At 39.1% G+C, this 144,179-nt stretch overlaps 1 protein-coding gene across 1 annotated transcript; it reads left to right on the top strand.

The window, feature by feature from the left end:
- The first annotated feature begins 28,276 nt into the window (after positions 1–28,276).
- Positions 28,277–143,785, top strand: ADCY8 (adenylate cyclase 8). The gene is given in 18 exon segments (XM_058805544.1): positions 28,277–29,197; positions 57,857–58,006; positions 75,936–76,066; positions 78,472–78,583; positions 89,179–89,306; positions 97,964–98,122; positions 102,107–102,377; positions 108,090–108,287; positions 114,303–114,403; positions 118,367–118,568; positions 121,032–121,121; positions 122,446–122,624; positions 125,460–125,541; positions 129,988–130,146; positions 133,828–133,974; positions 139,462–139,554; positions 141,717–141,831; positions 143,288–143,785. Coding segments are annotated over 18 exon segments (3,726 nt in total). The 3' UTR covers positions 143,776–143,785.
- Positions 143,786–144,179: the final 394 nt, after the last annotated feature.

Genomic DNA, 144,179 nt, shown 5'->3' with positions numbered 1-144,179 from the left:
GGTAGAAGGATAGGAAAAGTAGGATCCATGATGTAGGGAAGCTACAGAGCACTAAAACAGGAGCAGGTTAGTCCAGTGCTTGCCCCACTCCTACTCTCCATTTCTTTCGTCCCAGGCAAAATGTCAGGGAACACTCATTTCTGCTTCCACAAACTCTCTTCTCTAAACCAAAGGCATTCTCACTGTAGAGGGTTGAAGAGATTTAATCTTCTTCCCTCCCTGCAGCTAACTGTGAGCTCTGACAGTCCAGACAGTTTCCTCATTGGAAAAGGCACTTAGCCTTGCACTGTGACTCTTTACCCATCTAGAAGATAAATCAGTGGACTCCAGTGTGAGCAGTGATTGTATTGGTATTGCTATTAATAGTATTTTACTGTCAGACTATCAGGCAGATGTCTCTTCTTCTATTAGATTTGGTCCTGAAACATATAGGCCACTTAAATTAGAAAAACCAAAATGATTGCTAAAACAAGGGAAAGTAAATAAAAAATCAAGGAGTTCTTCCTGGCTTTGACTCAGCTTTGTGATATTACAGTCCTGCTCCTTTTTGTTCATTAGAAATACAGGAGACAATTTAATTGCCCAAATGCATCCTTAATGCGTGGCATTAAGATATTCCTGAACTTTATGGGTCAGTGAGTGTATTCAGCCCTTGTCTGTTGATGATGACACACAGAGAAACAGATAAGCATTTCTGATTGCATTAAACCACTGCATTATCCACCTTAAGTGGGGCATAATAATACAAATCTGGAGACTTGTTACAAAGTTTGTGTCATACACAGTCATGTAAATGTAAATCTTCTTGTCTTTCTTTTAATGTATTTCCTGCAATGTTGATGGTAAACACCAGATATCAATTACCAATTTTTATCAACTCAGATATCAACTCTCAATTTTATTAGTCTGTATGAGACTGTAGATCTTTCCAGCCTGGATGGTTTCAGGGTTTGTGTCTTATTATTAGATTAAAAATGTATTGCTTAAAATTGAGTCTGATGGAAGAACTATTTGTGAGCACTTAAAATATACTGGACCACAATTTCCTGATCTTCAAACTTCACTAAGTTTATACATTTCCCAACTCCCTTAAGAAAGAATGGAAAGAAAAAGCCCCAGATTCATCCTAGCTTACTTCAGGCATAAGCAAGAGGTGTCCACTTCAGGGAGCTGTCAGCCTAAATCTCCCTTATATTCTGGAAAGAGACAGTTATCTCCATGAAAGCAGCACTGTCTATCCACCTTATACACAATGGATAATTCCATCTGAGTCCTTGAGGGAAAATTGAGTCCTCTCAGCTCCTGCCTTACATTAAATCATTCAGCTAAGTTCCCACTGGATGTAAAGAATCTGGACCAAGGAAAGTGGAGCTGGACACAACAAGAAATATCCATAGGCTATAGCTACTTTCCTAATAAAGATGAGGGAAAACCAATGGCCACCAGACCCTGACTCTATGTACTGCTGTATTCTTCAGACCAGCATAATTTTGGTCTGGAACATCTAGAACTTCCCTAGAACTTCCCTAGAACTTCCCTAGAACCTAGCAGAGGGCAGAAACTCTCAGTAAGTGACCTGTGTACTGTCATCCTGTAGAGAGCAAGCAAAGTTAACAGTATGGACATGGGTTGTTCTGTGCCAGTCAGCCAGAGAACTAAAAGGCAATTTAAGGCACAGGTGTTTTACTAGAATTGAGGTAAGTGGGGCCTGGATAAGCCCCAGCTGCCTCCAGATATCCCCTAACCAATGCCAGATGCAGATATTCTCAAGCTTCTATTTTATTGAAATCTAACTGTGGATAAATCAATGCAGTAACAGCATCTCATTTAAAAAATGTGGGCAGCACTTTGAGAGATTTCCATTGCCATGTCACCGGGTTGTGATCTGCTTGTGATTCCAATGTTCTGATTGTTGTTATTTAAACCAAACAATTTGTGTCTCTCTTTGTGGCCTTGCCAAAGTAAACATGCCAGGGAAGAGGAAGGGTCACAGTTTGACAGATCAGCTTGCATGGCCATAGGAAATTGCTCTCAAACAGACAAACCTGACTTGGAGAATTGTTTGGTTGTTTTGAAGTTTGCACTAGAAAACATATCTTGATACTTTATATAATGTCTAAATTAGAAAAGAAAATAATAAAGAATGCCCTGGACTATTCTTCAAGGAGTAGGATTACCAATCCATCACCACTGAACATATTTAGAGAAAAAAGTCTTTTTTACTAAATTACTGTAAAAATACCAATGAATTTCTATCACACCTCCAAGCCATATGAAAGTCAATCAATGAATGTAAGTCAAAATAACTATTGCTAATGAGCTCAGTGTAAATATAGCTATGAATATCTGGGATGTTTGAAAACTCAAGGGAAGATCATGGGTCAAGCATTATAAACTTTGTTTTTTTTAAATTATATCTGATGCCACATTGTGGGTGGTTTACAGTTTAGAAATGGAAGATCAAATTCTAAGATCACTCAAACCTTCACATCTGGTAGATCTTTACCTCTGAAAATGTTATATTAATTAAGAATAACTTGAAACATATGCATGTAAAACAAGGATGAAAGTTAGCAGCTTCCTGCTCTGTTACTCAGATATGCAAATCCCATCTCTTGCCCACATTGCCTTCAGTATTAATATCTCATACTCAGATTGTTGGATTTTTTGTTCTTTCTCTCAAATTATTCAGTAACATTCACTAGCATCATCACTTAAACACAAACATAGGCAGTTTCCTTTAATTTCTGAAACAACAAAAGTTTCTCTGACATTTAAAAGAAAAAATAATTGAAGTTCCTTTTTTGATATTGACAAATGCAGCCAGTTTTGTAGTTCTCACATTTATTTTTCCACAAAATTATCAGTTGACCTTTTCAGGCAATTACAATTAAAACTTAATTATTATTGTTATATTTTGAATAATGTTCTTGTAGCCATAACTGTCTAAAGTTCTGCAGAAGGCTTTGTTTTCTTTAGAAGTTGTTTTTTTTCCAAAGAATATCAGTTGAAATAATAAAAAAATACTACTTATTTCTGTAAATCTTTCTTTTTTGTTGGTTTTGTAAAGAACTATCTCAGCAGCAGCTCAAATACCAGAGCATTCCAAGCAGACCTCATTTCATATGTAAATTAATTTGTCTGATCTTCATTTATTCCAAGTAATTTTTTAATAAAAATCTTGTGAAGAACTCAAACTGAATCCTAATGTCTCATCTCTGGGCTCCACATAGCTTTTAATTTATGTCTTTCAAGCAGCCTACGAACCAGGCAAAATACAATCACGTGCTTGATTTGCATTCTGAATTACATAGTATTCTTACTACTGTAGTAAGATTTTCCTGTATTTTTTCTAACAATTGCTACAGCAGAAAAGTTATACAACATAGAAGTAGTTTTTTGAGAATAAGGAGCAGAACAACGTTTTCTCCCCACCCCAGTTCTGTGCTGTAACTGCAACACCACAATTATGTCCTCTCCTTTTTGTTTTTTCTAGGACCAGAGGTCCCTCTTTGGAAGGATGGACAGAATGCAAGGCTGACTGGAAATAACTTCAAAACATTTAGGAGGGAGGAGAAAATGGAATCTGAACCTCCCTGGCTCTGTGCCAAACTCTCTAATAATTTCACTGGTACATGAAGGGAGACAAAGACAACTATGATGGACACCATAGTCAGTTCACTAGGAAACAAAACTGAAGAAACCTCTTCTGAGAATCCCAGGTGAGTTGATGTTTTGCTGCTTGGAAAGGTGTCTGTAGAGTTCAGGAACCTGCAGGCTTTGTGCTATGGGCTTAGGGACTTCATAACCTTAAATTCCTTCACTATTTTACTGTCCTGTAAAACACACTTGGGCATTTCCAAAGATGCTGGGAATATAACAGCTTCTGTGCCTGGGACCATGCACTTTTAGACAGAAACAGCCTTTTATTTATCTGTCAGTTTTTTCTAGTTCAACTGAGTGCCTCACTGTTGGTGCAAGGGCATGTGTGCAAAACCTCCCACAGCACTGGCCTTTGGTGTCTCCTGAGGAAAGGAAAATTCTTTCCCTTTCCCAGAGACATTCAGTCAAAGTTCTGCTGTGCTGAGGCAGCACCAGCTCAGTCCATCCTCAGGAGCTGCCTACTCTTCTTGGCAGTATGGGTTTAAGATGCATCCCCATCTGGTTTGGGAATATTTTGCACTTGCTTTAGAAAAATTTTTATATACGTTCAGGGATGTAGATTTCAAAAGATAACATCTAAATGTACAAAGAGCTGTTTGAGGCCTGAATTTCTTCTTGGACTCAGTTCAGGACTTCCTATCTTCCATAGCCAAAACTCTACAAGGGTTCAGATTAAATGATTGAATAACTCTACTCTGGGATAAGAACACAATCATAGAAAACCTTAGGTCAGAAAGGACTCCTGGAAATATCTAATGCCACTCCTCTGCTCAAGTCAAACCTAACTTCCAACTTGGGTGAGGCAGCTCAGACCCTGATTTAGGGTTCAGTCAAGGTCTGAATATCCCCAAGGCTGGAGCTTCCACCATCTCTGTGAAGCTTTCTTCCAGAGCTTAACCACACTCATGGTACTTTTTTGGTTTTTTATGTTTCTATGTTCCTTATATCCTAAATAGGATAATAAGAACAAGGAGTTTCCAGTGATCAAGAGGACAAGTGGTGTTCATGAGAAGGGGCGGATTAGAGAAATTCAATAAATTGAGTGCAGAGAAAAGGCTTGAAGCACTGCTTGACAATGGAAACAGCCATTTGTATCAGCACTCTGGGATGCTAAAAGAAACATCAAAACAAGAATGAGAGCAGTGGAGGATTCAGGGAATAATCCTGCCTCTCAGTAGCCTCTGAGCCAATTTCTTCAGATGAAAAGCTTGATCACAAGGTGAGCTTTGCAAAGGTTTCATACTTCTCATTCTCACAATAATGCTCCAATTATCAGAATCTTAATTACCAAAACAAACTACAGGGGAAAAAAATATTCAACATTCTATTTTTAACTGCAGGCAGCTGCAGCTGGGCATGATTATAATAGCAATGATTAGTTGCCCATGGAAATTGCAATGATGTTTGTGAATAAACTTCAAAAGTTTACATCTGAAGATTATTAAAAACAATATGATCAGTTGTTTAGTGGGGTCAAGCAGTTCCTTACAGGTGTCTTCCCTGAATCTTGTCATCCAAGTTTTTAAAAAGCAATCATTTCATTGTTTCTCATCATCTGTCTAACGCTGTGGGCTCACATGAGCTTCAAACATAGTCAAATGATCTTCACTTTTCTGCTTTATCTCTTTATGGCACATGGATTTCATTTGGTATTTCAGGGAGAGCATTTCCAACAGGCATCCAAACACAGCTGAAATTTTATTGAAATCTTTCCCTTCTGCAATACAGAGAATAACTACCAACCCAGCACATCAGTGTCATTTAGATTACTGGTGAGACACTTCAAACTGCTGGGTCTATGGACAAGCTCACCTTAATCTGTAAAGCAGAGAACTTTAGGGAGATTATTTTAATGTTGCACGACCAATTAATTAATAACAGAATGACCTTAACAATTCACATCACAGCAGGATAATTGATTCCATGAGATCATGCCTCTGAAGGGGTATTAAACCTGAGCTGGGATGAACTGAGTGACAGCAGAAATGTAGACATTTTACCACAAATTGATTTACAGGTAAAAGTTGCATCAGTAGAGCTGCCAGTGTAAAGTCACACCTGGATCATTAAAGTAATGCCAAAGTCTGTGTGAGTATGCATTTCAGCAGCAGAATTGCTTACTTTTAGCCTGTCTTATGACTGGCTCTAAAAGGAGTATTTTTGGAATAGCTCTTACGCCAAAGCCATCCCAAAATAAAAATCCCCATCATGAAGTAAACCATACTCTGTATGACACCCTTTAAGTCCCTTTTAAACACCTCTGTCAGGCAATCAGCACTCTTTTTCTTATTTCTGTCAAGGTCCAGCTGCTTTGTAGCTTGGTCTCAGTCTCTCAGCCACAATTTCTACCTCCAAGAGATTCCTCTGGGAAGCTTTTGACCAGCTGCTGAGGAAAAAGGAGCTTTGTCAAAATGAAGGATTGCTTATTTGCTCAAACAGCTGCCAGAGGAGAGAGTTAGCCCAAGAGTGAAGCATCATCAAGTCTAACTAAAGTTCACAATCTCCTCCCAAGTTTTAAATGCTCCTTGTTCACTCAAAGAGCCAGGTTCATTGTCTGAAGCTTCCTCATCCTCCTTCTTTTGGGGTCACTCCTGAAATATCTCCCTTAAATAGCTCTTTTCCTGCCTCACTTACTCCCCTACGCCAGCTCTGGCTTTCCCCAAAACTGTCCATGGAAATGAATTGTAAAATGTTCTTTTAGTTTTTGATCTTAGACCCGCGAACTGCACAAAACCCCAACATGTCTGCGTACTTGGCTGCAGACAGATAAATAGGCACTTCCCCTAAGCCTTTGTTCTTTCAAGGCCTTCTGATATTTTCTTTGAAGATATTTTTTATCTGCCCTCGTTTCATTTCTCACTGCTTTTACCAACAACCCTTTGTCTTTGTTCCTTGCAGCTATATAAACAATACCAAGTAGGTAAATTGAAGGATATAGACAATAGTTAAAAATTAACCAGACAGCTCCATCATCTGTGAACTCTTTTACAAAACATTCTTCCAAAAGCTGGCTCTGGGCTGAAATAATTGTGATACTTTGAAAACAAAGTAATTATTTCCAATTAAATCACTTTTATTGTGCAATTAGAATGCCATATGGAAGAGGTTTTGTCTTCAAAACAGCTAGAAGACGTCTGAAGGATTGCAAAGAGGCAGGTTCATTCCCTGTATGGAGGCAGGAGGAAATTTTCTCAGGGACAAGCCTAACTCACAACATAAGAAAGATATAAAGCTATAAGAGAGCATTCAAAGAAGGGCTGCAAAGATGGTGAAGGGTCTGGAAGGGAAGTCACAGGAGTTGCAGCTGAGGTCACTTAGATTGTTTAGCCTGGAGAAGAGACTGAGAGGACATCTCATTGCAGACACAAATTCCTCATGAGGGAGGAGGAGGGCAGACACTGATCTCCTCTCTGTGGTGACCAGTGACAGGACCCAAGGGAACAGCCTGAAGCTGTGTCAGGGGAGGTTTAGGTTGGATACTAGAAAAAGAGTTTTCAGCCAGAGAGTGTTTGGGGACTGCAACAGGCTCCAAGGAAGTGGTCACAGCACCAAGCCTGGCAGAGTTCCAAGATTTGGACATGTTGTCAGGAACATACATGGTGTGATACTTCTGTGAAGAGTCAGGAGCTGGACTCGATGATCTTTGTGGCTCCTTCCAGCTCTGGATAGTGTAAGATTCTGTGATTCATATCTTCACTGGCTCTTACAGCCTCAGGTAGCAGTACAGCTGGGAGGATTCAAATACATTAGCACTCCCTTTAAGCTCCTCTGAGAGAAAAGTCACAACTTCTATTTCAATGTTCCCAACTTCCAGACTGCTTTAAGACACTAATGATACAAAACATCCTGACATATGCTTCAGACTGGTAAAAGGTGAGTAGGACCCTGACAATTTCGTCATTCTAAAATTGAAGAGGTTAAGAATAGAAATCCTGAAAAAAGATAAACTGACACGTACAAACCTAATAAGTTTTACTGTCCTTTCATAAAAAGAAGGAGAAAATCCACCAATTCTGCCACAAATAGGGGAGAGTGAGGGAAGGAGAAATAATGAAAAGCACTAACTCCCCATACCCAAATTAGCTCATTTCCATGCTAATAGCTCCCAGGTTTCATGCTTTGCTGCAGATATTGGCTGTGCAGAAGGATCTGAGCAGCCAGGTCTGGTGCAGGGAATTTTGAGGGGCAGCTGTGAATGTTAGGAGATGGTCTATGATGGGAAGGGGTTATCTCACATCAAAGCAGTTCTGTCCTGCCATGGACCTGTTTCAGTCCAATTAGTCTGCTGTGCCTGGCATTTCCTAGGTTCTAGAGGAACCTTGAGGTTCTTCTGGACTTATTTTTATCTTTTAGAATCTGAACTGAACAGACCATTAAAACTAATGATCTAAAATATGGACTACAGGTGCTTCTAAATCTTACTAGATGTTCAGTGCAGAAGTTACAAAGGGTTTTCCCTGCCCTTTTGGGTGAAACCTTGTTGACTATGCCAGTGTACAGCTTACAGCTGTATGGGGTCTGCATGGCAAAGCTTTGGTAATGAGGGGTCACTGGGGTGGCTTCTGTGAGAAGCTGCCAGAAGCTTCCTTCATGTCCAGCAGATCCAATCTCTGGTGGCTCCAAAGATGGATGTGCTGTTGGTCAAGGCTGGGACAATTAGAAAGGGTGGTAATGCCTTTGTGACAACATAATGAGGCAGAAAGAGAAACAAAAAGTCTTTGCACAGTTGTGATTGTGGCCAGAGAAGAGTGGAATGAGAACAAGTGAGAGGAACAACTCTGCAGACACCAAGGTCAGTGAGGAAGGAGGGGGTGGAGGAACTCCAGGTGCCAGAGCTGGGATTCCTCTGTTATTACAGCGGCCTGAGTGGGTCGCTGCTGGTGAGAGAGAGACGGTGAATCTTGTATCTTGATCAGAAGGCTGAATTTATTAATATATGATATATAATACATTATTACTATACTAATAGAATATAGAGAGAGGTTTGCAGAGCTGCTAGCTAAGCTAAGAATAGATAGAAAAGAATCCACAACAAAGTTGTGTCCAGGGACTCAGTCCCCTGGCTTGCACTGATGATTGGCCCTTAATTATAAACATAGAAAATGAGCCAATCAAGGTGAATCCTATTGCATTCCACAGCAGCTGATAATAATTGTTTACCTTCTCTTCGGGGGCCTCTGGCTCCCGAAGACACAGAAATATGAAAGAAAAGGATTTCTGTGGAGAAATGTCTGCGACATCTCACCTTTCTAAATTGTATAAAAATAAAAGAAAAATGCTGATGTGGAATGAACAGGAAATTCCTTCACCTATAAAATATAGAATACTAATAATTCACTAAAACAATCCTACAGTATAAGAAAATTGCAAGAAACAATGCAAAGAGAATTCAAGTCCATGCAGCTGAGTTTCAGGAACAGTCCATCAGCTGAAGTTGTTTCTTTTGGACATCTGAGAGTCCTTTTTGGTCCTGAAACAGCATAACACAATTTTAAATAATTTTTTTTTTTTTTTTTTTTTTTTTTTTTTTTTTTTTTTTTTTTTTTTTTGATCGAAAAGCAAAAGAGCAGCAGCCAAGCCAAGCAATGCCAGAGAAAGAAAAGGCCCTGGGGGCCCTGGCCCATACTGGACCAGGAACCCCAAAACTGGCTCACACAGGGGGACCCGGACCGGTAGGACAAACCAGAACCCCTAGAAACATCAAGAGGCCTCGCAGCGGGCCCGGCCCAGGAATTTCCTGAGCCCAGCATCCCAGGCCAAACCCATGAGGAAGGCTCTGCATTTCTACGGGCCTGAGCCTTGCTGCCAGCACAATGGCAGCACGGGTAGTGAGACGCTTCCTTTCCCCTAAACCACTGAGGCATGCCAGCAGCAGGGAAATAGAAGCTGCCCCGAGAATCTTCATCTCGGGTCTGGGAATGTTTGTTTCCCACAGCAAACCAGCTATGGTCTCCTCCAACTGTGCCCTCTCCCTCTGCAATACATCGGGTTTGTCTCTCATCCGCCCCCTGGCTTCATCCCCATCCCCTCCGGGCTGGGGATCAGAGGCAGAACTCTCTGGATGCACCTGCCCCCCCATGCCACTAGGACACAAGAGAGGCGGCGGCCTCCATGGGACAATCCCCGAAAAACCACCCCCCAAACCGCCGAGAATGCTGATCTTAAAAACAGGCAGCTGGACTGCCGCAACAGTGAGCTGGCGGGCAGCCCCCGCTCCACGGAAGGAGAGACCCCCTGCCGGAGCGACTGCTGGGACGTCCGGTGGAAGCATCGGGGAGGGAGCCGGAACTGGGGAGGGAATCGCGCTGAGCGTGGGATCCACTGCGGGCTGCTCCGAGGGTCCCGCGGGCTCAACTCCGTTTTCTGCTGCTGACTCTGGGGTCTGCTGTGGAGGCGGCGGGGACACGCGGGAACACGCTGGTGCTGCGTCCTTGGGCTCTGAAAACGGCGGCGGGCACGGCACGGGCACCAGCGGAGCTGGGAGGAGCGGCGGAGCGTCGCCGTTGCTTAGCAACAGGTCAATCGGCGAAAGTGCTGTCTCTTCGGCCTTCTCCGACACAGGCTCTGGCGGGGGCAGGGAGACCGGTGCCACCGCGGGCGGGACCTCCTGGAGAGGCGGAGACGGGATCTCCTGGAGTGACGGCTCTAGCAGGGCCGTGGAGGAAACCTCGGAGACCGGTGCCGTCCCCGTTTCTGAAGGCGGAGTCTGAGAGGCCGGCGCTGGCTTGAGCGGCCGCTCCCATCCCCCCGGAGAGAGAGAAGGGGGGGAAGGAGGAGGCTCCATCTGAGCATGCTCCGGAGCAAGAGTAAAAAAAACTTCTTCGCGCCGCGAAGTTTCGCCCCCCCCCGCCGTGAAGCAGGGGGGGCTGGGAAGAAAAATGTCCTCCCCCACCGCGTCTTCTGCCAAAGGTGGTGGAAACGGAGCTTGGCCATAACAATTAGAGATCCACTGAAAACAAGCTGCTCTGCGCTTCAGGACTGGGAAAAGCTTTATAAATGCTGGGTAGATGGAAGGCAACACGCGTCCCTCCAGGTAGACGCACTGGATAATCGAGTCCATGCACTCCCAGACAAAAGCATCTAAAGCATATAAGACATCAGCAAAGAACCCAAAAAGCTTTGCCCATCGAAAGAATTCATAGATATCTGTTTTTGACAAAAAGAAACCGTCTTCCCTGCACCAATGTTTCCAGAGGGCTATTTTTTTCTCCTCTGAAGGGGAGAATTGAATCTCTTCTGGCAAGGCATGTGTTTGCCATACGAACAGCCACAAGCTACGAAGGGCTGGTTCATCAGGGATAGAAAAGTGAACAGTACCTTTTGAAAGAGTCCAGCTTGCTCTGGCCAGCTCCACAGGTCTGCTGCTCTTTTCCATCATCTTTCCTGATGGTTTTCCAGAAGAAAGATTCTCTTTGTGGTCAGCCTTGGCTGTGAACTCTGTCCAAATCAGGATCTTCGGTTCTTCAGCTCCTGGCTTGAATCCACTTTCTGAGGTCGCTTCAGAGCAACCATCAAATGCTACACATACAGGATTTTTACCCAGTGCAGCAATTTTGCTCCTCTGGTCTTATCAGATTAATTTTTGCTCTGACACGAGGGGTCACCAGATATTACAGCGGCCTGAGTGGGTCGCTGCTGGTGAGAGAGAGACGGTGAATCTTGTATCTTGATCAGAAGGCTGAATTTATTAATATATGATATATAATACATTATTACTATACTAATAGAATATAGAGAGAGGTTTGCAGAGCTGCTAGCTAAGCTAAGAATAGATAGAAAAGAATCCACAACAAAGTTGTGTCCAGGGACTCAGTCCCCTGGCTTGCACTGATGATTGGCCCTTAATTATAAACATAGAAAATGAGCCAATCAAGGTGAATCCTATTGCATTCCACAGCAGCTGATAATAATTGTTTACCTTCTCTTCGGGGGCCTCTGGCTCCCGAAGACACAGAAATATGAAAGAAAAGGATTTCTGTGGAGAAATGTCTGCGACACTCTGTAGCCCTGTGTGCAGCCCTTGGAGATCCATGGGGATGCAGGGATCCATGGGGATGCAGGGATCCATGGGGATGCAGAGATCCATGGGGATGCAGAGATCCATGGGGATGCAGGGATCCATGGGGATGCAGAAATCCACCTACTGCCCATGAAGGAGACCCACACCAAAGCAGGTGGGTGCCTGAGAGGAAGCTGTAATCCTGTGGGAGGCTTGTGGAGAGAGGACCCCGGGCTGGAGCAGCCTGTCCTTGAGGGACTGCACCCCATGCAAGAGTGACCCATGCTGCAGGAGTTTGAGGGGAACTCTTGCCTGTGGGATGGACTCATGTTGCAGCAGGTCACAGGGAAATATTGCTTGTGAGATGGAGCCATGCTGGAGAAGTTCATGGGGAAACGTCTCCCGGGGTAGGGACCACACAGGGCAGCAGGGGAACAACTCCTCTCCCTGAGCAGTGGGAGAAACAACTTGTGATGAACTGACCATTACCCCCACTCCCTGTCTCCTTGCACTGCTGGGGAAGGAGGTAGAGCTGGGAAGGAGGGAAAGGTGTTTTGAAGATTTTATTTTACTTCTCATTATCCTGCTCTGATTTTCTTAGCAATAAGTTGAATTAATGTCTCTAATTTTGAGCCTGTTTTGCCAATGATGGTATTTGGTGGGTGATCCCTCCTGGTCCTCATCTGAACTCATGAAACTTTTGTTATTTTTTCTCTCCCCTGTCCACCTGCAGAGAGGAGTGAGAGAGAAGTTTTGGTGGGTGCCTGGCATCCCATTACTATTGTTCAGTGCAAATGCAGTTTCTTGTATGCACCTATTGAGTTGAGCATGTGGCATCAGACATGGTGATCTGGGGGAAGAACTTCATCAAAAGCAAGTCTCACAATGGTCACCTTTCAAGGTTTATCATGAAGAGATTTTAATATTACAGGCTACATTAAACAGTTGTCACCTCAACAAAACATCTTATGGCATTCTTTATAGTTCTTAACAAGACTTTGGTGTTTCTCCCTCTGTCTCAAATGAGTTTTAAGAAAGAGAACCCAAAACTAGTCATGGTGTACAAAAACTTTCATCAACTATCACATGTGAACATGAATAAGAAGGTTTAGATGCTGTAACCTTCAATCAGTTTTCACTCTGAGTGCCTGAGGGTCAGAGCCCTGGGAGCACTGTTAGGTATAAATGTCACTGACCAGAATCCACTGGGGACTCCACCAGTGTTCTTTGCCTGTGGGCCCAGATTTTCAGCTCAGCCCTGGAGCCTCATCCCCTGCTTGTGCTCTGTCATAGGAGCATCAGTCTCTGGGTCTGACTCCTGGATGGACCTTTAACCTGCGCTGTAGATAACTTCTATCCTGGATAGATGCAACACCCCAGATGTATTCTGAACTTGTGCCAAACCCTGGCTTTAGGACTCTCTATTGGATGAATTTTGGTCATTCATCTAGGGGCCAAATCTTTTTGTGGCCCAATCTTTTTGTAGCCCAATCTCCAGTCCCATTCCTTGCTCCATCATCTTCTGCCCACAACTAAAACCCCTCCAGAGACCTGGGCCATGGTTCATCATTTGCCATATCTTTTAATGCAAGCAGACCCTGTTAGCAGTGCCCAAATCTGTCTGTCTTGTCAAGATCCTGTGGGGTTCTGCCCTATTAGAGGTGGCACTTCCTGCATAAGGGTGACACCCATGTTCTTCAACAGAAAATGCTCAATCTGTCTGAGACCACAGAAACCCAGGAACAACATAACTGAAGGAAAAATGATTTAGCACCTGTGAGCCAGCATATCTTTGCAACTACTCAGTGCTGACATCATGTTCTGCTGTTTGCATGACATGGGAGGAGAAAAAATTTTTCCGTAACACAACAGTATGTCAATAAATATTCCAGTATGGAAACAAAGGAAAAGCTTTAGAAGACTACCTGGAAGGAGGGCAAACAGAAAGTTAAACAGTTATTGACACACACACATTGGAATATGTGTTATTTTGTTCTGGAGATAGAATAAGAGTTATTTTAGATGGGGGAAGAGAAACAGAAGGTATAGACTGACACAGAGCAAAAATACCTGTAGATTGGCCTCTAAGAAATAGACTCATGATAATGTCTGTCAGCTGGAGAGAAACATGCCCATGCAGGCAGTTCTTCATTTTAATCATTAAAAACAGCACAAAATAGAACAAGAAGTCAATTATATATAGGCAGAGAGAAGAGGGGGTTACTCTATAACAAACCTTTCCCTTCAGTCTTGCTTCTGACTTGAAAATCTTACACGTAGAACAATATCTGCTAAGTTTCATTGTCTTCAGGAGGATGTGTGTGGGATTGGATTTGTATTTGACAACTGGAAACAGAAACTCTTTCATTCATAGAGGAAATAACCATCATGGATAATTTTTTGGTTGCAGCTGGATCAGAAAAGTTTCTACATTTCAGTCAAAACAGACCTCTTAAAGGCACTGCAAGAGCTGATGCCAAAGGGGAGTGCCATAAGCCTGGAGACATTCATCCCATCTCTCTGCCAGTCTAAGGTTCAGCCTCAGATGTTCTTGTAGGACAGTGTTTCCCAGTTTAGGCAAGGAGACTGATAGCAGGGCTTATCCCTGTGAGCTCAGGCTGCACATCGTTATGGAATAAAGAAAAAAACCTTTCAACAAGGAACTGCAGATAGATATTTGGATAGTTTGAGATGAGCTAGTATTTCTGTCATTTAAAATTCATTCTGTGCTTAGTCATGGTGCTCTTAATCCTATGCAGTAGTGAACTTTTTTGTAGCTAAACTGGTCCTTGTTTTGTCTGGGCTTCTCTGCCTGATTGGGCAGAGGTCAGAGAATCATAGAGGGTAAATGGCAGAGGTCAGAGAATCATAGAATATCCTGATTTGGAAGGAACCTACAAGTATCATAGAGTCTAATTCCTTCATTAGTTCCTGCCCTGCAAAGTGAGTGGGAAGCTGTGCATAGGGAGTTTCTATGATGTCACCACCATGGTGGGTGACATGCCTGCATATCACCACACATAAGCTGCCATCAGCAAGACACTTGGAAAAAAACAGTCAAGTAAAGGATGTTTTTGACCAAACAGCCCATTCCTTAGCACAGTTGTGAGTAGCTCTGACAGAACCCAGGAGGGAGAAAAGCAAGAAATCATTTCTGAGAACAAATTTACCTGAGCTATATGTCATGAAACATTCAAACAAGAATATCTTCTTGCTCCTGCCTTCTTTTTGCAGCACATCTTCACCCAAAACCTTCTTCCCTTCTTCTGTGCTCCCAGGCCTTTATGAGAGCCAACAACCTTCCTCATACAATCACCCCTCTTAACACAGAGGGGTCTCTTTCCCTGTTGGCAGTCTCATTTCTTTGAATAGAGAAACATCACCATTTTCTTCCTTAAAAGCATGAGGCAGAAATGCGAGAAATTTACTTCATTCTCCCTGGACACTCAGTTAATCCTCACAGCCCACTTCCCAGTACTTAAGTGTAGCTTTTACCTGCAACTCATCAAGTTCCTAGGGAGGAACTATGCAGGTTCAGGTCTCATTTAGCCAAAGGGTCTCTTGAGTGTTTCCTCTGCCTTGGCAGTTCAGATTCTAAGAATCAGCCCTCCTCAAATAAATGGGAGAATATAACTGTGACATAGGTAATGATATTTTCTCTTTTCAAATCTACCATCTTGAAAATCTGCCCCTGGTGTTTTTAGGATTCCACAGCTCTGATGAATCCACCTACTAGATTATTCTACATATTTACTGGTCATGCAACTAAAGTTATTATTAGTCTACATTAGAATAATGCATTTACATTTCACCCTTGTCATTGCAGTGAAATCAAGGGCCTAATACAATACAACTCCAGCCTTTCCAATTGTTGTGGGGACAGCAAACACCTCTGATGTCAAAGCTATATTTTAGGAAAGATACTGCAGGCGTATAATATATATAATCTCTGTTGTTTTTACCAAGCATAATGACATGAACCATATAAATTCTTCTATTTCCAGTCCATCCAGCATTCCTCTGGCTGCACTATACTTTTAGGGGAAAATAAAACATAAAGGTCATTCTGTTTTTCTGAGGCAGCTTCTCTAATATAAATGGAAAATTTGTGAGGGTGCACAGCAGGTTTTCCTACATCTAAAGGACTCAGAGAGAGAAGTGGTTTCCAATAAGACATTATCAAAATCACCTTAGTAGTCCTTAATATCTGTATGATGTGAATCAAGAGTGTAGGTGAATGAAGCCTACATTCTAAGGGCTAGAGTGAATGGCACTGAGGTATTCACCTGCAGCTCCTGGTACTCACTGCTTCAGTGTGACACAGTCACCAGTAGTTGGGAAAGAGTGGATTGCTCTGTCTGGATCTGTTTCATGCTCTTGTTACAGCACATATTTGTATAAATGGTTTGTGTAAAATGGCTTAGTGGGTCAGACAAAGATTTTTTCCAGCACCCGTGTGATGAGGGGCCCACAGCACTTTTGAATACATTGCTTCAAATCCCACTCTATCACATAGAATACAGAGTAGGAGATGAATTCCCCTTATTTCCCTTATTTCAGAGGAGTAACTGAACCTCTAAATCCTTGCTAGAAATATCTTTGAAATGATTTCTCATTTTGAAAAGAAACGTCAATAAATCTTTTCTTGGTAGAGTTTTATGGGAAAAATAATCTTTTGTCAAATGTGACTGACACTGTTCTTTTGTGTCATATCCAGTTCCTTTCTTGGGCAACACTTGTCATACTTTTCTGATACTTCCTCACCTATGATCTACTTCTTTCAGTGGTTTGAACCATACCTTCCTCAAATTCCTCTCCTAGAGAAAAAGGACAGTTGATTTTGAAGTTTTTCCTTTGGTGTTTTTTCTTCACTTCTTGTAGTGTGAAGTACACTACAAGAACATATGGCTGGCTTCCTTCTATGGGAGATAAGACAGGGAGTACAATGGAACTGATAAAGCAGCCTGATATCTTAGGCCTGGTTGAGCAGAAACCAGGGGAGAGACAGACGCAGATAACTGATCCTGGGGTAGCAGTGACCAAGAAACATGTTGTGAAACCTTGTAATGATTACCAGGTAACTGATGATTACCAGGTAACTGATGTCATGTAGAATGTGTTACCAATGGAAATTGTTACCAAAAATAGAATCTTATATATAAGTGTCATACAAGTACACCCTATATAAACCCTTTGTATTCTCAACAAAATTGGCTTCTGATCTCGCTCAGTCATCTCTGTCTCTCCATTGCTGATATCCTTCTTGTGGGAAGCTCTTAACACTGGCTTTTCCCAAGGGACAGAGATGTTCCCAGTCTGACAGTACCTCCATCTCCCTGGGTGCTGCCACTGCTATTCTCTTTTTCTCCTTTTCTGGACTCAAACAATGATCAATGCATGACTCAGAATCCCCTTGGAGTGATAATTTTCCTGTGTGCTTGGTCCCACCACATCATCAGCTACTGAAAAGGACATGAAAAGAAGGTAACACCTACCACAGGATCCTGGGGTGAATTAGAAGTTAGCAGTGAATGCACCTCCTTAATACACTTCTGTGGGAAATGCCATTCCAAATTAAAACAGGAGGCAAAATAGAAGTTCTCTCCCAGACTAAGATTTACCCCAGTGGGTCATTCCCTGAAAGTTCTCAGCCAGTGTACAGTGAGGAGCCAGGCCAAAAGTCACAGGCCTTCTCTGATGTCAGACTTTAGAATAGAAGGGAAAATTGACTTTGCTTCTTACTTTGCAAAGAGGTAGTAAAACTCTTCTATCTTTGAAGTGCCCTTTTCATTTGTTATGGGCACTGCCTGCATGGGAAACTTATTCCACAGTGTCCAGGCAAATGAGTTTCAGAGTGACAGTAATGGTGTCAATCATTCAAGGATATCAATGTCAGGACTTTATAGTTTCAGGCACCTGGAGTTCAGCATATCAATGATACTGCATGGCTATATAAAATTAAATTGGGAGGCAGGGTGATAAGGTAGAATATATTAATTCATTAGGTGAAAATAGTGCTTCCCAGGAGAGTACAGCAGAGTAAGATGCTTGCAAGCTTTTCTTTACTGAGAAAACCAGAACAGGTGTCAGTGGAGCTCACCTGGGAGCAAGGGAGTTCACAAGAGCAAAAGGATTCAATACTGCCATTCAGCAGCCTTTGTTCTGCCATTCTCAAGAAGCCACTGCAGCAAATGAAAGGCAATGAAAAGAGGTCCAGCTCAATGGTCATTTTTTCTGCTCTAAGATACAACAAGGAAATACATTGACACTCACACTGCACCCTGAAGGCTGAATTCTGCTTGCTGGGTATTAAATTCCTTCTAGGCAAGGATGGGTGACTATGTTGAGTCTGGCCCTATGCCAAGCAGAACTGGAGAGAAGTGGTTGAACTTCTGCCAGCTTCTCTCTTTGCTGAGTCAAGAGTCTCAATGAGATGAGAACGTGGCCTTGTATGTTCACTTCATACAAAATACTGAGGTTTGCAAAAATACAAAGCATTATGAGAGCAAATGTACATCACCTATGACTCTGACTATTGAAATAAAAAAGGTGAATAGCTGCATTTCAGCTGTTGAGAGCCCATCAAGGATAAAAAATATTCCTCCCTGTTCTGCAGTAATATTTGAAATTGAGCTTCTAGAAGCTGATGTTTCTTTAAAAGGAAATTAACTTGTGCCCCCCACGCACTATATGAACAATTTAAATTAACACAGAATAAATAAAGTTCTGAAATGCAAATGTGAAAATGAGTCAAGAATACATTATAAATAAAGTTTACATATGGTGATGACAAGTGTCATCACATCTAAGTAACATCCACCACACTTTTCAGAAAATCACTAATGCAGTTTGAATGCCTTCTTTCTTTAGTGAAGTATGCATCAGTCAGATAGAAATACCTAAATAGCAATAACCTCTACAGTTATAAAATGTTAATACTTGCTTTGTGTTGCTTTGCTTCTTTACTATTCTTATAATAATGTTCTTTAATATTTTTTTAGGAGATGACATTTGAAGGCAGCACCTTAAAACAGCCAAGTAAGAGCTTTTTTGAACTTCCCTTCTGTTTACTTTTCCTGCATCTCAGATCAACGTCTCTCATAACTGTTTCTGGAAGACCCAGTATTTCTTGACATGCACATCCCAAAACTGGTGCTCATCCACCAAAGGTCATCAGCTCTTTATTGGCTTTGGTGCACTTCTCCCAGGGCCTCTCTAACCTCTGTCCATGACTCGGGATTCTATCCCAGCCCATCTCAGGGACATCAGTCCCTTTCCCAACAAGGTCATTCAATGCCAGTCCTCAGGTCCACAGGCTGATGTCCCAGCCTCAGCACATCTCTGTCCCCACAGAAGTGTCTGGTGACCTGGGATGAGGCTGCACAGCCCTGACAAGGGAGTGTCCCCTGTACCCATCCCCCAGAGAGTCTCTGTCCCTTGCAGTACTCAGTACGACCTTACTGGTATTGAACAGAGTGGAAAAGATTATTCTGCAAGAATACCTTTCTGCTTATGCACCACAATGTTTGTTTTCCCTGCAACAACATGACATTGTTGGCTCAATTTCAGTAACCCCCAGATCATTTCTTGCAGAACTGCTATTTAAGCAGCTGTTCCCCATCATGTGCCAGTGTAACCAATTATTTCTGCTTATACACAGTGCCTTCCACTTGCCCCTAGTGACTTGCATCTTCTATTCTTTTCCTTCTTTTTCTTGCCTCTATCTTGAATTAGCCAGTATTATTTTTAAATCTGGTTATGCCCTTCAACTACACGTGCTACTGTTTGTCCTGGTTCTTAGTAAGTACAGCATGTATTCCATCACACAGGCTTTTAACTCTGGTAGACATTTTAAAGCATAAATAATGCAGTGCCACTGAAGTTAAAAAGAGTCAACAATCTATGAACACAGATAAAATGGTCCACCAGGATGTTTGTTAAGAGTTTCTGAATATAGCTGTCTAAAACATGGAAGCTGAATGACCACGAGTACATTTGCTGTTGGAGTAGTATTGGATAACTCTCAGTTGAAATCTGGAAAAAGGCCTCCATTTTCTGTCTTGAATTTGTGGCACTAAAGCTTCATCACTTTGACAGCCTCCTGCCTCTGTAAAAATTATGAAAGGTACTGTCTTTCCCCCTAAATACTTATATATTTCCTCACCATAATTCCTGAAGAGATCTCAGAAGTGGTCAGGTGCTATAGAAAGACATTGCTTAACACAGTGGTCACTGGTTCTTCACTATGTCTAAGTGGTATGTCCCATCCTGGGCTGCAAAACCATTGGAAATGAAAACTTTTTGTTAATACACATTTATCAGGAGAATTATGGAATGAAGTAGTATTCACAAGCTAAATTCAAAGAAAAAAATCATATGCAAAAGCTTGGAGCAATCAAACACTCTGGGCTTTCATTTCAGAGGCATCTCTCACTTTACAATGTGAACTGTACTAGAGTAACACTTGGGATCAACAGGCAGCAGTACTCCAGTTTCTTTTACTGCCAAAACAAAATATCTGTCTGAGCTGCTGTATGTTGGAAACACCCACTGTAAATGTCTTGGTTAAAGAGATGCCAAAAAAACTTAGAGCAGAATGTAGTGCAATGGGGAATTTCCTTCTTACAAAGCAGTGGAATTTAAGATATTTTGTCTCCCATTAGGACTACAGAATAAATAATTTTGTGTACTTCCTCATATAGCTGAGAGCAGCCACAACCATCCCCTGTGTAAGTTATTGATGGTGCCTTTGTAAATAATATTAATCACAATAACATTATCTATAACTATATGGAACTGTTTAACTTGGACTTAAAGCCCTGTAGGTGTCATAGGCATTCTCTGTGATTGTTTCCTTGAGAATATGTTTGAATGTTTTGTAGGTCCCTGTATTACCTGGCAATGAGATTATGTTCTCCTTGGTTCTAAGTAGCCTCACAATGTTGAACGCAGAGTAGATGCAGCTTTAAGATTGCTATTGCCTTTTCTTGTCATGTAAGAGAAGATGAAATTAATCTCATGTGTAAGGTAGACCACCTACAGACCATTCTTAAATCTTCATCTTCACCAAAACCCTGCTATTGCTATCAAAAGGAAATCAGATTTAATCTTCCACAGTAAATCCTGCAACACTAGAAAATGACAGGTGTTGGTGATTTAGAGAAATTCAATATCAAATAGATAGCTCAATCATTAATCTATTATCCTCCCCCTACGCCAAGGAAGATGTTAGTGAATGTAAAAACAAGATAATGGAATGGAGAAACAAGTACTCTGCTGAGCCCATACACATTAATTGTATCATTTCAGAGAATGACTAAGGATTGCCATGAGTCAACGATTCCTCCTAAACATTTTGTCTAAGCACACCTACCATCCCAGCTTGACTGGCAACGAGCAGATTAGCATGCTTCAGTTATGATGGCAACTCAGTTTGAAATAAATCACTATTAACAGCAGCACACCAGGCATCAGTGCTCTCTCTGCCATACAACTAGTCACTTAAAGGGTTATTTTGCATACTCTCCATTTCCTAATGCAAGAAACCTTCCAAAAGAAGATAAGAGAGTGAGGGGCAAGAGTTGTTTAGGGAAAAGAACTGCCTGGGAACCCAGTTGAATTAAACCCTGTGTTTATCTACAGGCCAGCAAACTAGAGTCCTACACATTCACATATGCAAAGTATCTGATGAAGCAATGTTTCAAAAACGTTGTCTTTCAAAAACCTGCCTGGCACCCTGTCAACTCATCAAAGAGCTGCTTGAGAGCTCAGCTCAGGAGTCTGATTCTAAGATGACACAGTGAAAATCTTTTTCAGCCCAGATTCCCAGCATTTTTGTAATTTTACCATCCTTGAACCCCAACACACCTGGAAATCCAAGTGACAGTCCCAGGGCTCCCAGTTTCCCTGGTTCATGAAACAGGAATCCAAAGAAAGGAGTTCTCAAGGGTCTAATAATTGTGTTCATATTTTATTTAAAAACTGAACAGAATTCTTTTCCCCCAGACAGAAGAAGGAGGAGAAGAAACAAAAGGAATTTCCTTTCCCTTGGAAATATGAAAGTTTCTACATTTTGTTCCTGTTCCAAGATTTAATACATGCACATTAGCACATGCATACACAACCCTAACAGACTTTCCCCTCTTTGAAGTGGCTGACAGGGGGATTTCCTCTTAGGATATGTCTTATACTGCAGTAACTGCAGGATACTGATCTGGATGGATTCAAAATCTCATACAATATAACATTTCCCTATTTGAAGCCTAATTAGATTTATTGTATACATCCACAGGAAACATCTCCATCCTGTAACAAGAAAAACACTTAGAGATCTAAATGTTAAACCCTCTAAAACAAGCTAATTATTTTTTTCAATTGAAAAAGTTATACAGAATAGACTTATGTGTGCTTTCTTATGGTTTTAGTTTCTTTTGAATGTCTCAAATTCAATTCTCCTTTCTAGTATTAATTTCAGTTGTAGTTTCACAAATCAGGCTATCACTCCTAGAACTTGCTGCTTCAAGAAAATAAAGAATAAAATGTTTGTAAATGGATCATCTTCTGTGGATTATAAAGATTACACTTTAGAGATGAATTTATTATTAATTTCCTTTTAACTTCTGTTGCAGTTAACATGTCAGTCAAAGATCTTTTGTATTAAAAGGAAAAAAATATCCCTCCTTCAAAAGAAGCCCATGAAGTTTCAAGAACCATCTAGTGCTTTGTAAAAAGTGTGATTTATTCAGCAATGCAGGTGCTTCAGGGATTTACAGCATTACAGGAGAGTGATGGTGTGCACAGGAGAGAGCCATGAGCTAAGAAACAGCTGTTCTCTAAAACCTGGTTAGGAAAGGGTGAGAGAATTGAGGAAAACTTCTGGACAGTCCAGAAGGCAATGGGAAGGACAGCAGTTTTGTTTTGGGAAGGGTTTTTTTCAAATTCTTTAAGCTGCCCTTGATTCTGACTTAGGGTAAAGGCCCTCCTTTCCTAACATGGAAGAACATGTTAGGAAATTATCTAGTCTTTATTTTTTTCCTTTGGTCCATCATGTCTCTTCTCTGGCTCTGAAAGAAAACCAAACCAAAACCAAACCAACCAAAAAACAGAAACAGTCAGCCATACTGTCATCCACAGCAAAAAATTGAAACAATCATTTGAAATTGAAAAAAAAAATTCACTGTCTTAAAAATGTGGATTTCTTCAAAGACCTAAAAATTTCCATTGCTTTTACAATTGGTTGTATATACAGACCTCTTTTATTTTTAGTGCAAAACAGCTATTCCTGGTCAGCAGCGGTGCCCAAAAAGTCTTGGGAAAAAGATTTGCAGTGGTCACAGCTGCTAATCCATTTTCAAAACCAGAGCAATAGCCGGGTGAGTGAGGAAGGAGTGGACCTGGAAGAGAGAGGAGGAAAACCCAGCTCCAACCACTGGTTAAAAGGTGCATTATTTATCTCAAATCCCTTATTTCTCTTCATAAAATCCCTGTGCTTAGACCATCTTCTGACTTTTTTATGTGGATATGCGTGTCTGTGAATGGAGGGAGAGATAAGAAATTTATTTGCATGTGAGGGAACCGCTGCTTCATAACATGGAGAAGCAAAAAATTGACATATCTTGCTGCCTCTTTATACTCTGGCATAAATTTTTCTTTTATTTTTTGGTCTTTTTATTTCCCCCTGCTTTATGGCATCACTGGGGTATGGCTTTTATTAATTAGTCTGAATGCTTTTACTAACCAATGTTACAATTTTCAATCTGTTCTCTTATGCCCTGTGCTTACTTTTGTATAGACATCATATTGAGATACGCATTCATCTGAGGAAAGTGATAGACAGGGTTTTTAAGAGAATATTCAATCAGTACCAGAAGTTTTTGTGGGGGTTTTTTTTGGTGTTTTGGTTTTTTGGGTGGGTGTTTTTTTTGGGATTTTTTTTTTATTTTTTTGGTTGGTTTTTTTAGTATTAGAACATCTAAATTGTTGACTTGTTGCCAAGGACAAGAGGAAAAAAAGAAAGAGGGAGTTACAGGAACAAAACCCCAAACCACCAAACAGGTAAGGAGATAATTCCAAGATAATCTGCTCATATTCTGTCATTTCTATTGTTACTCAAAATTCACTTTTCAGATACAATGGCTTTCTGTCAATTGTTTGTTTTTCCTTTCTTAAATGGCTTTGTCAAAAATTTATTTAAGTAAAAAAGATGTATAATAACACAAGCGTTCCTTCAAAATGTGTTTGAGACTAAGCCATCTTTATTGGAGAACCCTAGAGTGCTTTGCAGAGCATGGTGCCAGGTTTGCAATCCTGAGGACATAAATAGTGCCACTAAAATGAATGATATCATTATTTGCATGATTAAATATCATAACATAAAACTGTACATAAATGCTACTGCTGTGGGTAGAGAGGGGGAAGGAGGAGAGGAATGTGACATAAACTTTCAGGTGACAGAAGAGGAATGAATTCTGCCGGATTTTTCATCCTTCAAAAGCCTTCTAGTGACAGTATTATTTTTAAATGGCTTTTAGTGATTTTGTGACAATGCCAAGTCATTTAGCTCTATTAAAATAAAAAAAAAAGGAAGAAGAAATCCAACAGCAGCAAAACCAGAATAATGCACAGTATTAATCTAATGCCAACTGAGTTTGGGACTCACAGGGCTTTGTGCCTGTGTGTGAAATCACCTTGTTGGACCCCCAGCCCATCCAGCCCTCATTGGCAAACAGGGCTTTGGCAGGATCACCCCTCTCCTTCTCCCCAGGATGGTCAGGCTTCTTCCTTGCTCTGCAGAGCCCAGAGCATTGCTGCAATGGGTGCCAATGCTGAGATCTTGTCCCCTTCTTGGTGACCCTCCACAAAGGTGCCCAGTACCTGTGGCTGACTCAGAAATGAGCACACTGACTGTTACCTACAGGATCTGCACTGCTTTGCCATCACCACTGAGCAGAGAGTAGGCTCACCAAACACACAGATGGCACAGAGCTGGGGAGGGCTGCTGGCATGGAGGAGGACAGGTTTAGTTTTCAACATGTTCTATTTCAAATTTGGCATGCAGGATGGAAAAAACAATGCATTCCAGTGAGGGCAAAGGCAAGGTACTTCATGTAGGCTGTTATGAACATATGGAGCAAGTGACACCTGCCCAGGCCTTGAGGACAGCAAACTTTCAGTAGGTCATCAGTTTTGGATAAGCCTGTGAACGTCTCAGGATGTATAAATAGGAGTGCAGATCATAAAATATAGTCCTAGATATAGGACAATTTTCCAGTGTAGAACCAAGCTGAGCTGCATGAATTTCACAGAGAGGGAAGAGAGAAAGATAATAAAATCATGAAACAAGAGTATACAATCAAAACCAAACAAAAAAGATCAGAGATCTATAAAATGTGACCTATGAGGAGGGTAAAAATGACAGAAATTATGTTATTTTGCCTAAGCAATGAGAAGGGGAAGAGGGAGTGGATAGAAGAGGCATTCATTAAATATGTATAGACTACTGCCAGGATAATCTGTTCTCCCTGTTCATGGTGGACAGGACAAGAAGTGATGTGCTTAGTGAATGCTGCAAGGAATGTTCAGGTTAGATATGAAAATGATAAGGATGGAGAAGCACAAAAATAGACTGCCTGGGGAGGTATTGAGCCTTTATCACAGGAAAAATGATGAGAGTAGAGTTCACTCTGCCATGAGGCAAAGGAAACTGCCAGCACTGTGATTCAGTGCATACAGTAACATTAGAGAACTGGGATGTCCCTATCTTGGTTTCATCTTATCTCTTTTGAATGGGTGTCTCCTTAAACTGCATTATATATTTGTTTCGTTTTCCTTTTATTTATCATGATTTATGTTGAACAATCTGAAGGAGAAAGATGCTTTCTTTCTGTGCTCTAGGGTAATAGCATTAATAATTATGATTTTTTTCATTAAAGAAATATATAAGTTTTTGTGTAAGATTTCTCCTCTTATAGTATCATTTCTATCTTGAAGTAATGCTACAATTTCCATTACTGGCTTTGTCTAGGAGCAAGGATATGTGTCTTTATTACTAATGTGAAACCAGGGTTAACCCTTTCCAGGTTAGCAGGGTCATGCTGAAACACAGTAAAGACCGAGCTCTGTTCACAAAAATGCCACTCTCCTTATCTGGGCTCTGGAGAACAAGAATTTCCTCTACTTGTATGTGTACAAAACCTGCCTCATGCATGGGACGCAGACTTGGCTGGAGTTCCCGAATCTATTGTAGTGTAAACACAGAAACAGTCAGTGAAATCCTTCCTAAATCTCCATGTCTTCCTGACAAGAAGAGGAAGAGGAAGAGGAAGAGGAAGAGGAAGAGGAAGAGGAAGAGGAAGTGAATTAAGCCATGGCAGCTGGAAGGGTGTTCATGGAGGCTTAAACCCACTGGAAGTCAATCATCACATGCCTTTTTTAAGCACCCCAACTCCCAACAAGCCAGAGCTCCTAGTGGGGTAGTACAGCTCCCTTCCAGGCAGGGCCTTTGTCCACACTGCTGCTGTTAGAAGGCAGCTGCATGTTTATCTCAAAGAGTTGAGCAGGCATCACTCTTGTCTTTTGAAACACAAAGAAAACTCCTCTCCCTTAATTTGCCATAGTGTAATGCATAGACGATATCTGTTTCAGCTGCTTCCAGCAGCATAGTTTCAGCTCCAAAACTGGAGGTTTCAGCCTTTCCCCCAGGACAGGGTTCAGACATTTGAGCAAGGTTTACTTTGGGCAGGGGAGAAATGGAAGAGATAAAGACAGATACCTCTTCCCTTCCAGGCTGTGCCACCATGCACAACACATCCAGGTTTGCTGGCACAGAGTGAATCCACAAGCAGAGGGGTAGGAACAATTTCATCTGCCAGCATGCCGAGTGAGGAGTGGCTTTATATCTAGGCTCTGTTCACAGGACAGATTCTGATATTTCTCCAGTGTCTTTAATGTAAAAGCTGTCAGGATAGCTTCATCAAACATTCACTTAACACAGAGTGGTCAGATGCACACTCCTGGCAGTGACATCACCTTTCTGAGAAGGTTGGAACTTGCTCAGGCAGAGGTGGAGGGGTTTGTAGGGCTCCCTGACCCTGGGCAAGTGTGGTCTCTCCATGCAAGGCCTGAGCATCTTCCCTGTGGCGGGGCAGAGGGATTCCGAGCTGCAGCATCAGCTCTCACTGAGCGCTGTGGAGGGATGCACCTGTCAGGCAAGGCGGGACAGTCCGGGGCACTAACAGAAGGGTAGCTCAGAGAAACCTGAGTGACGCTTGAAGGAGCCTCCTGGGGCCGGGGGACCTGCTCTGCGGCAGCCCCCGCCCGCTCTCCGCCTCCCAGAGCCGCGGCTGCGGCTGCTTTAACCGGGCCGGGGGGGTGCTGGCAGCCCCGCCGACGTGGCGGGCATCAGCTGACCGCGCCGGGCTCTGCCTCCTCCGGGCCGCCCGCCCGCAGCTCCACTCCGGCGGCGGCGGCGGCTCCGCCGGGCTCGTCCCGCGGCTCCCGGGACAGCATCCGCCGCCGGCTCCCCGCAGCCCCGCAAGCACCGCGCTCCCTGCGCTTTGCCCTCATCCCTTCCCGCTGCTCCTCCTCTTCCCTGCCGCCGGGGAAGCCCCTGTGCCGGAGCACTCCTGGCCCGCGGAGAAGTTGGGATACTCCCATCTGGCTGCCCAGAGCTCTGAGTTTAGGGCGGGATTTTTGTTCCCCGCTCTTTCGATTTTTTTAGATTTGGCGTTTGATGTGATTTTTCTTTTTCTCCACCTTTCTTTCTTTTTTTCCCTCCTTTTTTTCCCCGTTGCCAAGCAAGCCGAGTGTCTGCGATGGATGGGAGCCCCGAGTCCCCCCGGGGCAGAGGCACCCCGTGAGCCAGGGGTATGCCCCGCCGCCGGGGGAAAGCGGGCGGGCAGCCCCCGGCCGGCGGCTCTGGCGCCGTGACCGAGGATGCCCGAGACCTGGCCGCCTCTCCCCTCCTGCCCGAGCTCACAGCGCTGCCGCTGACCGCAGCCGCGGGAATTACTGCAGCTCCCGGGCACCAGACCTCGGAGCGGAGCTCCGGGATCCCCGGAGAGAGGAGCTGCCCGCCGTGACCGGCTCTGCAAGGCGGCTGCCCCCACCCCTCCGTGCCTCCGGCCTCCGGATGGGGCCGAGGATCGCCCACCGGGCAGCGGGGCTGCGCCCGTAGATGCTCCGCTCCTCCCTGCTCCACCTCCTCTCGGAACCCGCGGCTCGGTTTCACCCCCGCGCACCGCTCCGAGGAGGGCGCGCACCGAGCCCGCCGGGGCTGCGCCGCAGCCGGGCTCCGCGGGATGCGGCTCCGCGGGGCGCCGCGGGAGCGGGCACGGGGCTCGGGCCGCCTGCGCTAAGCCGGCACAGCCGGCCCCCGGCCCCCGGCCAACCAGCCCCGCCGCCGGCCGCACCGCCAGACACAGGGACCTGCCGACAAATGTGATCCCCGCACCGCCACCCCGCCGCCGCCACCCGCCCTTCGACATCCCCTCCCTCGTCTCCTGCGGTTCCATCCCTACTCCCGCTCCCCTCCCCAAAGACGGTGGGTGCCCCCCCGCTCCTGCACCCCCCCCTCCCTCCCGCCAGCCGGTGCTCTGCCCCCCGCCAGTCACCGCCATGGAGCTCTCGGAGGTGCGGTGCTTGAGCGACAGCGATGAACTTTACACCATCAACAGGACTCCCCCCGGCAGCGGCAGACCCCAGCGCCTGCTGTGGCAGACGGCCGTGCGCCACATCACCGAGCAGCGCTTCATCCAGGAGCACAGCAGCAGCAGCGGCGGCAGCAGCAGCGGCGGGGGCAAGGGCTTCAGCTCGGACGAGACCTGCTGCCCCAACCACCACCCGCACCCGCCGCACCACCTCCGACGGCAGTCGGCCGGACGGAGTTTGGGCAGCGAGCGCCACAACAACGGAGGCACCAAAGTCTTCCCGGAGGGCACAAGCAGCAGCGGAGACTTGGGCTTTCTGCCCCTGGACTGTGCCCCCAGCAACTCCGACTTCTTCCTCAACTGGGGCTATACATATCGCGGGGTGATCTTCCCCACTCTCCGCAACTCCTTCAAGTCTCGGGACTTAGAGCGCCTTTACCAGCGCTACTTCTTGGGTCAGCGGCGCAAATCTGAGGTGGTCATGAACATCCTGGACGTGCTGACCAAACTGACCCTGCTGTTCCTCCACTTGACCCTGGCCTCTGCTCCCATGGACCCCATTAAGGGCATCCTCTTGGGCTTCTTCACGGGCATTGAGGTGGTGATCTGTGCCTTAGTGGTGGTCAGGAAGGACACGACCTCATACACCTACCTGCAGTATAGTGGTGTGGTCACTTGGGTGGCCATGGCCACACAAATTCTGGCGGCAGGACTGGGCTGTGGCCTCCTTGGGGACGGCATTGGCTATGTGCTTTTTACGCTTTTTGCGACCTACAGCATGCTCCCGCTGCCACTCACCTGGGCCATCATGGCTGGACTGGTCACCTCTGTCCTGCAGCTCGTCATGCAGCTGGTTATCCCCAGGTTTGCTGTGACTTCTCTTAACCAGGTACTGTGGTGAGGAGAGGGTGGGAACAATCCTCTTTCTACATCACCCTGAGGGAGAGGAGTTGTGGGGGGATGTCCCAAAAGATCCCTTCCCTTTTAATCAGGTGCTCAGAAGTTCATTACCTGGAGGGGAGATCATAGGCAAAAATCAACCCTCTTGTCTCCTCTTGTTCAGTCTCCCATTGCCCATCCCAGTGTTTCACCTCAAGCTCGGGGTTGGGAATTTCTAAGCACCCCGTCCCCTCTGCTTGTATTCACTACATTGCTGTCTCTTGAAATAGCACTAGGGAGAGAATCTCCTGGGGCAAGTGGGGAGGATAGGTCATTTATTATTCCCCTTCCTGACTTACAGCAGTGGTTTGGGGTTTGAGATGACTCTGTCTTCGCCAAACTCTCCCAGTGTCCCCATTTTACTGCTCATGCCTTTTAACTCTGAATCTGCTGGGGCAACTGGTACTTTTATATGTGAAGGGTAGCTTGATCTGAGCTATGGGAAAACAGGAGCAAAGCATGCTGCTCTTCTGCAAGGAGAAATCAGTGAAAACTCAGTGAAGCCAGAGCAAAGCTTCCCTGGGAGATTTTGTGTGAGATACTAGACTGTGTTAGAGAACACTAAGAAACCTTTCCTGCCGGTGGTCAAAGGACAAACAATGTTGTGCTGAATCCTTACAAGGGATGTCTAGGACAGAGTTCTGGTTACAGAGTGGTGGAGTGTTGTGTGGTGCAGACTGCTGAGAAGCACTGGTCAGGATAGGTCTGAGGGGTTAAAACCAGGTCTCACCTGACTTCACACATAGATGACTTCTTCCACAGTACACTGAGAATGTATCAAACTCCCCATATTCCTCCCTGCAAGGCAAGAAATAGTGTGTACTAGGACAACTTAATCCTGGAGATTCTTGCTGCTCCCTTTTCCCTCCCTTTTCAGACTGTCACATCTCAGTGCTATCAATATTTCATAGCAGATTATCATCTCCATTTGGCTTGCTCCACAGAATCGAGGAGGAAAGGGTGGAGATACTGTCAGATTATCCCAAAAGGAGGGAGGGTACAGAGGAATTTGTTGCTGGTGGCATGTTATTTATATGAGTGTTGGGATGTGCACCTGGGAAGTGACTGATCTTGCACCAGGAAGTTTGGTGTCCATGATTCTTGGGACACATCTACCTTCTTAGACCCTGGTCCTCCTGAAACCCCTGCCCACCCCTGCCCATGCCCTTACTACATGCGCTTGTTAGCTGTGGGCTGCCTCACCTCATGTCAGGGATTGGGCTCACCCTGTTTTGGGAAAAACTGCCCCAGTGTGTTGTGCGGGGCCCTGTGAGACAATTAGGCTGTGGCAGAGTTGTTGCCCAGCCCTTGGTGATGTGCTGATGAATGAACTGCAGCCACACACCGTGTCCTACTCCCATGCACTGCTGCTGCTGTTAGTGACGGGTCAAAAGCTGTGTGAGTTAGGCTGATTTCTTAATTTACTTCCGTGTCCTCTCCTGGGGCTGTGAGTAATGGGCTGCTATCTCATTACGCACCAGTATCACAGCTGTTTAGCGCTACACACACACAACACGCACATTTCCCAGGAGAGATACTAGTATCTGTGTTTTGCAGCCAGTTGTGTGAACAAACTGCCCTGGAGCCATGCACAATGAGAGATTACCAGCCAGATAATTGCCTTCATGAACTACACATATAAATCTCCTTAACAGGGTCCACGCAGTTTCTCACACGTCGGTGCTGATTTACACCGGCAGCCCAGGGACCACTTAACACAGCCCGCCGCTTCGGCCCTTTGCCCCAGCCCCTGCGGGATAGGCCGGACCCTTCCCCGCCCCGGGGCGGCTCTCACCCTATGCCAGAGGAGCTCGGAGGGCTCGGGGAGGCGCGGAGGGCAGCGCGGGGTGCGCGGGGAATGCGCGGAGCGCGGCCCGAGCGCTGTCCGCCCTCACGGTGCTGAAGGCGGCGCGGCGCGGCCCGGGGGCTCCCTCCAGCGGCCCGCGGGCACCGGGGCTCCCTCCAGCGGCCCCGCGGGCACCGGGGGCTCCCTCCAGCGGCCCCGCGGGCACCGGGGGCTCCCTCCAGAGGCCCGGGGGCACCGGGGCTCCCTCCAGAGGCCCGCGGTCACCGGGGGCTCCCTCCAGCGGCCTGAGGGGACCGGGACCTCCCTCCAGCGGCCCCGCGGGGGCCGAAGCCTCCCGCCCTCCAGCGACCCCGCGGGGACCGGGCCCGCCCGCGACCTCGCGGCCCGGACCCCAGGGCCCTCAGCCTCCCGGGCCACCCCTCGCAGGGCGGGCAAGGGCTCGGCCCCGGCGAGCCGGACCTGGTGCCCGGGCGAGGCACAGCCCTACTTTGGCACTTTCTAGCCTTGCACCATTTTCTTGTGGCAGAGGATTGCTGAGCCCTCTCGAGCGTTAGAGGATGAGGGCTTTTGCGGCTGGTGAAGAATGTAGAACTGTTGCTTCACAGGTGAAGACAGATAATTTAAATGACTGTGCCATCAAGGTTAGGTAGAAATCTTCAGGCCAACAAAGCTTTCCTCCGCCTGGAAGCAAAACATTCTCTTTTATCACAAGGCTTATTTTCTCAGGTAAAAGACAGCATCTTCCCTTTAAAGAAGTTTTACACGACTAAATGAACTATTTGATTATGTAGCAATATCTGTGAGCATCTTGCTCTGCCTCAGGATGCAGACAGACACACTGGACAAAACCCAGGAATTAAAGTGTGCAATGAAAGAAAAAGGAGATGGTAAAATTCTGATTGTGCTACAAACAATGGGTTTTCTACTGATTTTTTTTTAAATCCAGATTTCATACAGGGAAAATACTGAATTCACTTCCAAAAAAAAATGTCCTGAGTCAATTTAGTACTATATCCAGTAGCATCCATGGGCAAAATGGTTGTGACTCTCTTCTCAGTCATGCAGGTATAAGACAGCCATCTGACTAAACTCATAAAGCTGCAACAGTTTACACCAGAGGAAAATCGAGTGCTTTGATGTGTTTTCCCCTAACCTCTTAGTTAAGTTTAATGACTAAGCTAGGTTTCACTGACAAGTTTGTTTAGAAGCAGGTCAAACCATTACTAGTGCTTCATGCAAGCATGCAGTACTGCTGCCTGGTTTGCTATTTGTTGTAGTTTTCATGTATTATATGTATGAATACAAAAATTTATTCTGTTTACCTTTCTTTTCTTGTAGTAATTCTTACGACGTCACCTGAGTTTTCTTCTCTAGCATCTTAGAAAAAGGTGAAGCAGAAAGACTTGAAATTAGATTTTTGTAAAGTAACAAGAACAAAAACCCAAACATAGACTTACTAATTTCAATCCTGCTAAGTGTTGAGTATTTCTGGGGGGATATGATCACTCTTAAACCCATCTAACTGCAGCCTGAAATGCTGAGGAATGTGCTGCTGCTCAGCTTGAGGGGAACCATGAAAAAGAGACTGATACCATGACTTGGGTAAAGCCTGCACTGATACCAATTAAAGATTGGGTCAGGAAGCAAATGGGAATGAAAGACCTTACTGGTAAACAAGTGCAGTGAATGGATTTGTGTGCCTGGCCAGATACCATGACGGGGGAGTGTTTGTCTCTGACCTTCCCCAAGATGAATGTTTTATTTGTATTGCATTTATTTTTACTTTTTCCTGGTTAACAATGTATGCAATCCGAAATTTCAAAGACCACACGTGTTTCAGGCATATAGGGAAGAACAAACAACTCAGAGCTACTTCATGTTATGTAACATAGGCAGATGATAATATAGACATGAGTTTTGACAGGCTTGAAATTATGTAAGCTACACACATCCTCTGGATTTTAATCCTCTGCCTTTGCATTCTTCATTCACATGAGCAAATTCCACCAGAGTCAGTAAGACTACTCTCATTACTACATCACATTTATAAGGGATACTTTGCAGAACCAAGTCCTAAATTATGCATATTAAATAAAACTTTAAAAATACATTTAGAAATAATCCTAGGGTAGATAATACTAAGGCTGGGTAAACTCATTCTTTTTCCTCTATCTTTCCAAGCTTAGACAGTTCTGTGAATTATTTTTTCCTCGCTTATTTTTTCCCAGATCCTCTCTGTGTGTTATTAATAGAGGGAAAGCAGAATTTATGAAGTCACAAGGAGCCCTACAGAGATAAATCTGTGTAATTTTACAATGGAAACTGACAGCTTTTGCATGCGAATTTCAGTTGCATGTTTTCCAAAATCTGATCATAGATGTCAGTATATGAGTATATGCAAAAACATACTCTCTTCAAAATTTCTGCTAAATGCTTGTGGAAAATCTATCCAATCTGTAAAATATAAGGACATTTCAAAGTTAACTACCATTTGAGAAGCAGAATCAAAGCACTCAACCTTTCTCCTCATGTTTGCTTTTGTAGCATTATTTGCTATGTATTTTTCTGCCAATGTCTTTTGTGGGCTACTTATAAACTGAGTGTGTGATTTTAGACTGGATTACGAACTGCTTTCCTTTTATATCCTGTAATATCACCTGACCAGTATCACTGGGTCACAGCTTAATTAGATTAACATTGGATACACTTTTCTTTGGAGTAGCTGCATCATTGTTGTGCTAAGTAGGGCAAATGCACTAAGTATATTTACAATTTGATGATTAATTGCCTCCAATATGTAGGAACTCAGACAAAACCATGAATGAAACCTGCTTTCATCAGTGAATTTCAGCTTACAGCAGTCAGTGTGCTTGCTCTCACTAAAACTTACCTCGCTAGATTTGATATGATTTTTTTTTTCTGCTGTCAAGACACTTCTGGGTTGCTGTCAAGGGTTTGTTTATTGCTTGTTTGTTGTTTTTCATGGCCTAGAAAGAGGCATGTGCTCCAAAGCAGCAACATCTAATGGGAAATAATCACATACCAGAGCAGTGCACTTACAGCTCACAGTTAACAGCAGATCATGTTTGAATGATCCTTATTAGCCTGTACAGAAGTCTGAAGGGGATAAACATCTCTAGTTCAGCTTCTTACTGCACTTCTCAACAGTTCAATGATGTCATGGGAATAGGAAAGAGAAGGCAAAACTGGAGCTGTTCAAGGGATTAGTCTTTTTCCAGAAGGCAGGGAAGATTGAGGATAGAACGACTTCTCCTTACCTTTTCATTATTTCCAGAATATCTGGCTATGCAGGAGATAAACTACAGCGTTTCATATAAAAGGTGAAATTTAGTAAACAGAAAAGAAATTACACTTTGAAATCAATGCTTGGGTTGATGGAAACTCCAAACTTGAAAATCCTTACTCAGCTCCTGGGCTGAAGGGCAGCACCCACATGGTGGCAAGTGGCTCCTTTTCTAAGTGGGAAACTTGTCACAAGTGGAGTCCCCAGGGAATCAATATTGGGCTTAATGCTGCTTAGTGTCTTTATAAGAGATCTGGAAGATGGGATCAAGAGTACCCTTATAAAGTTTGTCCATGGTCTCAGACTGAGTAAGGAAAGGAGAAGCCCCCCTGCAGGAAGATCTGGATTGTCTGGAAGAGTGGGGTAGCAAGTACCCTATGTCCTTGTCAACAAGGAAAAGTGTAAGATGTTGCATCTAGAAAACATAATCCAGGATTGCAGCACAGCCTGGGAATCTGCCTGGCTGGGAAGCAGCTTTATAGAAAGGGATCTTGGAGTCCTGGTGGACAACAAATTCAGAATGAGAGACCAGTGTGCAGCTGGGGCAGAGGAGGCCAGCAGGAGGCTGGACTGCTGACATCCCCAGCAGAGATCAAGAAGTCATTAGCTCACTTTATTCAGCATTTTCCTGGTCTGGAATACTGTGTTCAGGTTTGGTCCCAGATATACAGAAAATATGTGGCCTGGCTGGACAGACTCCAAAAAAAGGCCACAAAGATGAGCAAAGAAGAGGGAAGCCAGATGTATGGGAAAAGGGTCAGAGAACTTGGTTTGTTCAGCCTTGAAAAAAGGAGGCTGGTATCACCCTCTGGTATTTAAAGGATGGCAACAAAGATCAGACCTTTCTTACAAGGAGTCTTATGCAAAAGATGAGGGGTAATGTGTAAAAGTAACTCTTGGGGAGATTATGATTGGACACAAGATGAAAAATGTTTACAATGAGAATAAACTCTCCAGGGAAGTGGTTGATTGACTGACCTTTTACACTTTTAGGATTCATCTGGACAGGATGCTGGGCCATCATGTCTAGACTGTGCTTTTGACAAGAAAGGCTGGACCAGCTGATCCTGGAGGTCCCTTCCAAACTTGCATTCAATGTGTCTGTGACTATATGATCACATTTCTCTAAGTATAGCCTTCTTGCCCTTAACTGTGCTTCTGTTTCTGTGCACCTCATGAAGTGTCTCAATAACTCTAAGTTTCCAGGCAGTCTACCCTACTCAGTGTCCAAACACTGTTCTACTTGGAACACATTTTGCAGTTGTACTACACACACAGCACCTGTCCAATGTCAAAGTCAGTAGAGAAGGTTATTGTGCTCTTCCTCTGTGTAACAAAAGTAATAATGAAAATATTCCTGGGATATGGCAGACCAAGGTTTGAATCCCTTTTTCCCTAGAGGGGATTGAATTCTGTCTCTCTTACCTCACCAGAGAGTTTCCAAAGCAAACCCATTCCTAGCACAACTGTTCTTCTGTGAAGATAAAATTTTAAGATTTAATGTGAAAAAAGAAAAATTTAAAAAACAATAATACTGACTCTGTAACCAACTGTTTATGGAATTCATCACTGGAGGTGTTCTTACTCAACATTTTAGTGTTTTATATAATGTTGTTAAATCATTCCTCGAACACGGGTCCCAGCCAGCAGACTGTACAGTTTGATCTCCACTCTGATGTGATGAATTTTGAACCTCTTTTGCAGAGTGCTGAAAAGCCCAAGTATGTGGGGGAAAACATCACAGTGATTCTGTAAATCAGGGAAACCAAGAGAAATTAGGGAAAATTTAGGTTTTAGACATACTCTCTGTCTTTTATAGTTGCAGAGTCTTTTTGTATACTGTGTAAGGATCTGTAAGAGTATGGTGGCATTCAAATAGGCTTCTGAATTGAACTCCAGTAGTTGTGTGTCTGCAAATGAGTTGCTCAAGGACCTTGCTTTGTGGCTTATGAGCCATTTTTTCTTCATCTTGCCTTTCTTACAAAGACAAGTTCTGTCACTTGCTGTGTTCTTGGTGCAGCGCAGCTTGTACCTATCAGGAGTGCAGAAAGGACTGTAAAGTTTCAGTCTGACCCAAGGAGGGAGATGAATGCAAATGACTGGGTTAGTGCTTCAGTGAATCTTGAGCATTTTGTTAGCAGTCTCAGCCATTCAAACCAGGAATGGAAGAGACCATCAAAAGTGATCAAATACAAAAAATCCTGAGGATCTGGCATTTCTTGAAACTAAAGATTTTTCTAAGTGATATTATTAAGACCTGACTTACTCACAGGCTTCCAACAGCTTCATTTAGATCCTTGATTTAAAGACCACATAATGTACTATAAAGAATCCCATAGATATCAGGATTTTTAGGTGAATCATGAAGATGACTTGTCGGGATTCTCTTTAGGGAAACTTTTGCTGTGAATCCACAGTTCTTCTGAAAAAGAACACAAATGTAGACATCCAGCTCCTCCAGGAATCTCTCTGAATGAGCTGTGCCATGCTTATCTCTCCAAACAGCCAGGTCTGCTGACAGAGATACCAGTGTGGTGCTGCTTAACCTAGAACACAAATATCAGGAACTGTACACAGGATGAAGTGCAAGGCAGAGAGGCACTGGCTGACAGAGAAATGTCTTGTCATACGAGTTGTATTTATTATCAACTATTTAAGGAAATGCTGCTATTTCATTTGACATTTTCTCCTGCTGCAAGGTTTCATGCAGTTAGCTCTAGAGGAAAGTTCATTAATTAACCATTGCGGCAGTCTGTGAAGCAGCTGAAGTATATCAGTGTAAAAAAGATCAAAACTAACACAAGCCATTTTTTTCCACAATCACAACAAATAATTGTACTTCTTCCAAATAGTCTGATGTTAGTGTTATGATTTTATATAATGCATTAGCTTAAATTTAGATAGCAGTAGCCCCCAGTATAAATGAAATAATGAGTTCAATAATAGAATTTTTTACTTCAATTTTATTTTTCAATTTTGATTTAATCATCACTTTACAGTTCTGTATTTTCCTCTATCTTTGCTTCCCTTTCCCTTAAAAAACTCCATAAATTCTTCTTTAATTAAATTAATGGAAGCTTTCAATATTGTCAGAATCTTCATTTTCAGAATCAGTTTATGTCTTTGGGTTGATCAAATCTTTAGGCACTATACTATTTCTCCTTTGTTCAAACTGCCCCACTTCATTTACCTTAGAACTGTTCAGGGAGGGAGATATCTATTCTGTGTTCCTTGCATTACATCTGCCACAGTAGAAGGCTCATTCATAAATCCATAACTATCACCACAGTGCAAAGAAGAAATAGTAAAAAAACCAGAAAAATGAATGAGCACAGAAAAACTAAATTATATTACATGATATTGCATGTAGCAGAGGTTATATAATTCTGGAGATAGGCTTTAAGGTAAATCAATTGCTTAGATCTCAAGGAAGTTATTCAAATAATGGCATAAGATCTAGATATACACACTCTTTTATCCTATGATCCTCTTGTCATATGGGAAAGTACCTCCAATGCTCATTAACATTAATAAGCTTCATAAGCATACTAGACAGGGTTATAATTGACATTGAAATCATCCCACATGTGCCCAGTATAATTTAATATGCAGATATGCTTGTTTTTTTAGAGTAAGGAGTAATATTCACCATACATTTCAGCTAGCAATTGGGAATGAGGATCATACCCATTCCATCACTAAATTAATCATTGGTCTGTGGTGATCCACACACATCTTTATGCATTTCAGAACTTCATTTGATTTGAAAATTTGCCTTCCTCAGCTGCTGTAATAAGTTACTAATATATTCATTTGCTTTGAGAGTTTTGTGTAAAACATCCCAACATCTTCTACAATGCACCAAAAGAGGAATATTACATTGGCTTCTTTCAGCCATGCACATTTTTGTTGAAATATGAATCCATTGAATATAGTGGTAATGGATGCATTTAACTTTATTCTTTCTTTAAAGACCTGGTTCCACTGGTTCATTCCAGGTCTTCTTAAAAACCTGGTTCATTCTCTTCAGAATTGGAAGGTATGTCCTATAAGAAGTTAAGAACTCTGGTTTTGTCTAGTTGGGAGAGAAGGAGGCTGGGGTGTGATGTTGTTGCTCTCTAACAGCTTTCTGAGGAAGGGAGGGGGAGAGAGCGGTGCTGAGCTCTTCTTCCTGAGATCCATTGACAGGACATGTGGGAATGGTCCAAAGCTGGACCAGGGAAGTCAGAGAATAGACATTAGGATGCATTTCTCTACCCAGAGGGTATTCAAATATTTGAACAGGCTCCCTAGAGAAGTGATCAAAGCCCCGAGTTTGTCAGTATCTAAGAGGCATTTGGACAATATCTTTAATAATGTTCTTTAACTTTTGATGGCCCCTGAAGTGGTCAGGCATCTGGCTGTTATAAGTCCCATGAAACGGAAATATTCTATTCTATTCTATTCTATTCTATTCTATTCTATTCTATTCTATTCTATTCTAGCCTGATAATCAGTGACTCTAACAGCCACCTGTACTGAGAAGATGTAAAATTAGGTATCATATAGGTGGAAAAGGACCTGGGAGTGCTGGTCAACAGCTGCCTGAACAGGAGCCAGAGTGTGCCCAGGTGGTCAAGAAGGCCAATGGCAGCTGGTCTGTGTCAGCAGTAGTGTGGCCAGCAGGGCACAGATTGTCCTCCTGTACTTGGCACTGGTGACACCTCAAATCTTGTGTCTGATTTTGGGCCCCTCACTGCAAGAAAGACATTGAGGGGCTGGAGTGTGTCCAGAGAAGGGCAACGGGGCTGGGGAAGGGTCTGGAGCACGTCTGAGGAGGAGCAGCTGAGGGTGTTCAGCCTGGAGAAAAGGAGAATCAGGGGAGCCCTTATCACTCTCTACAAATGCCTGACAAGAGGCTGTAGCCAGGTGGGGGTTGATCTCTTTTCCCAAGTAACAAGAGAACAAGAGAATGTGGCCTCAGATTTCCCCAGGAGAGGTTTAGATTACATAATGGGATAAATTTCTTCATCAAAAGTATTGTCAAGCACTGGAACAGTCTGTGCATGGGAGTGGTGGTGTCACCATCCCTGGAGGGACTTAAAAGTCATGTAGGTGTGACACTTAGGGACATGGTTTAAGTGATGGACTTAGCAGTGCTGGGTTAACAGTTGGGCTTGATGGTCTTAGAGGTCTTTTCCAGCCTGACTGATTCTACGATTCTTTATAGTAACTTATTCCTGAAACATCAAGGATATAGTATACCTCAATATGGTCAGAGAGATTTACGGGAGATTCCTCAAGGATCTGAAGGTCCTTGAGAGAAGCCAGTGAAAATTCTTTTTTGAGACTTAAGCAGAACTGAAGTCATATGAAACTTGCCTAAAGGGCTGTACAAGTTTAACAAATTTCTGTAAAACCATTTTTACATTCCAAAATGTAGGCAAATGCCACTCTGACTGATGCTAGGACAATTTACATGTTCTCTGCAATCCTGACAGCAATAGCAGTTTGCTGACAACAATAGGAAGAGAAGAATTTATTACATGTATTTAATTTTTGCTAATGGAATTGCTTTTGTCTGCTGTGTTCCATTAGCCACCTGTAAGAAATGCCAGAAGAGCACATGAAGTGCTCCTATTTTCTGTATGATGGTATAGGATGGTAGGCCCCCATTAATCTTCTTATAATCTCAATAGCTCTTCTTGCTTAGAAATTATTTTTTCAATGGCTTATTACTTTCTTCCCTGCAAAAATACTTGTGTCTGGTTATTCTTAAGGTACAGTTTCTGATGACAACCACTCTTCTTTGATAACACTGCTTGGTATATTATGTAACACAAGCATTCAGTTACTTCAGATCTCATCAACAATCAAAGCAAGAAAATTCAAAAGCTTTAAGTACAGAACTCTCCAAGTCAATGTGACTTTGGAGAACGAGTGTAAAAGAATGAACCTTAACATGTCAATTATTTAAAACTCAAGAAAAACTCTCATATACATAAAGAGTGGTATAAGTTTAAGTTGTTCAATATCCCCTAGATTTTGTACAAAGATTGTAAGGCAGTTGCTCCATTCCTCTTCAAGCAGTTAACAGAACTTTGCTGGCCAGATTGCTTTCCATGACACCAGAACAGGCTAACTTCCGCGCCGAGTTTAAAAATGGTCTATCCAAGTGAATTTATTAAAGAACACTTCTGATGGTGTACAAGAAGGAAGAGGATTTGAGATCACTTCTGTTTTTCTTTTGCAATGCAAAGCTTCTGTAATTTAGATTGACCTACTTGATTTTTTAATCTAAAAGCAATGTATATATCTAGCAAGATTTCATATTTAAATTTCTAAAGGTTCAGACCAATTCATATATTTACATATTTTTTTATTATATGATGCAAATACTCAGCAAAAGTAATGCTGTGAAATTTCATGCTTTTATTCCTTTTTTTGTAACTTGCTTTCGGGCTCAGTAATTACATTTGCAAGTCAAAATAATATTTACTATGTCCCTAAAGTTTGTGTATATCTGAAGATGGTTTATAGGTGCAATTTAAAAATGGAAAATATGCACACCATTAATTAAGAGATGTTTTTTCTAATTACTATAATTAAACTATAATCTGGAAATCAAACTGTCATATTCTGGCTAACAGCAATATGGATTCAACAGCTGCAGATTTTAAGAGAGCTTGAAAGGTGTTTAGTCAAAGCTTAGTGCCCTTGACTACAGAATGACAATTCAAGGAATCTCAGACAAGGAAAAAAGAAAATGCTAGAGTATCCTACAAATAAGGAAATCATTAAATATCCAAATCATAAACACATAAATACACAGAAAACCCCCAGATTTTCTTGCAGACTTTGTACAAAACTTGTGGACTCCCAAACATGGAAGGATAGATGGTTAGCTATGCTGAGTTAGTCCAGAGAAGGGCTATGAGGAGCTGCCAAATGAGGAAAAGCTGAGAGAGCTGGGACTGTTCAGGCTGGAATGAGAAGGAACAGGGATGTGTGAGGGGTGCTAATCTGATAATTATGTGTGAATAGGTTACTCTAAAGTAAGGAGACAAACTTTTCTCAGCAGTGCCCAGAGACAGGATGATAGTCAATGCGCATTAACTGAAATGCAATAAATTCCACTTATACATTAAAAAAAAAAATCTTTGTTTACTCTAAATGTGAATGAGCACTATGACAGGTTGCCTAGAGATGTTGTGAAGTTTTCATTGTTGGGAATTTTCAAAATCTGACTGGACAAGGTCCTAAGCAGCTTGCAGGTGATCCTGCTTTGAGGAAGATCTGACAATACAATCTCCAGAAGTCGTTTCCATTCTGTGATAGCAGTACAGGTATTGTTTCAAGAATGCAGATACAAATATCTACTGAGGATCTGGAGGGCAGACCTAACATGGGAATCCAGGCTGAACATGGTTACATGGTCATGTTCAAGGCACATTTCCTGTCATCACAGGATGAGACCTGGTTTACATGCTGTGCCTTCTGCACAGACTTCAGTCCATTCTGGCCCCAAGTCATGGGAGGGCCTTGCCTGCAGGTCTATGTCATAGAATCATGCAATCATTTTGGCTGACAAAGACACTTTGGATCATCAAGTCTAACCATAAACCTAAAACTACAGAGTCCACCACATGTCATCAGCTCTCATTTCTTCATGGGAATTGTTTTATGGGCTTTTCATCATCATATGGTTCAAAGCTCAAAGCAGCAACCTTGTCTTCCCCATCCCCATCTATGGACATCAAGCACTGCCAGAGCACAGGCTTACAGCAAACATCAGGTACATGCTCACTCCATGTATCTTTTGGGGAACAATTCTGTCTCCACTTCCTAGATCTCTGTGGTCTGTGCAATATTACAGGTGGAAGAGTTTGAAAAATATTAGTAATATATGTTTTTCTTTCTGCCAGCAAAAAAAAAAAAATTCCTCTACCAGTACCCTGAGTTTCACATGGTGAGATCGCTATGTTTATGTTCAAAGATGTATTTGTGTGTGTGTGTGGGTACTGTGGTCTCCCTGGTGCTTTCTCAGCAGTCTTAAGTGCCAAAGAAAGCTGGGGGCAGATTTACCCTCAGGCAGTCTACCAGAGTTAGAACAATGTTTTGAGCAACAGATCCATCTATCCAACAACTCTCCTTTAAAAAAAAACAAAAGTAGAAACTAACTTTCTGCCAAGAAAGCACTGATGATCTTTAAAAATACAGTTTTCAGTTGCAGTGGATCCTGCTTATTTTCACTTCTTCTCAGGATAGAGGATCACTCTAAAATGAAGAGACAGCTGTGGCAACTTTCAAATATGGAAGGGGTTGCTATAGAGAGGAAGAAATCAATTACTCTTTGTTTCATCTATGAGTGATTGTGACATGATGGGTTAAGTTATTCAATTGGAATAGTTAAATTAGATAGTAGAGAAATCTTGAAAAAACAACAGTATCTTCAATAACCTCATTTTGCTTGGAAGGTTTTACCTTGAGACATAATTAAACAATTTAGAGAGACAATTTTTAGGAGTGATTTAGGTAATAACCAGGATCCAGGAGCATGGGTTAAGTGACTTATCAAGGCCCTTTCATGCCCTAATTTCTATAATTAAATGAAACTTGCTCCTAATTTTGACTATGATGCAACGTGTTCTCACTCCCAGTTTCAAAAGAAGTAAACAATTTCATATATATAATGATTACTGCCCTGAGGCTGATGGATTAGTCTGAATTATTTTAATTTATGTAGACTGAAATGGCACAGCTTTGGGTATTTATATTTGTGGTTTGCTACAGAAATCTTTGATCAAATAATAGCCAACAATATTGCTGATGGTGCAAGAAAATGATAGAATCTGATTGTCTCTTCCAAGAGAGTAACAGCTGGTGGAGAGAATGTGTTGCTAGTAAAGTCATGTAAACTTCAAAGCCAAAAAAACAAAGAGTAAATTTGTTGGTTGAAAAGGGGCTATTTTTGCCCATTGAAATTTTTAGGTCATCATCAGCTCATTTCACTTCACCTTTAATCTTCCTCATCTTATATCATTATCCTAGTCTGATTTATTTATTTTCATGGATATATATATATATATAATATATATATACATAAATATATTCAGAGGAGCAGTGTTATTTTAGATTCTTTCTATTGCATAAATGTGCATATACCACTTAATTATAAAGAATAAGAATTTTCCTCATTGTTCCTGCTCTAAGCAAATATTTCAGCAATTGTGTACATTAAAAAATATGTCTCAGAAATCAACTAAAGTTGACTTTAGGACTATTCCTAGATATGTGGTGCACATGAAGATAATGGAAACCAGATAGGAGTACATAAGTAAATACAGAGATTGATTAATGCTTGCTGAGTATGTGGAGCATCATTGAGTGGTGGAAGAGTCCTATGTCTAACTTTGCATCTAAAAATCCATCCTAAACTCTGGGACTGCTCATGGAACATCTTGTCTCTTGCCAAGTTTCTCCATGTGTGACACCCCCAGCAGGTTGATTTGACCTGAGGATACTTTCTGTCACTGGAGTACCAGAGCTCCCTAATAGGGCTGAGATCCCGCTCTGACACCAACAGGGAATTGGGCTTTTACTGTTAAACAGACACAAAATATTCCCTTCCTTCTCCAATAAAGAGAAAGGCCTTAGTAGCAGACAATTTTAACTCAGGGAACCTGTTGGCTAATGTTCTCTTCAAGGGCAATAAACTCTGACCTTGGCAGGATATTTAAATCCCATTTTTCATGTCGTTAAGGGCGATTCAGTCTTTCAGCAAAATGCTTTCCTTCACAGACTGCAGAAATCAGTAGAAGGCATTCAAAGTAATTATACAGACAACTTTAATCAAAGATTCTCAGACAACCATTTCTACTCCTGCTAGACACAGGACTCTCTTTGAAAAATGAGTACTTTGCAAATTATGCTGGATTTTTTGTTCAAGAGGGACGATGGTATTAAACACAAAGGCAAAATACAGTTACTCTTGTTCTTAGTGGAAGTCAGGTGGTAGATAAAGGTAGGACATCCTGGGTTATTCATCATAATAATAATAATTTTAAAGATGATTGAAGTGTATGAATTAGGATGCATTTTTCCAGATGTCATCCACCAAAGAGTTTTTATTGAATACTGAGGTCAGCAGGAGCTGAAACCCCCCAAAGGAGGGATTTTGCAGCTCTGAGTGACAATGACTCTTCCATTTCAGTTTTCCAGTTGAACTGGGAGCTGCGGAGTGCCACATGCTTCCCACATGCTGCAGGTGTGTTCTGAAACTGAAATATTTCTGTGTTGCCACATTTTCCCTTCTGGGGGCCACCAGACATGTATCAGCCCAAGAAAGGCATTTCCACACCTAACAGTCTGAGGTTTTCAGAAATGCAGCAATTGCACTGCTTTACTACTTACTAGGGAAATATAAAAGATGTGAAGGTGGAGTTTGGGGTTTTTCCCAATTCTTCCAAAAACTGAAAATTTTAACATAGAAGCACATACTTTTTTAAAATTAGCACTTCATGAAACTGTTCTGGTTCTCCATATTTATCTTGCTTGTCTCCAGCTATTGTTCCTCAATATTTGTATTTTTAATATAATCTTGTGATGTATCTACTTTTATAATCAATATTTTTGTCCCTAAAAGCAGTAACTGGCATGATTTAGAGTCCTTGTCTTTTTTTATAAACTCTGTAAAATACTATATAGGAACATGTCAGAAGGTAAGAAAGAAGACCAAAATGCCTGGAAAAAGTAATTTATGATACTACTACACGGTGTATTTATTGGAAAAATATGTAAGGCTTGTACTCATATAATGATTAATCATGCTGACAAATGGATGTGAATATTCATGAGGATGACAACATGGAGAAGTCATTTGAACTTGTTCCTGTTTCTATCTAGAATTTGATATAGATTACACACGTAGCTACTGTACAGTGTCGGCAGTGAGATATCAGCTTTATATCAACAACTAGCGAGTTCACGGTGCTGTCTACAGACACACCTTTAATTGCTTTCAGCACCACACTATCTAAATAACAAGAAAATAACTTGAACAATGGAGCTTGGCTGGGACCTTGTTTTAATTTAAGGACAGAAAATTTCTCTTTTTTTTTTTTCCGTTTGAAACAATCTGATCAATGGTAACTGGCTGAGTGGCAGAACTTGTGCAGTGAGAACTGATTTCATCCTTGTAGGGATACCAAAATATTCAAATTGTTGTCGGGAAGGGGCCATAAGCGATTCCTTAGGATTTCTGAAATGTTTTATGTCATTCTTTCACTCATGTTCTGATATCTAACAGATCAAGATTGTTGGAAGAGACTGCTTAAAAAACCATCAGGGCCAGGATGAATATCTCCATCAAACAGATGGAATCTGGATCAAGCATTAAACTCAATGAAGTGTCATTGAACCCTGTCATTACCTGTGACCTTTCTCCTTCAACCCTTTCATAATTTAACTACTAGAACTGTCTGGCTTTCAAAAAATATTAACCAGTTGGAAGACCAGTTTATGAAACTGATTGTCTTTGGTTTCTTTTTTAAAGCTCAGAAGTAATGTTCTCCCCCCTGCCTGAAATTCCAGCAAGAAATCAATTTTATCAGCTAATTCCTGGCTGAAATGATGGGATGGTTTTTGTGCCACAAAACACAGTGTCATCAGGCTTGGTATTCATATCCTAGCATGTCCAAAACCACAGTCAATTTCAAGCACTGGTCTGCTTGAGTGCTTCAAGAAGCACAATATTTATGTATCCTGACTACAGCGATATTGACTTAAATATTAAATCTGTGAGCTCAATACTCACTAAGACCAAACACTGTTTTGTTCAAGAAAATTTCCTTTTGAAGACAATCAGCTTCTGTGCGAGCAGGTAAACACTGACCTTGCTCCTGAGTGGATTCCTTTACACAACCCAAACTGAAAAAATAGTTGCACAACATTCATGGATGTGCATTGTATCAAGCCCTGTACCCAGCCATCCTTATGTAAATAATCTGAGGGGCTTCTCTTGTTATTTTATGTCCACCAAGTTTTAACAGTTTCCAGCAGCATTCCTTGTATCAGCAGGATTCATTATTCAACATCAGAGACAGAGCTTGTTTTGCTTTGCGTCATTTATTTAATATTCCATGAACAGTCCAGTTTCTGTTTCTCCTGCTTATACAAGCAGGGAAAACAAAGGCATGGCTTGTATTGTCAGGCAAGGAGAATTTGGCTCATGGTAAATATCAGGGTTTGAAGTTAATCCCATCCTTGTTTTAAACCAGAATAAGCCACTGCCTTCAAAGGAATTAGTCCTAAATCACACCACTGTCAGTGCAAAATGAATCCTGCACTATATGTCTCCTCTGCTAGCAAAGTGTCAGGAGAAGCCTAATCCTTCATTATTTGTCTCCGGTATATTCTGTCAGCCAAGGACTGAATAAACTCTTTCCCACAGCACTCTCTGTACTTTTGATGTCAGTTTGACTTCTTCTAGCTCACCACCCTGAAGCGTTCACCATGACTAATAGCAGAACAACACCCACAGGTTTCACAAAGGAAAATGTTTGTCCTCGCCTAACTCTCTGAGATAAAGTTTTAATCCAGCAGGCCTGGAATGTTGTAACCTCTCATGGCTTTTTTCTGGTACATTTCCATTTGCTCCCATGTCCTTTCTCTATTTTCCTAATATTTTATATAAGAGTATTCCTAAATGATAGCTTAAAAGACTCAAGATAAAGCAGACTTTAAAGGAAATATCAAATAACATTAGATATCAATAAAATCCCTGTTTAACATTGAGTGACTCATGTCATCTGCTGTGCCTAAGACATGTTCAGTTCAGCCCTGGAGGACAAAGTCTCCTGGGCCCTATTACAAATCCCCAGCCATCCTAAAGTTTTCCTTGCAAGTTTATCCAAATCTCCATCGGCTCTCCATTTCCTGAAGTCTCCCAAGGCCTTAGCACTGGTTCTCAGTGTGGTTAAGGACGCTTGAAATTCTGTGTACACTGGAGTCAGACTACAACTACTTCTTTTAATATGCCCAAGATTTTTCTGAAGTAAGTGTTAATCTCATGTTTACAGCTCAACCAGGACAGCTAAGAAAATAGGTGTTCGGGGTTTTTTCTTTCGGAGTTTTTCAAGGTTTTGCTAGGAAAGGATTCTAAAAATGGAATTGCTGAGTTCTGTCTTTTCCTGGTTTTCAGGTCATCATAGTCAGCAACAAAAGGAGATACTGAGGGAAAAAGCAAAGACAGGAATATAAATTTCTTTTATTGGAGCTTTCTGGTCACTTTTCAAAAAATAATTTAAAGTGGAGGCAGAACAGCCAAGGTGAGAAATTTGGAGGGAGAAGATATTTTCCATATTATTTCTGTTCTAGCAAAGCTAAAACCTGATCTGGGGACTCTAAATTGATTCTTGCTGTCTCACACATCAATTAGCTGTGAATTCATTGGCAAACTCTATCACCAGTGACACCCATGCAAAATGGCAACCATTTACAGCTCAAATTGCAGGGAAAACATAGCCTTGAGATTGGCCTGCTGTACAAAATGCTAATAAAGTGTAAAGACATTTGTTTTCATCACTGTTTTGGCCTTTTTTTTCTTTTATTATTATTTTAGGTCAATAGTTTTAAAAAATAGCAGCTGGAAGGGATAATTTGTTTGCCAGCAGGTATCACTGATTAACACACACAGCTAATTATTAGAGCTTCCCAGCAGAATACAAGCAGGTTTTGGAAAAGTACACTTGACACTGATATCCCTCATGTATTTTTCATTAGTATTCTCAGTACTATTTCAGTTAAACTAAATCACTTTTTAATAGGTATTAGTCTCATTCTCACACAGACTAGAGTGGATTTCAAAAGGTTGTCTGTTTCTTGATAAAGAGTTCAAGAGTAATTTCAGATCATTACATTTTGCTATTACTTTATTTTTTTCCATTGTAATGTCAAAAGGGAAAAATGATTTGCAGAATCTTGCTTCTTTCTTTGTCCTATGGACATAGCTTGGTAATTCAGAGGAAAATACATGCAACCTGGCCTAACATAACTAGAAAGAATAGCAAAAAGCTTCTCTTGTTGTTAGAGCTCTGTGGAATGCACCAAGGCAGGGTCACCTGCACACAAATTCTGACAATTGCCAGTTCCAGTGGGAAGAGCCATGGAGTATGTCCTGCAGGTAATTTCTGGGACGTGAGCACAATTCATCCGAAGGAAAGGGCAATGACCTATGCTAGAAAAGAGGAACAGCTGTCAGCACTACAAACATAATTATTGGTCACCCTTTGACATCTTACTTTGGATAAGAGCCATTATCCAGAGCAATGAAAACAGCTGTGCAGAACAACACCCCAAAAATACTTAGCAGGAACGCACACTACATAATTCACATCTCCTTAAAATGTAGTGAAACTCTTTCCACTGCTGTAAAACAGCTTTGATGTGTTTGGTTTTTTCCTTCAATACTCCTAATTGGTTGCACCATCTGATAAGAGATCTACTAAGATTTTTCTGCTTTGGCTATCTAACATCGACTTAGGTAAAACTATTGTAATAATTTGAAGAAAACTTCCAGAAGTGACTTTCACATTAGGCATACTACTTCTAGGTTGTCCAGGCTCATCCTAAACTCAGTGATGCTCTCAGACTTTTCCAGAACAAGTGTCAGCTGGAATTTTTAGTCAGTGAGATGATGTTTAATGCTTGGTTCTCAAACGTACAGTACAATTCTACTCAGAGACAGTTATTTACCACTCAGATATCCTTGCATGAAATGCAAGGAGAAAATTTAATATTTCGTAAGTGTTGCTTCAAAAAACCCCAGAGGCATTATTTTTAATTCTCAATATCCAGGAAGTCATGGGTATACTTCCCAATTTCAGATTAATTTGTTGTAAATCTTTGTTTAGATGTTCTTACTTTCAGTCGGAGTAATTTATTTCTCAAGCAGCTTTAAATGGAATGTGGCTCCTTTTTGAACATAATTACTTGGATATTTGTTTTGAACGGTAAATATGCAGTTTGTAAGGATGGGCAGCTTCTGCATAGAATCATAGAATATCCTGAGTTGGATGGGATCCTCAAGGACTATTGAAGTTCAGCTCCTTGCCCTGCATAGGACAACTCCAGCAATCACACCATGTGACTGAGAACATTGTCCAAGTTCTCATTCAGCTCTGTCAGGCTTGAGGCTGTGACCACTTCTCTGGAGAGCCTGTTCCAGGGCCCAAAAACCCTCTGGGTGAAGAACCTTTTCTTAATATCCAGCCTGAGCGTCCCCTGACACAACTTCAAACCATTCCCTTGAATGTTGTCACTGGTCAGGAGAGTGATGAGATCAGAGCCTGACACTCTGCCCCCCCTCATGAGGAAACTACAGACTGTGATGACATCTCCCATCAGTCTCCTCAAGTAACTTGAGCTGCTCCTCATTTGTCTTCCTTTCTAGGCCCTTCACCATCTTCATGAACATTTGAACATTTTCTAATAGCTTTATATCTTTCTGATATCTCTGGTGCCCAAAACACAGGACTTGAGGTGAGGCTACCCCAATGCAGAGCAGAGAGGGACAATCCCCTCCTTTGCCAGCTGGCAATGCTATGCCTGATGCCCCTCAGGACACTCTTGGCTGCCAGGGCACCTCTGACTCATGTTCAACTTGCCATCAACCAGGACCCCCAGGTCCCTTTCCACAGCCCTGTCCCAGGTGCAGAATCCAGTACTTGTTTTTGTTAAACTTCATACAGCTGATGATTGCTGTATGTTGAATATGTCCAGGTGTTTAATATGTCCAGGTTGATCTGAAATGTCTCTCTGTCTTCGAGGGATCAACAGCTCCTCCCAATTTATTGTCACTGGCAATAGAAAAGTATAGGGAAAATTTCAGTCAGACAGAGCTTCATGAGTCTGAAATATGGAAGTGCAGGAAGAGAAACAGCTGCTTTGCACTCCCCTCTGAGCAATGAATTGGGAAATACTATCTCTTTGTTTCCTAATTTTCCCTGACTGTCACAGGCTGCTTCAGTGCTTCAGTGTTGTCTACTGCACAGGATGTTTTGCTGTGCCTTATTTTTTTCTGGGATTTTTTGTGTGTTGTTGCAGGATCTCCTGGTTAGACAGCACAGGTAATTGAAAATATTTATGTAGTACATGTGCTCTGGTTTCAAGGTCACATATATTTGGAGAGGAGAAGAGATTTCTGTCTGAACCCTTTATGTTAAGTTATAAACACACCAAGAAAAGTGATGTTTTTTGGCAATGAAATATTTATGTCTCGAAGATTTGTCTTTAGATTTCTCCTTGTAATTGCCCTGCAATACAGCAGTCTTAAAGCAGAGGAAAAAGGTACTTAAGAAACACACAGAAAACACTGAATGGAGAAAGTTATTTGCATCAAAAAGACAAGATTGTTTTTTCTAAATGGGAACATTTTAGATATCTGGAGGTGACAGCATTCTGTATAAAAATGATGACAAAAGGGGGCTGTGCTGCTCAGTGAACTGGAGATGTGATCACCAGATTTCATTGCACAGTTCAGGATCAGTTCCTAGGTAAGTGTCAGAGAGTTCAGCTAAATACCTTATAGCCATGGAAAAGAGTTTCTAAACAGTGAAAGTCATTTTCCTATCTTTGTTCATTCCCCTGTATGCATGGGCTATGACCCTGCCACTGACATTGTCTCAGTCATGTCTAGTCACTTTGACAGCTATAAAAAAGAAAAGTACCAAAAAAAGATCCAAAGTCCCAGAATAGATTTATTTTATTATTAAAATTATTCCTGAACTCTAAATTTTAGATAAACTCAAGGAGACTAGGAGGAGTTATGTTGAAACTTTGGGGCTGCTCAATGGCACTAGCAGGGTTATGCATATGCTTGACTGCCTCTACATCCTTCAGTTATGTCAGTACTTATGTGTCTGAAATTATATATGATATAATTATGACATTTTATGAGTGATATTATTTTCTTGGAAGATCTCTTGTACCACACCATGTTGCAAAAGTTTTGCCATAATTGGTAGCTGACTTAGTAAATTTGTGTGGCTTTAGCTATTTATAAGCGACTTAATCAGACAATCAATAATGAATTCAGTGGGAGGAGGAACAACAAAGGATACAGCTATTTTTTCTAGTAACAAATTGGAATCCTGAATATTAAAGATATGGCTTTTCAAATACTATCTTGAACTGGAACAATTGATTGTATGCAAATTTGCCATTGTTCAGAGGGGAAACGGTTTTTGTTTTCTAAATCACTAACAGAACAAAAATTCATGTTAGAATATTCTGCAACAGAGTGAGAAAACTTTGTCTGAAACCAGTTGTTTTCATTGAAGGTTATATAATAATTTCTTGTGGTACACCCTATGATTTGATAGGGCCAACCTGCTTGCAGGCTGCACATTTTATGCACCTTAAAGGCCGGACTGTTCCTAAGCACACAGTGAAGTCCTCTGATGATGGCTCTAGTAGTAGCAAGATCAGGCATCTAAAAAGGTCTCAGCTCTCCTAGAGGCATAAATAAGATCAGAGTTTTTGAAGAATCAGCCAATGTTCCCATAGGAACTGTGCACAACTCATCCACAAAATTCAGTTCTAAACACGAAATCAGATGGTGACACTGGTACAAATGGCTTCTTTCACATGTAGCAAATCTAGGGTGGGTGGGGTAAAGCTGTTCTTAGCCATCATAGTCTGTGCTTGTCTAACTTTACCAGAAATAATCATTATGCTATTCTCCATCCCTGTCTTCCCAGGGGTGTGGTATATTTCTGTCTTTCAGTAAAGTACATGTATGTAGATCAGATTAAGGAGTAGCACCCACTCCAGCTGTGAGTAGGAGTTAAACATCTGTTGTACTTATGTATTGGAAAGTAGAGAGGATCAGGGACAGCTGAGTTTTCCAGAAAGTCAAGGCAGCAGTTTGGGCACCTTTGTGTGCCAGATAAAAGTTACTGAAGAAGCACCCACAGACTAAAACAAACAAAACTGCCTTTTATCACAGCCAGGGGAATTTAGCAGATAGACCCAGGAGAAGTCAGAATGAATGAACTTTAGTAATAAAAACACTCTTTACAAGGTGATTTAACAATAAGGCAGCAATGATTTCCATTTAATGAGTTGGCAGCAGTGCCAGCTATGAATGTTCACATGCTTCCTCTTCCTGTGGAGGCTGTGCTGTGAACTTAATCAGACGATTGCTCTAGATATGGCCAACACCAAATGTTTGTTTTTTAAGTTGGCTAAGTTCCCTGATATAGTTCAGAGTATGGTCCCACAAATAATTGATCTGGCATGGTGAAGGGGAAGCTGTACTGAGGGATCAAGGTGGGCATAAGGCAGTACAGAGAAACAGGTACTTACTAGTTTCTCTGCCAAGAGCTTTGATTCATAAAATCATACTCTCAGTGGGAGAGAGAGGCTTGCTGCAGCCCAGCAGTGAGAGAGCCATAGAGTCTGTGATGCCAGATGTTCCTATTTTAGAGAAAGTAGAGCATTTTAGTCTTCTTGTGCAACTCTCAGTCCATTCCTGGTGATAAGTTCTTATGAAAGCATTTATTTTCCCTCAAATAACCAAAGAAAGACAGTGATTGAGAAAGGAAAGAGAATTTTCTGAGACATTTTAATTACAAAAAACAACATTGTGGTGAACTTCTATTTTTAGTTAAACAACTAATGAAAAATCAAAATGCTTCTCCAAACTTAATTATCCAATAATAATTACCATAGCAACCAGTTCTTTATGTGGCACATGCTGAAAACACTCTCTAAGAAGCATGAGTTTACTTTCCCCGTTTTTCCAAAACAGACAAGAAATGCTCTAATCTGTTTCTAAAGCCCTGAGAATGCCTAGCTGGAGATTACATTGAAAGCCACTTGTTTACTTCTCACACGTGTTTGGGTGACATCAGCCCCAACCCTGCTCTGCTTCTATGCGGCAGAAAAAAATTGGCTGCTGAAGAGGTTAATAATAGGTTTATTTCTGCTAAACATTCTGGAGTGCATTTCTGCACTTGAGGTAGTAACACACAAGCTCACTGTCCTTCTGGATTTCAGAGTAATTTCAGCTTTCTCTCCTCTGCCTCCACTGTGCTTTCCACATGGATATATGCTGTTGTTGTCTCAACTTCATGATGAAGTTACATCAGTTGCAATCTTTTAGGGCTGTCTATCAATCAACATATTTCCAATCCATTTGGTTTGTTGAATGTTCATAAATATTCATTTTTCCTCAGGTTATGTATTCTTTGGAAGTGCTGAACTCAATCACTATACACTCCATAAACATCTGTTAATGGCTGGCCTTATGGCTTTAAATTAACTGCATGTTTCAAAAAGGGAAATCATGGTAAACCTAAAACACAGCTCAGATATGATTTTTGAAGTCTTGAAACTTCTGACTTTTGCCAAACCTTTAGCTTGCTTCCAGTTATTCATAAACTCACAGGATTCTGTGTAAACTCCTAAGGAAGGCCAACTCAACTAGGTGCTCTTAATAGCAGAAATGCCTAAGAATTGTTGTGCTTCTCCCAGTATCTCACCTGTACCCTTCTGACCATCCTGCTTCCTGACCTAGATTCAACTCTGCCTTGAAAACTGCCTGTAGCTGATTACCTACCACTTCACAACAGACACAGGGGTTTACTTTACCATCTTTTCAATTTTTCCCTCTCCTTTTCTCTTGCATTACTATATTGTACCTGCTTTGATTATCACTTCCTCCTGATGAGCCATGCCCGGTGCCTTTTAGTTGTTTCTTTGAAACCTGGTATTTCCCAAATCAACTCAAAATGTTTCCTTGGTTTCAGCTGTCTTGGCAAAGACTTTTTTATATGAGTGGCAGATAAAAATGATGTTATTTCAATCAATGTGTTCGTTCAAATTTAAACTATTTGTCTGACTTGCATCCTCTCATATCTTTTGGTTTTTGCTAGTTTTCATAATGATTTTGCAAAGGGTTCTGAGGTGCCTTTATGGAGGACACTTCATAAGTGACCATTTATTTGACAAGTGATTTCTTTCATCTGGAGAAGAAGACAATCAGGGCGACCTCATTGATTTCTACAACTACATGAGAGGAGGTTTTAGTGAGGTGGGTGTCAGTCTCTTCTGCCATGTCTCAAGTGAAAGGACCAGGGGAAATAGTCTTAAATTAGATCGTGCCAGGATTAGATATTAGAAACAAAATTCTCTCTGAGAGAGTAGTCAGGCATTGGAATAAGTTGACCTGGGAGGCAGTGGAGTCTGGAATGAATCAAGAAGCATCTAGATGTGGAACCTTGGATATTATTTAAAGGTGATTATGGTGCTGCTGGGTTGATGCTTGGAATGGCTTACCCTGAAGATCTCTTCCAACCTTGATGACTCTGTGATTCTGTGATTCTACTGCCTCAGTGATCAAGTAACTTCCTTTAGCTCTGTTTATCCTATTATGTGATTATGTGTAACTGCAGGTTCAGCAGGGACAGTGGTGTTACACTGTGTCTGTTACAGACATATTCCCAAGCAGTGTCGAAGGGTACCTTCATTGCATTTTTTAAATATTCAAGAAGCACCCCTCCTCAGAGCCCCATTTAAAATCAAAATACATCACTCATGGCTTTTTATGATCTCTTGCTGTGCTGCTATTCTTCATTATTTAAGTGCTGTGAAAGGTACAAATAAACCTATAAATGTTGTGAAAGTATTTTGTTTTTTCACATTATGCCTCAGCTTCCCTACTGTGAGAGCACTGATTATTTTCAGGTCAGTCAAAAAGATATTAAACTCTGTACATCTTAAAAACCAGAGTGTGTCCTGGCTTGTAGCCTTGATAAGTTGTAGAAAATCCTCCAAGACTTCTCAAATTGGCCTCAATAAGCTCTAGAAAAAAGGAACAGCAATTAAAGACTCAAGTCTTATGTCTTTTTGTTCTTTTATTAACAAGAGCCCCAGATTAGTATGCCTTGCAAGTCACAGTGCTTTACTCATTGGAGTGATTTCAATCAGACTATCATGTGTCAGGAAAGCAAATGCTGCCCCTGCATAAGCTGTTGTTTTACCTGTAACATGTTTTCCATTATTCCCTTTGTCCAAATGAAATTATGTACCCATGAAATCTAATTGAAAGACAAATTCTAGTGCATTTACCCTAAGGAGATCTGCTGAAGGGAGTGGTACAAGTCCTGAGCATTAGCAGAGATGGGTGACTGAACTGGGCTCAGGAAATTGCAAATGAATTTGCTAGCAAAGGAGGCCACCTTGTCACTGCTTTCACTGTTGAAATTCACTTTTCAAATGTTCTGGAGAGATTTTCTTTTTTTTCACCCTCTACTCTAACCTTCCTAGTATGTGTGAAAATACAGCCCAGGTCAAAGTTCAAAGTCAGTCAAAAAGGTTTGAAAAGTTGACTCCTCCAACCTCCCTCAGCTGATTCCAGTTGTCCTGCTGAACAATTCAGTTCTCAACTAGTTCTGATAGAGAGTCTCAATTTCATGTCAGATCATCATACACCTTTTAGTAGCTTGCACCAGAAGGAATTATTTCATACATAAATTACTGCCTTCCCTGATTTATTTTGGAGCAAAGGCAGAGAGGGTCTGGGGGAAGCTGGCTGGTCCAGGGCAACGTCTCCAGTAAAACAGGATATGGTAGATAACAGGAAAAAGGCAGAAAGTGCAAAGAGAGAATAGTGATACATGCAGAGTGACTAAAGAGCCTCAAATTCCTCCTTTTTAAAAAGTACAAGTAAGGGGTTATGTTTTAAGTCAGTAAAATCAGGAACGGTGATGAGCTAATTAATTGGAAATGGTTACTCACTGTTTATACACATGATGTAGCACTCAAATAAATTATAAAATTGTCAATTGAAGGAAACAAAAGGAAAGAGTTTTATCACAAAGGACCTAATTAAATTGTTAAAAATCTTTATTATTGAGTGACATAGGAGCCAAATGTACTATTAACTTGATAAAGGCATCAGGAAAAGTTGTGCAGGTGCACTGAGTATGCCACCTCCAGCTTAGAGGATCCTGGAAGACAGGGAGATGCAAGGATCATGCTAATCATGCCCTACTTCCCACAAGCCTTGTCTAGACAACTACTACTGGAAAAGGTTAAACAAACTTCATCTGGAGCCAGGATATGCATTATTATTTAATCATGGCACATGAATTGCAAATTAATTCCCTGTACTATACTAGAACAATACTCCACATTCAGAAATATGGGAATATATAAAGCTGAAGTTTCTGCCAGATGCTTTTGGCCTGATATCAGATCTCACTTTCAAACCCACATGACTGTGGGAAGTGAGACCTGCAGATCTGAGTCAAAGCATCACAATGAGATCAGGGAGACCTCTAATAGGACAAACAACACTTGGATTTTAGGAAAACTGATTATTAGAGGATAGTAAGAAAATACAATGTCTATCCCAAAATGCTGCAATCACAGATTGCTGGAGTGTTCAAGACTGTTTTGACAAAGCATCACATTTTCCACCACCAGAGAGAGGATCCTGAATGATGAACACTTGATGTGCCTTGCTGCAGTTGTTCTGGTGTTGTTATGATCCTGTATGTATCACCCATAGCTATCAAAGCCTTTGAAATCTCAACTAATTACAAGGAGGAGATAGTGGATGAAGGTACTGAGGCTGCAGAAACTTTTCTTCTCTCTAGTGCAGTCAAATGTTTCTTACTCACTTTCCTAGCCAATCCTCACTTCAATGGTGTTGATGTGCCCTGCCTTACAAACATGCAGAGCACAAAGAAAGGTCAATGACAGATAAGTAATCCACTGAAATTTACACTGCCCAAGGATCCACTCCCATCTGGCTCTCTTGAGTTCATATGGAAAAGGAAGAAGCTGTGGCACAGCTTCTACAAGGAAAACCAGTTCAGCTCTTGCGTAGACTTCAGCAAAGAAAAACTCTGTGTACAAAGGCATTGACTGTGCAAGAATTTGCTTGTCCTTTCAGCTTCCCCTGTTGACTGGTTCAGAATTCAGATTGTGTAAATTTGTGCTTTGACATCAGCTGAAAATGAATGTATTCTAATTGGTTGATAACAATACAATAACCATTGCCACTGATATTAATGATACAATGCCTATTGTCACTGATATTAATTCATAGCTAATTGATATTCTTTGTTTTCCTTATTATGGCTTGCTTTCCAAACTAAAGCCATGGAACAAATCACAAAGTTTCTCTTGCAGAAGAGGCAGTGCAAAAACAAATTGTTAATTACATTTGTAATCATTCCTGGCTAGAGCTCTGTGAGTCAATTTTTGGAAACATAATTTGTGGTTCAACCAGAGTTTAATGCCCCCCAAATACTGCATATCTCATCCTCAAGGCAGAGACAATATACAAAGTTGATGTCCCTACTTAAGATCCAAGACATTCTTTTATGCAAACTTTCCTAACTGCTATTTTTGCAGCCTACAAAGCTGTCTTCATCTCTCTTTCATTTTTTTGAACAGATATTTTTGCTTCTCCTGTCTAATCAAATCCTGTTTGTTGTTCATTGCAGATTGCAGCTCAGGCAGTGTTATTTATGTGTATGAACACTGCAGGAATCTTCATTAGCTACCTATCAGACAGGGCACAGCGCCAAGCCTTCCTGGAGACCCGCAGGTGCGTGGAAGCCAGGCTGAGACTGGAGACAGAAAACCAGCGACAGGTATGGTCACCAGGAGCAACATTCCTGCTTTTCTACTAACCTGTGTTGATAGTTGGACAAGACCAGGAGTTTGTAGCCACCTGATTTGAGCAGGCTAAGTGAGGTTTTATGCTCTTGCTGTGCTGGTGTGTATCGAGTTGATGTGGCATCTAAACGATTTCCCCTAGGAAACAGGATGAATAGAGTGGCTGCTCATCATTCTTTCCCACAGAAGAGGCCATCAAATGAAGCAGCACCTGGCAGGTGGTTAAAAATGCTTCTTTACACAAGAGAGGTTAAGCTGGGGGATTTCACATTTCAGAGTGTTGTAGATATTAAAAATTGCATTACTCAAGGGAAAGATGCTCCAGAACCATCTGGATGCAATCCTGTGCCATGTGCTCCGGGATGGCTCTTCCTGAGCAGGAAGGCTGGACCAGATGACACACTGTGGTCCTTTCCAATCTGACTGCTTCTGTGAGTCTTTCAAAACTAAGCAAGTTCATCAAAGAGAATCTAGAGAAAATACTAAAGCATCCCTTCAGGCTCATAGATGGATTTTTGCAGCTGCAGCCAAATATCACTGTTCTGTTTCTCTGTTCTTAAACTCTTGAAAAATCAACCTTTGGCCCTGTGTGCAATAGCAAACTGGGTTAGGTGCACTTTTGATCTGAACAGGTATAGTTGATCTAAGGTACTCATCTTTTGTGATCCAAAATAAGTATTGAATTGAAAGAAGTTTGCTGCTTATTATTTTGCACAAAGGGAGCAGCACCTGCATCACATATGTTACATTGCTGTATCATTCTAAGATGAATTTAGCCTTTCATTTTGCCCTGCTGTGTAAATATGTACATAGCTTCTCAAATTTATTTCATTTGCCCCCTGAAAGTCATGCTCCTATACAGAGTTCTAGGAAGATGTCCTGTTCTGGACTTTAATGACTCAGTACACATGACTGTGTTGAGTAATGCCAGGTGTCTCTGCCAGAACATCTCGGCAGCCATTGCTGACTGAAAAGACTTTGAGGGATATTATCTAGGATGCTCTGTTCTTTTTTTTAACTGCAGGATCATATTTTCATTCATTTTGGGGTATTTGGGATTTTGGGGTATTTGGGGTTTTTTTCCTTTTCCTTCTTGCCTTATTTTTCATAAACCATGATTTTGTAAGCATTACTTTGACCATAGTTTTCTAGAGTTCATTGTAAAAAACTTTATATCACTAACAAAATGGTTCCTTGTTCCATATTAGTCTGAGATTTTCCCATTAGAATTATTTTGTCCTCATGTAAAATGAAGGTAGTAAAAAGAAAAATATTTTGAGAAATCCAATTTTGCTGAACTTCTATTATCTATTCGGAAAATGAAAACAGATAGTTTCCGTTTGGGTGGGCAGATTTTTTTTTTTTAAAGGAGGAAGTAGTGGTTGGATCAGAAATATTTATTTTTATTAAGTCAGGTTGAACAGTGAATTTTGTCTTGGCCCTGTGCTTTGCAAGGTTTCAGGGCTGTGTTGTTCCCTGAGGGCAGAACTTCCTGGAGTGTTACCTCACTGCAGGTGAGATTCACCTATAACCAAACAAAGCAGTGTGTCACAGGCATCATATGACTGGAAATGCATAAGGGGAAATGTCCTTGGGCCAAGGAAAATGCCCACAGGAGAAAAATACAGACAAAAGGACACCAAATGAAAGATCTCTTCTGAAATCTAATTTATGACAAACTAGCTCAAATTTTTGAAATATAATTTTATTATATAAAACCAAAACATTTTTAAATATTTCTGATTAATTTTCTTGCACGTTTGTAATTTTGTTATTATGGATGCCACTATATATGACAATATTTAATAAACATTTCAGCTTTTAATTTACATTTGGAACAGCAACATTAAACAAATACTCCAATGCTGGAACATCTTGAGCAATCGAGAGACTGTTTCCCTCAGCATTCTATTTTTTCCATTTGTTTCTGGGGTAGCATCTCATTTAAGCAATTTTTAAACATATCTGTTTTAAGAAGACTGACAAGGTCACATTTTAGGTGACCACTTTTTTAGCAGCTTGTTCATGCTCACTTAATGAGCATGCAGGCAATAATTCAGTGACTGCATGCACTTTTCTATCTTGAGGAAAAATATTGCCTAATAAATGGTATCTGTAGTTCAGATTAATGTAAAAAATATTTCCTGTTAATGCACATCAAATTTTAAAAAGTGAGGATTAAAGTTTACTAAATTATTTCCATTACTTTAATTTCCTTTGAAGGGGGGAAAAAAGGTGGAAAAAGATTGTGCAGGATGATAGTTGTGATGTGGCTTCTAAAAATTTCTAGAAATATTGTTGATGAACAATAATTTGCAGGGAAATAGAGGAATAATTATTTGTGTAATTCTTCCAGACAATAATTCAAGGAATTCCAAATTTGTTCCACTTAATTTTATTTTCCTTTCACTTGCCATAAACTGTTTAAACTAAAGGGTACTTGCAGCAAAGACAATGTTTTTGTTGCTTTCAGTGGTGGTACTGCTACTTTCTATAGTAGTGGATGACAATTCAAACCTCTTGAGGCTTCTTTCATCCTCACACATCTTCTGCTTCTTCAACTGAAAGGAATAGAAAATTAAAATTTGTTGACATGTTGTATGTAGGGAATGTCATGTGAGGTGGGACAGTTCGCCAGAAAGATCCTGTAAGGTCTGGTTTTTCCTTTACTTCATTTGAATCAGAAGGCCAGTAAAATTAAAGTAAAACAAAACAACATAAGTTTAAAACTACAACAAGGAGTGGCATGGTTGTCCATAAACAATTACTGAAGGAGGCTCCAATTTTATGTAATCATGGAAGTTATAGAAATTATTCAGATATACTTCTATTTATTATTGTGTATTGTTAAAACCAAGAAATTAGGTTTCTGCTATCCCAAAATGACCCTTCCACTTTCTTAATATCCCTTGGATTCATAATCTCTAATCTTCTGTCATTCTAATAATGATAAATGCTACTGCTCTCATAATGCAGTATTGTGCAATGCCTAAAAGAACCAGTCATGGAAAGTCACCCAATTGTGAGACAAACATTTTATAATCTGTGTTTTAGAGAAAAGCAAGATGTGCCATTAGAAATGTGGAGGTGTACAAGGAAACAATAATAGTGACAAGGAAGGATCTCTCATTGTCAGAGGTTTTTAAGGATCCTCTAATGAGGATATGTAGATTCTCTGGAATGCATATATAAATTTTCTACTGTGTCAGATTCTGCTGCTGGTGAAAAACAAGAGATTTTTCTGTAATTCCAGATACATTTCATGTATATGAGCTGATTTTTTTTTTTTTCAGTGAAAGCAGCTTCATTTATTCACTTGCAGCCATTGCATAAGGAGTGATGAAAATAGGAGGTGAAATCACTAAAATCCCACTAGGGATGAATAAATATTTTTGTTGTTCTTCATGTTACTGTAACGTGAAATTTGGATATCATGTGTTTTCCAGATGCCATTATCTTCCAGCAGCATCTCCCTTTGTGGGTTTCCAGGGTTCAAGAATTCCTTCAGCTATTTTGGTTTTGCTGTGAATTTTCCACTTTGACAGTCAAAGCCATTGTTGTTCAGAAGTGTCTGGGCCTATGGTCTCTGTAAACCTGAATTAGCTCCATAGGCTCATTTTCCACTGAAAATATCTCCAGGTGCCAGTTCAGCTTTTACACCAATTGCAGTTTATTCAGTGACTGTACAGGAAGGAGGAGAATGCAGTGCAGACCTGGATGATGCAAAAGACTTTATGGATCTTGGCTGATCCAGGGCAACCTGACTCCAGTTCTGAAGTGATTCAGTTTCCAGTGTCTATTTCCAACAGTCTACATACAATAAAGCTCCTATATATTTTTTCATTCTTCCTCCCCCATCTCCATTTACTCTCCACAAGACTTGTAGACAAAATTTTCTGAAGTGTTTCAGAAAGTCAGGACTTTCAGTTGTATTTTCAGATCATCAAGGATCTGATTTTCTATTGTTACCCTTTTGTTTTTGAACACCTGGGGTAGTTAGAAGTATATATTAGCATTTTCAATTGCAATGAATTTCCTAACTCTAATTACTCTTTCATGAAAATGAACAGCAGTGTGGCTACAAAGGAGAATTACTCCAGCAGTCATTGCTAATGATGTTTATGCACTTACCTGTATGGTATTATCTGTGTGACACCATTTGGAAATCCCAGCACCCTGTAAAACTGAGGGAACATCTGTGTCTAATTATTTCCTAATTTTCATTAAAAAATTAATTTTTTTGTGAAAATCTAAAACATTTCAGAGCTTGACATAGTTAAAGAAGTTTATGAATACCAGAAAGACTTTATCATCAAAAGATGAAAGTATCAGGAAAGCAAGCTGCAGGAGGCAGCACAGACAAATGTGTTGTAAAAACAGCCTCTATTTAGCAGTTATTGACAAAAAAATTGAAAAAATTTTTTTCACATCCAATGAACTGTGGTTAGCAGCATGTTCTTAAGGGATGTATTTATATTAAGCAGCCAAATATGGCCACCAAAAATGTCCTCTGATTTCATTTTTAAAACATTGCAATTATTAATATAAAAAAAATGAGGCTCTCAGTTTTCACATCCATTTTATTCCAACAATATCATAACTTGCTACCACCTGTTTGAAATTTTGATTTAATACTTTCATTTGATATCAAAAATGTTGACAACCAGTGCTATACTTTGTTAGCGAACACTTCAAAGATACTGTCTTTGTTTTAATCTTGATTTTGTTGCAAGTACACAGCAGGTGATTCTGCTTTCATCATATCTGGGCAATGAAAATAGATAGTCTAACTCACTTTCTTAATTAGCAACTGAAAATCCTTCAAAACCAATGAATATGTAATTTCCCTCATTGTGAAAATGCTGTGAAATTTCCTTGATGAAGAGCAGAAACCTGCACTAAATTTCTTTTTCTTTTCTATTTCTCAGGATTCAAAATCCCCAAGTTTTAAATGAATGACATATTAAATCCAGACACATATTGAAGTGATGGCTTTATGTAGAATTGCTTGCAATATATATCAGATGTCCTAACCTGCTCTTTCTCCAGTCTTTACTTGAAATTTGCATAACATTTTAGACCCTGAAATACTGCAATTTAATTATAAAGAGTCTCTCAGATAACTTTGTCATACTGCCTTTTTGTGCACCCCACATACATATATCAAGTTATACATATCTGAAAACAATTATTGTGTAGTGAAGTCAGGACTATTGTTGTGCAATAAAAATTGTGCAGGAATATTTGACTAACTGAAGCTGTAAATGAAGCCTTACAAGGACTATACAGGGAAAAATCACAAAAGTTAATTGCCCAAAGTTATTATAGCTACAAGACCATAAAAATCAGTCCACCCCTTACCCCTTCTCTTGTTATAAGAACACAACATTGCAGGACAGCAATTCACAGAAAAGGCATTTAGTCATAATTAGAAACTTCTCTGGTCATGCCACACTTAACTTCTTATCCAAGAGTGCTCTAGACCAAAGACACTAATGAAGCCTGGACAAAGCAATAGGAAAACAGGGATGGGATGGGGGGCTGCTTTCAAGCTAAGCAAAGTTGTTAAACTGTATTTTACTAACCTGAGTAACCTGGGATCTGAACTAAAAAACTCAATATTATGTCCTCTCTGAAACATTTTGTTTGCATTATTTCTAGTAGATTTAGAGTACCTAATATCATTTTACATAGAAGTTGTTTGAGATCAGAGGGGGAAACCCTGTCCATACATACAAACAGTCCATATCTGTTTGACTTTTGCATTCATCCTCTGGAGAGGTGTTGATTCTTGTCCTCAGTGTAGCAGGTTATGCATCATTCATGAAGAGAAAACTCTTTACTTCTTGCACAGAGCTCACCAACAAGGCTGCTCAGCTCTGGCTGTGTTAAACTATTGGCAGGGAGTAAACTCAAATCAGAAACAAATCCTCCAGGCTCTAAGTCTTGACAAGTCAAATGGAAAAAATTATTCTAATTTTAGCACTACATTTGTGTAGTTTTAATGCAGGTACCTAGTTCTAGAAGTTACTAAAGCCACAACACATTAGTCTTTTTAGCTGTATTGTTTAAATCCCTCTCCAAGACAGTCCTCAGCAAGCAGGCCCATTTCTCTGCAGAAACAATTTCCAATTCCACAGGGAGAAGGTCCTCTTATGTGAAAATAAGGGCCCTTGACATCTTTCTTAATTCTTATGGAAATGTTCTTGGGCATCTAAGACACAGGCAGAGGAAATGGAGTGAAGGCTCCATGGAGGCAGGAGGGCAGGTGGGGAGCAAGCACTGCCTGCTCCCAGTCTGGCAAGGAATATTCAGGCCAGAGGGCCCAGGTTGGTACCCAACCTGATCCACTGGGCTTCCAGGGATGCTTCCCATCAAGCTGGGACAAAGATGGGCATCTGCAAGTTTTAATTATGGGTTGAGTCAGATCAGTGGGGAGAAAGTAGAAAAACTTTTCTACATTAAATGGTGTAATGAGAAGGGTCCCCTAAGAAAGGGCCCTACAGGCAATTCCTCCCGCAAGTCCTGCCACTGAACACCAGCATTCCAGGCAATCTCTTTCTCATAGGGGATTCCAAAAATCCAATTAAAACTCATTTGGAAAGTCCAAACAGTTTGGATGATGTTTCATTTGATTGGAATAAAGGATTAGAGCTCACCACCTGAAAGGACCATTTGTCCAGGTGAGAAGAGGATAGTTTTGTTTTCTAGGTATGATCACACATTGTGTCTTTCTGGTATGGGCATCAGGGCTAGAAAATGAGAAGACAGCCCTTAGTCTTCAAAACAATCTGCTGTTGGCATATTTAGTCTCTTCTGCCTGAGATCTTTGGAAATACTGTAATCCTGCCTTAATCTCTTTTTCCATTAAAAAACCTGTTCTGTTTGACCATTTGTTTCCTCTTACCTCTACTTCCAGAGGATTTTTTTTCACACTTTCCCCTGCAACAATCTCTGCTTCCCATGTCTTTAAGAAGCTCTCTGCAGATTGATGAAGTCTAGTTTGTTTTTTGGCTCTTATTTTTTAAATTTTTTTAAGCAGCTTACATGTTATGTAGGTTTTATCAAGCTCTGACAAAGCTAGAATTTAATCAACTGTCAGTACTTTGCAGCCTCTAAAATAACAGCAGATTGGACTGGGATTGAAAAGGACACTTTAAGAGGGTTAAGCACCATGAAGTCTTGTGTGTATGCATATATATATATATATATATACACATATGTATGTACATATACGTAGATATTTGTGTGTGTATTTGTGTATATATGGTGGTGGTAAGAATAATACAATCTCTGTGAATTGGTATGAGGATAAAGTTCAGATTTAGTTTAAAAAATAAAGAAATAATCTTAATTTTAGAGAGCACATGGTCTTTATAAAAATAGCTTAATGTGCTTCATATTTTAAAATTATGATCACAATAACTGACCCTTTTTTTTAAAGGCCAAACAATAAAGTCACAATTTAAAATTTAAAAAATGTAAACCTCTGGTTAAATATTAAATGAAGGCTTTTTTTTTTTCTCTTGATAAAAACCAATTTGTTAATTGTGAGATTTTAAATAAAACTTTACATTTGTCCAGACTTTAATCTTAGTACTTTTCTCTAAAGAACCATGGTTGCTGCTGAAATTTTTTCTTCATGTTGTTCCATCAGATGATCAAGCTAATGGAACATCAAGATAACATACTGGTTAATTCAACAAAGAAAGGAATATGAAATGTTTTTATTGTTCTTCATAATCCATTTGCATATTCTCATTTAGTAGGTGACCTGTTTTCTAAATCAAATAAAAGACTTTTCTTCCTTATTGTTTGGAGGAAGAAATATTTACATGTATGATTCTGTACATACCAGGATGTATATTTACTATACCTTATCTCAAAACCTCCCATTACTGAACCCATTTGCAGTAGAAATCCAAAGATTGTAAAGTCAGACTTTATATGTAGTGCCTTCACATTCACTGCCAGTGTTTGTTTCTTATCATCAAATCATAACTTCACATTTTTCTGTCAAGTAGAAATCTAAGGTAAAATCATGACAAAAATTATCTGCTTCCTTCTCTTCTATTCCTGCAAATCCAGAGTTGCCACATGGGCTCAAACAGAATAATGAGGTTTGTAGTCAATGACAGAGAGATAGGAGTCAGACCCTGAAGTGCAATTCATATAGGGGAGAAATCCCAGTGTCAGATTTCAGGCATGGGAGCTCTCCTTGGAAGAAATTAGCGGGAAGGAATCCTCCTTCCTAGTAGATGAATTTTGGATTCACTGAGGATAAAACTCCTGTGAGGTACTTTGATCTCCAAACCAGGTTTTTCAAATGTGGTGCTGGTCAATAGTGAATGAAACTGACAGGATTTTGGTGGCCTGTGTCTCCTGTGCTCTCAGCTCTTTGCTAAAGAGAGAGGTGTCTAAAAATAAAAGGCTTTTTCCAGAGCTGCCATCAACTGGTGACCCTTGCTGATGCATCAGAGCAGCGGACAGAGATGGAATGGAATGAGTAAGGGGAACGAAATAGTTTCAGCCCCCTACAGTGATGAGACTTCTACCAGCTGGGCTGTCACACATTCCTCTTGGTATTAAGAACTCCAAACTTCGAATTCATCAAGTTAGTGCCTCTGCTCTGATTTTCTCATTCAGGATCAGAACTGTTAATGCATTAAGAAACTTCCCTTAGTGCCCTAAAAGGATTGTAGGAGGACTCTAAAATTAATGTCCTTACAAGATGCTTAATTAATAGAGGGACTCTGTAGTCCAAGTAATGATTTTAAATCATGTAGCCATAAGCAGTACCAATTCCAAGATAAACAGAGTCAAGTTACTGATGCCATTACTGAGATAATTTAAGGTGAGATAGAATATTTGGATAAACATTTATAAATAGGCCAATGGTCTTTCATATTGATGTTGTTTGGGTTTTGCCTTTTTTTCTTTTATATGTTCTCTGTATTTTTCACACATATATTTGTAACTCTGTCACCTATTGTATTAGTAGCTAGCTTTCCCAGTACTTTTCCATGGCCTTTCCCTGAGCAGAAAGACAAAACAAATTCCAGAGCTCCAAGCTCCAGGAGATAGAAGGTTCTGTGCTGTCTTGGTTCTTCCTGGGAACCAAGGCTGAGAACAACACGTCATAATCCATTCTCATGGACAAAACACAGCTAGTGCTGAAGAAGGGGCTCTAGAGAAGAGGTTTGACCTGGGGGGCAATGGCACCACCCCTTGTCCTCCTAATTGGTGCTTTTTATCAATTATGCTCATTTCCTAAGACCTATAAATGTGTACTCATCCCTGTAGGAGTGGGCTTTTGAGGACATCTTTCCAAAACTTCCCCCTGAAGGCCTTCATTAAAGATCCCCCTTTACATTATCTCCTTACTAAAATTGTCTCTAGTTTCATTCTCAGGTTGGGCAAAAGGCAACAATATCACCAGTATTCAACTGCCCATCTACAGGCCTATTCAAAGAGGTTTGATTTTCAGGAGGTGATTTTCTCCCACCTACTGAAAGGAAGTTTTATCCTGCTTGTTCTGTTTAGTACTGGCGTCTTGTAATTTTCTGACAAGGTGCATCCCTTGTTTTGACCAGAAAATATGACCTTGTGGCTCTTATTTATCTTGGTGTCTGCAGTGATTTAGCCATAGAAAACTGAACAATAAAAGGCACAAAAACCTTCTTTCTGATATTTTCTATGTCATTAGCTGCCGTGAGTACTCCTCACAGATGTGTATTTTACTGAATTTGTCTAGAAATTTTCAAAACAGCTCAAAAAAAAGTAACAAAATGGAAAAAGAGACATCTAAATCAATAGAAAAAAGAACCAGTACAAAAGAATTAAATGAAGATTTAATAGCAGATAAGTCAAAGCTGTTCCAGAGAAACATAGCACAATAAGCATTAAAGTCAGATGGTGCCATTCTGATATTTTAGAACAAATTTGAATTGTAGGAGCTGTTTTGTGATCATTTGCTATCCCAGTAAAACAAGGAAAAGCTTAAGATTATGCTATTATGAAATCAGTGTTGTGTCTGTCTCTCTCCTGCTCTTTAGCTCTGATTCTGGCCTTCCTCGCAAGCTAACTGAAATTTATGGAAGCCAATACACCAGGAGATAGTACAAAGCTTTTTGTCATAATATGGGTCTTATTTCCATATAAATATTTTTCTTCTGAATATTTATCTTCTCCACTATTGTTTAATAAAGAATAAATTTTAAAAATCATCATGATATTTGGAAGAAACAAAATTGAGAATATAAAATATGACTTTCCAATATTAGATGAGTCTAATGGGTTACTGTGGGGCTGGAGAGTATCACTTGTTCAGCTCAGGGGTCCCCAGCGAAAGTAGGACATTGACCTGTTGGAAAAAACCTAGAGGAGAGTCATGAAGATGATCAGAGAGCTGGGGCATTTCTTCTATGAGACAGGCTGAGAAATTTGAAATTTTTCAGTCTGGGGAAAAGAAGCCCATGGGGAAAATTACAGAACCTCCCAGTGCCTAAAAGAGCTACAAGAGAGATGGAGAAGGACTTTTGACAAGGGCATATAATGGTAGGATAAGGGGGAATGGCTTAAAACTGAAAGAGAGCAGGTTGAGATTGCTATTAGGAAGAAATTCTTGACTGTGAGGGTGGTGAGACCCAGGAACAGCTTGCCCAGGGAAGATGTGTGTGTCCCTTGACTGGAAGCTGGATGGAACTTTGATCAACTTGGTCCAGAGGAAGGTTCTCCCGCCCTTGGCCAGGTGATAACTGACTGATCTTGAACAACCTTCCAATCCAACCCATTGCATGATTCTATGCTAAATGTTCATGTCTACAAGGTAGGGCAGTAATACAAATTGTTTTGTACCTCCTGCTTTTCACCACTCATCTTTCTAACATGTCTGGGTTTCACAGTGAAATGTAAATCTAACACACTCTTCATTCACGAGATAAAAAATCATATGTAAGAGTTCAGAGGACATGGAATTGTTAACAATTGTATGTATTCAATACAGACACTTAATTTGAGAGCACTTAATCTGAGACCTGTAGATCCTGCTGCTAAACTAAAAGATAAACAAGCAAAGCATTATCAGGAGATTGTTTCATGATGTGCTCCCACCCACTCCCATGCAAGACAGTGGTGCTCATGTGGCCTTATGACAACTTGGTTCATTGTACCTGTGCCATAGTGTAATTACTGTCTGCAGTTAGCAGTTAGCTTCATGATCAACTGTGTTACTTCTGAAAAAAATGTTTTAAGTATTTTTGTATTTTTTAAAATATTTTGAAGAGGAATATTTATTTTTTTATTAAATATACCTGCACCAGCAATCACAAGTACCATGCAAAAAATAAAAAAAAAAAAAGACAGGGAGTGTTGTTCTACCAATTCCCAGTATGTTACAGGATGAGCTAAATATTTACGAAGCAAAAATTGTACTGGGAAGGCATAAAAACCCAAATTGGCAGCCCTGGAATCATTCTTCTACATTTCAGGAACTGCAGGGTAAGCAGGCACTAAGATTGTGATCTCATTACACAGCCAACTGGGTAATAAAAAACATCTCCTTTTACACATGGCAGTAGACTGTTAGTCATCACACCCTGCCAGGATTTTGTAATGTGGCTTCAGGTATTGAATCATCAAACCATTCCCTACCCTGCCAAAAGAAAGAACCAGCAGGACTTGCAGTTCCTCTCTTCTGCATGTACTATGTATATTGTTTTACGCTGATTTGGACAACAGCATAGAGGAAAAAATTTAATAACATCTTCCTACAAGAATTGTGGGGGAAAAGCTTTTTTCTACTTTCATTGCCATAAGCTTTGCAACATGTCTCATTAGACACTTTCACAAAGGGTTCACTTTCATTCACTCTCATAAATAGTGAGTTATCAGTTTGATTGAGATTCTAAATGTGTTTCATAGACAAAAACTAAACAAAAGGAGACTCCAAGACCTTCTGTGTGACTGGCCTTGTTTCTCTTTGAAAACAGCAGATGCTTAAATGGAACATGCAGCCAAGGATGGGATAATTTGGGATATTCCTTACTGGAATTAAAAGAAAACAAAGTTGATATTGCTCATATCAAACATTGCAGAAGTTAAGTAGTAAAAACTAAAAGGCAGCCTCATAACCCCACAAGTCTGAATGAATTAGGTACTGCAGTTCCTTCAGTATTTTTTAATTAATTCCCATTGTCTTGATGAGACAATAAAGAGCAGCTGCAAATAGACTGTCCATTGTACACTTAGTAAGCACAAAGGAATTTCTCTTCAGAGCAGTTCATCATAATGAGAGGTGCTAATTTCCATTTTCTAGAGTGACATCTACAATAATTACATCTATTCTGAACATGGTCAGATTTTCAGTACAAAACAATGCAATTTTTATTGACTTCCCTTAAATGTAATAAAAGCTCATGTGCTCCACAAAGACTGAAACTACTGCTCTGAATGGCCCTTTTCACATCCTATTAAGTTTAGTGTTTAAGACAATAAAACACCTCTGATATTAATTGTAAATGTTGTTAAAGATAAGCTTGATGGTTCTGGAAAAACGATTCTTAAAAATCAATATGAAAAATGTGACACAGTTTCCCTAGAGCATCTATGGTTAAACACTTCTGGGCTACGCCCACTCCAATTTTACACAAGTGTCTTGGGAACAGCCATCAGCAGCATGATTCCAAACCCAGACTTACTCCCACAACTTCTCTGTAGGTTTCCCCTTTTGATGGTACATGCAGAGGAAAAAGAGCAAAACCTGAATTCACCCATCAGTCAAGAGGGGTTTTTTTGCTTTGGCAAAGCCATCCCAAATAAAAATTATGTGGAACAAAGAAAAGTCTATACCATCTAAGTGGAGCTGGTTCACGGGGCCTTTGCAGACAGCAGATCCTGCAGGGGTGATTCCCTCACATGACCTGCAGAGAAACCTCAGGGAGTTTGACCTTCCTCTTAGCACTCTCCTCCAGATCTCAAATTGCTTGTCAATGTTTTGTGCTTGTTGGAGTTTTGGTCTCTTTGATCAGCACAAATGGAGAGATCTCTGGTTTTTATTCACAAGCCTGAGGCCTCGTGCACTGGTTAATTGACTCTTCTCAAAAACTGCTGCAAAGGTCATTATTTATTCATCAGGGTCATGTCCCAGTTCTCCATGAATGTGCCTACCTATGTTTGTGCAGTTGTAAGCACTGGTACCCCCTGATTTCAGTGAAAGTGACCCAAGGGATTAGTGCATGCAGACCACAGCAAAGCTGTGCAACAAGAAATGACTATTGCAGATGCATAAAACAATAAATGGGCCTTAGAGGCAGTATAAATGTTTAATTACAGTCTTGGGATTTTAAGTAGATGTGGGTGACTCATGAAGTTAATTTACTTATCATTGCAGGATTTGCTTCACTGCTGCTAACTTTTCCTGAAGGAGTAGATTGGGTAGGAGTCAGCTCCATATTTGACACCTCCTAAACTAAGTGACTACATGCTCTTTACATCTGTGAGCTCCTACTACCCTGGACTGAGATCTAGTCAAAACAGGCAACAGAACCCAAAGAGACCCATAGTAACACCAAAGGAGTAATTTACTAGGTTGAGTATCTCTCCAGATTCTTTGGATGAAATGAAAGTTTGGGCATAACTACCTTGGAGTCACAAAACTCAGGTGTTCAAATGCAGACCTGAATTCTACCATCAGTGTGTTACATTTTGTGATTTTTACTGTTTGTTTTTTTTTTCTTTACCATAGTTATTCTTCAGGTTAAAGGTACTTTTTAAATTAATTTACTCTAAACTCTGACAGCTCCATCTTAAACATTGGGGTTGATTCATGTCATGAATTGTTATTAGAAGAATAGTTCACAAGCTCTTTTCTAGCATTCCTTTGTTGCTATTTTCTTTTTTTCTATGTCTTTCCTCTTGAACAAATATATCTCTGCTCCTTTTCAAACCACTTACCACTGCTGCTTTGAATTGTCTCCACTTAGACCACTGCTGAACTAGTAAGCTTTCAAAAGATCTGGGTGATGGAGTGTCCTTCATCCTAAAGTTCATAACATTCTATTAGGGCTTTCTCTGTAAGGGAAGGAAATTTTTCTTATGTGTTATCCTCCAGCTCTGAAAATGCCTTCCAAGAGAGATTGACTAAAAAGGTGAGGACTCTTTGATCATGTAAATAGTAAGGTACAGAAGATAATAAAAAAATGATATTTTTCTTTTCCCTGTGATTAGCTACTGCTTTTTTGTACATGACCCCCACACACTGTTGTTCTTCTGTGCCACAGTATCTAAATCTGTGAAATAGGAGCAATGGTATTTAAGTAGCTTGAAGGGGAGTTATGTGGCAAGGATCTTTATATCACGGGAAGGTGACCTGACACTCATTCTTGAATAACCAAATATCTTTCTTAACTGTTGGATTGAAGAAAAGTGATGTGAAAGACCTCTGAAAAAGGACTTGGTCCAGAGAACACTAGAATCAGCTGTAGGAAAAGAAAGAATGGAAATGATCCACACTAGAGCCAACCTCAGTTCCCAGCTTGGAGAAGAAGCCTGGTTCAGCATCCCCACCATCCTGTCAGTGTGGTGTGATGTAAGAGTAGCTGGGCATAGCCAAGGACAGCTGACACCCACAGAGCAAAAAATTTCTGTCATTTGAATGCTTCAGTACCAGAGAATTGATGGTAACTGAAGTGCCTCAAAAAGTATATATAGATACACACAGGCACACTTAAATGCTGTTTTTCTAGCTCTTCCTTAGCACAACATACACTATGCAGAGCAGTGACACAAGCTGTTCAGGAACCTTCAGTTGTGATTCCAACAAAGGCTCATCACACACCTCACTATTAATGGAGGAGGGCTGCTACAGAGGCAAAGTAATTAACCTCAGTTTTATGGGTCATTGCCAGATCTTATGTGCAGACAAGAACATTTAACTTACCTTAATGAGTAGCATGAAGGTTAAGATATCCAATGTCCTAGGCACATTTTTCTTGGCTTAGTGAACATGTGCCAAGCCAACTATGTTTTATTTTACATAAACTTTCTAGAGGCATTGCTCAATACTCCCTTAGGTGAATGCAAATTAGGAATGTAAGGTTTTCCTTTTGGAAAATATAGTACATTTACTATTTAAGCCATAAATGTATGAAGGAACTGATCTTTTTTTAATGTTCACTTATTATAGATTTCATAAACAGGTCAATAAAATCCAGTATTTCTGTTTGCTTTCTTTTTTCAAATCTCCTTTAAAAGAAAAATGATCTTCCAATTTGCCATCCTTCATGGGTAAGCTAGAAAATAACATATTTCTTTTAACAGTGAAAATATTTAGTATTATTCTGAATGTATCTTTGCAAGAAGTCATTGGACATTTTATTCATACAACTCCCTGAAATACTGATCTGATTTGTTCAGAAGGTGGTTTTATTTTTTGGTCATAGTGAGCTATGTATCTTAATAGTGAAGGAATAAGAAAATATAAGTGCGTTCTATCATAGGAAGCTTAAGGACACAAAAATTTTAAAATACTTCTGGCTCCCAGCCTAACAATCAGCAGCTCTTTGCATTTCTTTATCAGTGAAGCTACCTGAGGTGTAGATGTTCCTGTGAAACCTGGGTTTGCAGGAGTATGCAGGACCTCCTAAGGGACTGATTTGTTTCTTGCCATCACAAGCATCACATCCAGTGTGTACACATCAGAAGAATGAAGGATAGCAGAATTCCCAGGTGGAAAGGGGGGAACAAAGCCAAGACAAAGCAGATGTGCTAAAATTAGAACCACCCAATATGAAAACAGAAAGTCTGAGCTTGGCTATTTCCCAAAACAAAGGATGATCTTGCTGCATTATAGTTCACAGCCTGCTCTTTAGAAGCCATCACTCGCATAATTTTTTGTCTCTTCCTCACAAAGGCAGGTCTTGATTTAGCAAAGGTTTGTAGAATAGGTGGATAAATTAAATATTAGGAGATTCTCAGTTGTCTCATATTCTGTCAGCATGTTATGCAGGAAGGAGTGCCTTCTTGGATGGGGGTGTAACACTCCAGTGCTGCAGTGGTGAAACACTCCAGTGCTCCAGTGCAGCTTGTGGCAGCCTGTGTTCTCCCCTCTTAAACAAACATACAGTTCACCTCAGCTGGTGCTGCCATCCAGACAAATGGAGGTGTTTATCCACAATGTGTTCCCATCAGAGCTGAAGATTGTTTACTTAATGCTGACTGAGACTGCTCAGAGTGAGAATTCTTCATAATCTACACTGTGAAAGTTGTAAGTTAGTAGTGTTTCACTTCCCATGAAAGCTAGGAAGGGATTCCTTCATTTATTCAGATGTTTCATCTATGGCGACATTTCATCCACATGACATTGAATCTTGCTGCCATAAAAATCATTATTTTCATGATTGGTTTGCTTGTCCTTCTCATTCCACCCCTCATTCCTGTTCAGTTTTTCTTCTCTCTGAACAAATCTTCACCCTTGAGAAGGGACATAACACACAGCCTGTATACCATGAGATTATTTAATATCCTCCTGATATCAAGTTGCCTCAAAACAAATTCAACATCAGTTACTTTGACAGAAAAAGGGAGAGGAGAGGAGAGGAGAGGAGAGGAGAGGAGAGGAGAGGAGAGGAGAGGAGAGGAGAGGAGAGGAGAGGAGAGGAGAGGAGAGGAGAGGAGAGGAGAGGAGAGGAGAGGAGAGGAGAGGAGAGGAGAGGAGAGGACTTTATTCATCTGTGCCCTCTGTTGTCTACATGTGCACCTGATTTGGAAGTTCGTATCTGGTTTTCCCTAGATATATCCTACTCCTCAAAATATTGTTTGAAATTTGGTTATAAATAGCCTACATACATGCTAGTAACATTCTCTTCTTTAGTTCAATAAGATTTCAGTATTTGCAATCCTCTAAAGCAAAAGAAAAGTGAAAAATTGTAGCTTTGCTCCAGAGTGATTGGGAGTGATAAATTCCAATACTGGACAAAGCTTTCTAATCTGAAAAAAAAGGGAGACTGAAGGCAAGAGGACACAATAACAGTATTTTAGTACAGAAAGATTGTTACAGATAAAGCAGCATTCGATAATTATCCATGCCAAATTTGAAAGGATAAAAAGAAGGTTTAATTTGCAGAGAAACAGATTTGGGTTGGATACTCACAAAAATCTGTCAAAGCTGTTAAACTGATGAGCCACTGAAGCCAGTCTAAAATCTCTCAGGGGATGATCTAGGGCTTTCATTAAAGAACTTGATTACTTTTTGAGGGCTTGCCTGGCTGTACTAAGACGTGGTTAGTTAGAGCATGGTGCTAATAACCATGAGTCCAGGTTCAATCCCCATATATGCCGGTCACTTAAAATCCTTCTGGTCCCTTCCAACTAGGGATATTTAGTGAAATTCTGTGAAAATTCTGGAGTTAATTATATTATGACAGGGCTGGAAACAGCACTTGTGTGGATATGTATATATCTCCTTGTGTATAGGAAGGATATGGGCACTAATATGCACTGATACACTGTGTTTGCACACTAATAATAAACTAATATACATGGATACTTTACTAATATACATTATAAAGAAGCATGTGTATATATAGAAACATATGTCTCAAACGTTTACTCTTCCTGTGTTCTTGAAACACAGACAAAACTAATTAGAAATGAATATGTTCTCCAGTCCTCCTAGTCAAGAGGACAAGTTTGAATGGCTTCATGTGAACTCATTTTATTCTTCCTTACCCAAACCAGAGGTGTCCTGGACTATGGACTCAGGCTGATAAAGTGAATTATCACAAATGGCCTGAGCTAGAATTTTTAGAGAGGAGGGTCACATCTTAAATAACCAGTTATCCAGATCCTTAAACTAGGCATTGTGAAATACCAGTGCAGACTGACACTGGTTTCCTCTTTGTTTAGGAGCGACTGGTGCTCTCTGTGTTGCCACGTTTTGTAGTCCTGGAAATGATCAATGACATGACCAATGTGGAAGATGAACATTTGCAGCACCAGTTCCATAAGATCTACATTCATCGTTATGAGAACGTCAGGTGGGTGAAGTTGCCTTTCTGTAATTTCTAAGGTCTCAGATGTTGCTAAATTACTCTTGTCTGAGGATTTCCCTTCTGTTTCTTTATTCATTCATTAATCAGAAATTCAGTGTACCCTTGTTTAGTGTTTGAGCAGAGAAGCATTTTGATGTCTTCTTCCACTCATCAGGATGGCTGGATGCCATGGCAATGGCGAGACCCATTTGAACTAAACACTGAGTCTGGACCATTTGTGTCTTTTTTTCACTTTTTCACCCTCAGTTCACTTAAGTGGTCAGGATTGCACAGGAAGGGGAGTCCTGCCTACATGTGGACATATATTCCGCCACAACCTGGCTCACCCCACACACTGAAAAATGAGATGGAGACTTGTAAGATGTTTTCAAAGATGGTAACCTGTTATATGGTCCATCTGCTCTATAGCCATTTTCATTTAATCAGTCTTTTTATTATTTTCTTAATCTTTATTCCTCTCTCTAAGTTTTTCTTTCCTGAAATGTTATCAGAAGGGTGATAATTATCCTATGAGCTGCTACTCATGGTAATTAGTCCTAATTGTACATTTACACCAGAATGATCAACTTCCACTCCATGACATTACATCATCTTGGTTTTAGTGTATTTCCAGAAAATCAGAATATTTTATTAAGCCAATAGCATTTTCCATAAGCCTTTCCCAAAATACAAGGGTAAATAATTGAGGGACCATCTTTGAAATCATCACTGAAGGAAGTGAAAAATAAGCCTGGGAAGCAAGTACTTTGCCTTTCAATGAAACCAAAATATAACTTTTCCTGGACAAGTTCAATAAAATAATTTGCACTTCTGCAGAAGAATAAATTTATTATCTGCTGCTTCTGTGCCCATGCAGTAGCTCAGATGTGTTATTTTATTAAATCTGATTGAAAGTATCAAGGACCCTCATAAAGGTTTGAGCTGCACTAAATTAAAATGTCTTCCATTAACCTTTTCCATACTCAGAGTAAGTGTTGCTGTAGAAGAATCAAAATATGGAGAAATGGCCCTTTTTCTTTAATGGAAAAGGGTTGTAGACAGGGTGAGAAGTCAAAACATATTTTATGCCTAAAAGAGATTTGAAATTAAAATTCTGCATGCTTTATAATACAGATACTGGTTGGCTTCTATACATACTGCCAGAAACTAGATCTTTTCAAAACAAGGTTTCATACACCTTATTTTATTTCCTAAATGTTTAGTACTGAATACCACCTAAACCAATGCTATATGAATCCTTACAAATATCCAGGTAGAATTTTTTGTTGATTTGAAAATTAAAAGTGTAGAAACAAGTAGTTTCAAATTATTTTTATAACTTTAGTCTATTATTACTATTCATTGCTCTTTGAGTGGCTTGGTACTTTGCCTTTTAATTTTATTCCTTCTCACAGGTAAAAATCTTCCCAAGTTTGTAAGCACTTGTTTAAACTGCACCCAAACCTTTACCAGTCCATACATTTGAAGATGTGTTATTGATCAACCTGATTATTATTGTATTTCTTATTGGTTACATTGGTAATTCTCAGACCCTGCCAAGTTGTGATCTTGTTCATCACAAGTCATCAGCTAAAGTGAAACAAAATCTTCTGGTACTCAGATTGTAACACCAGTTTTATTGGTTGACTTTCAAGTGCTGACAAGGTTTTCTGCCAGAATGATCTGTGTCTTTTTGAACATCACCTCTTTATAAAAGTAGCCAATGCATTCTTTGGCTAATAATTACTGAGCTATTACATGCTTTGTTCTGGGTGGTATCTTGCACACCACACACTTTGTGTGTGTTTATGTTTCTCTATATTCACATGTGGTCATTCTAAGCACAGTGAGCAGCCAAAAGGCAAGAAAAATAACTGGATGTTCAAACACAGGTTAGAAGTCTGTTTGCAAGTGGTTTGTCAATGGAGATCCTACCATAATTTCAGGCACACAAGTTGATACACCTAAATTCAAAGTACAATCAGTAGAATGAAAAAAAAAAATCCTATTAAAGATTCATACCTTATAAAGAGAGTACTATAGTTCTAACTCAGGTACTTCTGTCACATGCCTAAAATGACACTAAATAAAACTGGCCTTAGCCTGGTGTATATCAAGGCTACCACAGATTTGTCTGTACTCTTAGGATTTGAGACTTGTATGCTTTGAAAATCTAGAATTTCATGATTCCTATTTCTAGCAAAACATTTTCTCACTCTTAGTAGTATTTTTTTAAGTTCCTTCAATATTTATATTCAGTAGTCCAGTATGTACAAAAGTATAGAACAGAGGTAATGTTACCTCAAGGGTAATAAAATGATCCTTCCACTAGTAAAATGCTAGAAAGTAACTTAAAACATTCAGTAGTTAAAGGAAATAGAGTGAAATAATAATATGTTTTCTTTTTTCAGCATTCTTTTTGCAGATGTTAAAGGCTTCACCAACCTTTCCACAACTCTGTCAGCCCAGGAGCTGGTCCGAATGCTGAATGAACTCTTTGCCAGATTTGATCGACTAGCACATGTGAGTTAAACAATTAATTTCCAAAAAAACCAAAATCAATTCCATGTTTGGGAGGTTTGGGAAATACCCTCTGATCAATTTGAACAATATATATCCAGATTCTTCCCAAAGGGATTTTATATAGCAATTGAGATTGGAAGACACTGACAAAATTGTATGAAAAATGATGAGTTCTGATAGCAAGTGAAAGCAAAGGTTAGAACCAGAATATTTGGTTTCTGTAGTGCTGGACAGAGAATGGTATGATGGGAAATCACCTACCACAGTTTCTAAGGAAGCTTCATATTTTGGATTTTTGCTGGAAATTTGTTTTTTAAGACCCTAGCTTTATTTGTCTTTTCTTCTGCAAAGTGAGGAAGGTTAAAAGACGCATTCATTTAAGGTCATCTAATCAGTTCTCGCAGTCATTGCAGTAGTTAGTTAATAGCAGGGTTTACAATCTTTAGGCTGGATTCTATCTAACTCAACAATGAAATTAATTAAACACAGCAGAGGAAATTATTACATTAGGAAAATTAGTTGCTCCTTAATTAGAACTGATCAGAAAAAAACCTGAAGCACAAAAATACAAGTGGAACATGCTCAGTTTTGCTAGCTTGTATTTTTTTTCATGCTTCTTTGGTCAAAATGTAATTTAATATGGACCTCTTTAGTGTCAATACCTGAGCTGACTAATAAGGCTTCTAAGTGGAGGCAATGAAGCACATTTCATGGAGTTTATCTTATCATTTACCCAGCCAAATGTATGTACATACTATGGGAAAATGCTAATTGCACCGACTATCATAGACCATGCTATCTATTTCCTGTAAAGGAAACCTAAAGTGGCTTGGCCTCATGTAGAGATTTGCATCCCTCACTGGTTTTTATACATTTCTGAATTAGGGTGATGGGGTATTTTTACACATATTGCACAGTATCAGAGTAAAATCCTTGTGGTTTTCTCTCATCTTACACATTAAGGTCAAGAAAAGCAAGTCTTCCATAATTATTGAAATTTCTTTTGATTCAGCTATTTTTACCTCCCATAACAATGTGTTTTCTTTTGTACAGAGTGATGCCATAACCTATTGCCTGGGCAGTGGCAAATTAGTAAATGCAACCTATCTGCTTTGCAAACAAAAACCCCTTGTCAGCTCTGTCTGCACTGTAAAGCCAGGTGAAAGAATTACCTCAGTCCTGTCTTTTAGAAAGCTTAGAGGAGTAATGTCTGCTTTTGTATGGTTTGACAAAAATAGCTATTTTAACTGAAGAAACATATTTTACAAATAGAATGTACGTATGTCACAGAAATATTTTAGGAAGACTACGTATAAAAAGTTCTTTATTGCCTTGCTTCACATTTCAAATTTGGCTAGCGTTCATGACCATGAACCATATTTTGTAACCATTCCATAAACTGTATTTAACCAATAGTGATTTTGTAGAGAATGACTATATCCAGTAAAGGAGTTAGGAACAAGGAAGGCATTTACATTTAAAAGCCTAATCCAGTGAATCCTCCTTCACTTGCCACTTAACCCTGAAGTCAACTTCTCGCTTGTTTTCTCAGGGTTTTTTTTATTTTTTTATTTTATCAGAACTGAAAATTTTGCTTCTTTAAATGCCTAGACATTTTCCCCTCTCTGTGGCTTGCCACACATCTCCGCTTAAACCTTCTAGAAAGCTTTCTGTTGCAGTTCTAAATTCATAAATCTTAATGGAGAACATGGATTATGCCATACAATAGTAGGTATACCATAAATGTAGGTGAGTCTATTTTAAAGAAAAGGTAATAAATATATAAGTCTGTTTTACATAGCCAAGAATTTCTTATCCAGAAATCTCTGATTTGGGATGAAAGAACATCTGTGTCTGCAAAACATCATTATCAGTATTATCACCTCTCAAGTAAATGTCCCAGTCACTAAATTCAAGACTCTAGGCTCCTTCATGCATTTCCTTTCCTAGTCTGGGAATTTACTTCTTTTTTAAACACATCATTAGACTAATCTACTGGTTTAGAACAATCCTCTGAAAGGTGGAAGGCACAGGGAAGAGGCGCTGCAGAAACTGAACAGACTTTGCCTGCAAAGATTAAAGTGATATGATCATGAAAAATTAAAATTTAGTAAAAAGAAAGACATTTTGATTGTGTTCCTTATTTGTGGGTTCTGTGACCTGGATGTCATGATACCTGGGTGATGCCCTGACAATAGAGATGCCTAACACAGAGGAACCTCTCTTGCTTCTCTAGAAAGAGTTTGGTGTTTCTGTCCAATTCAAGGACACAAATTCTCCCTCTGCACTTTACAGGAAACCAACACTCCACACTGGACTCTTATGGAGGGGACCAGCTTCATAAAATAAATGGTCTAAATCTTATATAGAACTTCACCTTTTCCTTTGAAAAATGTTGGAAATGGACACTGAGTGACTCTGAATTTTAAGGACTTGTGGAATTACAGGGATCTATCAACCTACTGATCCGATACTGCATAAAGCTTTCACACCTGGTAAAGGTGTATCTTTTGGAAAAATTCCTGGTCTTCATCTGAATGTGCCACGAGATGATTTTGTTTTAATACTGGTCCATCTTGCTAGTATATTCCAATGCCTTAGCACTCCCACTATTTTATTCTGCATAGGATTTTTTCTCCTTTGATTTTTACTGACTTTGAATTACATCCGTTGATTCTTGCTGTGGCCAATCATTCCCAGACCAAAGGACCATCTTGCAGCCACTGACTTCCTCTGGGAATGCATTTGGATGCTTTGATAAAGGGGCTTCTCAGGTTTCCTTTTGATAAAAGAAACAGACCAAACTCACAGCAAGGTTTTTACTCTGTAAGATTTATTCCTTGAAATAGTTTTGGGGACTACTTTTCTGGACCACCTCCTTGTTTTGAGAATCCCTTTTAAAACACTGAAAACAGTGTTCCTGGACTAACCTCCATGAGTGTGAAGGCAGATCATCACAATTCCTCCTAATCTCTCTTTCCTCAATCACTGTCCAAATGCCATGTTTCTGAACATACGGTGATAACACTATTGTACTGAAAAATATTATTTTTGGGTTTTCTGGTCTTGCTGTCACATTGTAACCACCATGTCTGTATGGTAATTGTTTATTTTACTGGTCTTATTCCTTTTGTAAATGTTATTAGCAATAGTTTTCTACTTGCCTGTAAATCCTTGACAGGACTTTCGGGAAGTGGTCCTTTCAAGGCCTCCCTAGAAGGATCTTTCACTAAGGAGGATTACACAATCACATCTAGATTTTAGATCTATCACTTAACTGGTTCTTAATCAGCTTAACTAGAGTTATCTTAACCCTTCAAAATGTTGCTCAGACTCTTGGAGTTTGCTAAGAATTACCATCAAAGCAACACAATCAGTTGCAGAAAGCTTGAGGCAGTTTTTAGATTTTAAGGAAAAAAATGTATAAATCCTTATTTACTTCTAAATAAAAGTATTAAATTATAATCTCATATAAAGGATTTTTAGATCTGCTCGAACATCTTATATAAATCATATAATATTAAAGAAGACATTTTCGCAGCATACTGAAAAATGTAATTTAGCTAAGCTTCTTTTTTCTCTTATTAAGCTTTATTAAATACAGAACTAATGGAAAGTCTCTGATTTTTTTTAATCTTCCCTAAGTTACATCAAGTTTTGTGGCATACATTGATGCCTATAATTAATAACAAAAAACATCCATAATATCTGTATCAATACAACAGAACATTCTGAAAAAAATTAGAATTCAGTTCAATATTTCTTCCAAGAAAAAAATGTAATGATATGTTATGTACAGCTACTTCCCATTTCTAATCACTCTGTGATATTTGTAAAAGATTTATAGTTATTAAAGAGAAAAGTAACATTTACAAAAGAAGAAAAATAAGTTGACATAAAATAGAACTGGAGAAAACATTCCCTTATATATACTTCATCTACTGAAAGGCCTAAATGGAAACTCAATTAATATTAATATTTTCCTTAGGCAGAAATTTTGAGAAGGGAAATAAGATGACATTCAGCAAGATACTTAATCCTAAAAAAAGTCCTGCCTTGGTGAAGTAATAGTTATTTTTGATGTTTGTTTTTCCTCTGCCTTCTCTGCAGTGCTAGATATCAGCCAATACCATGATTTAAATTATCATATTTCTGAATCCATCTACACTGTTTGTAGATTCAGTTTCAGATACAACAAAGAGGAAAAGAATCTTATTAAAGGACTGATGGGGGTTTTGTTTATTTTGTTTCTAAGGAGGCAATCTTCTCCTGTAACCTCGATTAAATTGTCTCCTGTGGTGGTGCAGACAAGCTGTCAAGAATTCCTTCAGCAGTGTATTACCAATGTTGTGACTGCTGTTTCCAGAGGTGGAAGCCAACCTGGCTACCAGGCTCCACAAGAACACACCACCCCAGAGCCCCAGTAAAACACCTCCACGTGTTGGTGTCAGGAAGGGAAGGCTGGAGGGATTTGGGGGCTTTTCTGTTCCTTGATAAAGACACTCCCTCTGCAGTGCTTCACTGTCCCCGGCCACATTTCAGCTCTGAGCTGGCAGTGCTTTGTTCCATGGTGAAATTATCTTCAAGCATGTAACCCACAGGATTCCAGAGACTTCCTAAAAAACCTTTTGTAAACACATATGCCGGGTGTGAATTTTTTCATGTGTATATGTTTAAGGTGCTGTAGCAAGAGGCAGAGTTTCTGGATTATGATTATGAATATATAATATTTAGCTCATTATAAAGACATTATATGAATTTATAGTAAAGTGATGGAGTGAATCCTCTTTTTGCAGTGCTTAATTCTGAGGTTTTTTTCCTCCCAAGCAGTTTCAATAATTAATTGGCTCCTACTAATGAGTGAACAACCTTGTTTACCATCTTCTCCCTACATTTACAGTTTTTCAGATGGTAAAGAGCCCATCAAAAGACCTAAAGAGTCATATAAACCCCAGCCCACAAAACACTTTTAGAAGTGATAGTATACAGATTTTTTAGGAAAAACTTCATGAAAATGACAGATTGAATAAAATTTGTTTCAAATTTTCCAGTTATTCATAAGCTAAGAGTTACTCAAATTCAACCTCCCCCAAAAAGAAGCCCCATTTTGTGGCTAATTTGGGATTTGAATTAAATTAGGCTTCGCAAGTATATTCTTGGGGATTCTCCAACTCATTCTTAAGAGAGTTATAGAATAATTAAGGCTGGAAAAGACCTCTAAGATTAGCCATGTACCTAACACTTCCAGGGCCACCACTAAACCATGTCCCTAAACAGCACATCCACATGCCTTTTAAATACCTTCAGGGCTGACAACTCAACCTCTTCCCCAAACAGCCTGTTCCAATGTTTGGCAACCCTTTAGACGAAGAAATTTTACCAAATATCCAATGTAAATTTCCTCTGGTGCAACTGGAGGCCATCTCTTCTTTTCCTGTTTCTTATTATTTGGGAGAAGAGACTGACCCTCACCTGGCTGCATCCTCTTTCTTGGCCCCCTGGGCACACCCTGGCTCATGTTCTAATGTTTTTGACCAGTGTCCCACGCACCTGAAGCCATTCAGTTCTACAAACTCCTAAGGGGCAGAATTTCCATTCAGAATTGTTCCTGCCTTAGCTAGAAAGAAACACCTGGAATCTTTCTCATGGGGATTTCTGCCCCTGAAATCACTTAAAGCATAGTCTTCTAATTAAGAGCTGCCAAGGCAAATTGCTCACCAGACACAGCAGTCATAACAGTTTTCTTCTACAACATGTCAAGGAACAAAGCTGTTGATATAATAAATTATAAAACTCATTCACCATCATGCCTCAGTTCCTTCTGCAGAATGAGACCTCAAACCTTTTTCTGGCAGCACAGAGAAATCCTAACCACCCCATTATAGGTTATTCTAAAAAAACCCAAAACATTCTTTATGCACTATGTTAAAATACGTAGAAATTGTTTAATATAGTGCCATACTTATGTATTCAGGCAAATGAAAGACTGCCATATTTTTCCCTTTATGTGTATAAAAATTAGAAACAATCTTTGTGTAACATATCTAGTCCTTTTTTTTGCCTGCATGACCAGACTTGAGAACCCCCCTCCATCTGGCTCTCCCAAGGTCCCAGTTCTGTTTTCCAACGTGACAGAGCTGCAATAGAAGGAATTTGGATGGAGCTGTCTCACCAACCCACCCTAAAACAGACTGCTGATTAAGAGCTTTGGCCTGGCCCCCATTCATGCTGAGAAATGAGGTTTGTCCAGGTTTCCTCTACCTTTGGCACATGTTTCAGGAACTGAGCTATTGTGCACAAAGGCCAAGTCCCTTCCTCCTCCCACTGGCTGCCTTTTAAAAGAAGACTTACGTGTATGACTTCTCTTTGTTCTGTAGTTCAGTTGCAGTAATTTTTCATGCCCAATGTTCTAAACTTTGAGCTTGAAATTATGAAAATTGCAAAAAATTTTGAATTTTCTGTGGTCTGTTCGCTATCCTATGGGGTTCCCTTCAAAACTAGGTGAAATGATTAATTCAGCACTGGCAGAATCGAAAAAGTGGCATAGTTTATAAAACAAAATCACTTTTTTTCCCTTGTCAGAAATTCAGCCCAAGGAAACAAGAAATATTAATGAAGTCTCTGACTGTGTCTTTCAGTAACTTGTTATTTGAGCAACTCATTTCTGCAGTTCCACCTTATGCCAATTTGCTTTGCTTCCTTTCCAGTCACTAGGGGTATATTTAATAAGCTCAAATATAAATCATTCACCACATGCAAGGTAATTATTTATGAAAAATCTGCATATTTTCTTTTTCTCTGGATTTAGCTGAATTGGAAAAATGTTTCTTATCAATTGCCACTGAATTAATCTAGAATTATTATTAAAAAATAGTTGGGTGTTTGAGTCTGTTCAATTTCCCCTGGCAAAAATTCTGATTTAAATTGATCTTGGCAGAATCAGGCCCCTTAATCTTCCACTTGCAGCAAATGATAAGCTGCAAATAAGGGGAGAAAAGAGCCTCTATTTGTGACATGCTGAGATTTTAATTGATCCCCTCAATAAATGCTATTAATGAATGAGTATTGAAAGGGGTGTGAGACTGATGGATACTGATGTGAATGTCTGTATAATATCAGCTGTCATTTACATGCCTAAGGACAACTTCTAGAATTGCATATGAAAAAGGGAAGATGGATAGAATAAATTAAAGAGGAGATGATAATAGCCTCAGAATGGTGTAAGAATTTAACACTGTTGTGAAAAATATTTCCTGTACCAAAGTTCCTGTATGACAATTTTCTTTTATTTAAATAATTTACTCATTTTACAGTTTTTCATACATATTTAGACTTTTCATTCGTTTTCATTTAATATCAACTTGCCACTCTTAGATACCATTGCAGTGAAATGATTTTAGGAAGTGGGCTTGAGCTCTACAGCGTGAGGAAAATCCCGATTGATACTAATATCATTTTATACCACTGAAAAGTGGGCAGGCCCTGACAAAACTCAGTCTCTGATATAAAACTGGAGCATGGCTGCCTGCATTATCCATGAGTCTTACCTTAATGCTCTTGTACAACCATTCTGACAAAGCACTGAGTCTAAACTGCAGATGTGATTAAGTTACCGAGTCATTTGAGGGAATCTCAGGAGAGCAGGCAGTTTGCCTCTGCCAAAGGCAGATACCATTAGCCTCCTGTCCTTCTTGAGAGTCGTTGAATTATCTTCCTCTAGATGAAATATTTCCAGTGATAAAAAGCCTATAGTTTACTTTTGAAATGAGTATGATGGGAATAATTAGGGAAGAATAAAAAATGAAAAAGCAATGTAGTCATGCTGTAACACAGATCACATTTAGCAGTCATAATAATATGATTAACAGGAAAAAAAAAATAGGAAGACAAGGAGTCATTTAAAAGCTCCCTGTGGTTTCTTGTGCCAGTAGAGACACCTTGCCTGACCCTGCAATGTTCCACAGGACATAAATCTTATGTCATATTTGTTAGTCCCGTGTGGGTGTTTCACATACCCAGGGTTTTACAGACACATGCTGAGTTCAGGTACAGACAGCTGAACTGAAGCCCAGCCAACAGCTTTAGCTGTGAGCTGAATTTTTCCCCGGGCTTCCCTGCCTGGCTCTCCTTGGGCTCGCGTGCTCCCTGGCATGGGGACACCTGACACAGTCATCTCCGCTTGGACATTGCACTCCATGGATCACTTCCTGAGCTTTGGCAAATCACACAGGTGACATCACATCATGAGGGAGAGAAAACATTCATGAGGAGTTGAATGGATTTCCTGTGTCACACATGTGCACTCACATTTGCATATATCAGATCCTCGTTAGCAGATCTTGACATGCATGAAGAGTCTTAATCTTACAAAAAGCACATTCCTCTGCTTTATTCTGAATTTCAGACATGCAGGAAGGTGATATAAGTCTCATCTGAATTTACTGGAATCAGCACTGTAACCAGTTTAAGTGAGGTTTTAAGAATCAAAAAACAGTCTTATCCTATTGAAAACTGAGGTCTTTAACTGTGCTGAAATAAATTCTCACTTTAAAAGGGGTTATGCATGTTATCTCATAGGTATAATAAATGTTGAAATTAAAAATGTAATTAAAAATTAAAATATAATAATAATTGAGATATATCTTCTTTCTTTTATTCCAGTCTCTCTTTCCTAAACATTGACTGTTTTTCCCTTTCCCCGCCTCTATTCTACTATAAGGTTATTATTTGTAAATTATTTGTAGTGGTCCTGAATAAAGTGCTGCCTTTTGATTTATTCCACCTCGGTCAAACCAATATGACACTATACACAATCCTTTTACTTTCTAGATGTGAAAGCAAACATCACTTATAGTAAGAATCAATTGAATGAGACTTTTAGAAAAGTCCAAGAACTCTAGAATCTGTGGTTTATATCTTCATCTCTGCATTTTGTCTAAACGAGGAACACAGAGAGAAGCTTAAGGAAACCCACTTAATGTTTGACATTCATTGATTTATGCTATTGAGTCCTACCTACTTGTCAATTAACTTTTATGTTTCATAGTTTCACTCTATAGTTAAAAAAAATAGGTGGAAAATGTGGTAACATCAGACCTCTAATTCTTTCCATTGAGGAGGAACAGTTAAAAAAAAAGTTGTTTTGGAGGGGTTTAGAATGTACAATTTCATTTAAAGCAATATGAAAAATTCTTAGTGGTCTTCTGTGGGTCTGCAGAGGGGCTGAAAAGAAGGGGTTGAGGAAAGAGGAGAGTTTCATATGAATTTTGACTTTTTAGAAGTCCGAGTTCAGTCTGGAATTTTGTGTGAAACTTGGGTACCAAAGCATTGCACTTGAAAGGCAAGTGCTGGTTTTAGCTGGAGACTTAACCAAAGCTTCAAACACAGTCAGTTCCTACTGATGGTTTGGGGAGATTTTAGGGTGAATCAGCTTACTTTGGCCACGTGCCCAGAGCAGATCTTACCCTTGCTGGCATCCTTAAGGCTTCAGCTGGCTTCTCAAAAAGCTTTGGGTAAAAGTGTGAGAATTCTGTGTGTCACTCCAGGATCGTGCAAGGATTGTCTGAGGTTGACTACAAACCTTCAATCTTCCTAAGCAAAACCTTGAAGGGAACCCATACTTGATTCCTGGGAGAACCAGCATTCACATTTTCTCCCATATCTTACTTAAATTTTTCTTTTTAAAGGTCTGTTATTGCAGCCTTTACTGATTGATTATTAATACTACACTCAATATTTCAATTATTCTCCATCATAAAAACACTTCCTTGCCACAAGTTGTAATGTTCTCTGTTCCTATGCATTGATTGCCTCAGCAGAACACATCGGGTAAATTTACAGTAATCTTGGTCTCATATGCTGGTCTGGGAACTGCAAATTTGCAGCAACTCAGATATTTCTGCTCACTAGAAAAGAATCTTCTAAAATAATGGTCAAATTACACAACAATATTTTGCTTCAGTTTCTGATGACACTGTTAATATGTATTTTAGAAATTAAATTCACTATTTGCTCTTAGGGTAAAGGGTGTCTCTAGCTGGATGCCAAACACCATTTCTCCACAGCATGAGTTTGATGCAGGACAGCTTCTTTGAGATCCTTGCCATGCAGATACTTGATCAGCTCCTGTAGCTGTTGGAATACTTGAGTGTCACTGCAGAAACTTTAGTGGGAAGGGATTTCAGTGGGAAGAAAGAGGTTTTTCATTTATTTCCAGTGTAAAAAGCAGGCAGGAAAACATGCCCTGGAGGTACATAGCCTAAATTGGGTTATTCATTATCTCAGCTGGCATTTCTGAATCCTTGGCCTATGTTCCACCTAGCTCTGATAAAACCTTTCTCCCCATTAGCAAGAACATCTCTGATTAGAATAAAACAAAAATCACAGTAGCCTTTTTTTCTGCAAATGTAAAGGTACTCTATTTCAAAAGTGATATAAATCACAATTATACTAATGACAAGCAGGAAACATCCAGAAAAAAGGTGGGGTGTTGGTTAGTTTTTTAACAATATTTTTTCAACCACTTTTACTTTCGCCTTAACATGCTGAAAAAAATATGCAAATATTTTCTTTCTCTTTGCTACATTTGTGTGTAGGAGCACCATTGTCTCAGAATAAAGATCCTGGGGGATTGTTACTACTGTGTCTCGGGGCTCCCAGAACCTCGCCAGGACCATGCACATTGCTGTGTTGAAATGGGGCTCAGCATGATCAAAACTATCAGGTAATGCCTTTTCCTCCCCCTGATTCATTGTTTCTGGCAGTGTTCTCAACTTCCTACCTGAGAATGTTATCACTAGACAAGCAAGTATTCTGTTGGTTCAAAAATCTCAGCTTTATCACTGTGAAAAGGACAGGACTTTTCTGATCCGTGTAATGCGTGGGAAAAGTTGCTAAAATGATTTTATTAACCTGTGCTGCTTCAGAGATGTAACACAATAGCTGTGTGTGCAACTGAGAGGCTTCACAGTTCTTGGCAGTTCTCACTTTGTACTGTTGTCAGTTTCAAATGGAGACTGAAGAGGAGGAGTCTGAATTGCTTCCTATAATCCCTTTAACAAAATTAAACCACACTATAAACACAAAATAGACAGCTTTGGTTATCCTTTAGCTTGAAAACTAGCTCATAGACAAACTCATAAGTACTGAGATTTTCCAGATGAACAAATTTTACGTGCTAAATTAGGTTCTTGCTTAAATTCACCAGTACTGGAAGTATTTTAATGGAGGAATGTGTTCCCATCATGTAAATATAATTATGTTGCTGCTAGATTATTGTATTTTGATGCAATTACAATTAATAACAATCATATTTCAGCAGCCTGTGGGTAGAGCTTGTCCAATGAGTTACCATGACATTAGTTGACATCTAGTACTCCAAGAGAGGTTTTGTCCATCTTTTAGAAATTTATGGGTTTTTACTGATACAACATATCAAAAAAAATTTACTGAGCTTATCATAGTCAAATACTTTTTCTGTTGTTTCCTTCCCTAAAATAGTGTTGCCTAACATGAGCATTCTCCCCTTTCCCTGGATGTTTTTCTGTCCAATCTCTTTTTCTGCTTCTTGTCCAGACCTCTTTGCCCATTTTATCTGGGTCTGTCTCATGACATACATCAGACACTTAATGCACACTGCAGCTGCATTACTGAGCTCTTAATAGAGACAGAATTTGACTAAAATTAATTAATGGAAAATGTAACTGAATAATGATTATGCAACAGTGATATCTAAGAAGGCTGGATTCAATTATCACAGGCTAAATGTTGAATAAAGTAATCAATACTTTGCTTCTGGAATCCCCACAGTGAAAGTGAAACATGAATTAGAGAACACAGAGATGAAAAACTCCACCAGCACTGTTAAGATTTTTTGGATACACACATCAAATCTTTGCATTTCCTTGGTAACACCACCTGCAGACAACCCATTGTAAGCTCTCTTTCTTCAGACAGTAAATCTCTCTCCATCTCCTTACACATGTGGAAGTATGTAACATCCTGTGCCCTTCAATGAACAGGGTCTTGAAGGCAGCAATCCAATATTGAAATATTGGAAATATTGGTCTATTTTTAGTATCTTAAATGACAGCTACAGTCAGTCAGAGCCATGACACAAAGTCCATCAGGACTTGGGTCATCCATCACAGACTACTTCAGTTCCGATTACCCCCAATTTATTTGATAATCCCAGTATCTGATTTTCTCTCTATGCAATGAGGATGGTTCTTCCCCCAGGCTTTTCTGTTCAGAGTCTTATATTGCTTATCTTAATGTGTGTTCACTCAGTTCACAGGGAGGACCAATCCTGCCATGGAATATTAGAAATACTTCTGCCCACATTTCTGAGAAAATTTGGAGTTATCTATATTCTATTAATTAAAATTAAAGAAGTAGATATATGTCTCACAGTTAAGAATTAAAAAATACCCTCTTAATAAAAGTGAGTTTTTTGTCACATTGGTCCCCACAGAATTTTACCATATTTAAAATGTGACAGAAATGACATTTTGATGATTAGAAAATTTTTTATCTTCATGAGAAGATTGCATAAAATAAATATTGTTTTAGTCTAAAATAATAGGGAGATGACCCAAGATATGCAAAACCATCATTCAGATTGGAGAGCTGCATTGAAGTTATACAGACAAACGTTTCTCTCCATTGATATTGGTAACGTTGTACTGACCACTACAACTCTTCTGGTGAGGTAGAACCCAAAAAACCCCTGTGATCTCAGGATACCATGGCTGAATACTCCTTCTATTGTCCTTGATGCCTCCATGGTGAAAGGGAATAGAACAAGAGTGTCGGGTCCATTCATTACACAACGTGTGAAATAAATCTACATGGACAGACTGTCTCACTAGGGACTTTTGAGTGTTTTCATACAGCTCGTATCCATACAGCTAAATTGTTAATATATTGTTAATTGAGAGTCCACAATTTGATTTTAAGCTTGAGTCTTGCAGCTCCATTACTCTTTTTGCAGATGAAAGGAACTGGTTAGAACTCAACAAAATAATTCAAGATCCTTATTTTCCCTGTAATGTTTTTTTTTTTTTGCATCACCATGCTTTGTTAAAAATTCCATAAAAGAAGCATTATTATTGTTATTCCAATCTGTCTTCTTGTTCTTTGCTCCCTTAACTGTTGAGAACAATTGATGGGTGACTTCTAATCACAGGAAGATGGCATGGAATCTGATATTTACTCCAAAGTAAGGTGGTTTTGCTCCACCACATTTAGGCATGAGAAAAAAATCCATACTCTGTCTCTACTCCAAAAGCCAAAGACCTGTAAATTCTGTTTCCTAAAATCTCCATGACTAGGAGTAGAATGGAAGGGAGATTGTGTGAGACTCTGCTCCTCAAGGACTCACTTTCATACTGTAAAGATGGAAATGGCACAATATATATATAACAGTGGAAATTCAAACAAACCCTTGTGCTGGTATATTTGTTTGGTGAATCAAGGAGTCCTGAGTTGTTTCATTTGTTGGATCATTTCCCACTAAAAGCCATCTGAAAGAGTAACTATTATGACAGAATAAATGGTCCCAGCATGCAATATAGGCTAAACTCCAGAAATTAGATAACAGCTTGTCTTCATTAAAAGTCTGTAATTAAGTACTAATATTAAGGCAAATTCATGAGAGAGAGGAAAAAAAAAGGAAAACTAAAAAAACCCAAACAAATACACAACCAAAAATACCTCAACTGTTTCAGATAACTGACTGCCCTGGCAGGATTCCTGCTTTTAGCATGAAAAAACTGCTTTTATCATAATCTGTTGAATATTAATGGAAATCATGAAGCGATCAATTCCTGTTAAAGAAGTAACTCAGGCAGTAAAAGAGACAGGAATTGTTTTCATATTCCATTATTATAAATTGTTTAATTAAGTAATTATATAATAATATTATTCATCCAGTTCTGGATTCCTTCCATAGATTATTTCTCCTATGATCTACAAGGCTCTTCTTATGATTTACAGAAGAGAGAATGTATTCACAAACCCAAAAACTAAGGTTTAACTTCATTTCTGTGTGGTGTTGGAAAGGGATGTTGTGACATATTCACAAGTTCAACCAGCACTTTTTAGACAGTTCTAAGACTGAATATAGGTTTCTCACTGAGACTTGATCATATTGTCACCTCCACATGTCCTTTCAGCCTTTGACTGAATGGAGAGAATATCAGAATAGATTTTTCTTTCCCTATTTTTGCTGCTGGATGATGATATGAACTAAATCAGGTAGACAGGAATGAGTTCATGCACTTCCGTGACCTCTTTCCTTTGAATGCACCATGAAACACAGTAAAGGACACATTGGAAAAATGGCACAGGACTGTGTATATATACATATATATGTATATGGTTATATATATTTTTTATAACATACTTTTCAAATCAAAAAGCAAACTTCTAATGTGGTCCCTTGTACTGTATTATTTTCCTGCTTCTCAGAGCAGATTGACATAAGAAAGAGGAATACAGCAGTATTAACTCTGCCCATGTAGTTACAGTTTCTGTCTCAACTCAGAGCAAGTCAGTTATATTAGTGACAATATGAAGCTTCTCCAGGTAATAGTTCTGCCTACATTAGATTACAGTTCTAAATCCAAGTTAAACTCATCCTGGTGCCATTTTAAATTGGCTCTTTGGGAAAATATCTACATTAAATTGTAAATTCAACTTGTATAAAGTTCATCTATGAAATGCTACATCCCACAGGTCACATTGCCTGCACTGTACCATTCAAAGTGTTCAGTAGTTTAGTGCATCCTGTTACCAAGCTTTTCTAAAATAATGGATATCTCCTTCATGGGCATGACACAGTTCCCAGAGTCACACTGAAAAGATCAATTACCTCACTTCATCTACTATCCTGTCATGTCAGCATCAAAACCTGATATTAATTTCTTCAGGAAAATTCCATAATTCTGTTGAGTCTAACCAAAATGTTCTCTATATAACTGAACCTTATGGTCAAAGGACATTTCAGTTAACAGGAGACACAGGAGATCACCTATCCATCCTTCTGCTCTCAGCAGAGTCAGCTAAATCCCTTACTTACTTCAACCAGAATACATGGACTTTCATATTTCACCTATATGAGGATGATAATGACCATGTCTTGATGGATAAATTGAACAATCCCAGAGAATATTAGTCATCCCTGAGAAAAAGTGGAGCAGACTGGCCAACTCCACTCTTCTGAAGTCACTTTGCTTCCAGAACCAGGCAGTTGAATTCAAATTACCTACTAGAAATGGTCTGGAACAGGATGTGAAAGGGCTTGTTGAGAATTAAAAAGCATTCTGGATTGTTTTAAGTATCTCAAAGCATAGTCAAAACCTTGCACAATTGAACTGGCCAGCACAGAAGCAGCCTGTGTGTCACTCTCAATCTCCAGGGCTGGAATTCCAGGGCACTCAGATTTTTGACAGCTACAGAAAAGGTTGAAAAGGAAATTTCTGACTTTTGGCTCACCTTCTTCATGCAAATAAGAAAGGTTTAATTAACACTATAAAAATGAAATACCCATCAAAGAATGCTGACCAGGAGGAAATGCCAAGATCCAATTAAAATCATTGCAATTTTTTATCTGTGGCTAGACTGAAATGAGATGAATGGCAAAAATAACAAGAGTCACAGTTACCTCATCCTGGATAAGGTATCAAAGCACTTGTGAGGCAAAGAGGGCTGCTTTAGAGATCATCAATAATGCATTTTGTGCGTGCACTTTGTCAATGTCTCTGAAGAAAGCCTGTAAAGTAGTTGAAGAAAATACATTTTTTTTAATTAGAAGCTTCATTAACAGTTGAATAAATTTAAGAGAGAGAAGAAATAGATGTGGAATACCTGAGATTTTGCAAAATGGACTCTCTTAATTTTTTTCTCTACAATTTTTTATCTAGTACATGCTATTATTTCTGACAAATTTTTTTTCTCAACAAGTTAGAATTTCCACTACTGATGAAGGTGACCCAGGCTTTGTTATTTCAGGCTTTTTTTTTCTTATACCTGTATGTAAACAAGATCTCCTAAAATATGTGCTAGTCTGGCTGCCAGAGAGTTAGATTTGACCATGATTAAATCCCCTTCTTTACATAATTCAGAAATCTTTTTCAGCCCACATCACTCTCAATTTTAAATAAAAAGAATAACTCCATGACTTCTTACATATTAACAAATTACCTCACTTTTAAACTTTTTTAATCTTTGCAGAGAAATTTTGAAATAAAGCAACCCATTTATTCTTTGTTCAACTTAATATCTTATAACAAAAATTTTATGAAGACTATTCTTTCCACAACAGGTTATCAGCAGTTCTCCTTTCAGTCTTGTGTTGCAAATAATGAAGTAATTTGAATGAGACTACATCACTCTTGTGCTTTGATTCATGTCCTGGACAGGGCTGTTAAAATATATTTCAGACTATGCCTGTTACTTCATGCAATCAGGTCCCCTCCTGCAATTATTTTCCCACCTATGCACACAGGAGCTGTGCATGCCAAGAGGATGCAAAGGCAGAGCCCTGCATGTGTCCCAGCACTGCAGCAGGCAAAGAAACAGAATGTCCTCAGCCAGGGGGTGCAGGCAGGAAGCCAAATCCACTCTGACTGCTGGGGAAGAGCTGAGATCAAATATCACCTGAGCAGCACATAAAGAGTTGCTGGGAGACTGTGGGAGACAGATAAGGCAAGGGGGACAGGACCTTGGTTAGTGTCTGCAGTGCACTGCAGGAGGTGGTGTGGACAGCACAGCTCTGTGAGGTTTACGACAAATGCAGAAGTCCCGTGTGGATGATGGAGGATGCCAAAGCCTTCTCAGGCCATCCCCACATTTTTATGACAAAGGAAAAGTTAAATCCAGAAATACTTAGTGGCCACTCTGGAAATAGAGGGGCACATTGCTCAGTTGCAACATGGTTTGTACCTGGTCTCTCCAGGAATACCTGCATGTGTTAGTTCTCATACAAGATACATTTGTATCTGGTATTTACCAGACCCTAATTTACAGTATTTAAAATGAATAGAATAGAATAGAATAGAATAGAATAGAATAGAATAGAATAGAATAGAATAGAATAGAATAGAATAGAATAATAAGCTATTTTAGGTGGAAGGGGCCTGCGGTAACCATCTAGCCCGGCTGCCTGCCAATTCAAAGGTCACCAAAGCTAAAACATGTTAAGCCCATTGTCCAAATGCATCTTGATCATGGGCTTGGGGCATCAATCACCTCAGCAGAAAGCCTGTTTCACTGTTTGGCCACAGTCATGGAGAAGAAATGTTCCCTAATGTCCAAGCTGAACATTCACTGATGGAGCTTTGAGTTATTCCCATACTTTCAGTCACTGGATCCCAGGGAGAGGAGCTCAGCACCTCCCTCTCCCCTTACCCTCCTCAGGAAGCTGTTAGAGAGCAATGAGGTCACACCTCAGCCTCTTCTTCTCTAAACCAGACAAACCTAGAGCCTTCAGCTGCTCATCACAGGACATGACAGTTGGTAAAATAGAAATTAAATTAGTAAAATAGCACATGTGTCTATACATGTATACAGAAAGATTACATAAATAAAGGCTATTAAAACATTTTATTAAACTTAAGCCCTTCTTATTGCTTGTATTTTTCAATGAAAAGCTTTTTGTTCAATTATTCCTCTAAATACAATTATCTTTTATTTCAAAATAAGGAAATCAAATGTAAAATGAAAAAATAATTAACTTAGTCTGAACAAAAGAAAAAGGCAGACAGGGGAAAAAATCATGTGAGGAGGTGTGTGACAATCCTTTAACAGTTATGAGTGTCAGTTTAGATATTTTTATAGCATATAAAAGTTATTCAAAACACATTAAAATCTCACACTTCTATTAGTTGCTCTCACAACATTTAAAGTGCTTCAATGTGGATGATTTGTTGCATATCCCATCTTCCAGAGACAGATAATTGTTGCATAATTTTGATATTTCGTTTTCTTGCTTGCATACAATGAAGGAATTTGTAAATGAAAACTATAAGCTCTAAGTGTAAGAACAGAGATAAATCTTTTTGAAAGTTTCTTTGTTTATTATTTTATGATTTAGCATTTTAAACCTTTCTCTCTTAGATGAAATATGTTGGTTTCCTGATGTGATGAACAGGTCTTGTAGGCAAACTACTGCACTGAGACATCATATGGCTGCTTTTCTCCAACTTTTCCTAATATTAAGGGAAGGGAAATGATGAATTCCTTCTTTTCAATTTTTCATTTTTGTGCAACTAGTTTCCATTTTAGAACTCTTGGTTTGGTTGGTTTTTTTTCCCTTACAAACTGAGCTGGTGCTCCACTGCTACAATGAAAGCCCAAGTATTGAATGCAGAAAGCAATTTACCCTTTTCTCCTCTGCAGAGGACCTGCCAAGGTCATTACTGATGCATCTGAGGCAGGGGTAGTTAACTTCAGAGCAGTGAAATAGAGCTGTTTATTCCTTCCCTGCTCTGTAGTGTGATCTTGCTGTGCTTCTATTGACTTCAGTGACTGCAGGGAGGAGGCTCTTTACAGACACACAGCAGGTTTGTAGACCAGCAGTAGCAGTGTGCTTTTCCTATCCTGAACACACAATTTAAAGATTAATGAACACAAGCTCTAAGACTATTTCTGGTGCAAACAGTTATTGTCACACAAACAGAACTAGAAAAGCAGCCTCTTAACAAGTATGCTCATATTTTGTTTATTTTTGAGAGGTGAAATTGTCATCACAACCCCACAGAATGGAAAAAACAGATTTTAAACTCACATGGTTGTCATGACAGTGCAAATGGTGTTCTGACCAAATCTAATTAAAATAATCATTCGACAAAAGGTAACTCTGGAAAATCCCAGTCAATAAAATAACATTTTTTAAAAAATTGAAAATAAGTAAAAAATACACAAGAATATAAAAGCATAGACAGGTTTGATGAAAACAGTTCCTGTTCCTGAACTGTCCACATTGTTCCCGACTGTTCCATACTGTTCCAACAGTTCTGTACTGTTCCTGAACCTTTTATAAGGTACCAAGCTAAAGCACTCAGTAAGTCCAACAAAACATTTTCACTCAGATGTCTTTTTCTCTCTCTATCTTTCCCTGTCTGATTGAAATAAGAAGAGTGCCACTGAGCCATGCATGCAATTAAGTGCTTAATGATAACCTGGCTTTTAGAATAATTTTATCACTACTTCTACCTTTGCTGTTTAGAAAGTTCTCTCTTCATTTTACAGGCTAGACTGCACTTTGCAGCTAATTGACATCATATTTTACATCATGCCCTTTTCAAAATGATATAGAAAATTGTGGGATATATTTTCATAAGTCTGGTCTTTTTTCTTTCTTTGTGTTTTGTTTAACAGATATGTCAGATCAAGAACAAAGCACGACATTGACATGAGAATAGGGATTCATTCTGGATCTGTTCTGTGCGGAGTGCTGGGCCTGAGGAAGTGGCAGTTTGATGTCTGGTCATGGGACGTGGATATTGCAAACAAACTCGAGTCAGGTGGAATTCCTGGGTAAGGCAAAGTGTATTTGGCACAGTCAGAAAACATTGCCAGAACATTGGACTGTTAATCTTGCCAAGAGATTAACTCTTTTACATCCTTCCATCAACTGTGACCTTTTTTTTTGCTATTTTGCAGTTGGAAAGGATTAGTGAGGCTATAGCCAAAAAAGGTAGAAATGGTCTGCTTGTAGAGCCATTTGAAAAGACAAGACAAAAATATTTATTTTTCTTTGTTATCCTGATTTTCTCAAAAAGGTCCATCTTTTGTTTTCAGCCCTCATAGTCCTCAGAGGTAGCTCAAATTTCCCAGTTAGATGTCGACCATTCATGAGATTTTCCAAGCTTCTCTCACCTTTTTCATTCAAATGATACTATGAGGTACAAAGCTATAATTTGTTCTATTTTATAATGCACAAACTGTGGGAAGAAATTATATTTTCCTGGGTCAATAGTCTAATAGCAAGTTGTTATGAACAGCAGGATCTCTGTTAATATAATTTGTCAAAATAATTTAATGCTTTAGTAGATGTTTTGAGATATTTAACTTAACCTGTCTATATGTGAAAATGCATGGTTTTCCACTAAAAAAAGCCTGGTTTCTTTCTTTATCTGAGTGTCTGATGTGGCTGATTCACCTGAAAGTTGAATGTTATTTCTGCTTGATATGGCCTATATATCCTGTTAGTTTGGAAGCTACAAATCCTAGATTTGAACAGTTGTGATTGCAGGAATCTTCTGTTCACTTTCAGTCCCACCTGCCATAGATGAAAAATGTAGAAAAGATCACCTAGACAATTCCAATTTTAGCCATAGAATTTGGAAGCAATATCAGCAGACATCTTTATGTGGAAAAAATCTAAATGGTGCTGTCACCTTGAATGACAGAGATTTTAAGTCATCAAAACTGAGTCATGTGCTGTCCTCCCTACACACACATCAGGATCTGTCAGAGCTGTCATGTTCCCAGGAAATTGGAAGGAAATTTTCTTCATATATTGCAAATGCAGGCCCCTTCCACATTTCTACATAGTAAACCTTTATTCTAATATATCTTCTTGGAATTAGCAGAAAATGAAATTCTGTATGCTTTCAGAACAACTTCTGTACTCTGCATATGTCACCCATGTGTAAAATTTCAGAAAAAATTTCATTGTCTGCTGCTTATCCCATGTGATAGGCCAGATGACTAAGAGGATGCTTTGTTCACATGAGCAAATTAATAATCTAAGTTTCACCATTCACACCTGCAAAAAGCAGAGTCTATTGCTGTTAATGTGTGCAAGTTGTATGGCTATTAATGAATAACCCAGAAAATGCACAGATAAAATGCTGCAGATAAAATGCCTGGCAGGTTTTCAGTCTGCCAGAGCAGAGTGATTTCCTGGATACCAGTGTGCCAGCAGAACAAAGCCTGTGTGTGACAGTAATGAACCAAGTCCCTCAGAATAGTGATTTACATCAGAGTTTCCTAGTGTGCAGAGCAGATTAATTAGATCAGTTAAATTCATTTCAGCCTCACCTTACTTCTCCCTGCCACTAGCACCCAAATCCCCCTGCTTATTGCAATACTGAGGTCATTCCCTTTCCTAGAGCAGCTTCACCAGGAAAGCTGCCCTGGGGTTGTGAGCGGTGCTGCTCTCAGGGTGTGAAACAAGGGCAAAGATGAACTGCAGCATTTTCCTGAGGGCATAGTGGAGGGAGGCAGCTGAGGATGGGAAATGTCCTTTTACCCATCCTGAGAGCAGGAAAGGGGCTCTGCTCTCCCCCTGAATGCCTGTGTGTGCCCCTGAACCCCATCCACCTTGGGAGATGCAGGGAGAGATTGCACCTGACAGAAGGAGCATAACCCCAGACCAGCTGCCATGGGGAAGGCTCTTAGGAGCACTGAGAAAAAAATGGCAATTTCCAATTTTCTGAGAGTAAAAAAATGTGTCCACAGCACCTGAGAAGGAAATCTTGTGATCTTGTAGTCAGTGACATTCTTCTGCCAGGATTCCATTTTCTAATAGTTTTTACTTAGTGTATGTGGTTATTACTCTGCAGTAGTGAATTGCATAAATCCTAGGTAATAATTAATTTTCAATGACAGGTATCATCTAACACTGCAGGCCTGATGTGCTTTCAAGAGTAAGTCAGGCAATATTTTTTGACTTCAATACTCAGGTTCCCAGTGTACTGTATTTGTAGAAAATTAAAAGATATCTCTTCACATTTTAAGTTTTTTTAAGCAAGCAGTACAAAACATGAAGCCAGAAAATACTTATAATCTGCCAACTGTTTATTAATGCCTGACCCATTTAAGGATATCACATTAATAGCTATCTCCATACTCTGGTAAAGCTGTTATCATATCCATCACAAAATCCATATTTCAAGGCTTTATTTCCTAAATTATATTAGTTGAATCTAAAGAGAGAGATAGTCACCTTGGCAACAAGTGTATCACTTTCTCTTTCTTTTTTCTTTTTTTTCTTTAGTTTCTTTAGATTGGTACTTTACTTAAATCAATTTAGCCTTTTTGGATTTCTTAGGGCTAGGAATTTCATCATCTTTCTGAGAGGTCAAATGCTTTGCTGTTTCAGTCCTGGACAAAAGTTGCTTGTATTTGAAAGACATTTTTACTGGGTTTTATAATGAGTTTTACTGATTTTTCACTACAAAATAGTACTAATCTCTGTGATTATTATAACAGCATGACTTTAGAAAGAGAAAGCTGTACAAAACCTGGGAAGAACCAGGGAATTTGAGACAGCTTAAAAACGACTGGTATACAAATTTTTGATTTTTTAATTAAATATTGATATTGAGTGCTCCACATGGACAGTTTGTGCCAAGTTGTGATACTCCTGGGCACTTCACACTGCTTAAATACAACCAGGACTTTTTTTTCTAGCAATGCATATACATGATATATGACCTTACAGTCTTTTATTCCATCATAGTATTATGCAGTTTAATTCTGTATTTGCATCCTTTGAGTTACAGAAGGAATTCCCAAGGGACTTGCTAGGATCATTTCATTCACAGGAAGAAGCCAAATTGTGGTGCCTGAGAAAAGCAATGTAGCTATGTGTCATCAAGAAAGGATCAAGAATTTCAGCTCACTCTAAATATTAGGAGTCTGTAATGCAAGTCTGTCTTTCAGAAAGTGACATACACTCGAAGTTTAAAAAATCAGCTGGTTTAAAGTCACTACAACTATTTTATTTGGGCCAGATAAATGCCTAATGAGCAACTCTCACTTGATTCATGATGCTGCATTGTAGAGTATAGCATAGCCAACCACGTTGATGTTCTCTAGATGTGTCTGCAATTCTCCTACATGCAGGAACATGAAGATTCCTTAAAAATGGTTTGGATAGAAGACATCCAAATTTCTATCATACCACTGCAAAATTTGAGTTCTTTTGGATATGATCTCTTGTATTCAACTTCACTTGGGCCAAAGCTTACAGAACTCATTGCCTGGTCTTAATAGAAATCATTGTGTTGCTTGCCTTTGCATAGTTCTCCTATTTCCCTCATTCACTTCAGGTGCAATCGGACCACTAATTTCAAATGTTTAGGCTACCTCAGGAAACTGAAGGAAATTAAAGACCTTCACATAAACTGCTCCAATGCCTACCATTTATTTTTCTCTCAACATACTTCCCTGAAGTAAAATTTTCTTTCACTCAGAATAGCATTTTACTTGGGAAGGTCCCCCATTAAACTATTAACTATGAGCAAAGGTATCAGGTGTGGATGTTAAAGTGTTTTTCCTGTGACAGGACTTTGTGCATTAATGACATCTTATTAATGTAAACATATTTTGAGGTTATTTGACCACAAATAAAGCTCATGTTTTTAAATGCACTACTTAATTTTCATTGTTTGCAATATAAAACCTTGTGTTTATGCATGATGTTAAACAATATAGAGTTCAAAGCTTCCTTCTAACATATGCATAGTAGAGCACAATCAGTATTTGCTACTACTTATTTCACCTATGCAGGAGGATTCACATCTCCAAAGCCACTCTGGACTGCCTGAACGGGGATTATAAAGTTGAAGAAGGGCACGGCAAAGAGCGCAATGAATTCCTGAGGAAACATAACATTGAGACTTATTTAATTAAACAGCCTGAGGAGAGTCTGTTGACTTTACCTGAAGATATTGTGAAAGAGGCTGTCAGCTCCTCTGACAGGAGAAACAGTGGAGCTACATTTACAGAGGGATCCTGGAGCCCTGAACTCCCATTTGATAACATAGTGGGAAAACAAAACGTAAGTCAAACTTCCTTTAATGTCACTGAGATGAATGCATGATTGAGTGCACTTCAACAATGGAGGCCTCAGAGGAGGAAACTTCATATCTAACCTTTATTCTAACATGTACTGTAACAGCAGAGGATTGAACAAATCGTTTCAAGGCAGAAAAATCATGTATCTAAACTGGGAAAATGCCAGTGAAGCAGAGATTTTGGGTTCACTGTTTTGTTTTTTTTTTCTTTTTCCCAACTGAAATTAAATGCTGCATGGCTTAGTTTTAATTGAACCACTCCACAAAATAATTAAAAATAAATCTAATGTTACTAAACTATTGGAACATTCTAGTGAGAGTGTTTATCTCATTGCATAGCTTCAATGTAGGGCCATCAAATTAAAAGGATGAGGGAAAGGGCATTTTCCCAGGGGAACACATAAAGTAGTTTACTGACATATGAGGGAAGAAAACAAAAAACACCTTGTGAAATCAGGTTCTTAATGTCTCACTTTTTAAACAAAAAATATTAAAAACTCATATTCTAAGAGACAATTAAAGTTCGCTAGCAGATGAGTTAGACTTTAAGGACATCTGTAGCTCAATAGAAATATGAAATTATAGCAACTTCTCCTGATCAGATATTTTCCAAAATCACTGCATGGCTGATTGCAGCAGCCTGGGAACCAACAATCCTTGTATGGTAAAAAAAAATCATTATTGTTTAGAGGAACTAAAGATGCAAAGGTTAAAATGCCCTCAGACTCCACTCTTCCCACTGCACTTGGAGGATTGATGAGTCTTTATAACCCCCGGTCAGCTGAAGTTTTCCTTCATTTTCTTTGAGGGATCTGTAATGACATGATAGATCCTCTCTTCTGCTGCACACCCTTATTCCTACTTGTCTGAACTGTCTGTTGAACATTGTTGTGTGGAGGTCTTGCTTTTGTCAACCGTCTTCTGCTTCTTACAAATGTGCTCAGAAGTGATAAAATCTCACAATCAGTCAGCCCACAGCAGTAGCTTCATCTCTTCAAACTGAATTGGAGCATGGCACAGTTTGCTGCTATATAAAACACCTGTTTTATATGTGTTCTGTACATCTGTGCATCTGCATGTACACTGCCTTACAGTATTCTCTGTATTTTGTTGACCTGTCTCTATATTGTCACTTCATTAGGAATAGAGATATGGGTGCATGCTGCTGTCAATATCTTGTGATCTCTCTCTATATCTTTCCCTTTAAGATATTCCAATTTCTGTAGTCCAAAGAAATCTGGGCAGGGTAGGCTTTCATTTTTTTGGTCATTTTTCCCAGCTAAACCTGATCTTGATGTTAACAAAGAGAAATAAAAAAATAAAGGATTATTTTTTTATCCATTTTTATCCAATTATTGAACAACTCCTAGTACTAGTAAAAAGGACTTGAAAGTAATTGAAGTAGGCATAGCTTAACAGCTTCTTTAAAACTTTTTTTTTTTTCTTATGGCAATAAACAATCTACTTTTAGAACAGTTTCTCACAGGTTTTTTTAAAGAATTTGAAGTGGTGTTGGGAAAAGCTGTAATTTTATATTACACAGTTTAACAATAAGCCTTTTGGTGGAGACAGGATTTTAAAAATCTGATGTTCCATGTATGATTCAATTATTATGTAATTTTTAATTTACAGTTGAGACAATAGGCAGTATTGCTCATAAATAATGTATTTTAGCTAAAAAATTCAGATGATGGATTTAAATTATACTAGGATGTAGTAGCATTTTCCAGAGGTGTGTCAGTCTTGGACAGAATAAGCATTTAATAACACTAATTAAGCAGCTTAAAGGTCACTGTTAGCAGCAGGCTTTGAGAATTGTAGAAGCAGCAACCCAACAGTGAATCACTCTCTATGTTTGAATATTTGCCAATTGAATTTAAATTATTTCTTTACCCAATATAAATTACAACAAAATTTGAGCAATTGATCACATGTATCTTACTTTTAACTCTAGTTATGTTAGGAAGCATGTGAAAAGAAATCTCTAGGGTATTCTTAAGCTAAACTCAATTTATCCCAACACACACTCATTACCTTGAACTGGTGTTCTATGAACAGCCTGAATCAGTGAATTGTAGATGTGTTTGTGTGAGTAAGAAACAAATAACCACTTTTTATGTAGGCAGTCACAGATATTAGCAAAAACTACACCTATAGCCCAGTTATCACTATGTGCCCTTGCTTTGATTGTGAGGTAAGCCAAGAGTGCAAGTTCTTGTCTGAAATTTTGACATGCCAAATATAAATGGAGGTTTCTGGTAGTGAAACAAGTGTCTTGGCTTCTTTCTTAAAGCAAAGAAAATTGGACAGAAATTATTTTATTTCAAGAGAGAAAAGACCTCCTCATCTAGAATGAATTAATGACTGTTGGATTTCTTCCATGTACCTTAGAAAAGGAGTAGCTGAAAGCATAACATGGTCACTGGATGTGCTGGTGGAGGCACCTGATGGTCCTGTCAGGATGTGAATTAGGAAAAACAGCATATTAAAATGTCTGTATTCTATAGGTGTACCTTAGTAGTGGTTGTAGTAAAGCTTAATAGTGAGCATAGAAACTATACTAAAAGACTGCCAAGATGACAGACAAGTCTAAAGAAAAGGGTGGAAATCAGTTCAAAGCCAAGGTACCCGTGTGTTGCAGCTGCCCCATTGTTATTATTGTTGTTATTTCTGTGCTGAGGTGCCCCAGCACTCCCCAGCTGTGCTCACCACTGACCAGTGGTACCATGGTGTCCCTGTGTCTTGTTCCACATTTTCTGGCTCCTGACTATTGTCCAGTCCCCAAAGCATCTCTGCTGACCACAGCTACATGTGATTGGGCAACTGAAAGTATCTGGAGTGTGTATTGGAAGAAACAGAAGTTTAGACGCCGAGCAGGTAGACACCAAACTTGTACACACCCTCATTTAGGTGTCTTCCTCTTGAGGTAAATCCTACCTCCAACCTGTCTTTTTAAGCATGTGACCTTTTATTTTCCTATTTCCTTCCAAAACATGATGCTCACAGTATGAAAAAAGTAATTCAAAACCTTCCTAAGATTTTCTAAATAACACAGATTAAAAATTTCCATTCTTGTTGAGAACTGTGTGCTTGGACTTTTTTACAGGAAAACTTCCCAGAAAGGAATTAAAACTAATCTTTTAAAGTCTCTATAAAATTTGTCTAAAGTTGGAAGTTTATTATTTTTGTTTGTTTTAATTAATCTTTCAGTTTCAGATGCAAGTTTGGCTAGGGTTTGTTGTTTTGTTGGGGTTTTTTTTAAAGAATTTTGTGTTTGTTCCTGTATGATCAATGGTTATTGTCAGCATCAGAAAACTTCAAAAGCCCATTGGAGAATTCATAACTGTGTCTTCCATAGAGCTGCTCACAATAGTGAAGGAGAGATAATAGGAAGAGTCAATATTTCTTTGTGTTTGCATAAAGAAGTCTTAAAAGATGCAGAGCAAAGAGGGGGATAAGAGAAAAAATGTGGTTAGGATTTATTCTTTAGACAATAATTTGCATGATGTTTTTTCATTGCTTTTAGATATAAACACAGGAAGCAGTTTTCTTAAGTATGTGCATGTATATGAGGGAGAGAAAATGATGAAACAAAAATATGAATTTCCTTGTTATATTGTGAATATAAATGCAAATTCAGAGTCTATTTTTGCAAAATACTGCAGGCACCATGGCCATAGTGGTGATATGTCATGTTCATCTACCATGAGATGTAAAACACTTCATACATTCAGCAAGGAGACAAGCCTTCATATCAATCACAGCTTAAAATTGAATTTTAACCAAAATATAGTTGCTTAACAGGATGAACTGAGATTATTTTCCTTGTATAAATAAAACAAAAAGCTCATCAAAAACATTAGGGATGTTCTCCACCCTTATTTCCAGCACAGAAACAGAAATACAATGTAATTCTGAGGAATCAATTTACACACCACCATCTGATGTGATCTTATCCTTTAACAGGGTCTTCAGACACACTCATGCCCTTTCAGACACCACAAATAGATAAAAGCTTTTCTTCCTAGCTCAGTTTAAAAGAGATAGGAGTACTTAAACTAAAGTAGTGTCACAGTGTGTAATAATATAGCATTTATCCACTTGCCTTGATTGTTTCTTCCCAGGTCAAGATATGAGTTCAGACATATCTGAAACCTGAGCATGAGAAAAGTTTCTTTTATACTGTGTTTTTCTCCTAATGTTGATAATAGTGATTTGCTAGACAGGAGAAGGGAGGATTCAAGTTGAGTGTCATCCCAAACCTTCTCTACTGAAGCCCTTTATCTACTAAACAAACAGGAAAACTGCTTTTCACTTTGAAACAGAGAGAAAATTTTCTGCCTGTACTTTGGGATCTTAAATTACTGTTAATAAGATGGAATATGAAATACTATCTGTGACTACAGAGTCCATAGACTTGATTTTAGGATTGTAAGGAAAGTTGTCACCTGGGCTTTGGCAGTGGGTACTTGAGACCCTTCCTGTGTTTTAATGAGCTGCCCAGATTCATTATAATATGTTTGTTTACTATAGTTTGAATATTAACAAGGGAAACCTGCCTATAGCATTTGCCCAATGTAATCCTGTGATAAAAAAGAATTTGTATCAGAAAATTATTTTGTATCACCCCTGGCTTTTCAGGGGCATCTGGTGACAGAACATCCTGAGTTCCTGATTCAACAATGCCCAAGAGGAGACAGAGCTGAAGGTCTTTTCAGGAAGGACCTGTGGAATAACTTTTCTCAGGCAGAATTTTATTTCCCACCCATAATAATGCTGAAATGTCTTATGCTATGATGTATGAAGTTTCACATCCTTTCCATTCATTAACATTTCTTAACCCTTGGGAATATTACAGTAGTAGAGTTTCTTTTCCCATTCAAGTGGGAAAGAGCTGCTTCACTGTGGTTTGTGCCATGAAATGGTACCATGAAATGGGAATGAGTTATTCTCTTTATGAAAGCAAACTCTCTCTTTGCTGAAGTTGAAACACCCTTCAAACTATATCTGCTAGAATTCCTTTGTGAAGCAAAAGTATTTTCATTTTTCCTTTGATTAGTCATTGAAATACCAAAGGAATAATGCATTTGAGATGATATTTTAAATACTAATATGAATCAAAGTTAAATTAAATCATATAGCCTAACTGTAATGTAGATTGGCTTAAATATACCAGTAGTGAAGAAGAACATATCTGAAAACCCAAGCTGAAGTAATCAGAAATGTCACCTTCTTCACTCCTGACTAAGTGATCTGTTCCTTAACTACACACATGCAGTAACTTTGAGATAAGAAAAACCTCAGTACTCCTTTGTTGTGGATTTTGTTTTATATAGCTTTCATTCTTATTTAATAAAACACACCATTGAGTCAGATATTCTGCTGTGATTTTGGTGTGTACTCCCCTCATGCATGCTTTAATAATTAAATATCAGATTTGGAAAGTGGAATATAGTCCTAATGCCCAGTGCAGCAACAAACCTCCCAGCCTGTACAAAAGAAGGCATTAAAATTCCCCCCTTGATGTACTGTATGTGTCTAGTGGAACAGAGTTATTATTTTACACTTCTATAGATTTCATTGAATGAATTGCATGGAATGCTGTAATGGTTTGCAATGCAACATGAACTAAAACATTGCATTTTTAACCCAAGGGGACCAGCAGGTTTATTCTGTTTGCATGTGCTTTCCCCTAGACTCTGGCTGCCCTAACAAGAAATTCAATAAATCTGCTTCCAAACCATCTTGCACAAGCTTTGCATGTCCAGTCTGGGCCTGAGGAAATTAACAAGCGAATAGAGCACACCATCGACTTACGGAGTGGCGATAAATTGAGAAGAGAGCATATCAAGCCTTTTTCACTGATGTTTAAAGACTCCAGCCTGGAGCATAAGGTAGCTGGGGCTTGGTAGCTGCAATATTAACAACTCAAATTGTAATAAATGTTCACTGAAGTAGAAAAGTTGTAGGTTCTGGCCTGTATTGTTTTTTTCCTGCTTTGTTTTTCTTTTTCATTTTGTTTCAGTTTTCATAAGGCGGGGCTGAGCTAGAGTTCATAATACACAGTGACATGATGCAGGTGCTATAATGCTGAAATGATTGCATTTCCTGGTTGGAAAATATGTACACTGAACAAACTCAGTTTCTGAAAACAACAACCACTGGCTGGGTTGAACTTGGTATCGAGTACAAGCAGTTTTCTGTCAGATGGCAGGTTACTTTGGCGCTAATGGTGATTGAGCATATTAATAAACTTACATTTCTATTCAAAAAATACATATCTATATTTATATAGATATGTTCCTTCCATTTAGTCATAGAATCCCTCTGATGTCTTCCATGCAGCTGCAATATTTATTTCAAGTCAAGAGTAATTTTTCAACTCTCTGTTTTAAACATCCCTCTTAAAAAACCTGTTTCTAAGAGCTAAATATGGTTCGTGTCTTTGCTTCTCCTCAACAGCAATATGATCTCATTAACTTCTCTTTCAGTCTACATTGAGATGTAAGTTATAAGTTTTAAAAGAAAAGATAATGGGAGAATACTCCTTGAAAGCTGATGTTATGGAGTGAAACTGCACAGGTCTCAAATAATTTCATTGATAGTCTCACTTGCAATGACAGTGCAGCAACAGCAGGTCTGCAATGATATGTGCATTTGACTGAAAGGAAATAAAAATAGCAGGGAAATGAAAGCATGGAGGCTCACTTCTCCATCAACACTCTAACTTCCACTGGAAAACAGACATTTGTACTTGATTTATGAGAGACTAGTCCTCAGGAAGGCTGATTAATGAGAGCTTTATCCCAACTGGAAAAGAAAAATTCTGCTTGAAGTATACCTAAGCCCTTATTGCACTAGTAATCTTGAAGAAGAAATAACAAATGCTTGCTAAAACAGAAATACAAGATTGCATTTCCTCATGAGGAGTTACACTGAGACATAAGGTAGAACACCCAAAACCAAATTATCCACAAATAATTATCTGCTGAAAAGGAAGATATGAAGATACTTCTTTCAGTGCAGTCATCATGCAAAGCTGGCACAGACCCAGAGCAAGAGAAATTCAAGATCTCCGATATCAAATTAATTACTGCATAAAGTCCCAGAAGTCATGAATGATCATTAATCTTTTCAAGATACAAGATAAAAAAATATGGGGAAAGAATCTGATTTTTTTTGGTTAAAGGAGGAAACAGCCTGATCACAAACAACTTGATGAATGAGCAAACTTGTCAGTGGCTCACCTTGCCTTACTATTTAATCACACAAGGCCCAAGCATGGGCTGGTGTAAAAGGACACTGCCCAGAATCAGAACCCATATCCAGAAAATAAACTCCTTATTATTTTATATTTCACACTTGTCAGCCACAAAGAAAAACTATAAGGATAGTGTGGAATTCAATTTAAATGCAATTTAAGAAAATAAATAAGATCCATGCCCTAATCCACCACATTACATAAGTCAGATTTAAATTATTAATAAAGTTTTTAATTGCATCTGAATGAAAAAAGTCTACTTAAAAGTTAAAATTTTTAGCAGATTTGGTACATTTTCTTCCCAGTGAGATATTTCCAATTGAGAATTGGACTGCAGTCTTTGGAGAATTATGCTTTCATTCAATATTTCCTTAGGTGTTAGTCCCAACTAGTAGCACAGGCAATAGAAATATAAAATCCATTCAGCAAAGTTGACTGAGTCTTCTCTCTGTTCCACACATTAATCTGGTTTCTCATATTAGGAAGGAGTGAAGTTCTAAAAAATGTCACCACTGCTTTATTTGTTCTGGCACATCCACCACCAACAGCTGGGCAGCCTCTGGTCAGCTCCTCCTTGCTTCTGCTCAGGGTGCTCAGATAGTGATGGGAAATGTACCAGGATACAGAGGAATGATGTGGATTAAGGGAAGATGAATCATAGTGTCCTCCTTGTTGTGGACAGGAGCAATTACCTTATGGGACAGCATGGGAAATGTCCCTTCCCTCCTGCATGTACAGTAATTACAGTTTTGTCCTTTTAACCTTAGTGTTTAACCATAGGTTTCAGGAAGTCATGGAAAAAGTAATATTTGAACTATTTTCCTGCAGAAAACAGCTATTTCATCCATCCCATCTTGTTACTACCACTTTCTCCCTTCTTCCAGTCCATTTAGGAAACAGCAAATTCAGGTTTAAACAGCTGAGATCCTGGCCAAGAAGGGTTACCTTTACCTCATTCAGTGACATTGTGTTAATGTTCTGTACCTCAAATGACAGAAAAGTGAGTAACCACATGAACAATAAACTACATTTCTTCCTCCTACATTAGTAACAGGACTGCCCTGATGTGGGGTCATGGGGTGACATGAATGGATCTGAAATGTTACATTGGACCTCTGTTTAAACAGTCTGGGTTGGTTTGATTTTTTTTCACTATAAAGCAATCCCAGATATCAGGTTTACATTAGCCAGGAAATGTACAGATTTCTCCTTTTAAGATTTCAAAAGGTTAGGAAAAAAATCCCAAAATAATTCTGGAATCAACATGCACAAAACTACCATGGAGCTAGCACAGATCCTGGTTTTCACTGGTTTAGATAACTGTTATGTCACTGCAGTTTAAGCCACTGGAACATCTTGCCACTCCTCTCTCTTTGTCCTTCTGTGGTAACAGGATAAGTGTGTATTCCACAGCAGGCAGTAGCAGACACATAAGAGAATGGGTTACCTCTCTCAGGCATTATTTTCCATATGAATTCTGCAATCCTTCATTTTTCATAGGATTTGTGCAGGACCCCACCTGGTATATCTTATAGATTCTTTACTGAAATTGACTGGTCATTACAACCTGTATTTCACTCATTAATGCTTGATATATCATTTAGAGACAATGTACCCTCAATTTTGCTAGAGCTTTTTTTCACAAATAGCATGTATGCAGATCATCACAGGAAGGTACTTCTGATGATAGTATGAAAAGATACTAAAATTTCCAATTATATAATGGCTCATAGGAAAATCTGATCCTACTTCAGATTATTCCAATAATTAAAAGATATCATCATGATGATCTCCCTAAATATCAGCAATTTTTAAATATCCATACTATATACTTTCATACAGGGTAAAGTAGAGGCACAGGACAGGGAATTTTACATGCTGGTAGGGATTTATTAAAGAAAGTTTCCAATGTAAAGGTTTGTATAAAGATATTCAAAGTCTTCCTGCATATTTGTACTTGGATTAGAAAACAGGCTGGTCTTAGACATGAAACATTTACGTATTTTCTGTGAGGTGAGCACACTGGAAATATCAAAAGAGCTTTGAATTTCAAAGTACACATTTTCTTAGTTCAAATATTTGACCTAAATATCTGAGTTTCTCTGTTTCACAATTTCTGACTGGTAAGATAAATAGAAATTACATGGGTAGGAAAACAATTTTGCTCCTCCGGCTTGCTATATCTCAGCAGCCACAGGCATCACCTCCTTCCTTAACTCAGAAACTTCCACTTGCAAGGAGGTCTGCAAGAGATGCTGGGCAAACTCTGTGCCTGTCCAGCAACTTTTCTCTTGTTGATCAGCAGCTGGATCTCTGTCTCTTCTTTGGTCTTCCCAGAAGTTCATTTCCTCTCCTGCTTAGACTTCTTGAAACATATTCTTCCATTCCTCTCCTATATTGCAGAAACTTTTCAAACTTCTTTGATGAAGAACAAACCTGGTCTCCCTTTGCATCTATAAGGTTCTCTCTGAGTCAAAGAGCAGCTCGGAGGATAAGACCAAACATCTTACTCCCCAGTGCACAAATATTTTCTTTAGGGGAACATGTGAAGCCTGCAATATTATTGGTTCTTTCCTTTCAAAGATGTTTTGAAGGAGAGAGGTGAGGAATAAGCAGCATTCTCAACAGGAGAATCCTGGCCTTTCTTAGGCAAGTCACACCAGCACAGGAGGCTCTGTGGGGTGCCCAGGGAAGGTTTTCCCTGCAGACAAGGTCACATCACAATTCTTCCTACCACTCTACACAGCTCTGGTTGGCTACATGCCCTCCCCATGATTTTGAAGGGCCTTGAGGCTTAGTGAATCCTTCAATTATTTCTCCAAGTCATTAAGGGGTAGACTGCTACAGAGCTGCTGCATTTATCATTTATGTCAGTGCTGCCTAGGGATGCCAACAATTCCTCATCACAATGTTGTTACTGATTAGAACACAGCATCCATCCTTTTGACATAATGCTCAACACAGCAGGCCATTCTATGTTTGTGCTTCATTCATCTAGTTTGCCTTAATTTCCCTATGGAACAGTTGGGATTTCATGTTATATTTTAAAGAACGTACCTTTCTTTTTTCCTATTTGAAAAAAGCCCTGATCCATTATTTATGCAGACTGATGCAGTTCTGTTTCCTTGCACATGAAATCAGGGTCAGTGCCTCTGGGGCTCCAGCAGCAAAATGAAGTAGAATTACCTGTGGCCAAAAATCATGCCAAAGTGATACTGCCAGCAGCAGACATGAGGTGGAATCACAGGAGAGGAGTCAAAATGAGGGACATCAACAAATGTCCCCCCTCTCTTACTCGTGACAAATGGGAGTACGGAAGTGAAACCTTTTTTTCCATCTGGGAGCTTGAGACTGTTTTGATCAGGTGTTTGTGCTGAGATGATGTCCCAGCCAAAGATCCACATAGGAAAAGTTTAAGTCTAAGTCTAAGTTTAAGTCTAAGCTAGGATCTCCCTTCAAGAGCAAATTAGCTATGAAATCCAGTTCAAAGCTGGACTCTCTCAGTGTATGTTCTTGACACATTTCTCAATATATTTTTTTTAATGTTATAATGCTTTCTAGGCATTAATAACAGCAGATCTCTCTGTTTCCAAATATCTGAAGAGAGATTCTGGTATCTGATATTGCTTTGACTCTTATAACCTTTTTTTCAGCCCCTTTAAAATAGCAAAGGTTTGAACAAAATGAAGTTATTGTTCAGAGGAAGAAAAATGACTGGGGCAAGCCTTTGCAGAATTTTTTATAATACAAAGAAACTTTGGTGGTATCCATAAAGGGTATAGAGAATTACAATTACAAAACATATTCCTATGGACTAATCTTCAGCTGCTGTAAACAGCTGCAGTTTAATTGAATTAGCAATGATAAATAACAGCTGAGGACTTGGTTAGTATTTCCATTTTAACTGATCTACTGTGGTCTATCCATGTGTCTGTTACTCCATTTCTGAGTAATTTTCATTAAAAATGGAACCTAATAGCATTCACAGTTGTTTGATATGCTCGAGAAAATATTTTTTCAATAAATCTTTATAATAGTGCACCTCAAATAGTCTTTTACATTTGGAGAATGCCCATATTGCCAAGTTTCCACAGAGCCTCTGACTTTGTTAGGATACAGAGTTTCAGCATCCCAGCATCCCAAATAGTCTCAGAATGTCCTAACTAGATAATTTTCTTTAAAAAAGAAAATTAGGAAAAATAGCAGAGCAGCCTCAATTTAACCATCATAGAGACCCCTCTGAGCCATCATGCATGCAGAGTCACAGATGACTCCAGTGCTTGTCTTCATGTGAGGAAATTCATGGTTTCTCTGGTTATTAAGTATTTTATTAAGCAATTAAATGTTTAGTATTCCACACAGCTCCTGGTATCTACCTCAGGATTTTTAAAGCAAAAAATTTTGAACAAAGCAGAAAAATTTTGTATTTCAAATTACAGATTTTTGCTGTCTTGGTTAAAACATTTTACCAGATTATTAACAATTTATTCGATGGGTTTTATTTTCAAACAAAATTCAGGTTTATTGATTTATTGGTCCATTGTGCTAATTTTCCCCATGTATCCTATATACATCAGGCTTAATGAAACTACTTCATGTGTTAACAGCTAATTTACTTTTCTGTGTGTGTTTTCTTTTTTTATTCTAGTATTCTCAAATGCGGGATGAAGTATTCAAATCAAACTTGGTGTGTGCATTTATTGTTCTTGTATTTATCACCACTATCCAAAGCTTGCTCCCTTCTTCCAGGTAAATACAGAAATATATCTCTATATATCTGAAGGCACTCTTAGGGACACAGTGGAACAATATTTTTTGGATTGATGTGCAATGAACCAATAAAATCTGCTCGTTCCCCAGAAGTGTTTGGAAATATTCAGTCACTTTTTTTGCAATACTATTTTTTACCACAATATCTACAGCTACATGTTTTCAAGTGAGACAGCAGCATGTGCTGGTGTTGTTATGTTTTCAAGTAGAACTACCACCAAGTTAAGTGGAAATTTTGAGTTACAAAAATTTGCTCCAGTGTGTCCTGGTGAAACACGATCCAGAACAATAGCTGTGCCTCTTTGCTAAGTGATTGATAATCACCTTGGGTATCAGTGACTCTCTCGGTTTTGTTGAATAAATGCTTTGTAAGAGAATTGTACTGCTTGCTTTGCTGCTGACAATGTGATTTGCCCAGCTGGGAAAAGCAGTCTCAGGCCATTAATAAGCGTGGAGGTGATCTGGTAGATCTGTTTTCACTTTGCTCTCCTCTGGGGCTGACCAAGCAATATGCTCCTATCAAGGTGATGAAAATCTGACATAGATGACACCTTGGTGCCCACATTTCACAGACTCAAACATATCATTTGGCATTTTTGTCTACAGTTTAATAATGAGATCGCAAGAGTATGTGCAAGGACTGAGGTCAGTTTTCTAGAACAGGACTGCCACTGTAACAACCCTCTGGTCCCATTTGGTCATTGACAGAGCAAGTGTAAAAATTCCCGGAATAACATATTTCTTGGGTAGTTTCTAGCACTCAGATGAACCTTAACTTATGGCTGACAGCAGAGTAACTTTGAAAATACATTATTTGTACAACAAATAAGACATTTATTGTGTTACAATAGTGCAGCAAGATTCCTTGGATCATTTCTGGAAGATGTGAGTTACCAGGTTGATGTCTGAGAACACCAAAGTGGGGGTTAGGTGCAGGCAGGCAAATACATTCTGTAGCAGTGTTGTCTCATATGTTTTGTAATTCCCAGCTGACAAAGTACCTGGAGTAGCATGTGACCTTCTGTTGTTCCTTATGTGCCACATTGCTCCCAGTAAGTTTCCTTGCTTTTTAAAAGCTCTTCTCCCAGCACACATTCAAAGTTCTTCACTTCTGGTAGATGGTTTCGTTTTTTTTTTTTTTTGTTTGTTTGTTTGTTATTTTTTTCCTCAGTATGTACAAGAAGATTTATGGATCTTATTAACAGAACCTGTTTTCCAAAAAGATTTCTGCTGCTATATCAATCACTGCCATATCAGATTAAAAAAAAAAAAAAAAGACATTTTTTTCTACCTGCACAGATTCATCTCTGTTAACTCCTGTGAGGGTATCTGGTGCCATGGGAGTGAGGGGGAAGGAGTCACACAAACACATTGCCTGCAGCTGTCTCACCTCCTAGTTTCTCATCTTGCCAGGAGACTTGTGTTTTTCCCTGAGGACCTTTTTGTCACTGAATGTTAAAGAGGCTGCAAATACAAATAGGTCAAAATTAAGGCTAAATAAATTCCTACAAGAAAAGATCAGCAGAGATTTTTTTAAAAAATGTGACCTTGTCTTCAAGAATGCCCTGGAAATTTGATTGCTAGAATTTGGGAAGATATTTAGGGAAAGGGTATTTACCACAACCCCTTTTGGACAGAAGCTTTGGAGATACATGAGTGTTTATTGGCAGTTCCTGTGTTCTGTCAGGAGCTGAAGATCACTGTCAAGGCTTAAGGACACAAATTTTGGTCTTTTTTTTTTTTTTAATGTTCTGATAATCTGCTTCAAAAAGTGTTTCAATTTTTTAAAAACATGCCTGTCAACAGATGAGCAGCCCTAAAATAACAGGATAGGGGTTTTGAGTGAGAAGGTTTCAATATGCTTAAACATATTGGATGAGAAAATAATCTGGAAGTTCAAATTTCCTAAGTTCCAGTTCTAAAAGCAGTTCAAGGCATGAGCAATTGAACAAACTATCACAAACTTAGACAGGATTTGGATTCAGAGAATCCTTGAAATAACTGCATATTCATTTGTTATGCCTCTGGTAAATATCAGAGAAGTCAAATACTAGGGTGGAAAACCATGGAAATAGTTTCCATGAAACCACTAACAAACTGTAATTCAGTCCTCATGGTAACTTACACATTTCCTAAAAATACATATAAGAGTTTAGATTTCTGTTGAGCAAGGATGAAATTTTGTATTTGCTTAAGTAGATGTGTGAATATTTTTTGATCTGAGTTTTTTGTTTGTGAAAATTTGGGAAAATGATATTTAAATTGTCATAGAACATATATTTCTAAGGTTCTCTGGAGAGTTTCCCAGAGATTTTACCTTAGTCTGTGTGTTAAAGAAGGGAACCATATCTCAAATTTAATAGGTATGGAAGTTTCAGAATTTTCTCTGTTTATATCTCTCTCCCTAAGGATAAATATTTGATCCATTCATGCATTTTTCCCTGACAAGGCAGATGCACATGAATTTAAAAATCTTTACAATAGTTTTCATTCTTTGAAATATGGAGTTGGGAAAATTAATCTAAGTGACATAAATTAATGTCATATTTTTTACCATAATTGCCCTTTATGAAACCATTATATTACATTGCCAACTTTGCAGTGATTCATCTTGTCCTTCTAAAGAGGCCTGGGAGTTTCATCAATTTCCTGCAATGAACTGTTTATATGCTCACATGGACAATAGGTCTTACTAGAGTTGACTGCTGAAATACTCTTATTTCTGTCCTTTTTTGACTGGGTTATTCTTGTGAAGGAAAAAAAAAGCATATTTCAAATTGTTATAAATTTAAAAACTTCCATCTTCTCTTTTATATAAGTTTTCCTTTTGGCTCAAATCAGTTGATTTGTACATCAGAAAGAGGGAAGGCAAAACCTCTTTTTAAATTTCACTTGATCTTGGCAGTAAGAGAATCCCTGAAAAGAAAATCTATTGGTCTTGAACCTCTTCTTGAATGAAGGGGCAATCCAAGCCTGGTGTCCTAGTTCTGGGAGATGTTCATGGACAGAAAATTATTACAGTTTTTTTGTTTGGATTCCTCTGACCTCATCAATACATTTTATTGTACTTGATCTTATCAGCATGCTCCCATCAAAATCTCAGCACAGATATGGGATTGTTCTTCTCAGAGGTCATACTATGCCACCTTCAGTTTTGTTTTTAATCAAGCAAGCTTAGTCAAAAGACAAGCACATTGATCTTCAATTGAACAGCTACAGTGGAAAAAATTTGTGGCCTATAAATTTATTGTGAACAAACACAAAGTTTCATTTTCTCAGGCATGTAATCAGGTTACTCTGCAATTCTGGGTTTATATCCCATACCTAGGTGTGTAGATGCTCCCTTTATAGTATCTTAATTCAATAACATGGGTCTAACATGTAGAGTTTGGCAGTCCAAAATAAGTGCTAATGTTTAGTGTCCTCAGGCTGGACCTCTTGAGGTTTGATCCTAATCTTGCTGAAGAGCTGAATTTGGTTTTGTTCAGAGCTGGATCAGGCTAGGTTAGCAGAACTGGTAGGTTACACCAGCAAATATAGACTGTCTATATATATCTGAGGTATAGTTAGAAACTATCAGTTCCAAATCGGATCACAGCCACTTGGCTTTGCAAAGCAAGAAAGCTGTTGCAGAATACTGCTGTACTGTGGGAAACTGAAGGAATTAATCTTGCATGACCCTCTGTCAGTGTCCATAACCCAGGATCAAAGTATAGCCACTGGAGAATGAGTTAATGTGAATATCAAGTTGGCTTCCATCTGCATAAACCTAAGAGAAACTACTATGCAGTGAGATGAATTGCATCCAAAACCACACAGGTGATGAGCCCTCCTGACTCCCTTAATTAGGGCTACATGGACATGTAGTCCAGCTTTTCCCTTGATTTATTGACTGGTTGTGCTGAGATTTAATGCTGGATTCTCTTTTTTTTTTTCCCCCAGAGTGATCCCAATGGTCATTCAGTTTTCTATCCTGATTATGCTGCACTCTGCTCTCGTGCTGATCACCACGGCAGAGGATTACAAATGTTTACCCTTAATGCTCCGGAAAACTTGCTGCTGGATTAATGAGACCTACTTGGCAAGGAATGTCATTATCTTTGCATCCATTCTGATTAATTTTCTTGGAGCCATCATCAATATTGTAAGCTTAAAGGGAACCAAGGAATATTATACAGTAAAAGATGATTTATGAATTATTAAGCTTGCTGCAGGACTTGATAACTATGTCTATAAGCTGTCTGTGATTTAGATAACATAAAAAAGGCAAAGCATCACAGCTTCAGGAAATTCAATCCATTGCTTGATCTATGTATTTCTGAAATATCTAATTATTTCTCCCTCATGAGTGTCATCTATTTTTGAAACCTTTTGTCCAACATATCCACTCTTTGATGACCATTTGTAATTTTCTGACATGCTGAAATACTTTTTTAGAGACTGTCAATCCAAAAATGCTTGTGGATATTAAATTCTTCCTCTCAGAAATTCTCAGCTCATCTTACAGCTCTACTATTATTTAGATTATTAAGAAAAATAAAACAATTGCTAGAATAATAATTTCTAAAATTCCAATAGAGCCCTGATTATCCTGACATATTCAGCAACATGAGAGAGCTTTGCATAATGTAGGCAGATTACAGTGCCAGACAACCTGGCAGGTCTGAGCCAAGAATGTGGTAAATATCTCACAGATAGATTAAAAGTATCACCGATTGGAGAGTAAGTCAAAGAAAGAAAAATGCATTTCTATGATTACTGAAAAAATATAAATACAGTAAATGTCAGGAAGTCCAATTGGGCTCAAAACTTCTTGAAGAAAAGGACAGTGGTGCATTACAATACAAATCACTAAGCAATGTTTTACAATTTAGAAGTTTTTAAATAATGTATAACAAATACCTTACAAACAAGTTTTTGGTATGATTAGTCTTTATCTTAAAAAAATTTCTAACACACTATCTATATCAAATTTGTTATTTCTCCTGATTTCTTGTGCATTATTTTTTAAGATTTGTCCTCTGCAATTTTTTGAGTTGGCTAATCCAAAGCCTGTCAAAAGAAAATTACATTCTACAGTCACACCAGTGGTTTTCTATAAAGCAGGAAACAGACATATGTATTGTCATATATTTAGCTGGACAATTACTTGAGCCACTGAGTCCTGATCTCTATAGGAAATGACAATATTAATATACTCTCATTATTTCATATGTCAAAGTCCTTCCATAAGAATAGTTTGTTCAGGAGGGACCTGCATGCATTCAAGAACAGGTAATGCCTCTCAGCCTTGCAGCTTTGTGTGTTCACTGAGTTCAAATGCAGCCAGCTGGAGGGGTCTAAGACTCAGATGCTTTCTGAGCCATAAAGCTTTGGTTTCACCAGTGGGGCAAGTGAGTCTTGTGAGTCTTACATGCATTTTTATTGTTATAAAATTAAATTTCTGATCCTGAAAGTCTCTTGAAAAAACACCTGGGGACATTGGGACGTTCTGCCCTGCAGAGAGGTGTTCTATACCTCATAAATTTTCAGAAAGTACCATTGATTGTCTGGTGTCATGGAAGAGTGCACAGCCAGCCAGGTAATACTCCTGCACTGCAGAGATGGCTGAGTGGCTAAAAGAACAAACAAAAGAGTGCCAAGTTCAAAATTAATTGGGATTTAATGATAAGAAATTGGGCCTCATTAAATGAATTCTTTAACTATTGGGTAAAAAGACCTCTAACTAGCTTGTACACACCAGGTCGATAACATGGCCCATTATAATCATCCAGAGTAAATAAATATGTATGACAGGAGACTCCATCTGCTTTAAGTGTCAAAACATGAAGCCATTAATGATTTTTTCCTTTATTTTAAGACAATAATGTATTCCAACTCTACAATGCTGGTTTCTTTGTATCTAATGCTCTTGGTTGGAAATACCATTAAAATCAATGCAGGTCATAACAACAAAAAGCAATATTGCATTATCCATAATACATATGGATATATGTAATATATAATATAACCATATTATATAATATAACCATATATGTATTATATAAAATAACCATAGTTTCATGAGTGAATTTTTATTCCCTTCCATTCTAAGCATCACAGTTGCTGTTCTAGGACCACATCATGTTTTGGTACAGCCAGGTGTGTGTGATATCATGAAAATGAAGGCTGGGTATCCTGTATCCAAAAGGATAACACAATCCACAGCAGATGAAAACAGCTTGCAGAAGGGGCACACATTCAATCTGATTTTGTGCTCCCAATTAAATAATTTTCTCTTTAGTTTATAGCAAAGTCTAAGCACTTTGAGAGGTCATTCTGAAGAGTCCAACGTGAGTCCTCTGGAAGTCCCAGAGGAGCTCATCTTTCCACTCTGCAAAAGAGCATAGGGAGGCTGATCAGATGCTGAATATCTGCAGCACAGATATCTCCCCCTTTCCATTTCATCTCCACAGCATGTCTTCTTACTGCCCATTTATCCAGCCCTTGGTACCAGGTGGGATCTGGCATGGAGAGCAGCAGGTCACCCAGTCCCAGCCCTGCACCCAGACAAGCAATTAGTCACCAGTGCACAACATAGCCCTGACTTTGTTTTATTTCTTCACAGCTGTGGTGTGATTTTGACAAACCAATAGCCCTGAAGAACCAAACCTTCAACTCCTCTGCCTCTTTTACAGACATCTGTTCCTGTCCTGAGGTATTTCTGAGGGTACTTTTCAATCTGAGAGGAATCCAAAAAAGTCATATGGCAACCACTACCTTGTGGTGGAGTCAGGGGCTCAACGCTGTGAAGGAGGGAACATTTCCATATGTTGATAGAAAAAGCAGAGGCTGGTTACAGAAGGAATTAACCTTGAGATCTAATGGGGTATTACAAATAAAATTTAACCTTTGAACATTATACAGAACCTTTATGCTGGGAACACACCCAGCAATGATTTAATGAACCTAGTGCAATAAAACACACTACCTAATTCACATGAATGTAATAGAGAGCAAAACTTCTTGCATGACAAAGAGAGTAGTTAGACTGCTATGGTTATTTTAAGATTGGTTTTGAAGAAAAAAAAATAAAGAAACCCTCTCTAAGATGAGCAAGCAGGCAACAAAATCATAGTGTTGGTCATGTGTATATAAGAGAAGTATGTTGCTTGGAAAGTCATATGGCAGTGTCATGATACTGCCAGCAGCAAGCTCTAAACAGCAGGCATGCAGACTTTCCTACAGAGAAACTGTACTAGAGAAAAGCTGTACCCAGAAAAATGAATACAATCGCTCCTAAAGCTGTGTGATTGGAGTTAATTTAAACTACATTTGGACTGTGGGTGTTGATGTTGCTATTTTAAGTCTGAACAGCTCATGGCCATGATTGTCTCTCTCTATCCAGTATCAGCTGCATGGATTGCATTTGGCAGATGACTAATCATTGAGAAAAATGAGACAATGAAAAGATTAGAAAATAAGATATGAATAAAACTTCCAGGCATCACATTTTAAGATAGTAATGTAACCAAGCTAGACCTACAATATTAAAAATTTTTTAAAAAGCAAAAAATGTCCAAATCTGTGGCTTTATCCTCTCTCCAGCAGCATGGGGAGAATTAAAGTAGAAACATGATTCTCCCATCCTGAGTATTTTGTGGGTCTTGTGGAAATTTAGACTCAAAAGGAATATAAATTGTTTTCTCCCTGTAGACTTTTCAGTAGCAAACTACTGCATGCAGCATCTCTCCCTTTCCTCTTTTAATTATAGAGGATGCTGTTTCACTTATAATGCAATGAAAATTATATAAAGGCACAGAAAATGATCTTTGCTGACATGGAGGTACCATGAAAAGTATAGAATTTGTAATTTCACTTCTATTTTAACAAAACATTTATTTTCAAAGTGCCTGGGCCCTAAAAGGACTTGGCTGAGCACTGAAATCCAAAATAATCTTCCCATACTTCTGGTTACTTGATTGTTTACATAGATGCTTATCTGTGATCACCAGAATTAACCAGTGCTGTTTTCTGTGCAGTATTTTGTCTTCACTGGTGTGCTGGCAATGGTGACTTGTGCAGTCTTTCTTCGTCTCAACTCTGTCCTGAAGCTGGCAGTGCTTCTCATCATGATTGCCATCTACTCTCTGCTGACTGAGACCATTTATGCTTCCCTTTTTCTGCAATATGACAACTTTCACCACAATGGAGAGTAAGTGTTCACAGCCCCTTTCAGGAGCTGCTTTTTCTCAAGGTGATGGTTCATGTCTTGTCAGAGAATGAGTGTATTGGATAGCACCACAGTTAAATGTGGAGTGATGGTTGCAACAGGCAATGACTAATTCAAAATGATTCATAACCTGTTTTTTTTCTCAAGCCTTTTTATTAAAATGTTCATTTCATCGGGGCATTTAAATATTGATCAGGACTTGTCTTTTATGTCTCCTCTAGTCTATCAATGCAGACTAAAAGTATGCATTGCAACGCACATACCTTGGTCATTTCTATTCTTGAAAGCCCCAGAGATATCAGTTGAAAAATTCCCCTCAGTTTAAGAAAACAGGATTGAATGATTGATTTTTTAGAATAAAATCCAAGCAAATAATATGCACTTGTGAAAGATATAAGGAACACAGGCATGATCCTGTTTTGTAGGAGAGTGCTTGATGGACATTCTCCTCCTCCTCCTTCTCCTCCCAGGTTTCTCTGCCAGGAAGAGGAACTGCAGAAGAACCACAATGATTTGCAGAGTCAGAGATGCAATTAGTGTTGCAATAACTGAATCTAGAACAGCAGTCATTTAAATCATTCAGAAAAACACTTCTTTGGCCTTTGATACCTGACCAGGGTAGTATTGCAGTTCTTTGTTGTTGTAAGTGGAGATGAAGATGCAGAGTGAGAGAAAAGCAGGGATTTCCAGTACAATTAATTCTCCCAACAGCCACATCCCTACACATAGCAAGGCTCTGCATGAACAGCTCTCCTTACTTGCTTCCTACAGTAACAGGGAACCAGAGATTTGGGCTGAAATTCCTTTTTCTAATGCTAGTTATCATCAGACAGACATATCATATAGCCAGAACAGACCCCTTATAGCTTACTGCCAAATCTGACAAATGGCAATAAGCAATACTTTGGCTAAGTAACTAGAAGTAGAAATCATGATAATTGTCACTAACCAGGCATGGCAATGAATCTCTTTTGTGAGATTCTTGTGAGAAAAACTTGAAGAATTCAGAGTAGCCTCTATTCCCTGTCAATAAAACACTCTAGAGACTGTTATCACAGAAGAGTGAGAAAGAGACAGGAATATACCTTGGAGTAGCCAACAGAGCAAGACATGGGGAAATCAGTTGAGATGCTCCACTCTCACAACAAGGATATAAACTTAAGCTCTGATATTAGGGAGAATGAAGTTCAAGATTGTATGCTCTGAAAATTATTTGGTTTTTTAGCTATGTAAATCATTTGAATAAAAGAGTTTGCAGCTCCTTACAAAACTCATCCAGCTATGGTAGGTATAGCTGCAACACCACAATATGCAATAACAAGTGGGTTTATAACCAAGACCTTTAAGGCTCTTGCCTTTAGCCAATGTACAAGGGGTCCTTTTGGAATGTGTTCATTTGGAGGTTGCATTTTGGGCAACTTCAAAATAGGCAACATTTGAATTTCAGCATATCTGCAGATGACAAGGCTACTTCCTGCCTGCTCTTGCTCTGTTTTGATGACTCATCCCAAAGCAGCTCATTTCCAGCACAGTAAATTCATTAGAACCACAAAGGCAGCTCAGTTATCTCTCTCACTAGAAAGTTGCCTTTTGGTTTTGTCTCAGTTTCTCCTCTTTTTTTCTCTAATTTCTCTGTCATAGGAGTCCTCTGACAAATAGCATCCCACACTTCTTTAAAAATTACTATGGGAAACAGATCCAGTATCTGGACTTTGCTTTGTTCTTAGATCTCAAGGCAGACTAAAGATTGTCCCAAAATTTCATCCAATTTCTGGTCCTCATTTACTCATTTATTATTTTTCTCAAAATGTCAAGGTTTTCTCACCACATAACAACTTTCTTTTCTGATCTCCCTTCAACAGAATAATTGAAAAGTATCCCTGTTCAATTCAACTCCAAATTTCTTTTTTCTTCCATTTGCTTTTCTGTAAGTTTGGCTCTACCATTTCCCCAGCCTCTTTTGTCTGTTCCCTGGGAAACATGCTTAAAAAAAAAAAACAAAAAAAAAACAGGCATACAGAGATACTTTCTTCAGCTGTATTCATCTTTCCACATAAATATAATTTCTCCCAATATTTGAAACCCTCTGTTACTGCTTTTAACCCCTTTCATTTTATTTTAAACTTTGTTTGTGCTCCATACACAGCACCTCAGTGATTTCATACATCAGATTTCGTAGAGCCAGTACCTGCTTGGCTCATCTTCTCTGCTTCCCTGTGGTCTGCAAGGGTTTCCTTTACCTCCCTTGCCATAGGCTTCTCTGGTCTCCTCTTAGTAGCTCAGTAAAACCAGTCCTAGCTACTGTTTGCCATACTTTTAATCCATGCTCTGTCCCTGTCATCTCCAAACCCTTCTCACGATATGTGTAATTTCAGCTCCTGCCTTGGAGCTCATCCTTTATCTCTAGCTTTATTAACTGGGCTTTTGCTTCCACAGCCTGGAAGTTTCCCTTTGTCAGCTCCCCCTCAGCCTTTCCCCCCGATGTCACCTCCTGCACCCCACAGGGCTGTCACCAGACTCCCAGGAAGGGACTGCCTGACACACAGCTTCCATGTCACATTCGAAAGTGAAAGCTCATCACCTCCTGTGCACCTCCTGTAGGCTAAAATTTAGTTACTTAAGATGTGTCTCCAAACAGGGAGCTCTCCAATTACACTCCTGTTCTCTTGAACTAATTACTGCTAAATTAAATTTTCAAATACGGTGGATTTCTTTTTAATGAACAACAAAAATTTCCACTTATGAAATGAAACTTCTGAACAATTAAAACACTGACAAATAAATAACTGTATTTTACTTTGCTGTTTGTTTGTTTTTTTCCAGCACAGACTTCCTGGGTACAAAGGAGGCATCTTTACTACTGATGGCAATGTTCCTTTTAGCTGTATTTTATCATGGTCAACAGGTAATGCAAACATTTTCTTCAACCTTTCCCTTTGTCCCTTGCAATTACAAGATGTGACAACAATTACTTTTAAAATACCACCTGCCTTTTTACCCTCTTGAGCATATGACCTTTTGCAATTTAATAAACCATATACAGAATCTGATTAAAGAAAGCCCATATCTGACACTGTCTAGCATTCTTAAAGGACATGAACAATATTCTATTCAGCAATACTCAAATTACATAGCATTTTCTATTTGAAGGAACAAACAGGATTATTTTAGACACATGTGCAGTTCTGGAGGCACCTGACAGTTTCAGTGCACCTGAGCAGGCATAAACCCAAAATATAGTAAGGAAATAAAAACCAATAAATAATGAAACTTCTGTGAAATAGCTTATTCTGTTTATAGAGAAAAAGCAAAATACTCAAGGAAATGAGGAAAATTTGGGTTAAGCAGCAGTACTTACTCATCTCTGTCATGGACCACTTGCAAGAATCCTTTCACATGGACCTAGACCTTAAACAGGATTTAGGGGCCTCAGAGCTTTAGGACTGACATCCTCAAGGAGGAATTGAGAAACTGGGTATTTCAGGAATACCTACACAATGCACAGGGAGAGAGAAGTGTGGCAAATTTAGATTTAAAATAACAAACACATTGAATAAAAACCAGCATAAGTAGGGTGTTTTCTCCACAGTGTTTCTGCTCCCAAGCTCTGGATGTCAAACATGCTGAGTTGAGGCAGTTTCTAATCATAAAAAGCAAGGGGCACACTGCTCCAAAGAAAGTCCCAAGCACAGCTGCCTTTAGACATTGTTGACTTGCCTAAAGATTTTCTCCACAAGACCATTAAGCTGATAAACTCCAGCATTTCTCAATCCTCCTGGAATGAGGTAGTAAGAGAGGAATGATGCTGTGATGAATAAGACAATATTAGGCACTTTATTACAATAACTTTCTAAGCTGTCCCAGAAGTCAGAGCCTCCATTCCTTCCACATGAGAGCAAAAAGAAGCCAACACCTAAATATTCTATTAATTTTCCTACTGTTTATCTTCTTTCTGGGGGAATGAGGAATGAGTGAGTAGGGGAAGCAAGGCATGAAATGCATTTTACATTCAAATTTGATGGAAATCAATGAACCGTGACATGGCTTTATCATGACATAAAGTCCACTTAGGAATAATATGGAACAAATAAGAACTGAACAACTCAAATTTGGGATAAGCCTTATAGTATTCCCAATGATTATTAACATATGTCAAGATAAAAATGTCAGGCTTGGGAATCAGCCAAGGTAGTGAGAAAAACAACACTAGACAAGTTTAGGTGGAGTAAGAATTAGGCTGAAGCCAGACAATGATCTTCAGGATCCCAATCCTGAGTGTTAATATCTGTCTTCTACAAAAGCCTGATCTGGGATGTTTAAGAGTGTTTTCCAGCCCAGAGGCCTGTAAGCAGAGCACAAGTTATTTTCCATTTTATTAACCTTTCTGGTTCCATAAAACAGGATGGCTGCATTAGAACTGCCCTTGGAAATGGTCCCTGAGATGTGCTAAGTTCTGCATGTTCTCCCAAATGGTTCATAAGGCAAGTCTATCAATTTAACAGCATCCAAAGGCAGAGTCCAGGAACATTTAATTGAATTGTTTATTTTTTTATTATAGAGTGAACATAAAGATTTACGTATAGTTGTCAACTTAATATATATAAAAGTCCCATCAAACCACATTAAAATAAAACAAACAAAACCCCAAAACTCTTCTGAAGTGTGAAATGGGAAGCACATTAAGTCCAATGTGCTGTCCTCCAGCATGTCTTCCCATCCCACAAGCTGCAAAAGTTATCTGAAAACTCGTCTTATTCTAGGTGAATTTACTGAAAGAGATTATTTTTGTAAGATAATATTTATGGATGATCAGTTTTTGAATAATTAACTTTTTATTATCCATTGTGATTTAAAATTAATGCCATATTTAGAACCCAAAATTTAAAATTAAATTTGAGAAAAAGGTGTGGTATACCATCTTATTATATTTAATTTAATTGTATCTGACAATTGTCTGCAGAGTGGTTGGGTTGAGCAGCATGCTGAGGACATAATGTTAGGCTTTCTGTGTTATACATCTCTTTTTTCTTGACCAGCTATTGAAATTAGAGGTGCTTCTTAAAGGTACATATCAGGGCAGGAAAACATGGACACTTTGGTGTTTAAATCTAGGAATATTTCTTCAGAAAATCAAGCCACAAAAATTAAACTCAACCCTACAATTCTTCTTTTAGTTTTAGCAAATGCAAGAACTTAGCAAAACATCTTCTTAATATTTTCTATTTTCAAATCTCATATATATCACTCCTTTTTTTCTGAGCTGATAATGCCATCTTGGTAGTTCACTGATGATGAAAGAAAAAATATTTCATGTTTAAATGTGATCACAAATAACCAGAACGATGTTATCTAAAATGTAAAGATTAGCTGCTGTTATTCTGAGCTAGGCTTAGAGATGTGACATTTCCCTGTGGAGCAGCATTAAAAAATCAGCTCTGAAAAACTACCACACTTTTTTGCCAAGCTCTTAGTGTAGTAGCATTAAATATCTAGAAGCATCAAAGAACCCAAAATCCAGCAGCAGCTCCTGTTTGAAGTCAATCTTTGAAATACCTTTAGAACTCTTTGAAAACTTATAGATAATTTTTTCTTCTCAGTTAGTTGGTAGAGATAAAAGTCAGTTATCTGGTATGGGCTCTGTCTTCTAACATAAAAGAAAGACAAAGGAAACTGAAAAAGGTTGAAAAATATATTTGAAATACTCTTTCCTGACAGTCTTTTTTTGTTGCCATTAATTCAGGAGATTAATGGTCACAAGACAGAAGACCAACATATCAGTAGAAAAAAGTTTGTTTATAAAGCTGGCTACAGCACCCAGTGGGCAAGTAAATCACTGCCAAGTTGCATACAGGCTTTGGAAGTTTCTATCAAGCCACAGTCACTTTTAGCTTTTAGGAAGGAAAGCTCCCTAGAGTACAGCCAACAAATAAGGTCCCTTGCAAAGTGCTTGGCTTTTTTTCTACTGAAGAGTTTGCCATTCATGACTGCTGCTGACTAAAACTGTGACCAAGATGAGTCACCAAACAATGCCTGAGCCCCCTCTTAGTCATTCCCACCCACTGCAGGCTGCTCCTTTATTTTAGTTTGGTATATGAATTATATTTCAAAAAATTCCTCTATCCCAGCACCTTCTGATGTCTTTCAAAATTGTAAAATTCATCTATATGCTGGCACAATACCAGCAAATAGATGGGTCTTCTTTGCTGGGTGTTATTATCTCTGGTTGGAGCATCTCAGACCTCACAAATAAATGTTCTCTTTCAGTTTACTAACAATATATATATATATATATATATATATATATATATTTCCATCATTTTCAGTAATGCTGTAGCTTAATAAGTCACCCCTTGTGCAAGCTACAGCATCAGCTGCCTTGAAATCTGCTTAGAACTGCTTCAGTGTGTTGCACACAAAATCTCTGGCAGTGTTGGGTTGTCCATGTGCTGACACACGTGTGCCTCTCAGGCAAGTGACACAAGGCTTCAACATGTTCCCTGCCTCAGCTAGCAGACAGCTGCCATTCATACTTAAATGAATAAGAATTTTTATATATATATCTATATCAACAATGCAAACATATGCATGCATGTATAAGCTCTGCTGTGCACAGATTTTGTTCTGCACACACACCACACTGGAAATTATTTCACTTCAGTTTTTAGCTGTGGGTATCAGGCAGTGAGACTTTGCATGGATAAATTGTGATTGTAGACTCTGATCCCACACTACAGGCACAGAGTATTGGAGGGGATGGCAAATAGCATATTTTCTGTTATTTTTAAAAATATTAAAGTTGCAAATAACTACATGTCCCAACAGTATAGCTATATCGTTTTTGTGCCACAGATTTAGACATTCTCTTTGGGTTCACTTTGGGCTGTTATACAGAGTTTTGATTAAAGATGTTCATTCTTGAGAAGGACATCCTTGCCAAGAGTTTAGAGTTAGCCTTTTGCTAATTTTCTGATTTAAATTGAAAACACTTATGAAAAGGGGAATATATTTATTTCATATCAATACCTGCCAACACCTTATCTCCTGTCAGACTCTGTTATCTAAATAATAAAGATATGCTTAAAAGGAAAATAATTGGGTGACACTTTACATCCACTGACCATAGCAGTAATATGCCAAATATTATTTTGCTCAAGGTTACTCTGAGAGTCTCACTGCACATAAGGCAAAGAAATAATCTCTTTTTCTGGCAAGAAAATCAAATTGTTTCAGAGACCTCCAGCAGCACTGAAGGTGGTTGCATGGCAGGAGCGGCCTGCCAGGATGGCAATACAATCTCTGCTCTTATCTTGTCAGGTTTTATTTTTGCCTCTTTTTCTTTCTGGAACTACAGCTTGAATACACAGCAAGGCTGGATTTTCTGTGGCGTGTTCAAGCAAAAGAAGAAATCAATGAAATGAAGGAGCTGAGGGAGCACAATGAGAACATGCTAAGGAATATTTTACCCAGTCACGTTGCCCGTCACTTCCTGGAGAAGGATCGGGACAATGAAGTACGTGTCAATTTTCTGATATTTTTGTTTAATTAGTAAAAGAAAAGTAGGTCTGGTAGGAAATTGCTGAAACTTATTTCTCTATAGGATTCATTGCACAAACACTGCCAATCTTTGGTGTCTGATCAACACTGAAAAATAATCATGTTTTGAAGTAAAGATTCTAGGACCACACCTGGAGTGATGTTCCCATGTTCTGAATCCATCAGTAAAAAACATATGGGCCACACATAGAGAAATTCTAGCAATAATTCACCAAGATGGTTATGGGACTGGGGGACATAACACATGAGGAGAGGCTGAGACAGCTGAGATCATGCAATTTTAAGAAGAAAAGACTCAAAGAACATCTGATTGTTGTCTTCAAGTAGCTAATGAGTGTTTATAAAGAAGACATTATTAGGGGCCTGGAACATCTCTCTTATGAGGAGAGACTTGGGAAAGAAGATGAGAAGGGATCTCATTATTGCATTTGAATGTCTCCAAGGCAGGTACCAAGAGGATGGTGCCAGGCTCTTTTCAGTGGTGCCCAGGGACAGGACAAGGATCAATGGCATTAAATTAAAACACAAGATGTTCCACCTCAACATGAGGAAGAATTGCTTTACATAGAGGGTGGCAGGCCCCTGGAAGAGGTTGCTCACAGAGGTCACAGAGTCACCCTCTCTGGAGACATTCCAAACCCACCTGGATGCATTCCTGTGTAACCTGCTCTAGGTGACCCTGCCTGGGCAGGGGGGTTGGTCTGGATGACCTCCATAGGTCCCTTCCAGCCCCAGAAATTCTGTGATTCTGTGGTTTTTTCAGTCTGTGAAGGCAGAGCAGGGCTCAACCCTTAAATCAAAAGGGCTGTGAACCCTTAGTACTGCTTTGAAAGCAAACTGTATTAAATGAGATTCAGAAGTCTGTTCCAATCTATGAGTCTATGAAAATCTAGTATTTGAGTCTGTGAAAATCTACTATTCATAGAAAAGATAGGTGAGTTTAACAGAATGTCTGTGTAAGTTTATGATAGCCCAGTGTTGCAGAAGTATTATTAGAGCCCTGACAGTGACTATGGAAGGAGCAAGCTGCAAGAGACCTGAGGCTCTCATATCTGCAGACACAAGAGAATATTTTTGCCATTTTATATTGCCCCTGAATTGCCCGTATGTGGCAGATAACAAAACTCCCATTTCAGCAACACATTTTGTGGCTATGTTCCTAAAAAGTGTTTGCAGTACACAAAGAAAAGCATGATAATGGAGTCTCTGAATATTCCTAACATGAAGTTTGAAGATGGATAAAAGAAATCCCAGAATTTGTTTCTGAAAGCAGCAGTAAGTAATTTACTCCTCATTTGAAACAAAGTAAATGCATATTATAATATTACATATATATTAGGGTACTATATGATGAAACTGGATTTTTTCATGCAATGTTTGAATTATCTTTTTTATTGGGAAAGAATGTTGCAAGATTCACCTTGCCAGCACTGACATATCTACTGATCATGCAGCAAAAAGGAATTAAGGCTACCATTTTCTGTTGTACATTTTGGAAATGGATGTAGGCAGCCTAATTAGACTGCACAATGAGGAATCATTGTGTTCTGATTTCAAGTATCACCTAGGGAAGAATGACACAGTGAGAAGCTACAAGAAAAAGCACTTTAGAAATCACTCTTGAGAAATTTTAAACTCTGTGGGTATGAAAGTGCCATAGAAACCCTGCTATGCACATGAGAAAATGTGAGTGTGAAAGCAACCAGGTTCAAATGTTTCATTGCAAATGGAGCAGACCTCGATACCAGCCAGCAGTGTGTTCTGGCATATCTGCATTATGGATTTTCAGGGAATAAATTTCCCATCTTACACTTTCATTCACATACAGTCACATGCATAATAATCTTCAGAAGCAAGCAGATGCCCCATGGATCACTGCTGATGCTTCAATAATTTGCCACTGAATTAAATTCCACCACCCCTGCTTTTTGTAAGGCAATTTCCAGAGTAACTATACTTGAGGATGATTAATGCATGAGCTGGCAGACAGAAAAATCTACCAGATTTCAGTGCAATCAATCCTGCAGTTCATGTCTGGCCATTAAGTTAATTTCTCTGCTCTCAAAAAAAAATGAATTCCCAAATATGTACTGTAGTGATTTCTTATGGATGTTTTATTTCTGTCCTTATGCTTCTTACCAAAAATAGAAAAATGGAACAACTGAAGGCTCAAGCAGTTGTTTTCTATCTTCATGATCCAAGGCATGAGTATGGCTGAGTGTATTCATGCTTCTCCTAGCACACATTGTCAGATCTTTCATAAGCATCCACAAATTAATGTGTGTATTATCTCTTCCTATATCCATAAAAGGGAATAAGAGTGTTCTTAGAATATGGCTCCCACAACCCTGAAGATGGTCTTCAGTGAAAGAAAGGGTAAGGGCAGGAAGGGAGTCAATCATCTTTTCCCAATCAAAGCTTTGCCGTGGCTTTGGAAACGAGAAGAATTTCCCCACTTTTACTCTAAGACACATTGCCAAGGAGCCTGGATAAACAGAAGCATTAGCAGCACATCAAAGGGCAGAGCAGAGGTTCAGGATGCTTTTCTAGGGAGAAGCAGAATGAAGAAAGAAGAACCTGAATTGTTCATGTCAAGTGTATGGCAATCAGCAGTAAATCTTTTTTATCATGAAACCAAAGTATCAACATTTCTTAATGTTCTTCTTAACAAGAACTTTGAGAAAAAAGTACCTCAGGTTATAACATAAGAAATGTTCATAAACAGAAATGGAAGTGTCCACCATTACCTAAAACTACAGAAGTTGAAGCCAGGAAAAAAAGTCAAAGGAGAATACATATGATGGTGGTATATTAGCTGCACGAAAAGCATACCAGGAGTTGTGGTAGAAATCCCTGGAATCTTTAAAGTTGAAATTAGTTTTCTTTCTAAAAATTAGCTTTAGTTCAGACAAGAGCTGTCTACATTTTCATATATGTAATGACACAAGCCCCTTCATAAATAAATCTGTCATTCAGTACCAGAGTGAATTATATGAATAATGTAAGTGGAAGCTTATTCCAAGGCATAATTTATCCATATAGCCTTCTGTGACTGATCTCTTATAAGCTGCTTTCTGTCCTCCCCAGTAACTCTATTACCACTCTAACTTCTGTTTCTCCCTCCTTTTGAACCCTAAGAGCAGGAACATCTCCCAGAGCTAGGCAACCAAAGAGCTCCACAGCCACCTTAGGAGAACCAGAGTTTACCAGAGTAAGGTTTTTCTGAAAACTTGTGAATAAACAAAATTGTAAAGAGCTGCAGTAGTGTGAAGTACAAATTATCCACCAGAAAATGTGATAACTGGTATTTGTACTTGACAATGAATCTTTCATGCATTCAAGTGATTCCTCATGTAAATCAAAAGCAAAATTTGTATTTCATTTTTGCTGGTGTAGCTCCTTGACCTGAGAAGCAGAAAGAGCAGGCATTCAAAGAAAGGGAAAACCCTGCATATAATCTGCAATAAAAAAATTAAAAGCTGTCAGCCTGTTGAACGTGGCTAACCCTTAAAATACTCATGTCAACATCAGATGTTAAGGAATTATGCACAGAAAAATTAAGGAAGCTATTTTAATTGCTGCCAATTACATTTTCTCCATTATGTTAACACTTCATTTTTCCTCATTGTTTTTTCAGGAATTATACTCTCAGTCCTATGATGCTGTTGGTGTGATGTTTGCTTCTATACCTGGATTTGCTGACTTTTATTCCCAGACTGAGATGAATAACCAAGGAGTAGAATGTCTGCGCTTACTGAATGAAATCATTGCAGACTTTGATGAGGTAATGCCAGCTACTAGAGGAAACCTGATAGTGTTTAAACTATGAGTTTTAAATGGCAAATATGTCATCCTAAATGATCAGATTTGGTAATTATTTTGCTTCTCTGATTTTTTTGCTCATATTGCAATTGTCTGCTTTGCTTTTTTTGCCCTTCATCCTGCCAACCTTGTTCTGAATGATCTAGAGAGATAGAGACTGAAAGCAATACTCAAGTATAAATATCCATAAAAGCACAAATCTGCACCAGAGTATCTGAAAGTAGAAAATACTTCAGTTCTGTAGAAGAAAGAAGTATAAACATATCTGCAACTGTTCTGAAAAATAGTGGTCTAAATACAAACAGGTAAAGGTGCTGCTTTAAAGGTGTTGGTTGAATGGATTCAATGGATATTAAAGGGTAAAACAGTGTCCAGTTAAATGTGAAGCACAGAGCTCAGAAGCAAATATTAGGTAGAGAATGGAAGATCGTTGTGACATATTAACTGAGAAGACTTATCTGGTTAGGATTTTTATAGAGAGATAAATGACATTCAGCTGCTTGTTTCACTGAAGAATTCAGCAGTGAAATGATTTCTTTTTTAATAGAAATGACACAGAAACGAAAAATAATATATTTATGTTTTCTGTGCAGATAATTTCAGAAAAGGAGCCGAGGAGGGGACAAGATAAAAAGGAGGAGATAAGTCAAATCCCCAGTGTAGCAATTGCTAGGTGAAAGCAAGGAAAACCTGGTAACTGAAGAGGAAGTCAGGATAAATTTGTATACTCTGCAAAGTAGTTTGTAAGGAAGTTTAGACAGGTGGTATCATGTCCTGCAATGAGCTCAAGAGCAATTAAAAAAGGAGACAAAGAATAGGCCAATGAAGAGCTTTAAAAACATTTCAAAACCAGGAAGGATGAAAAAATTCTGCCACAATTACCTAGCAGAGAGAATTTTAACCTCTATACTGCTGGCAGTTTTCAGGAGTGTGTTGCCCTCCTGAGATCCCTGAGTGGTAAAAATAGAATTGGAACCACCTCTACCTAGCAACAAGATTGGACCTGTGCTCCAGACTGCAATGGTCCAGAAAGAAAAGGGAAGGAGGAAATATGGTATCATTGGTCTGTGGCTTCCATCCTGGGCACCTGCATAGGGAATGAGTGGTTGCTCATAAAGATTGTACTAAGGCTAATTTTACTGACACTGAAAATGAGAGTTTATCCATATAATTGGTGAGATACTAAAACTATGAGTGGGAAATAGAATAATTCACCCGGAACACTTCCCTGTGCGTTTGAACTGAGAACAAAATCTCTCCCTCACAAGAAGAACTCTGTCACCTGCTAAGCTCCTGCACTGCATTCCCCGTGGATATAAATTCCTGCTCCTTACCTCCAGGATCTAGCACAGCTGTCAGCATGCTTCTTGATTAATAGTTTTGTTTTTATTTCCAGATCTGATTAAAATGATTACCACTCAAATTAATTCATAGCAATAGTCTTCACATTAAGATATTTTGTCATGCACATTCACGTAATCTTCACAACAAAATTCCTTTGCTGCTGTGGCAATTACTGAAGACAAGGTTTTAATCAAAACCCTAACACAATATTACTTTCAGGCCCCTAACACCTGCTCTGTAATTAATAAAGGACCTAATTAGAGACTGCATTATGTCCCAGACATGTTTAGTTGAAGAATAGATATGTTCTTGGTACAGGTAGCAAATGAAATTATGGGATCCCCTGCTGACTGCTAACCTACTTGCAGAATGGTGGTGTCATTAGTTTACTCTGTCTAAACAATCTGAAAGGTGATATGCCAGACAGAACCAGTGAAAGGAGTAACCTTACCCATGGAAATGGAAACACAAATCATTCCAGGTGCAATGTTACAGGGCTAGCAAGGTTTCCATGTAACTGTTGACTGACACTCTACAATGTCACAATTCCTCCTTTTTTCCCTGTGCTCCTTGCCAAGATTGCCTGCTTTCCAATACAGCCCTGGGAGGAAAATGCAGATGTGCAGCTTGAGAGCAGAACAGCTCCGATATCCTTGGGGAAACTCTGCAGAGACACCCTGATGTAGAAATCTTAGCAAGGAGTGTAAGAAATGTGCACCTGATGCCTTTTGATACATCCCAGGTGATTTGGGGCACCCACAGGGGGTTGTCAGCTCCCACCCTGCATTGCCAGAAAACTCATGTTCTGGAGCAGGGCACTGGAGGTGTTCAAGGCAAGAGTACTCTAGATCACCCTGAACATATGTGTTTAGACAACTGAATTGAGTTACTAAGGTCAGATCACATTCTACACTGTGAATTGCCCCTTTTCCTTACAGAGATAAAATATTAGAGATGAAATGTCTACAGGGCTAAAATGATGCTTATGAATTAAAGCCATGGTGGAAATACAAATTTATCTGCTTTGGAAAATGTGATAGATACATGAGAAAGAAATCTGGGACATCTTTTTACAGGGTTTTCCTTATTAGTGCAACACAGCAAGGTTACAGTCTGGATCTTTTACTTTGATTTCCACATAATAGATCTGTGTTAGGAAGACAAAGCCAGTAACAAAAAAATATTAAATAAATAGTGAATATTGGAACAGAACCTGTCACTGACAACTGCAGGGGGTAGGTACCCACAGACGAGTCAGATTGTGACTAGGTCTTTCTTAGGGAGTGGGAGAATGTGGTCCAGAAGTGAGTTTTGTAGAATAGGTGGTTGACTATTGTCAAAATACAGCTTTCACTCAGTTTTCTTTTTCCCTCATGGTTCACAAATTTTTTTACTTCCAAATTTTCCAGTCTTCCTGCCAGCTGAGGCAGAACAGGAGGTGCTAATTTCTGGACTGGCAAAAAGAAACAAATATGAACATTGAAAACCTACCTTTTCTAATTACTTGCTTTTTATATGACTGTAGTTCTAAGACACATACAGGGCTAAAAGCCCTTGCTTAGAGATGTTACACCAGAAAATTAATATTATAACATTTCTGCAGATATTATGAGGCTTGAAGGAATTTTTTTAATGTAATATTGTTTCTAGGCTATTTAATCTGTCATTTATTTATGTTAATATTACAGTTGGGCTTTGTGTTTTCAGAAGAGCTTTCTTGTTCACAGATTCTTTTCTCTTGCATTTTATTTATCCTGCAGTGATTTACATAGTGTATATCACAACAGATATTATGTTGACGCAAGCAGAGGTTTTACCAGAACACTGGATACTGCTTTCAGATTCTTTGATTACTTTGCAGTTGGGTGCTATGTCCTGCAATATTCTTTTTTTTGTAGAATTTTGTGATCCCAGGGTCTGATCTCCACACAACCTTGGCTGTACATGAATTGCAGCATCAAGCCATGAGTTTCTTTTTAGATACAAACCACATTCTAGTGTTTAAAAATGTGTCCCTGGACTACAATGTTAAATTAGCAGCCTATTTAAAATGTTTTTACAAATGACAGCTGATTTAGGACTGGGTTGGAATATCTTTCCCTAATATCAAAATCCATCATCCTGTCATACCATGAAGAAAGTAATTAGTAAATAGTCCATATTTGAAGAAGGAAAGAATCTATTGAATAGATCTTATAAAGCAGGGGGAAAAAAGAAGCAAACAGATTTGGAAACAATAATGAATGAGAAAAAAAAACATAACTTGGGATAATTTTTTCTGAATTGCATCACAGCCAATGTTTTTTCTTTCCTAAAAAGGGTAATTTTAGATATTTATTATACATTTTAAATTAGTGAGCTATTTGCTGTTGCTTCCAGCAACCATCTGGAAATGAAAATATGGACTGTTTTGAAGCAAGACCATTTTCTCCCCTTGCTCAAACACATGGTGCTCTCAGACTGCTCACAGAGGCAGAGCTACAAGAAACAATATTTTTTCTTCAAGAAAGCAGTTGGAGGAGCTGCCCTTGTGAGAGGGAAAGGTACACAATGGGCTGTTCTAGCAGTTTGATGAAAAATGAGAAGCAGGTCAAGTCTTTGGACTTTCCTGGCTTGGACAGGGGCCATTAAGCATATGGCTTTGTATTCCCTCCGTGGAAGGCTGTGCAGCCTCCCTGGGAGACAGATGGTGCCGTATCTGCACACCAACAGCAAAGCTCCCGAGGCCCCAGAGCTCTGGCTGGGGTTACTTCAGAGGCAGGGGATATTTCATGTTCTGCCTTTGTTGTGTTTCTCCCTTTGAATGAAATAATGCCTTTAGTGGACAGGAAATTCCAACCCACAAGATGGAAAAAAGAATGTACAGTGTAGAAAAAGAAAGGGGAAAAATATTTTGTTGTATTTTTGCTTGACCACAAAACTACTTTTTTCCATTTAAATGCTAAAACTTGAGCCTTTAGAATTGAAAGTTTGAAATTCCTTTCCTAGGTTAAGTGGTTTTTTTTCCTCCCATGACTTCGTAACCATATTGATCCCTAAGTTTATTAGATACCATACAGTTTATCACAAAGTTTCACAGGGTATTTGGCGTTAACACCAGCAACAAACAGTTCCCTGTGATGAGGTGATTAATGCCCATATCCCATACTCTGTTGTCATTGATAGAATCCACATCCTGAACTCTGCTAAGGTCTTTCAAGGAATATAAAGGTCTGGCTTCTATTTCATGGAAATTCTTAAGTTAAACCATAAATATGGACTTGGAATAGGGACCAAATTTTCACTCCCACTTAATTCAGTACTTTAGTCATTCAGCTATTTTTTTTTTCTCTTCCAGATTCTCATCTGACAAGTTTTTTTTAACACTCATATATAGCAAACCCCAAATACATACAGGGATTTACCATTTCCCATTGGTTCTTGGAATTTTTGTTAGAAGGGGAAAATACATAAATGTATAGATTGAATGATCCAATGGACACACTGGTGTCCAGTCTAACCCTAAGTAGGGGGAAGCAGGAGATGAGGACTTGGTGTCTTACAGGATTTCTTTGGAGGCATCTACCTCCACCCATTGACTGTGTATAGAAGGGTTTGGGTTGGAAGCTCATCTCATTCCAAACCCCCTGCCATGGTCAGGAACACCTTCTACTGAGCCAGGTTGCTCAGGACCTTAACCAGCCTGGTCTTGAATATTGGTCTCATCACCATAATTGTTGCTGTAGCAGCACTTACTTAGCAAACAATTCCTCAAGTAGAGTTTTAGGAATAATTTTAGGTCATCAAGTCTTCTATTCACACATACATGGACAGAGAGTTTGTCTTCACTAATATTCAGTGATCATACCTCAGGAAATGCAGGATTTGGATGCATTTCTCTTAGGCTGGAGTATGCATGTCTTATATTATCCATTGTGGAATTTCCCAAACAGCCCTCAGTGAGTAGATGACGTTCCAGAGTTCCAGATCAGTGTTCCCCAGGACCCCGAATAAATTGTACACCATGACAGACTGGAAAGTGTAAAGATAATTCTCAGATCTTTAGAATTATTTTGTGTTAGGAATTACAGAAATAACAGTATTTTTCTTTTTACATATGTATTAGTTACTAGGTGAAGAGAGATTTCAAGATATTGAAAAAATTAAAACAATTGGCAGCACATACATGGCTGTGTCAGGATTGTCACCTGAAAAACAGGTAAGAGGATAATTTTCTTTAAGAAGCAAAGCTTGTGATTATTCTGACCATTCATATTCAAAAATATGTGTTATCTTTATGTTGTTCATAAAACTTGTTTTGCTGAAATAAAATAGACATTTGGGGCTTCTGGCAGACAGCAGTTGCACTTCTTGATGAATTGAAATGCCATCTTGTTCTTGGAACAAGAACCATATGGATCCTTTCCTCAAATTTAGATTTATAGGAGGAAAAAAGTTTCTTTCAGTCACATCAATGTGAATCTAGATCAGGTCTATCTATATCTTCAGACATACTCTAAAGCCACCTCAGTAACTCAGACAGGAACCTGACTGACAACCTCCAATAATTGATGAAGAGAGAGATCTATTAACTGACAGTGTACTTATGCAAGGGTAAGCATACTCATGATGCATTTGTTCTTTATTTTTGATGCAGCATGTCTACAGACAGCATGATAACTACACATCAAAAAGAAAGCAGGTCATTGGTTCAACTAAAGAACAAGCAAACCAAGCTGAGGGGATAAATAGTCACAGGGGACACATGCACAGTCACAGCCATAAACCTCACATAAGTCAGATGAGAGAAATCAATTCATAATTCCACCCAAGAATTTGCCTGGAAACAAACGAGATAAGGCTCTAAAATACATCCAGTGAGAAGTCATCTGTTGCTGAAATCTGGTTTTTTGGCAACTGGTGCCAGTCCCCAGGAAGAGCAGCACAAAAGGCGTGCAATGCCTCTGGCTGGTCGCAGGCTGGGAATCAGATTTGCCCACATTGATCACAACTTCTGAAAAGCAGCAGCCAGATTATCATGAGCTTTATAAACCAGAAAATTTCCACTGTTTGTTAAGAATACATTATAAAGCTCGTGGACTGTAACTAGCTGAGCATCTCCCACCTACAGAGTAACAAGTGATGCTGACAGCTAGAAATCCATAAAACTGGATATGCATGGGATTTTTGATTGTCAAAATGCTTCTGTGTAGACATGAGCAAAGAAGGATAGAACACCAGGGAGATACTTGGTTATGGTTACACAGCTCCTAATCACTTCCTTTAACTCTGGATGGGGATAAAAATTCAAAGGGAGAAAAGCTTTATTGCCTTTCCAACACTGATTAATTCATCTCTTTTCTTGAACTATAATAGCTTAATGGAATTTCAATGGATGTTTTAAATGTACTTGTCATACGTACATGTCTGCCACCTTGTCAGCACCTAAGAGGTGCAGGCTGCTGAGGGAGGTTGGCATGCTGAGAACAGAGCCAGTTCAGGATAAGGACCAAGCATGGTGTGAACAGAGCAAGGTGATGCCAAGGAGAGGTTCATGTTCAGTATTAAACACACAGGATGATGAAAACTGCAAGGGCTGGACTGCATCACCCAGGGAGAGGCTTACAATCCTTTGTACTATGAACTGGCAATTTGTAGAAGGAATTGCCTTGCTTCAAGAACAGATGAGAAGACATCATACAATCATTCGGCCAAGCCCACAGTCATCTGTTCTGTTGGTGTTCTGGGAAGACTAAAGCCTACTGCTGGTCCCCATCTGTATATTGACTGCTTTGTAGGAATGGAAGGGAAGGAGCAGGGAGTGATTTGCCTGTCCTCAGCAAAGGCAATTAATGAGCTACAGAAGAGCCTTTTCTCTCTCCCTTAAGCAATCCCAGATTGCCTGGCTTGCTCTGTTGTTCCTGTCATCATTACATCTCTGAGAGCACTTGACTTTATGCTTTTCCTGGGTGACAGTTTCAGCAAAGGAGAATTACACACCCTGTACTTCTTTCACTCTACTTCATGCTTATGTGTGTCATCCCTTGTTCTCACTAGATTTTGACCCTTGAGCCTGAACAATCTCAGTCCTCTCTGTACTTTCTTTCTCAGCCTTGGACATGTTTCACATGCTTTGCTAATTCTCATCATTGCCTGATTGTTGACAGAAAGTTACTTTCTCTGGCCCTTTAAGCTGTTCCCTGTCCAGTTATACAAGTATAACACAATGGGAAGCATTACCATTAACAGCAGTGTACCTCTCTTTCATCTACAATGTTGAGGCTAAATTGCAAATGTAAACCCTTGGTACTTATAGGGATGGGTAGCAGCTGGGCAAATGAAAAACTTTACTAACACGTTGCTGTATAACTTTTTCCTCAGCAATGTGAAGACAAATGGGGACATTTGTGTGCTCTGGCTGACTTCTCCATAGCTCTGAATGAGAGCATACAGGAGATCAACAAGCATTCCTTCAACAACTTTGAACTCCGGATTGGTAAGCATGGCTCAAACACCAGAGTTAAAATGAGCTTTTGTCTGCAAGGTTGTGACTCCATTGAGGACAATTTAGAAGAGTCCAAATACTGTATCCTCTGTTTTCAAATTTATTTCATCCCAGGCAAAGTCAGAAATAAGAAATACTCCAGTTGCAGAATATAGGCCCTGATTTGGGGATTGCAGGATTTCAGCATTTCACTGAATTGTGAACAGGGAACATAATTAATTTACTGTCTTTAGTAAGTCTGGTACTAAGAACCCATAGATATAACACAGAAAGTGAACATGACAACCTAGATCCAGCCCCAAGACTGGTACTCACACAGTCTCTAATCTCCCTTCATAATATTCTTCTTCAGTAAAAAAAGTAGTTCCTCCCAAACCCTGGGAGTAGTACTTCTGTTTTGCACAAAAACTGAATTCCACCTCTGACTTGATCAGTGGCAGCAGCTCTAAATTGCTGTGATGGGTAAGCAATTGTTTTTGATGGAACATCCTACATGGGCAGTGGGATGGGACATAAAAAAGAGGCCTGAATATATGGCACATAGCAGGAGTAAATTTGATGACTTCTCACATTGACCTGATCACTGGCCAAAACAAAAAAAATCACCTGGAAGGGACATGTCTTTTATAGATAACCTTACCATAGAAAAACTGAGCAATATTCATCAATCATAACATAGAGGGTCAGAGCATCACTATCTGATCTGCACTTCCTAACAGTTTTGAATGCAAAACTCATAGTTCCCAAAATTTCTCAAGGAACGGGCATTCACATTTAGTAAGTGTGCATCACAGGTAAAGATTTCATAGAGCCCAAATGCAAGAGTATTTGATAATATTTCGATCACCATTTAAAAAAATATTCAAAAAAACCCTAAGAAACTAAAATCCTTTTCCAAAAGATATCTTGCACCCTACTAAAATTATTCTTAAATCACTATTCTAGAAAAAAACCAACAGATATTGCTTGTATTTTTATGCAAAAATGCAGTCTTTCAATAGCTTCAGAGAATGCTTTAACATTTTCACTTCATGGAACATAAGAATGCAATTTCTTGACTGCATAGCACTAACAAGGTCACCCCCAACAAGTGCAGTTCCAGAAGTCTTTCCTATTCTCTGAGGATAAGTTTCCAGGAGCTTTGGGAACAATGTGTGGAATACAGATGACACAAAAGTATTGTAATTTCACTGATAAGGGTGTTCCATAAAATAAACCTGTTGATATCACTTTTCAAGTTTTCTAGCTTTTCCAGATTTTTTGTTTAATTTCTTTAAATATGCACCTCTTTCTTAAGCCTGGAGATAAGCATATCTGAACCAGGCTTCACCTGACTCTTAAGTGCAAATATGAGTTTTAGTCATTATTGTATACAGTTTATCTTCTCTTTTTCCTTTCTTTTTTTTTTTTTTTTTTTTTTTTTATTTATTTTTTTTTTTTTAATTAGGGATTAGCCATGGCTCTGTTGTAGCAGGAGTTATCGGTGCTAAGAAGCCCCAGTACGATATCTGGGGCAAGACAGTGAATTTGGCAAGTCGAATGGACAGCACAGGTGTTAGTGACAGAATTCAAGTGCCTGAAGAAACGTATCTGATCCTGAAGGACCGGGGATTTGCCTTCGACTACCGTGGAGAAATTTATGTCAAAGGTATCAGTGAACAGGAAGGAAAAATCAAAACATATTTTCTTCTAGGAAGAGTTCAACCAAATCCTCTGATCTTACAACCAAGAAAACTGACTGGACAGTACTCATTAGCAGCAGTTGTATTAGGACTTGTACAGTCTCTTAACAGGCAAAAACAGAAACAAATTCTTAATGAGAACAATAACTCTGGAATCATAAAAGGACATTACAACCGGAGGACTTTGCTCACTCCTGGTGGATCTGAGGCAGCAGCCCAAGCAGAGGGGGCTGACAAAACTGAATTGCCATAATCAGCATTGTTTGTGGGGTTGTTTTTGTATTTCTTTTATATATAAAAATAAATATACAAATAAAAAGGGTTTAATTTTTTTTAGAAGGAGTGTGATGTTTGTTTTTTTTACTGGTGTGATATTTTGATGAGATTCAAATTCCTATATTTTAACAAATGGTGCCAGCATCTCTCCCCAACCAGCTGTGGTTAACCTCTGAACATCCAGACATAGAAGTGCAGGCCACCACTCAGCTGTATCATCTACCTGCAGAAAGGGGCAAAAAATAAACCCCTGACTGGAGGGATTTAGAACATGAATTGGGCAGAGAGTTAATGATGGCAAAAGGAGGAAATATTGTCCACATTTTTCAGATGAAAGCAAAACAAAAGTGAGTAGGCTCTTCTCACCTTTAATTGCCTTCA

This window comes from Ammospiza caudacuta, chromosome 1 (genome assembly GCF_027887145.1).
Source record: "Ammospiza caudacuta isolate bAmmCau1 chromosome 1, bAmmCau1.pri, whole genome shotgun sequence".
NCBI lineage: Eukaryota > Metazoa > Chordata > Aves > Passeriformes > Passerellidae > Ammospiza > Ammospiza caudacuta.
This window is presented reverse-complemented; position numbering and strand designations above follow the sequence as displayed.